The following is a 121896-nucleotide window of genomic DNA, read 5'->3' as shown; positions in this document are numbered from 1 at the left end:
TTTTGTCAAATATTGACCATATTGGTGTGGGTTGATTTCTGTGGTCTCTGTTATATTGGTCTGTTATGTCCATATGTGCAGTACCAGGCTGTTTTGATTACAATGGCTTTGTAGTACTTTGTGCAATGGCTTTGTAGTATAGTTTGATATCCAGGTATTATGATCCCTCCAACTTTATTCTTCTTGCTGTGGCTATTAGGGGTCTGTTTTGGTTCCATATACATTTTTGGAATATTTGTTCTAGATCTGTGAAACATGCTGTTGGTATTTTAATAGGGATTGCGTTGAATTTATAGATTGCTTTGGGTAGTATGGACATTTTAAGGATGTTTTCTTCCAATCCATGAACATGGTATATGCTTCCACTTGTATTTTCCTGTTTTTCTTTTTTTCAATGTCCTATAGTTTTATGTCCTACAGGTCTTTCATCTCCTTGGTTAAGTTTATTCCTGGATATGTTTTTTGTTGTTGCAATGGTAAATGGGATGGTTTTTAATTTTAATTTTTTAATCCTCACCCAAGGAAGGGAAAGAGAGAGAGATCAATGAAAGACACATCGAATGGTTGCCTTCCGCATGTGTCCGATGAAGAGTAGTGAGAGTAGACATCCCTGTCTTGTTCCTGATCTTAAGGGAGTCACTTTTAGTTTTTGCCCACTGAGTGGGATGTTGGCTGTGGATTTGTCACATATGGCCTTTATTATGTTGAGGTATGATCCCTCTATTCCCACTTTGCTGAGTTTTTTCTCACAGATAGTACTGGATTTTGTTGAATGCTTTTCCTGCATCTATTGATATGATCATGTGATTTAGCATAAAGCACTTCACAAATATAAAAGTGCTAGTTTGGCATTTATAAAACATTTGGAAAACACTGCATTGTCTTATCAGAAAAAATGCGTAACAACAGTACACTGAAAATTACAGAACACTACTTTGGGAAATTAAAGAACTAAATAAATGAAGAAATATAACTTCTTGTGAGTTGGAAGACTCAATTATGGTTTAGATGTCAATTCTTCCCAAATTGGTCAAAAGATATAATCCAAATTAAAATTCCAGCAGGTATTTTGGTAGACACTTATAAGCTGATTCTAAAACTTATATGGTCCTGGCCCGTGTGGCTGTCGGTTGAGGGTTGTCCCATGCACTGAAAAGTCGCTGGTTCGATCCCCGGTTAGGGTGTGTACGAGAGGCAGTGAGTGAATTGATATTTCTCTCTCTCCCCCTTCCTCTCTCTCTCAAATCAATAAAAACACATAAAAAAATAATATATATAGGGAAGAACAAATGATCTTAAATTACCAAAGCAATTTTATGGGGCTATATTTACAAATTTTATTATCCCCCAAAATACATATAAATGAAAAGCTCCTTTTTAATAATGTATTATTACATTTACATCATAAAACATTTCAATATAAAAATCAGTATGCAGCTCTTTCTCACACACCATACATATGCACTATATATGTAAGTAGTGATGAATTTTTCATTTACACATATTCCTTTAGTGGAAAATTAGAAAATTGGGCAATTCCCATGCCTTCCACCCTTGGGAAGGTAAATATAACCTTTCTGAATGTTTCTGAAGATGAAACATGTAAACTACACAACCTATTTAGACATATACACATGTTGTTAGAACAAAGCAAGGATCCTGCCACACAAATGACAGTGTTTCTTAAGAAGGGAAGAGATAACATTTGACTAAAAATGCAAAGTCGAAGAACAGATAAGATGGTCAAAATTGTTATGTCCACACTCCACATAGAAATCAGAATTCTTGCACAAGGAACGGATTCACGACCCATCTTGGCCTCTGTGACGTTAGATCAGCATCCACTGGCAGTGGTCATGACCTGCCTGTAGAGTCACCTGCTGTATGCAGGCTCCATAAAGTCTCCGTTTAAGCCCAACAGTCAACACTGAGGCATGTGGTAAATTCCCACCCCCCAAAAAGGAAGTGCAAAGTCAACTTCTGCGACTCAAGAGCTCAACCAGGTCAAAGCTTCGATGCAAACACTTTGTCCGTTTCTTTTTCTAAGACATTCCCTACTCCCCAGCCTGCCGCGTGGGGACACATTATACACACAGGGCATCAGTCACCCAGAAGCCAGCAGGGCCTCTCAGCTTGACTTCACTTCTGGCAAAAACAACTGTTTTATTGAGGGGATAGAAACAATTAGCAAGCAGGATATTTTTCTATTCAGGCAGAACAGCCTGCAAGAGGTGAAGTGCAAGTTGCTGCCCTAGATCCGTCACGGTCCTTTCGGCTCTCCGGGCCCATGACTCTGCATTTCAGGGCACAGGACGTTCAGCCGTGCGCCTCGCTGTCGCCGCAGGAGAGCGCAGCCACAGCAAGCAGGGAGGTTGACAATGCTCCACATTCCGGCTCTAAGTCAGGGTTAAAATCAGCTTCTCCCGCTTCCTCCTCTTCCTCTTCTTCTCTTCCAACTGGCTGGTAGCATCGGCAAAGAACAGGACTTCACTTCTGGCCTCACTTTCCCTCTTGAGAAACTCCAGGCCCGCCAAGTTGAAGCCGATCACATCCTGGGGAGGGCCCGGGGAAGATCAGACAAGCTGCCTCCTGCCCGCCTTCAACACGGCAGCGGCAGTGGGCCCAGCGCCTCGGGGCGTCGCCCACCCTCCCGCCTCAGGCCCGGTTGCATCCCACTGCTGCCGGCTCCCGGCCACCTCGCCTCTGTGCCGATGGCACCTGCCCAGTTCCGCCCGGACGAGGCGCAGTGCTCTGTGCCACCTCTAAGTCACACAGTGCCACCTCTAAGTCACGTGCACACCGGATGCCCGCTCCCCGCTGTATCACTACGAACACTCACCCGGACTTGGCTGACTTTTGAAATAGTTGTTTCCTTTAATTTCTCAATCACGGGCACGAGCATCTGGTTGCTAGTGATCTGCCCAAAGTGAATCCTTACAGAGAAACAAAACAGCATGTGAGCAGGGGCAGCAGGCTGGCTCTTCCCATCCCTTCTAGACAGTGCACAGGCACAACATCAAAGCGGGGACATTTTTACCACATCGTGGGAGGAAAGCAACGCTCGAGAAAAGGAGCTAAAGGCATTTCTCCCCTACTATTCAGTGCCACCTGATGACAGTTTATTGTCCTAGACCTCATCACACGTTCACACTCTGACCCACAGCACCCGGATGTCCTTGGTGCAGGCTCCTTGACCCTCCACGGTCACCCTCGCCTTCGACGGTGACCTGCCACATCTCCCCGCAGGCGGTGAGTACCACCCACAGCCCTGGCCTGCCGGTACTCGGTGTTTCCCCGAGTAGCCCGAGGCCGCAGCACACACCACAGCGCTAAGCCATGCACCAGGAGTCTTCCTATTTCAGAACGTAAGCGAATGAACATACTTTCTGATTTAGTTCCTTCTACGTATGTCCTGCTTTTGCATTTGTACCTATAGAGGCCTGGAAAATAAACCCACTGTTCCGGAAAGGCTGTTAGGACAAAACGAAACCACGAACTCGAACAGTTACCAATGAGGCAAGTGCCCGGGGCACTGAGCGACAGGCCACCGGCAAACTGATCAGAGCCAGAGCTACCACGCGAGGCTGCGGCCTGCGTGTCGTGCCCACAGCGCCTGCTTCCAGGGAAGGCTGGCGGCAAAGGGGAAGGGACGATTCACGCGAGGCAGCGCTGAACCCTGCAGCGCCCCGAAGTGGGGGCGGCTTCGGGTAAGGCTCCCGGGGAGCAGTTAGCGGAGCGGACACGTCGAGGCCGGGAAGGGCGCTACCTGAGGAGGAAGAAGAGGCACCGGCAGAGCAGCTCAATGTCAGAGCCCCGCTGGACGAACTCGTGGAAGAGCCTCAGGATGTCGGGGACGTAGGAGAAAGGCAGCACCAGCAGGGACTCCTCCAGCTCACTGCGGGGAAAGCGGGCGCCACGGTCAGTCCTCGCGGCCGCCTGAGCCTCCCCTCCACCGGCCCCGCTGCTTTTATTTAGGTCTCACCCGTTCAGAACGAAATGGAATCTTCTATGTTCTAGACGGCTCTCTTTTTTCAATGTTTTGTTTTCTATATTTAATATTTTAATCTATTGGGTCTATGGCATAATAGGAAAATCTAACTTTTTATTCTTCTAGTAACTAATTTCTCCAAAGCCTTCTGTTGAATAGTCCATTTTTATATGACACTTCTCTTACCATTTATTGAATCTTTATATATAATAAATAGTCTGTTTCAGGGCTTCTGAGCGAGTCTGTTCTGATGATCAACTGATTCTAACAACAATCCTGTACTATTTTAATTTTGCTAATTTCATAGTTTTGTTCTGTTTTTAATCTAGAATAACCCCCTCTTGTTCTGGTTTTGGTGTGTTTTACTTTTAATAGTTCTAGGAATATTTCATCAATTCAAGAGGATTTCACTGGAATTAAAAACCTGCAAATTAGTTTAAGAAAAATGCAATCCTTAACACAGACCCTTCCCATCTAGGCATGCACTGTGCCTCCAAGAACCTAAATTTCCCTTTACATTTCTCCAGTGACATTTCATCATTACTCAGACGGGTCAGTTTATCAGTAAGGGACATATTTAGATATCGTAGGTCAAACTCACAAATAACGTCAGAAGGTAAATCACAAATAAGAAACATTATTCCAAAAATATATGACGAAAGACATTAAAAATTATTAGAGACCAGTAAGAGAAACTACTAAAAAGCACAAGAAAAGTAACAAAAGTCACACAAAAAAAGGCTAAACAAATATGATATAAAATTTTAATTTTATCAATAATCAAGAGATGAAAATAATACAATGCAACATTTTACCTCTCAAGCTGACAAAGGATTTTTAACCCCTGGTAAAAACCAGTATGAAAGCTCCAGAAAGCAGTTCAGCAACATAAACCTTCCAAACGAAGGCTCGCTCATGCCCACTGATCACTGGTCAGTCATCAGACTGCTGGAGCTCTCATCTTCAGAATGACAATGATGACAAAGATTTCCATGTAAAGGTGTCCACAGAAGCAACATTCATAAGAGCAAAACAAATGCAACCCCACAGTGCTCATGTGTACAACGGGATATTCTCAACTCATTTAATGATGTGTTTTTAAACAATGATGTCGGCAGACCTCAAGAAACGTTCTGTGAAAAAGGCCAGGCTCCAAAATTGTACACAAGACGATTCCAACTATGCATGTGCACAGAAAGCAGGCCAAAGGAAGTGTGTTACCCGCTGCTACTTCCAACTGAACAGAAATGATTTCCTTACCTACAATATAAAGTAGCACAACCCTTCATTTGTCCTTAAAAGTAGAGCCTTCTAGCTCTACTTCATAAAGAACATTATAATGAATTATTTTCCATCCGAATTTTGACAGTTAAACCTGTAAGGATAACTGTCCATTATAACTGTCCCATATTGAGATACGCACTCAGTAAATGTGGTTAGCCGGCCAATGATGACAACTGTGCACTGAGACTCACCTTGACTTGATTCCTTTAAAAATCTCCAACACGTACGCTGAAGGCTACAAAGGAAGGACAAGAGCATAAGTGACACTCTTGACTGGAGTCCACTGAACTCTCTAATTTCCATCTCCTAAAACCAGGGTCCCCCTCTCCTACGAGATGCAGTGTCCTAAGGTGGGATGACATGCGCAGACCCAGCGCTAGTCAGCCTGGGCTCACGGTGCAGCTCTGCCATTACCAACCACGAAACCTTCTGGCTCTGGGGCCAGTTTCCTGTCTCTACAATGAAGAGACCCTGCCTCGCATGACTATTGTGACCAACAAGACATGCAAGTAAATCCTAAGGAACTGGAGGTTGCTGAGAGCACACGCTGTCCCACTGCTCTCCCTCTCTCCCCTTTATCTGACTGACTTATGCCAATTTTTCCTCCCATACTTTCAATTTCAAAGTTCATTTAGGAACAGAATCCTCAAAGGGCTTTAGACACGGACACGAGTAAGCGCCAGGAAACAGAAGAAGGCCGGGCCAGCCCCGTCTAAAAGGGTGACCTGGAAGTCACACTGAAATGGTGCTTCTGAAATTCAGAACATTCTAGAGGACACCACCCTTCCTCCTCTCTGCCCCTGAGAGTGACCTCTGGCTGACCAAGGGGAAGCTGTTAGACATTCTACTCACAGAGATATTCCCATAAGCCATCAGGATGGGGTTGGTGGGAAGAGGGACCTATGAAGAAATGATTAAATCCAGTCATTAAAAGACAAGACTTTGACAGTGGTTGTCACAGGCAGGGCAATACTAGTATCTTACATTTTGAAAAGAGAAAAAACTGGGCCCAAAACTGAAAGAGAGTGTAAAAGAATTATCGGGCCTTTCAGTGTCGATAGTGCTTGTGAGCGAGTTTGGGCAACAGGTTTCATCCAGAAATCGACATGGTCACCCAGCCTCCGAACCAGAGCAGGAGCGTGAGCATCCGCTCTCTCCTGCTCTCCCCGTTTTACTAAGACCAAGCTTCCTTCTCCCACACTCAAGTCCCTCTTTCTAATGTCTGAATTAGAAAGAATTCTATTCCATTCTCACTTCCTGATCTGAGTTACTAAGTCCTGAAACGATGGTTTTCTGCTCAGGAATTGTCTATTTATAAACGTCTCCCAGAGCGCAGCTTGATGGGCTCTCTTACCTCCTTCCCTGCAGCTTTACAGATGGCTTTGTGCTCTCTCATTTTTGCAGTTTCCTCTCGGTACAGTTCAACAGCCTCCATGATCCTCTCAGCCTATACAGATGACAAAGGACAGAAGTCATCACAACACATGCCTTCCTCCCAGAACACTGCACCCGGAGGGCCTGATTGGAAAACCACCAAACGGCATGACACAGGTTAATAAAAATGCGCCAATAGAACAGCGAACTGCACGCAAAGACATCTTCGTTTTTTCCTTTCTTTTCTTTCTAATTTTCAGGGAGGAGACTATGTTTTGGATTCAGGTAAAAATGGGTGCAGAAACCCAGGGTAGGGCAGCTCCCAGGAACGTCTGAAAGGGGCTACTTTCAGCAGATCAGCTTTCCTTTCCAGAGAGTAGCACTCATCAGACAGATTCAGCACAACGCTGTCCGTGGTTACAAAGAAAGGAAATGAGTTTTGAACAAATTCAATCATTTTGCCACAAAAGGACTATTTGCTTGACAAAGACTTTTACTAAAAAGTTCACATCTTATGAAAAAATGAGAAATGACATTCTACGTCAACTTACTGCTTTGACTGTTTCAATAGTTTTCTTTCCAGTAAAGTAATTTTCTCCTTGAGTCTCCCCTGGGACCTGCCAGAAACAAAGAGATCCTTGAATAATATTGTTGACAAGCATTAAAGAGCCAATAAGTTAATCTTATAAAAGAACAGGCACTATTGTTTTATAATGACAACACTGGGTTATCAGCTACGTTCACTGAAGATTTAGTAACGGCCAGACACTACGTTAAGTATTTTAAATGTATTATCCTAAGAATATCTTCCTCTACAAATATTTAAAAATAATGCCCAATGATTTTTTCTGATTTTAATTTTTGTTCTACAATGAAATAATACCCTGAAGTCTCCTTTAAAAAAAAAAAAAAAGCCAGTATGTAGTCGAATAAAAAATACTACTCAGATTCTTTCTCACATCAGCTGTCGATGACCTAGGCATCTGGCCCCAATTCTAATTCAATCAGAAATTACTGACATTGCAGTACATTCCAATGAGATAATTACAGGGCACAATCACAGGATCCCAAAAGATGTACTTACTGCTGGTTGGTCTTCTTTGGCCACACTCTCCTCATATTCTGCTTCCCTTTGCTGTCAAGAGACGGACAGAAATTAATTTGAAAGAAAAACCATGGTCTCTACCATGTGAAATGAGAGTAAGACAGTGAGGAGCTGCTTTCAAAATATAATCTCCTGTGCCATCTATTCCTGCCTGGCTGCTGAAACAGTGACAGTCATCATGGAAGCATCGGAGGTCCTTAGACTTGCGCTGAGGGGTGACCGCACTAGACAGAAAACTTCGGCTGGGACAGCATGTCAGACCCCACCGGCACATCTGTCAGCAGGCCCAGAGTCCTTACCATCTCCCTCTCTTCCTCGAGAATGAGCGGCTCCCGTGTCCTCTCCCACAGTCTCAGGGACTTGTCATGGGACGATGACACCACATAGTCTCCACTGGGGCTCACAGCCAAGCACCATACCTCCTGGTGGTGCCCCTGGAGAGAGAAACCCCACCCGGAGCAGGAGTGTCACTCGCAGGCCACCCGGGCTCGCGCTGGCGGAGACCCGCGCTCAGGCCTCTGGGCACCAAGGGGCCGCGGGGCGGGGGCTACCTCCAGGGTCTGGATGTGCTCCCACTTGTCCGCATCCCACTGCTTAATCTTGCGGTCCTTCCCGGCGGTGAAGAAGAGGTGAGACTTGGGCACAAACTGCAGGGACATCACACTGGAAAGCGAGGAAAGTAGTCAAATGTCCTTCAATGCCACGTTATCAAAGAGTCTTACACACACAAGCAGCTTCTGAACAGCCAATTCTAGTGTCTTATTTACACTTTGGAATTTAAATGTATGACTGTCTGAGACGCTAAATGACAGACACAGGTGCTCAAGGGAAACGATGCAGGTGACTCAAAGGGAGGTGTCTGAAGAGACTGCACCCACCTGTCGTCGTGTGCAAAGAGAGACTTGTGGCAGTCCCCAAAGTCCAAGCCCCAGATCTTCACATTCCTGTCGGCAGAGCCGGTTGCTATCAGTGCTCCGTCCTGAGGAAGAGAAGGGACACATCACTTTACTTGATTATCAGAAGCTGTAAAGTAGATAAAGAAAAGCTACCAGGACATTTAACCCATTTCCCTCCAAAACATTAAAATCAATGCGAAAAAAGTGATTCCATTTCTCTACCAAGCGCACCTGCTTCTCTGCTTTTACCCACAGATCTACCTAAAAGCTTGTTACATGAAAGCAAGAAGTCTGGCTGGAATGTTTCTGCTGCTACAGGGCAGTGCTGTGCCCTGATGGACGCTGCCTATTGACTTTAAGTCGGTAGGAAAAAGAATCCTGTCACAGGACTTGGGGGAGAGAAGAGGGAAAGAGAAGCAAAAATGAGGCTGTGGAAGAACCTCCTGGACGCTGGGACCTGGCCTTTACCCCGCGATCCCCATCACTATTCCTCTGCCCTTCCTATTTCAATGCCCAGTTCAAACGACTGTCAACGAGAAAACTGGAAGCTACTTTAACACCCACTTACTCCGTTAATGCACTGATCACAGACAGCCGGAGCACAGCCAGTGCCTTTCACACCGACTAGACATTTTTAAATATACACATCGCCACCCTGATCATAACTAGATATTGCAAAAATAGCATTTTGGTCGAGACTAAAAGTTTACATAGTGCATAATACTGCAGACATCCAAATATAAAGCTTAGGTCCATCTTCCTCACCTTCTTTCAAAGCGAAGGGGGCCTTTTTAAAGTCTTTTATATTTTAGGGTGCTCTATCCATTATAGTACTTTAGACGAAGTACTATTTGGGGAATTTGCAACTGCGGGCTAGTTGTGAGGATTAATTCAGGTATTTGTGAAAATATTCTGAAAGCATTTAAATAACAGATATATTAGTAGTATGATTATAACAGATATTACTTTGATTTGGGGAGTGAGACAGATATACAACAGAATGAAAAAATACTCTAAAATGAAGGTATCAAGCCAAGAACTAAGAATGTGCCTTAGAAAAACAACTTGTTACTGAGATACTATTTAAACTTTACTTACATAAGAGATGTCCATGCATATAACAGGCAGTTTGTGTCCATACAGTGAGAGAAAAAACTAAACATTAAAAAGAAAAAAGGAATATAATTCATGGTTGTCTATAAAACACAGGCATGATTTATTACACGTGAATCTAAAATAGAACTTTAAAATGCAATGCTAACAGTGTCTGGGTTGCTTCATGTGTTTATTCTCAAAGAAGACAAACCACAGAAGGCAGTCTGCACCCATGTCTTGCATATGGACCCTATAGGCCCTTGCCAAGGACACGGCAACACAATGGAGCCAGGGGCGCCCCAGAAGCCTGCTGCCTCCGTCAGAATATAGTAGAGATGTTCTCTGGGTCTCTCAGCTGGAAAGACCCTGGGGAACCTGTTTGACACAATTCCCAGGTTCAGTCCAGTCCTCCCAACTCTCTGGGGCTGGGGCCTCTTGATCTGTTATTTCTAAAGCAACCCAAAGACCCTGACATACAGCCGAGTGTGGAATCACTGCCCAAGACACCTAGAGATGCTCTTAAACCTACTGGCTATCGCAGGATTTGTTGTCCACAGATTTTCTAAACATATGAAATACTTGCTTCAAACAAAAGTTATATACCAAAGGATTCTTTTAAAACTCTAGCTTTCCTAGTGCACCTACGTTTGATTTGCATACAAATTTTTAGAAATATGCTCCTGCCAGGCACAGTCAGGGTCTCTTCTTTCTGGTCTCTGCCCCAGGCCAGCCAGAAAGGAAGAACTATCACTAGGCATGGCCACTGTACCTTTAAGGTGTCGACATAGAAAATCTTCACCGTGCAGTCCAGCAAAGACACAGCCAGCAGCTTCTGCTCGGGCGAGTACCTGACACACAGAACGTCTTCATCTAGCTGCAGGGTTCGGGTTTGCTTTGCGGAAAGTCTAGCATCACAGAAATCACCAGGAAAAATAATGAGTATTCTACAAGGCAGACAAAAATTCCTAAAAACTCTGGAGCTCAACTGAAATACACGAAAGTCCATTCAGTCCAAGAAACGGACACAAAACAATGTCCACCCACCTCTTCTGGGCACTATTTCCATCTTTCACCAGCTCAAAATCCCAGAACTTGACGGATTTATCGGCACCACCTGTCACAAAGCCACGCTGGAAGCCAAATGACATTCCAATGAAAAAGTATGTTAGTACAGAAACCTGGGCGAGACACACAAAACAGCCTAAAGATCACTTGTACTTAATGGCATGGGTAAGAATTAGGAAAAAATGTGGTTTCTCTAACACTTTCCCTCTCTCGGGGCAGTTGCCACAGACCTTACTTGAGAGCTCCTAGCGACACTAATGTAGACAGATGATAGCTGGTAGGAAGTTCTGGTTATACCTTCCTTCAGCATCAAGAAGAGAAACTCAGTGAGCAGTGGGGCTTCTGCTCCACCTAAGAAGGCAGCAGGCTAAAGAATTTGCTACTATGTCTGTTTTCCAATATCAAGAAAATGAGCCTCATCACATGGTAGTGCTGGTATAAAGTATCCAGAATGTGGAGGCAGAAAAAACTAGACCTCAAGCATCTCATCGGCCAATTCAGAGACTTTTAAGACAGGAAACAACTTTACAGTGATCCCTGCTGTTGCTGTGGTGATGAAGACCACCTAGTTTAGATAGAAAACTGTACAAATGCAAGATGGTACTGTATTACTATTTAAGTTTTAAATGCTGCTCCATTCTGACTGCAATGGCATTATCCACTCTAAATTCCAGATTCCTTTTCCCCCCCAAAATATGTCTACATTCAATGAATGAAGGTTCGCCACCACTGAGAACATTCAAATGAACAAACAATCTCTTCAGGTATTTTCAAAAAGTATCCAAAATGTTCTGAGCACTTGCACCATCACAGGAATAAGTGGACAGTCTCCAGGGTGACACCCAAAGGAAGCACACTGTGAATGACTTGAAAGGATTGACATGTTTGCTAAACACACTAGACTTATGTAGTCACAGAAGAACGGACTAAAAGAGGGGCAGGAGAGTCTACTCTGATCTCTGCACTGTGTTGCCCAAGGAAACAGTTCCTCTTAGGAGGTATCATAAACCACCAGCAAAAAACCACAAAGGTAAGGAATCTGATGTTGTGTAACTGATGATCGAGAGCAGCTGAACAAGGACTCGTTTCATGATGAGACATTATACAGCATGTGATACGGCATCACATAGGATATCTAAAGATTAGACAAAACTTTTCTTTAAGAAACCCTGAGAGAAATCTGTTAGGCAGCAATGAAACCTGACAGAAAAAAGGGAAATGCGGCAGATTCCTGAAGTTCAGATGTCAACATCTGGTTAGTTACCTGGTCTGGAGAGAGAGACATGGACCACAGAGCCCCATCATGTGCATCTATTGTCTCCAGCAGAGTTCCCGAGGCCAAGTCATACAGCTGCAGCCGTCCTGTCTGTGGGACACAGAATGAGCACAGCTTTGAGGAGCCCACCTACAACCTCCATGATTCCCGCCCACATGGGTCAGGAAAGGTTTCACAACAAGCGCCAACACTGCGGCCAACTGCTTAGGAAATGGATCCCATGCTCCGTACTTCCACCCGAATAAACGCTATGAAACCCCCTGCTGCCGTGCGGAGTTAACGCCAGGAGGGTGGCCATGCTGGACAACTATGCAATCATACAGCCATGTAGCACTGGACTCCTGCCATTTTCATTGGCTCCCTGACTTCAAAAAGGACTTATCATGGCCATTGTCAAATCAGAATAAACATAACAGCAAATGGCAAACCTGAAAACCTTTAACCAGTCCTTCAAGTGGACTGTCCTCTGTGGTTATTGGCTTGATCAACTCTTCTCCACCTAGCTTTGGCTTTCTTGTCTACCATACACCAACAATAAGAAATGGCAATCTACCTACAGTGCTAGGGAGGGCAGTGAACCTAAAAAAAAATGGTAGCTTAGAAAAAAACGAGCCACCCTTCTGTTTAGAACTCTGTATAAGCCACGGTCCCAGCGCCAGCATGGACCACACAGTGGGAAAGCCTGCTCTGAGCTCGTGCACGTCCAGTGGGAAGAGCATCAGGTGGAGACCTGATTCCCGGGGCTGCGTCGTTCCAGCTCAGGGACTGCTGGTGAATTCATCTTTAGGAGCCTGTTGTTTTTTTATCTGTAAAACCCCCCTCTACACTGTTGCGGGGATTAAATGAGATAATGCAATTAACTGCATAGCACAGAGGCGAGGCTAGGGACTGTATTTTAGTTATATAGGTGATCTTCAAAGCAATTTGCAAAATGGTCTCCCAGCAGCAGATGGTAGATGAACATCTGTTGGAAGAATGAGTGAAAAATGAGGGAGTCTTTTAAATGACATTTAATGCTCTTTCCCCGACACTGACCCCAGGATCTCTGCAGCTTATTTCTAATAAGAGAATTCTGCACATTTGGCACTGGTTTACAAAGATAAAAATGGCAAATACTTGCAAAGCACTTTTCAAAACATTCCCTAGACTTTACTCCATGTATTCCCACTCCTCCTCACCACTTGCTGCAAGCCAGTCTCCGTGCCAAGTGCTTATTTACATCATTTTACACAAGAACTCAAAGCCTACAGGGTTAAGGAACTTGCCCAAAGGTCTAACAGCCAGCGAGTGGAAGGGCTGGATGCAAGCCTGGGCTCATCTGGTGGGAAAGTGCTGTTGGAAGCGAGTGTCATTATCTCATTATATAGATAAGGAACCACACTAGGAGAAGTTATGTGACTTGCTCCAAATTACCCATTTCTTCAGGGAGAGATTCTGATCCCAAATCCCTGCCTGCTCCTTCCCATATGGTCATCCCCTAATCTGATTAGCAGCTGGGAAAGAGGACCTGGTTGGTGTTTTTACGGAATGTTTCTATCTGCCAAGCACAAAACTAGGTACTCATGAATTTATCATTAGTCTTCTCAAAACACAATTACACATGTGCTCAAAAAAGATGCACAAAAGGCTGATCATCAAAATGTTGATGACAGTCATCTCAGGGTTGTGACTCTGTTTTCCTCATAATTTGACATAAGGTTTGATTTCTTAAAAACAAAAAACCCTCCAAAAAGGGACAATGCACCCTCATATTATCCGGCTCCAGTACATTTCCAATATGCTAAAAAAGAAACCAGATTTCTCAGACATCTTTAAGAATACTGATTAGAAAAGACACCAAAAATCCAAGAAAGTCTCGGTTTACCTTTGTTCCTATGACCACTTGCCTGTCCCCAGGCACAAAGAATGAGCACAGTGCATACTCGCAGGTCATGGTGCGGATACACTGCAGCGTGGACCTGGGAGAAAGAAGGAAGAACATGAATACGAGGTGCCTACTAGACACCAAGTGGTGATACAAACTAAGGATCTGGATAAATGAGCCTGATGTTCAGGTAGAGGCTAAGGCGAGAGATGTGAATGTCTGTCATTGGCATAGAGAAAGCCATGACTAGAGGTCACAGAGAGTGAGTGTAGGCAGAAAAGGTCCAGGCTGTCCCCTGAAGCATTCCAACACTAAAAGTAAGAAGGAATCAGAAAAGACTGAGAAAAAACAGCCAGAAGAGGAATGCAAGTCACAGAGTGTTCCAAAGAGGAGAAAGTGGTCAACTCAGGAAGAGAATGGCAGATGCAGCTTGCAGGTCAGTGTCTGGAAACATCACTGGTGAGGTGACAAGAGCGGTTCTGGTGGAATGGCAGAGGTAAAAGCCTGGTGGAGACAGTGAAGACCGAACGGAGAAATAGGAGGACAGGGGCTGGCTGGAGAGAGAGGAGGCAGGGCTATTGTTTCCTTTAGGAGGGGACATGGCACAGCCCATCCTTAGGCTGCGGGAATGACGCAATAGAAGGGGAAAGCTAACAATGGTGGAGGAAGCTGTGAGGAAGGGAGATGAGAAAGGGCCTCGCACACAAATGACGATTCATTTTGTCAGGAGCCCAACACAGTACTGCGAGGACAGATTATGTGATTCAGATGCAGCTAAGTGGCAGATGTAATGGGAGCACGTGAACGTTTTCTAGAGGACTCCATTTTCCAGTGAAGCAGTAGGCAAGGCCATCAGTTTGAAGGTGCTTGAGGAAAGAGGCTGTGGAGCAGTCACCTAGCGAAGTGAGGGAAAGAATTCAGTGAAGTTTCTGGTCCGCACGAAGAGCCTAGTTGAATGTAAAAGTGGGCAGTGTGTCTGTTCCTCCTCAGCCAAGTACAGATACAGCTTCATACATGGAACAAGTGTTAATTTTTTCTACATGAAACAAAAAGGCAACTTTCCCTGCTCAACTCCACAGGCCTGTGCTAAAAAGCACGGGAGATCCATTTGGAGGGAACTGTATTTAAGGCCTTAAGAAACTAGTTAACTAACCATGAAGAATATTAAGAACTAATTCAAAGGGAAGAATTGGATAAAGCAACAGAAGGACCACGTCACAAACCTGTTCCAAATCTTAACGGAGTCAGCCGCCGCGGAAAGGACAGCGATATTGTCTGAGCTGAAGGACAGAGTCCGCACATCGCTGCGATGGCCCCCGAGTGTGATCCTGCTCGTCCTCAAGGGCTGAGGAGTGGGCGCCGATGGGTTCAGTGAGTATAACTCCACCAGGTTGTTCTGCAGCAGGAAGACAGCCTTTAACTCCCCCTGAGGCGAGTGAATCAGGTCGAAGGATCTGCATGGGAAACATTCACAAATGTCTCAGCTACCACCTTAGCTCACGAGGTTAACTTCTAGGAGAAGGGCTTTGCAATGTCCTCAATCTATATGAAGTTTGCACAAATATAAAGAATTTGACATGTAAGAGTGCTCTGAGTATTGGACAGCAGTGGAGTACAGGCTTTTAAGAAATCTCGGCTTAATCACTGGATCTGACATATATCTTGTTTTTGTTTATCTTTGATAAGTGACCTTAAATCCTTTCAGAATATGAGGTATACATTTTTTTTGTTTGTAATTGGCAGCAGGAAAGAAGAGTAAACAAATAGATAGGTTATTATAAAAGCACAAATGTGAGATAGCAGTGGCCAGTGGTGAGGGCAGTGGGAGCCGAGCGTGACACAGGCACCCCACAATCACTGTCTCCAATATACAATTGGTGGAGACTGCTTACAAACAGCACAACAAAGCCAATACAACTCTGTATCTCACTATTTCTATAATACTCCAGAAACTTCTCCCAGATCCTTCATACACCACGTTTACTCACTTGATTTTGGCAGAAGTTCTGATGTTAGCCACCCGCTGGATTTCGTCTCGCAGAGTCATTTCAACACTGACTTCAAGGTCTTCCTCCTCCCCTTTGCCAGAATTTAATCTAGAAGAAAAAGACTCTCATGCTACCACTTTCCTAGCAGCTTTGCTATTACTAGAGTCAAGTTCTGGCTCTGAGACCAACCACTTGTGTAATCTTGGGAGACACTTAACCACAAAGGGTGAGCGTGAGCATTAGAAATGTAGTGTATGGAGAAATGCTTCGTGAACTACACTGTCACAAATGTAAAGTAGTATTCCATTTAAGGAGTCCTCTCAAGATATGGATTGTGAATGCAACAGCCCACACACTTTCCTGGGACAAGTCTTTTTATTTCAACTATTCCACTGAAATGTTTCTGCTAAATTTTTCTAATTTCAGGACTTTTTAGAAAATCCATTTACATGCACTTATCAATCCAGACATGTCAAATAAAGCAGAGATCTCAGAAGAGTTGCCAAGTCAGAATTTTTATTTCCAAGACCTGGTAAGTTTCAACTATTGAGGAACCAATTTCTACGGTTATAACAACCTACTTCAGGGTTACACAGTCTGCAAACTTCAACTACATGACTGTCTGACTAGTCTTCCTTCACACAACCCCACAGGTGAGCATCACGGGAACCGCTTCCTTCTGTGTAGGCTGCTGTCACTGAAGACACACAGCTGGCCTCTGAGAATTAAGTCACTTAGAAGCAGTCTTTAAAAATCTGTACAGTCTTTCTGGTTCTGTGTGGCTCTCAGTTCAAGATTCAGGAATGCACTAGTTATAAAGCTGTATGAAAGAGCAGAGATTTAAAACTTGGACTGCCGGCACTCTACAACACCGCCTCTAGCTTTCAACAGTAACTGGTAAGAGAGTAAACATTTCCTTAAGGAGCCCGCAGTTTTGTTATGGATACAACGTGGGCCCACCCAGGATACTTAGTTATCAGTAAGTACTAAGGAGACATACTTGGCTTTCTTTCTAGCTTTCTTCATTTTCTTGTCCATTTTCTTCTGAACCTCCTCTCTGGAAAGGATACAGAACACTTCGAGCACAGAATCGGTTCCCTAGAAAGACACAGGCTGCCATGAGTCCAGGATGGGTAATTTGTAGCTTAGCTTTCTTAGTAAGAACTAAACCATAATGTTTCTTTTTCTTCCCTTACTAGTGGTATCACCTTGGACAACGTAATCTCTCTGGGTTTACTGTCCCACCTGTAAAGTGGGGACACTACCTCCTATCACAGCGTTGCTCTGAAGGCTCAGAATTAATGCTTAGAAACTGCTTAGGAAAGCAAGCATGTAATGAACCATTTCTAATGAAAAGTGACAGCAGTCAGACAGAAGCTACAGATTATAGGTCCACGCAGCATCATCGTGACTTTTTAACATGACCAAAGAAAGACTCATCTCCACACTGAGTATGAAATCAGGAGTCTCTGAAAGGAACAGCCCGGTCCTTGTGACTTTCTCTAAGGCTGGTACTCACATGGCAGGCAAGCATCCTGCCTGTCCTGTCGGTCGCGAGGTTCACAACTCTGTCCCTTCCTTCTCGCATGATGGACCCGGCTTTCTTGCACGTGAGGATGCGCTACAGAAGGAGCAATAGAGAAGATGAAGGTTAACTGAGTTCTGCTGACCCCCTGAAAAGATGATTCCGAGAAACGCAGGTGACAAAGACGTTCCCTACAAAGATGAAGATCACAAATTTAGTTACAATTTCCCCTTTCCCACCACTCAGCTCAAAGATAAGGAACAAAAAGGAATTACATCCTCAGGAGCCTCATCCACCTCGAGGGCACCATCCTCTGCTTCATGCGTGTCCTGGATGCCAGGGGAAGACCCCTTGATTTTCTTGGGCTCTGGTTCTTCTAGATCTTCAATCTGTTTTATAAAAGTTATAGATCTTCTCAGAATATATTTATAAACACACAAACTTTACATAGATTTTTGTTTGGGGGGAAGGGTCAGAGATATTCTGAAGTCCATCCATGGACATCCAAAGGTCCAGGAATATCAGGCTAAGAATCCCATTAACTGTAACATTAACATGACCAGAAGCTAGAAGCCCAAAGTTATCCTTCCAGGCCCAAATCAATGAGGGCAACGGAGCACAGAACGGAGAAAACTTTGTTCAGAAGTTGTAGGTTACCGACATGATAGCATTCCTTTTGTGCTGCGTGAAGCTATGTGAAGCACTCAGTAATTACATCGGATTCTAACCTCAATGAGCCCCTAAAACTGGTCAAACAGGACAGGCACGTGGGCACTTGGGCACATGATCAGAAGAAAGGAATTACCTCCTGCAGATAGGCTATGTCCCAGGCCCTCAGCTCACTGTCGGAAGCCCCCGCGATGAGTCGCTTCTCTTCCGATACCAGAACCAGCCCCCACACCTACAGAGTATGAAAAGATTCAAACAGTACAATGTTTAAGACTCTAGGATATATGTCGTGGCATTCCAAATTGCAGAATACTGTATGAAATCTCTTTGGTATTTGCAAAGTCCAATATTAAGGCAACCCTTTCAACATATGCTAAGAGAAATTCCACTGTTAGAAAGAAAAAATGGCCTGTGGCAGACCTGCTATGTGATAACTAGATGTTTCTCTGCAACTTCCTATCCTTAAATTTAGAAAACGGCTGTTCGACATAAATCCTAACGAAAGTCCACTAAAAGGTTTTTAAGTCTGCTGCTTCTCTGTCTCACAAATAAAAGGAGCTCTGTTCATGTCTACTGCGTAATGTTCAGCCTCAAATATCCAAGACCTGAACAATAAAAATAGTAGTACTATAGCAAATCAACAGTCAGAAAATCGAATTTGCTCTTTGTATACTCCAGGTGTATGTGTCTGAAAGCCCGGTTTGAACAAAGCACAGAGTAGGAGCAATGATGTCTGATGTCCGCTGATCTCTACTGAAGAGATCTATGTTCAGGCAATTGCAGTATTATGACGACTACAATTTGCTGTTTACGTGTCACTGGGCCAGGCACTGTACACACAGTATCATTAAACTTCTACACAGTCATAAAGGTGGACACTTGGTATTTAAAATCATGACCGCCGCCCCCCCGGCCAAGGGACTCAGTTGGTTGGAACACTGTCCTGTGTACCAAAGGGCTGCAGGTTTGTTCCCCGTCAGGGTGTGTAGGGGAGGCAACTGATAGAGGTGTTGTTCCTCCCCCCCCCCCCCCCCGCCCTCAACATCAATAAAAACGCAGCCTTGGGCAAGGATTAAACAAAACGATGAAACTCATGTTCACGGGCTAAACGTATCCAAGGCCAATGTATAGTAAAGGTCAGAGTCTGCTACGATGGCTGGCACTTCCCCACAACACCAACTTGACTCTTGAGCAGCATGAGATGATTACTACAGCTATGAGTAATGAGCCATGAAAGAACCAGAGGAGAAAACCTGCTTTCCTGCTGCCCTGCCGTTTCCCCTGGGCCCGTGAGTCTGCGCATACCTCCGTTCGGTGACCAACCATTGTTTTGAAGCAGTGCTGGGTATCAAGGTCCCACCATTTCACCACGGTATCTTTCCCACTTAAAGAATAGAAAAAATCTTATTAGGAAGAATCACGAAACCAACAGGGAGATCAAGGTCTCATTTGTAGCCTTAAAAAGATAACGTACAGCAATAATGTCTAAGGCTGCCATCCTACCTTTCTTTTAAAATGAATCTGAACTCTCCATGTGGTTATTTTCATACAGAAAATAAAATATTACACCCCAGCTAGTGTGGCTCAGTGGCTTGGCGTGTCAGCCAGAGTACGAAAGGGTCTCAGGTTTGATTCCTGGTCAAAGGCATGTACCTGGGCTGCAGGTTTGATCCCTGACCAGGGCGCATGTCTGTTTCACACTGATGTTTCTATCTCTCTCTCCCCCACCCCCTTCCACTCTCTAAAAAAATCAATGGAAAAAATATCCTCAGGGGAGGAAGGAAACTAGCACATGAGCTTGTAGGTAGCGGGAGAAATGAGTAAGGAATGAAGCAAATTCTCTTTAAAACCCTCCCTGATGAATTCACCTAGAACAGAACTGGAAATGAAGCTGTTATTTCTTTACCTACTAACTAGCAGGTTCTTTTCTCGTAGAAACAATGCTTGTGTGACGGCGTCCTTGTGCCCCTTTAAACGGTAGAGACCACTTTCATTGATCACGTCCCACACAATAATATCTGTGTCCTACAGGGATCAAATAATACAGAAGAATTTTCTTTATTGCACAAAACCTAACAATGGGATGTAATATTTTTACTACAAGTTTTTATTACATAGTCCTTGTAGAAAATTTGGAAAGCATACAAAAAAGTACAGAGGAAATAAATACCAGTTAATATTGCCACCAAGATATAATCACCACGGACATTTTGTTTTATATTGTTCCAGTCTTTATATCCAGGTTGGTGTTTTCCTATTAGAAAACTGACACCATGCTGTTCGTATCATTTAAAGCACCCCTTCATTTAATGTATTTCCATTTTTCCACATCCTTCCAGACTGCTCATATTTTTAATGGTCTCATAATAATTCTAAGGATATACTGTAACTTATTTAACTTTTTCCTACTTATTTAAATTGCTTTTACTATATTAATTAGAAAACACCAGCATCTCTTCAATACTTTATCTTCCCACTCAAGTACACAGTTTGTATCACTATTCAAGCATTCTGCTACATTCTTCAGTTAAGTTTCATAGTATTTTCCTTAATATACTATGTTGCTTAATATACTATTATAAGTGGAATCTCTCACATTATATTTTCAAACTTTGAAATACAGGAAAGCTTCCAATTTTACCAAACTCAATGGAAAAGAATTATCATTTTGTTTCTCCCTTTTCCAACCTGGTTACATTTCTGCTTGTGTTCTGTTTTGGGTAACACTTCCACAATGATGCTGTATAGCAGTTACCACGGCATCCTCTCCCTGTTTCTGTAGTTAATAGGCTCTAATCAGAGAACATGACAGGAAACAAAATGAACCTCCCAATTCTGACCCATCCTTCTCACTCTGTTTTTACCACCTATACTGTTTTGTACACGATGTGCCCATTGTTTCACTCAACAATTTCTGTGAACATCCCGTTTAAGCAGTGACAATACACTCTTTTACTAGATCAAAGTCTGGGCACCTGATTCAAGGTCTCACCTTGGACCCAGATGCCAGCCTGCCTCCTAGCTGATCATACTTCAAGGAAGTGACGGCTGCCTTGTGTCCATTGAAGGTCACGTTTCCTTCACCACTCAGGAGACTGAAGATTCGAATAGACCCATCCTCATAGCCAACAGCTAAGTGCAGCCCATCTGGGGAGGGGCACAAGCAGGTGACTTCCTGTTTCAGCCCCTGAAGGATGAGGATCTGAAATCACAAGAATAAAACAAAAGCAGAGGAGCTAAGCCTGTCAGCAGGGAAAAGGGGGGGAATAACTTAAGAGCACAATCACCCCAAATCAGCCTTATGAATAATAATGAAACTCCGCAACCTGTCAAGTTCTTTAACATGGAACTATCATTTGATTGGACAATGAAACATTCAGGACAAGGTAAAATCATTTACCCTGAAGCTCTACATCAGCATAAGACATGGAAAATCCCCCAGGCGATGGGGTAACTTACTAAGTCCCTTATCCTGTGTCACCATGGAGTGATTTTTCCACAGTACTATAAACACATCCTTGCGTTAACAGAGCTCCATCTAATAAGAAACCAACCTATGTGCCACCAGAATGCTATTGTGGTTTCTCCCCAAAGGACCCTGGCACAGCAACAACTATCAAAGTATTAACTCTTGGGGGTCACATAGTGAGTGGACAAGATCAAAATGCCTGTATTTGGTTTGGCAGAAGTGGTAGGCTTATGGAAATATCAAAGCCTAGTTTAACAACCTGCCTCATCTGTATAAGTAAGAAAAAAGATTCAGTCAACACAGCAGAGAACTATTCCTTTTAAATGCCTTAATTTTATGACTGGCTGTGAGGACAAGAACCTAAAAAACAGAAAGTGGTAAAGTAGAGAAAAACAAACATATGGAGAATGATAATTACAAACAGTTACCTGTAAATATCACCACAAAGAGGCACCTAAGAGGTAAGCTCCTCTTCGGTTGTGGTTTTCAGAATTTAGTGTAGAACACAACAGAACCTGACACCTGCCTATCTAGACCCAAAGAAAGATTTCCCTTCTAGGGGTACACATATAAAAAATCTGTGCATGATAAACCGGGGCGCTCCCTCTTCCGCTTCTCCATCCTCAAATACCCATCCATCAACACCGACCCAGGTGACCTCTGGCTCACCTTCTCTCCTTTTCTTAAGTCCCAGATGAAAACATGTTCACAGGCTGGTACTGCCACATAGCGTCCTTTTTCACCACGGAGTGTCACAAAGACAATATTGCCTTTTTGGCTGCCAATAAGGCCAAAGACTGCGCTGGCAACGTAGCGTAGGTACTGCTTGGTGAGCCCCATGTTAGAAGGTCTGAAACCGCAGGTGAGGCAGCTGCACAGGAAAATGAAGAAAACTCAGTTCTTTGGGCACATTGGTTCTACTAGGCTAGCAAACACCACCCGTTTATCATGTGGTTAACCTGCATAATAAATCACGACATAAAATGCCTGAACATCTTAATTTTTTATTCATCATTTAAACAGTTCCTACTGAATGCCGACTGTTTCTCTGAAGCAGGATCCTATTCTCTTTCAGCTACTTTCTGTTCCAGCTTTTTTTTTTATCACGGGGGTCCTGCACTAACTAGTCTTCCATCTAGCACCTCCCCCTGCATGATTTTTATTCTTTTCATTTAAAAGTCCTAATACTACCACCCTAATCTTTTCACGTGCACTGTCCCCACCCCAAAGCCCTTGAAAAGGCTAAGTTGTTTGCAGTTTCCAAGAACTCATCCTGTCCACCCCTCCTTTCTCTCTGTCGGGCTATTTGGTTTCCTCCCTCGTCCTGCCACCGTGCCTTCATATGGTTCCTGTCACCTAGAACAAGCTTTCTCCCGTCTACCTATTGGAATCGGCGTTATCCTCCGAGGCCCACATCTGCCGGGCTAGTCCAATTCTTGCGGCCTTTTCCATCGCCTCGATATTTAAACTGTCTTTCATACAACGCGACATCCATCCCTTGTCTCACGGGCACAGATCTGAACGCCTTTTCGAGAGCGCTCACGACCTACCCTTCCCCGGCGCCCCTACCATCCCTGCTCCCTAACCCACAGCTCCCCCAAACCCGCTGCTTCCCGGCTGCACCGCGGGGCTGGGACGGGGTCACAGGCCTGTCGGACGTCCCTAAACCGAGTCTTCCGAGTCAGGAGAGGGTGAGAAGGATGGCGCACACCCACCACGCTGCCGGAGCATCCTCGGGCGAGCCGAAGCACGCGCGGGGCCCGGCGGCACCACTCCGCCCGCGCCCGCCCCGGCGTCCGCGGGCGGCCTCCGGTACGGCGGTGGGGCGCTCTAGCCCCAGGTTTCCCGTCACCCCATCGACCGACCCCAAATCCCCCTCGCCTCGTCCGCTGCGGGCAAACCACGAAGGCCTCCGCCAGGCTCCAAACCCAAGGAGCGGAGCAAAAGCGTTGGGTTCCCGGCGCACCGACAACAGCACTCACCTCAGCCTCCACGAGGCTCTGGGCAGCCCTGACCCCGCCCCTTCCGGGTCCGGCCCCCGGCCCCGCTTCCGCCCAACGTTCCCAAGGCTTCTAGGCGGAAATGACGCAAGAGCCGGGCTCTGATTGGCGCGTACCCTCCAGGACCGGAAGTCGGTGTTTCGCAATCGGGGGCTCTTGCAGCTGGTGATTCTGGCTTCCTGGCGCTTTGACTCTCCTCACCCGCGGAGCTCCGGGGAGAGCTGTCCGGCGATGCCGCCCGCCCGCTGGCTACGGGGAGCTTAACCCGCCCCGCCTGCCGCCCGGATGGGACCGCGGGAGTGCGGTGAGAGGCGGGGCAGAGGCCGGGAGGGGAGGCGGGGCGAGCGGGCCGGGGGCGCGGCGGGGGCGCGGCGGGCCGCACGGGACTCGTCCCGCCTGGGGGTGCGGGCGGAGGGTCTGCTCCGTCGGTTCTCTGGAGAAATGAGCCTGCTGCTGACGCGCCGTGGCGGGCGGCTTATCCAGGAGGAGAGAGGGGGTCGGCAGACCCGGCACAGGAACCCTGGCGCTGTAGTCACGGGACGGGCGCGTGCCCTGCCTGGGGTGCGGGGGAAATAGGGCGGCGGGAGCGCTGCTGGTTCTAGTCCCGGAGCGGAGTCCGTGTTGCCGCCAGGTGGACGGGGCTCCACAGGCCGGGAGCAGCTGGAGTCAGCGCGGGGTAGGCGCTGCGCCCGGCGAGCCGAGCTGCCCGGATCCCCGCAGTCCCTGGAGTGACATTGGTCTGGCGCTGTTTCCGCTCCCCGGCCGCCTGAGGAGGAAGTGACCAGCTCTGACCTCCCTCTCCCCGCGCTGGGTAATTGAGGCTCAGGGGCTCTGTCCCCTGGCGGGAACCAGCTTTTCTCTCCTACGGTTCTGCCCGCTTTTGTCGTTGGGCTGCATGGAAGTGTTCAGAAAATGAGTCCTAGTGGGTATAGCGGGGGGAAATTACAGCTAACCTCTAGCTGTACAAAGGAAACAAGCTTCTGCTTTCGCTTACTGAACAAGATAGCTGCAGCCGGCCTAGAAATTAGACTTTTACCTACAGTATCTGATTCCCTTAAGACGTTTCTTGAGGTTTTAAGACCTGTTCAGCTAGTCTTCCATATTCAAGAAAATTGCAACAGAAGAGAGTGGATATCCTGAGACCGTAGATAGATGTAACAGCGCAGATGTTTTGAAACAAGATTACTGTGGGTTGGATGGATATGAAGGGAGGACATTGTGGCAACAGGCTATTTTAAAAAGTTTGGTGGGGAAGGTTAGTTGTGTATGTTAGTTAGGTGTGTATATTAGTATCTCTTAATAGGTGACGTGCACTGTATTATAGAGAAACATGTCTGCTTCAGTAGAAAATTTAGTAGTCTACATACTATCTAGATCACACCCCTTGGATTATCTGATTCTAAGAAAGCGGTTTTACAACTGTGTAAACTGTAGATAACTAATCTCAGTACTAAATAATTTTTGTCTAGACATACAAATTCTGTCTCCTTAGAGGCTCAGTGAAAGTTTTACTACTTTGTACATTTCGATATTCCTGGTTTATTAATGAACCTTGTTTTGGGATTCACTTTGTCTTCCATCTGCCTGGTTCTCTTATGAGTTAAATAAAATCTTGAACACATATTCATTTTTATATTTGAATGAGTCATGATTTTACCTTTTTAAAAAACTCTTAACATATTAAATATTATGAGAAAGGACAACCAAAAGTGGGAAAAAAATAATTTAATAAAAGTTGGCAAAAGAGCAGCTGTGATTGAGTGCTAAGTTTATGCATCTTACAAAATTCCCAATACATGCACTATATAAGAATATCACCCTGATTTCTTATTTAAGTGTCAAGTTGCTCGATGTATTAGTAGTTAGAATTGAAAGTAGTAGAACTCTTTTCATATGAGCATGGTACTATTAACACCATTTCAGCACGTTTTGGATGTTTTTGAATTACGGTGTTAAATTTGACCTGGCCAATTGACATGGCTTAGAAATACCTTTGTTATATTCTATATTTATTGTGGACATTTTGACCGCTCGTTTGTTTTTAAGTAACTTTGAAAAAAAAAAGTCATTCTTTCCATCTGTGTAGAATGACTTAAATATAATAGACTTTATGTTGGGATAGAGGTATCGTGCACAAATGTGTGATGTGCCGTGAAGCCTTAAGTATTGAAATACAAATATGTAAAGAATGGTAAACCTGTAATTTATGCAAAAACAGTGAAATGGAGCTGGTCAGAAAGAGAGGTCAAAGGCCAGGGCCAGCTGTCTCTGTCCCATCAGTAAGTATTTTGAAGAACAAATAAACAGTGGAAAGTGATACTGTGTTCTTTTGATCCAGATAGCAATCAGGTTGATTTGAGACAGTGATACAAGGTGTCCTGCCTAATTCTTTTTAGTCTTTATTTATTTATTTTTTTTAGAGGAAGTGTGTGCGGGGGTGGGGGGGAGGGGACACACACACATTGATTTTGTTGTTCCACTTATTTATGCATTACTGGTTGATTCTTGTATGTGTCCTGACCGGGAATTGAACCTGCAACCTTGGTGTATCAGACAATCCTCTAACTAGCTGAACTACTGGGGCAGAGCCTCTGTTCAATCTTGAAAAAAAATCTAATCTCTCCAGCCAGTCCAGTTATTTATGTAAGGTACTATTTAGAAGGACTTCTTAAACTAAAAGATGACAAGATGTGTGTGTTTTTTTAAAGCAGTACTTAAAACTAAAAGATGACAAAATTTGAGAAAAAAGACAAGCTACAGTGTAATTAGAACCATTTATACTCATATATTTGAATTATAAAGGCTACATAGTGATTCTCTCTTGTCTTTAGAGAACCCTTGAGATAGTATGGCCAAAAAGACAGATATGATGCATTCTGGAATCTTCTGTTTATTCCATGTAGAGTTTTTGATCCTGGGACAGAAATATCTTGCTTCAGGAGCTTTTTTTTCTTTTTTCTTTTTTTTTAAACTAAGCTTTAGTGTTTGCTTATGAGACTGTTTAAAGTATAGAACTGATCAGTTGATTTTCAGTGGAAAGCCTTGCTCCTTTGTAATGTTACCCAAAATTCTGACTGGAGCTGTAGTTTACTGTAGGCTTCCCCTCTTCCATCCTTCCTCCTCACCTGAGCCCTCTGTTTGCATTCTTTCCATCACTAGGATTCTTAATCCGAGCCTGGGAAACTTGTATGAGCTCATGTCCTCACATTTTGGGTGATGAAAGGGTCTTTATCGCTCATGTGATTTTCAAAGGGGCCTGTGACCCCAAGAATGTTAAAAATCACAGTTCCTTAAGGATCAGGAACCAGATTTTTCCTGCCTAGCTTGGCTTTGGGGCTCCATTTGCTTCATTGCCAAGGTGTGTGTGTTGGGGGCGGGATTTAAATTTCTTTTTGATTAGAAAATAAATTTATGTACAGAGATGGAGAAGAAAAAAAGAATTCAGCCTTTGTTAAGTGCCATGGCACTGCCCATATAATGCCATTCAACTCTGCCCCACAGCACGGCTCTGACCAGTACTTATTGCTTGTTTACATCCAGTATCTTGTGGGTCACAATGACTTTTTAAGATCTGGAAAGAATATCCAACAAATTTGATTGACAAGAGGAGATTGGAGATAAAGGAGAACTCCTAGTGTGTACTGTCAAAGAAGATAATAGAGTTTCAGGGAGAGAGTAGTCAGGAGTAAATGCAGCTAGTAGTTGGCCAGCTCTTGGATTTGACATTTGGGGAGTTATTGTTGACTTTGAAAGGGCAGTTTTAGCCTTGCTATCGAGATGCAAGCAAAACTGCAGTAGGTTGACTAAAGGGAAGAAAAGGAAGTAGCACTGCAAAACATATCACTCTTAAGTGGTAAAAAGAGGAGTTTACATTTCTGAAGAAGAAATGGGGTAGGAAAAGTTTTTTGAGAATAGGCAGGTGAGAAGGAAAGATCAAGATGTGAAGAAGACTTGAGGATACTGCTTTCTCCTAGAGAACTTGTCAAGTGCAAAAGGAGTGTAGTCTCCGCTTGTCCCCTGTTCAACTTGTGAACAGGTCAGCAGAACTTGTGGTTGCTTCCGGTTTCAAAGGCTGACTGAACACCAACTTCTGGAGAAAATTAGTTTCTTTATTTCCAAATAATTTCAAAGGAGTACTTAGTATCAAATAAAAATGACATTTTCAAGCAGTTTTATGATGGTATTGATAGAGTAGGCATTTAGACAGGCATGAGCAGAGCAGGAATGATAGGCCAGGTATGAAATGTCACCAGGGAGGAACGTCCCAGGTGCCTAGCAATGGGCAAAACTAGAGAAAACAACTATTATAGGCTAGGACCTCGTCCCCAGGGTGACCTTTTCTCCCTCAGCATGTCGCTAGTCATGTGGCTTAGATTCTCTTAGAGGAGGAACAAGGGGGGGGGCGGAGAATAGTCGCAGGACTCCCTTAAGCATTAAGCCCTCAGGACAGTGAGGTCCTGATCAGCGTCTAATAATCAGGAACAAAGCCTCTGGTCTGTTGAGCACAGAGACAGAATTTTGGTCAAACTAAGATGACATTTAGGTCATAGTTGTGTTTCAGCCTCCAGGCACAGAAAAGAAGCAAAACCAGACAAAGCGACACCGCGGCTGATAGGATCAGATACAGTCTAATGACCCCTTCCCCTAGCGCTGACCAATCAGTAGAGATCACAACCCTGAAAGGACATTCCTAAAAAGCTGATGAATGTTCTATGGAGATCGGCTCCTGAGACTTCCCCTAAAATTTTCAGCCTTTAAAAAACAGATAAAAACCCTTAAGACAAGGGAACCAGTGTGAGCACTCTCTAGAGCACGCCTTGCCTCCCCCCTTTCTTTCCTTGGGGATATATCTTTTGCTTGCTTTCTCCTCAGCAATTCTTTGTTGTACATTGATTTTTATGGACTGTTTAAGTAACAATAATAACACAATGTACTGTTAGAGCACTTCGCAGTAGAGTTTTGTTATTTGCTCTAATTGGAGTGAAGTAGTATCTGTGCTTCTCTATTAAAATATTTGTTTCTTTTCTCTTAAGTTGAAGTCTCCAGTGAATATTGAATTGCTGAAGAATTTGGGAAAAGACAAGCTGAAGTTCCCATTCCATGGATCCCTTGGGTGCACCTTCCCAGTTTGTGGATGTGGATACACTACCCAGCTGGGGTGTCTCTTGTGAAGATGAATTAAATGCTTCTGATACTGCAGTGGAAACAGACACCATTAGATCACCTTTTCTTTATAACAAGACTATCAATGGAAAAGTGATTCTTTGGTAATTTTTTTTTTTTTTTAAATATATCTTTATTGATTTCAGAGAGAGGAAGGGAGAGGGAGAGAGACAGAAACATCAATGATGAGAGAGTCATTGATGGCTGCAGCCCGCAACCTGGGCATGTGCTCTGACCGGGAATCGAACCCTGATCTCCTGGATCCTAAGCCGACGCTCACCGCTGAGCCACGCCCGGCTGGGCTCTTTGGTAATTTTTTGATTAAATCATATCATGATATGATGCTTTCTCAGAACTTCTTCCTAATTTCTTTCTTCTCAGAGTTTCTTCTAAACCTTTTTTTGTAAGCCCTAGCATTGTTGAAATGTTGCTTTGCATAGACATGTGCCTTTTTTGAGATATAACTGACATACAATAAACTGCACACATTTAAAGTGTACAATTTGGGCCCGGCCGGGCATGGCTCAGCGGTTGAGCATTGACCTGGGATCCAGGCGATCAGGGTTTGATTCCCGGTCAGGGCACATGCCAGGGTTGTGGGCTGCAGCCAATCAATGACTCTCTCATCATTGATTGATGTTTCTGTCTCTCTCTCTCACCCTCCTTTCCTCTTTCTGAAATCAATAAGGATATAGTTTAAATAAATAAATAAATACATAAAGTGTACAATTTGGTAAATTTTTACATATGTATATACCCATGAACCCATCATCACAATCAAGATAGTGAATATATTTATCACCCCCAAATATTTTTTTATGTCCCTTTGTAATCCCTCCCTCCTGTCCTTCCCTGCCTCTACTTCGCCAAGCAACCACTGATCATTCTGTCACTCTACGTTAGTTTGCATTTTCTAGAGTTTTATGTAAATGGAATTATGTACTTTCTTTTAGTCTGGCCTCTTTCATTCAGTACAATTATTTGAAAGTTCATCTATGTTGTTGAATGTATTAGTAGTAATACATTAGTTTTTATAAAAAGCTTTATTGAGATACAATTCACCAATTTAAATTGTATGAGTCAGTGTTTTTTAGTGTATCACAAAGTTGTGTAATCATCACCACTGTCAATTTTAGAACATTTTCATCAACCCAAAGTTCTGTACCCTTCAGCATCACTACCCTCTACCTCCCCACCCCACACACACAATCTCTCAACTCTAGCCAACTACTAACCTACTTTCTCTTTATATAGATTTACCTACTCTGGACATTTTAATATAAATTGAATCAGTTGTGACTTAGTGTAATGTTTTTAAGATTCACCTATGTTGTAGTGTGGACAAATTCCTTCCTTTTTATGGCCAAACAATATTCCGTTGAATGGATATACCACATTTAGTTTATCAGTTCATTAGATGATGGACATTTTAGTTTTCACGTTTTGGATATCATAAATAATACTGCTGTGTCTAAACTCTTTAACCCAACCACTTCTGGCACTGTGAGCATTTTGTTATAGTGAAACAGAAATATGTAGGAAGCGTAGGAATAATATGGTTTTGTTAGTCTCAGGGTTGTAGCAATTGCATTAAAAATCTATCTAGGATGCCACATTAGTCATTCTGAGTTAGAACTACTTTTCTGCTATTGCTTAAGCTTGTGAGCTAGCAAAACCAACATTATGAAGGGAGTGAGTAGCACGTTTTGAAAGATTTAGAAACTAGCTTTCTTATCTCCCTCCTCACCCCCACACCTGCTCTTTATCTATTGTTTCCTCAGGAAAGGAGATGTGGCATTGCTGAACTGTACAGCCATTGTGAATACCAGCAATGAAAATCTTACGGATAAGAATCCTGTGTCAGAAAGTATCTTCATGCTTGCAGGGCCTGATTTGAAGGAGGAACTCCAGAAACTTAAAGGTGAGTGAATTTCCTTAGGTATTTATTGCTTAGGAAATATTTGTTTTGATATTTGAAGAAGCATATTTTGCATTTTATGTGAGAAAATTATGTAGATTTAGCTGTTTACCTGTTGTTAGAACTAAATAAAAACAGCTTTTGAAACTCCATAATGTGATAGAAGCTGAACACTGAGACTTTAAAGTTCTCAGTAAAACTCCTCTGTTATGTTCTTAAATTTTGAAATGACAGTCTTTGTAGCCAGTTAGACCTTTGGTAACATTTTCCTGGCTGTATATTTTCTTGCACTGATAATCTTTGTAAAACGACTGTTGAAAAATTTTTTTGTGCGTGATTTCATACTGAGAATTTTTTTTTAAATCCTCACCCAAGGACATGTTTATTGATTTTAAAGAAAGAGAGAGAGAAATAAAAACAGTGATGTGAGAGAGAAACATCGATTGGTTGCCTCTTGTATGTGCCCAACAGGATCAAACCCAAAATGTAGGTATGTGCCCTGACCGGGAATTGAACCCACAACCTTTTGGTGTATGAGACAGCTCTCCAACCAATTGAGCCACCTGGCCAGGCTGATAGAGAATTTTTTATATACCTCCTGGACCTAGAGTATTGCACTTTTGAAATGAAATTAATTTATTGATAAACCTAATGTGTATCGCAAGCACCAACATAGTCTTTATTAATTTTGTTAACTATAAAAACTTCCTCTCAATAAAGCCAAACACTTCTGTATCTTTTGGTTCCAGTTTTTTCTTGATCAGGTCCCTCCTGGACCTCCCCACCCTCTCCTCTCGAGTGCTCTCTGTGCCTGCTACACAGCTGTCATCCCAGGAAACCCATTTTTCTCTTTGATGGATTGGATCCCCCCACAATTTCCTAGGTTTCATGTCTTTCTCTTTTTCGATGCACTCTTATTTTTGTGGATAAGTATACAAGAGATTTCTGAGAAGGGAGCAAAAAATTACTAAGCTCTTACTTCTACCTTCACACTTAATTGGCTGTTTGGTTAGAAATAGAATTCTAAGTTAGCAATTATTTTTTCACATTTTTTAAGGTATTGCTTTATTGTTTTCTGTTTTCATTTTTGCTCTTGAAATACCATGTTTTATTCTTGTTCTTGGTCTTTTGTGTGTACTGGTTTCCTCTGGAACCTCTGTGATCTTGTCTTTCTTTGTGATGTTCTCTAATTTATCAGTGACACGCCTTGCCGCTTGGTGCGGAGTGGGAATTCTGTTGCCTCTCTGAGTCTGGAAGTGATATCTTTCAGTTCTGAAAGATTTTTTTGTTTTACTTCTTTAATAATTTTCTTCCCTCTGTGTTCTCTGTTCTTTCTCTGAAGAAATCCTATTGGGTGTTCACCTCCTTGTATAATCCTCCAGTTTTCATACCTGTTATTTCTTATTTTCCATGTCTTTTATTTTCTGGAAGATTTCCTTTAGCTTTTATGTGTCTATTGAACTTTTTATTTCTAGTGTCATATTTTCTACTTGGCTATAACAGTTATTATGTAAGTGCTTTTTCTTGTCTCTAAATATTTCCTTTTATATAACATTCTGGTTTGGTTTCTCTGAGAGAGAGAATTTTTTGGTTTGTTTTAAAGTTTCCTTCTCTGCATTGTCTATTTTTTGAGCATTTGTTTTCCCCCCTTGTTAGAAGCTTCCCTTCCTGGTGACCCTTGAGTGTCAGCTGTGTTTCAGAGGAAGGAACTGAGAATCTGATGGGAAGTTTTGTGTGTATGGGCACAGTTATTGCTTGGTGGCTCTTGAAGTAGATATGAATAGCAGCCTTGTTGTTTTGTTGGGGAACTTCCCTCAGTTCTCAGAATCTTTTGGTCCTTTGGTTTTAGTCTCTTCGTTTTCTGGAAAGGACTCTTTCAGCGGTGTAAGTGTGGGTGTCTGCATTTTAGATGCCAATTTGGAGCAAGAGATCTAGAGCTATCTCATTTGAGTATTACACTTTAAGTAAATCACCTCTCTTCATCTGTGTGGGGTTCTGGCTGGAGTCCGGAAACTCTCTAGTTCAGCATCTGCAGAGAGTAAACCTTCCTGCTGCTGTGGTGGGAAAGCATCATCACCTTGCTGTACTGGCTGGGAAAGGTTGTTGCAATTTGACTGTTTACATGCAAACTGTTAACTCAGCCTCCTCTTTTTAGTCCCACTTCACATTATAGCTTTCAGTAATACTTAGAACCTCCAGTTTCTGAGCCTTTTTAGTATTCAACACTAATAACAACAGTAGCTAATGCATGTGTGCACTTTGCACATTAACTCATTTAATATGTGTTACAGCAGGGACATGGTGGGCTCTGGATTTGAACTAAAGCAGTCTGTCCAGAAGAGAGCACTGCCTTTCAGCACAGAACACCTTTCTTCATCTTAGTTCCCTCTTGCTGCAGGCGGTTAGGTTTCTCTGCACTGCTAAATCATTTACCTCTAGTTCATTGTCTTTCTACCTTCCAGAACTTTGATGATGCTCATCTGCTTCATGGTCTCGCCCATTCTTTTCTCTCTGTTTTCATACCTATTGTGTTGCTTCACTGTCATTTTGGGAACAGGTCAGTGTTTGTGTGGAACCCATATTTTTAACTGAAATTTCACAGCATTCTTTCTGCTTTCTGTTTTATGCATTATTTCATTGATGTTTGTCTACTGCCACCATGACTTATATATGCTCCACTGTGCCCAGGGTGCCGTACAGGTGAAGCTAAACTGACGAAAGGATTTCATCTAGCTGCCCGGTTCATAATTCACACAGTGGGACCTAAGTACAAGAGCCGCTACCGCACAGCAGCTGAGAGTTCCCTGTACAGCTGCTACAGGAACGTCCTTCAGCTGGCAAAGTACGGCTTCCTCACTTCCTGTTCATGGCATGCCATATACTGTTAAAGGCCCTGGTTTTAAAATGAAACCTAGCTATGGAAGGCAAAATTTGATGGATTTAGACAATTTCAGAGGACCCTGACAATAGAGTTAATTGTCTTCTCAAACTTAGCAGAGTAAAAGGAATGATTTTGGGTAATTTGAGAATTTAACTTGCTCCCATTATACTCAGTCTTTATTTGGAATATAGCTCCGCCAAATGGTGCAATTAAATTATATGTTAATGTAATTATTAAATACTGCAATTTGGTTAACTATTACAGTAGATCTGTTGAAGGGACAGAATGAGAAGTTAAGCTGCATTTTTAAATTCGTTATGTATTATAAATGTTTGTAGTATAATTTTTGTGTTTTCTGTTTGATTGCAGAGAGCAATCAATGTCTTCTGTTGGATTCTGTGTCATCAATTCTGCAAAACGAGGTTATCCTTTAGAGGATGCCACACACATAGCGCTTCGTAAGTAACATTGGAGATGCTGTGCAAAAATTGCTTAGCATTCATCATGGGATTGTGGTGCTGTACATAACATGAGTCTTAACAATTTTTTACCACTGATGAAATAGTTACAGTAAAGAAAACTTGTTAACTGATCATGGCACCTGTAGGGAAGCTGGTATTGACAAAGTGCAGAGCTCTCGATTTACTTTCTCGTGTTGGCATTTCTATCCATTTGAACGGAAGATTTGCCTATTAAATTTGAGAATGATACCAAGCGAAGAAGTATGGCCAGTGTATGGGGTATTTGAATCATAATTCAGAATAATCTTAACAGGCGCAGCAGTGAAATCAAAATAGATTTTATAATATCAGAGTCACATAGCAGTTTGCAGTTTAAACCACAGCTGCTTTCACATGTGCTATTTGAATATATTAAACCTTGCAGTTAGGTTTAAAAAAAGACTGAGCTCAATCATTATTAGCCAAGTGTCACATATATGATATAAAAATATGCTGTTCAGCTTGAGAGGGTCCGTGATCTCACTGAATTAGATGCAGGAGCAATCTCACTTGGTTAGGGCATGGATTCTATTGGAAACAGCACAGGAGGGACATATATCTACTGTTGAAGACGCTCCACTCTGTGCTAACTCCTCAGTATCCACACCTCTTCTCAGAGTGGGAGCTTAATAAAAAAACGATTATTATTACCAAAGTAATGCATAATCTTTGTGAAAAAATACAAAAGTGTATAGAATAAAAGTTGACTTTGTCTTAATCCTGTACCTGCAACCAACTCCCTGTGTATATACAGACATATGATTTATTAACTAGAGAGTGACATTTCTTATATATTGCCTTGTGATTTTTGGATTTAATAATTATTTCATGCATGTTTTACATGGTTATAAATACATATAATGTGTCATTAACCAAAAAATAAGCATTAGGAGCTAAAAGTCATATCCGCCAAAAAATTGCAAAGATATTTGCATGTATAAAATTCTTATTCTTTAGCCTAAAATTTGGGGCAAGGGCATGGCTTTAGTCTTAAATAGTCTTATTTAATAAGCTATTTTTAAAACTAAGATCTTTACTGCTCAAGGATTTTATAGTAAATTTATATGTTTCGTAGTTAGAGTATGTATTTTCATATATTATATTAGATCTTTTCATTGAGCAGAGACCTGAAAGAAATGAGGAGTGATCCATTACAAAAATAAAACTTTGAAGAGTTTGGTTTTTCTTCATATGGAAGTAACTTCTATTTATTGAATAATCTTTTTTTTTTTCCCTTAGGCACTGTAAGGAGATTTCTAGAGATTCATGGGGAGACCATTGAAAAAGTAGTATTCGCTGTCTCTGAACTTGAAGAGGTATTTTGCTAATTATGTCGCATTATTTAAATCTTACAGATCAATATCCATTATGAATAGGGATGTAAAAATCTTTTTTTCTTTTTTTCTTTTTTTAATATATCTTTATTGACTTCAGAGAGAGAAGAAAGAAGAGGGAGAGAGAGAGATAGAAACATCAATGATGAGAGAGTCATTGATCAAGCCCACAACCCAGGCATGTGCCCTGACCGGGAATCAAACCCCGATCGCCTCGATCCTAGGTCAATGCTCAACCACTGAGCCACCCCCCGGCTGGGCGAGATGTAAAAATCTTTAACAAAATATTAGCAAAGTGAATCCAGCAACGTATAAAAGGGTTATATACCATTTATCTCAGGAATGTAAGGCTGGTTCAGTGTACAAAAATCAATGTTATGCACCATAGTAATAGAATAATGGATATAATAATAGTAGAATAAAGAATAAAACTGTGTGATCATCTCAGTAGAGGCAGAAAGAACATTGGACAAAGTCTAACACCCTTTCATGATAAAAGCACTCAACAAACTGGAAATAGAAGGGAACTTTCGTAACCTGATAAAGGGCATCAATGAAAGACCCATAGCTAATATTATACTTAATGGTGAAATACTGAAAGCTCTCTACCTAAGACCAAGGAACAAGACAAGGATGTCCACTGTCACCAGTTATGTTCAGCATTGTACTGCTACTAGCCAGGGCATTTAGGCAACGAGAAGAAATGAAAAGCACCCATATTGGAAATAAATAAAACTATATCTATTTGTAGATGACATGATCTTTTATATAAAAGTTCCAATTAAGTCTACAAAAATGCTATTAGAACTGATAGAGTTCAGCAGGATTACAGGACACAAGAGCAACATAAACAATAAATTGTATTTTCTATACTACCAGTGAATAATCTGAAAATGAAATTAAGAGAACAATTCTGTTTACAATAACATCAAAAAGAATCAAATATTTAAGGCTAACCTTAACAAAACAAAAAAAAGTATAAGACATGTACAGTGAAAACTACAAAATACCTTTGAGAAAAAATTTAAAACACCTCAGTAAATAGAAAGATATCCCTGTTCATGAATTGGAAGACTTAATGTTCTTCAGATGGCAGCGTTCCCCAAGTGGTTCTACAGATTCAACAAAATATCAAAATCCCAGTGGACTTTTTTTGTAGAAATTAATAAATTGATCCTAAATTTTACATGGATATGCAAGGGACCCTGAATAGTCAAAAAAAAACTTGGGGGGAAAAAAAACAAAGGTGAAGGATTCGCACTTAATCTGATTTGAACTTAACTCAGAGTCCAGTAATCATGACTGTGTGGCACTGGTGTGAGAATAAACATCGATCCGTGGGACAAATGCTTGACAAGGCTGCAGGACAATTCAGTGCAGAAAGAATAGTCTTATCAACTAATGGTATTGGAGCAATTGGATTTCCACATGCAAAACAAAGAAGTTGGACCACTGCGTTACATTATATACAAAAATTAACTAAAAATAGATATAGGACTTAACGTAAAAGCTAAAGCTATAAAGCTGTTAGAAGAAAACATACGTATAAATCTTCATGATCTTGGATTAGGCAGTAGTTTCTTAGATATGACATAAAAAGTACAAACAGCCAAAATAAATATAGATCAATTGGTCCCTAATAATTCAACAGTAAAAAGATAACTCAATTTAAAAATGGGCAAGAATTGGTATTTACCCAAAGGAGTTGAAAATGTATGTCCTCACAAAAACTTACAAAGGATGTTTATAGCAGCTTTATTCATATTTGCCAAAGCTTGGAAGAAATCAAGATGTCCTTCAGTGGGTGAATAGATAAATAAACTGTGGTACATCCACATGGTGGAATGTAGTTCCGTGCTAAAAACAAATGAGCTATTAAGCCATAAAAAGATAAAGAGGAATCTTAAATGTATATTGCTGAGTGAAAGAAGCCAATCTGAAAAGGTTACACACTATGATTCCAATTATAGGACATTTCTGGAAAAGACTATAAGATGGTGTCTTCAGTCTTACATATCTACTTTATATACTTTATACGTGAAAGATGGTATAGTATTACAGGTGACAGAATAAGAAAACTGACAAATCATGATTTTTTTAATGATTTCATTGTTTTTCTAAGCAATTCCATCATTCTTTGGTTTCTTATTCTGTTTTAGATTTTTAAAGTATAGCTGGGAATGATTGGTGGCTAATGATAAAATAATTTCTGGGGTGTTGAAAAAGATATAGGAAAAGTAAGAGAACTAAATGCCTATAATGTATCATGGATTCATAAATGAGCCCAGTGAACCAACCCATTTGGAAATTATAAGATAGAATGAGTTTCATTCTAATTTTTTAATAAAAATTTACCTTTGTTGTTTGGGAAACCTCTAAAGGAGAATAAAAGTCTTGAAATAGCATTTCTTCACAAAGAGAAGTATTAAAAAGAAATCTCAGAAACTAAACCAGGTCAGTGGACCTTGATGGCACACTGAGGACTGAGGAGGAGCATCTGAGCTGAACTTTGAAAGACAGATATTGTTAGTAAGGTGAAGTACAAGGAAGGGGACAGGAGTGGCAGGACTCGTGCATTCCAGGTTCAGTCACCTGGAATTGCCAGAACGGGAGTCATGTTTAACTAGCTAATGATGTCCTGATCTTTAACACAGAACTGATGGAGGGTCCCAGGCAGCATCTAGTCTGAGCTTGGAAGAGGTGAGGTCTTTCTGCTTGATGGAGGCTGTCTCCACAGCATTTGAACAGCACCAAGCACTGTGGGTGCTGGCTTCATTACTTCATGATTTGTCACAGAACGTCTTGCTTTTCCAACACAGGCTACTTACCAAAAGCTGCTACCTCTGTACTTCCCAAGGTCATTAAAGGAGGAGAGTCGATCGTTGCCGTACCTACCTGCAGATATTGGAAATGCAGAAGGGGAGCCCGTGGTACCTGAACGGCAGATTCGAATAAGTGAGAAACCTGGCGCCCCGGAAGGTGAGTTCTACCTCTCTCAGTCTCCCTCTTAAGGCAGTGAAGGGACTGATCACCAAAGAACTGGGGCGTATAGCTTGACCTTTGGAAAGCTATTAGCAACACTAAGATCAAGACCAACTTAGAGGTTTTTAGAGTCTTATTCTTGTTAAGATTTACTCTTTAAGTTAAAAAAAAATTACACCCACATGTATAATGTCAAGTCTGTGTTAGGCAATAGAAATTCAGAGGTGAATAGAACGTTCTTACCCTCATGAAGTTTATAGTTTCATTCAGGTCACTGTTGAGACAGTAGTCACGTACATTATCATCTGAAATTTCCAACAGCTTCAACCATTTCCTCTAAAACCACACCAAACATCTTCCTTCCTTTGTTATCTGACCAAAGGAGTTTATGTGCTGACCAATCAAGTGCTTCCTCCTTAAACAGACTAGATAAATGACCCCAAACATTTGTTGGTTTCCTTCTTTATTTCCGTTCTTCAAATGCCTAAATCTGATTTCACTTTCATTTTCAAAACATAACCTTAACTCCATTTTTTTTTTTTGAGTTAGCTCACAGCCATCCCTGTTGTGCATTCACAACCTGTTTGTAGCATTTACTGTCAAGTTTTGTCCTAAGCTCCCTATGGATGGTACTTTTGTTACAGATGACCAAGAAGAGGAGGAAGAAGGCTTGGGAGCTGATCTCTCTTTCATCGGCTCTCATGCTTTTGCCAGAATGGAAGGAGATATTGACAAGCAGAGAAGACTGATCCTTCAGGGGCAGTTATCCGAGGCAGCCCTGCAGAAGCAGCATCAGAGAAAGTAAGGCAAACCCCTCCGGCCTGAAAGACACGTAAGGGCCTGAGAAAGAAGAAAGGGCCTTGCCCCTGCTAAATGATCTGTGTATAATATGTTCTAATTTATTCCTCGTGACAGTCCAGTGAGGAGGATATTGTCCCCGTTTTGTGATGCAGAAACTCAAAGTTAACTTGTCAGCAGTCAGAGTGGATGTGTGTTGAAGCCAGTGTTGAGATGCAGACCTGATTTCAGAGCTCCTGCTCTTTCTACTGTAACTGTAGTTAGTGCCTCTGGGTGAGGTTTTGTTGTAAAAGTGGAAACTGGTGAAAGGGAATGGCAGACTTACAAAGTTTTTACCCAACTTTACTGTTTATAATGAAAACAGAATCTACAGTTTTATTAAATTAAAAAGAGTTTTATTTCTCCTCGATTTATCCTAAGGACCTTACAAAGCCATTCCATTTCTTTCAGGTGTTTAAGCAATTCTGAATAAATCCTCTTTGAAACATAATGAAAAGCAGCTTTTGTCCTTCTGGGTAAGCTTTTCCAAGGATTGACAGTTCTTGGAGAGTTAGCTGCTTTTTCAAAAAAAAAAGTAAAGGAAAGAAAAAGAATCATAAGTTATAAATGGTTAATAACATCCATTCCTTACAGGGTTGGTTGAGGGGATGACGTCTCATACGGTTGTGAACATGAAATAAGATAATGTCATGAGCTTAGCACAGCACCTGGTACTTAGCAAGCTCTTAAAATTGGTCACTGCTGTTCTCTTCAGTACTGAGCAAATCATGGTCTCTTTTACCTTTGAGCTTTGCTACTTGCCATCCCTTTGGACTAGAGTACTCTCATCTTTCAGTTCCTGTCATTCTCCAGGTTTCAGCTCAGAAGGGACAGCTTCTGGAACTTACCTCGTTAGAGATAAGTTGGAATAGATGGAATAGAAGTCTGGAGTAGATGTCTCCTCCTATATGCTTTTTTAGACTGCACTTTACCAAAGCCTAGCATAGCATTTATCCACTGTATTTAATGATGTGTGGTTGTTGTCAGTACCCTTCTATAAAATGGGAGTTGGGCTAGATGATCTCTGGATTCCCTTAGAGTTAAAATTCCTTGTCTCCTGAGTTCCTAGTCTTCACTTTATTCTGATTTCGTTTTCATAAACAAAAGCAAAGTAGCCACTAGGGGGCACCAATAAACAGCTTTTCCAAAGGCAGTCACATAATCAGATGATAGTTTCAGTGATTTCTAAACTTGGCCATGTGTAAGCATCATTTGGCAAACATTTTTATTTGATAACAGTGACTGAGCTATCCCTCATGTGACTGGCACTGCAACATCTATTTATATTTTAAAGCCTTTTCATATCAGAATTCATGCTCTGCTAGGTTTGGGTACCTCTTTTGGTCTAGGGCAATGGTTCTCAAACTGTTTGGTCTCAGGTCCCCTTTGCACTCTTAAAAAGTGCTGAAGACCCCAGAGAGCTTTTGTTTACCTGGGGTGTACCTGCCAATACTTATCATATGAGAACGTATTGATGAATTCATTGAAAAATAACCCATCATATTTTTAGGCAAAATAACTTCTTTTAAATTAGAATAGAAATGGCACTGTTTTACATTTTTGCAAATCTTGCATTGTTGGGCTTAGTAGAAGACAGCTGGATTCTCGTATCAGGATTCAGTAAGTTGTGCGGGGTGAAGTATATGAAGAAAGCCTTGTCTCAGGTACATAATTGGAGAAGGGAGAGGGATTTCAGTTCCTTTCAAGGAATGGGGAGGTTGTTCTTCGATGTTACACCAGAGCTCGACAGTTACTTCTTAAAGTTTAGTTGTAATGTATAACTGCAAATCATATCCATGAGTTTTTATATTGTTACATTAAAATATATTTGATTCTGCTCTTTGAATGGATTTTATAATAGGAATTTCAAGCATGAATTTATAACATGATGCATTGATCTTTAGAAAAATACTGATTCACTGAATTATTCAGATCTTCCAAATATTGATGCCTTTTACTACACACTCAAAAGGTTGTGTTTGTTAATATCACCACTGGCATCAGAAATGTCTTTAAGTGTTAGGCCCTGTAAGCTTCTGGTGATAGATACAAATTTTTCAAAACCATATATATTTTTTAGCTCTCAAGTTTTATCATTGGCAATAAATACTGTTGATTGTTTTTCTTGAAATGTCAGGGTCACTTTATTCATTTTTGACAAAACATCTGCTAACTGTTCATGTAACATAACCGTACTTTGTCAGTCATTATTTGAAGAAAAGCGATGATCCATGAAAAAAAGCTCGTATTTCAGCTTGCAAGTCCAGCACAGTGCTTTTCTTCAAGACAGCCTTGGATTTTAGTGCATAGAAGTGCCTCCTGTGTTTTCCCATTTTGTGACACATTAATATTAACATTAAACAGATGTGTTCCCAAGGGTTGGTTTAATAAAATTAATAATTCTTACTTCCTCATCAAAGAAGTAAAGTGAAAATGGCTTTTTCCCCCCCTGTGAGGATTTTGGCAATGAGAACACAGTGACTGCTCACACAGTCTGTGCCTCTGCCTTGACTCCTGCGAAGGCACCAGCAGGTTTACCCAGCAGTGGCTTTTGCACCATCAGTGCAAACGTCAACACAGTGGGAAAGGCAAATGCTGTTTCACTATTACTATGAAAATAGTTTTTCACCTTGCAACCCCCCTGAAAAAGCCCCAGGACTGTGGACCCCACTTTGCGAACCACTGGTGTGTGGTCTCTCCACAGTCCTTCAGAGCTGAAAGGGATTTTGGTGATCCTCTGATACACGTGTCCAAAGTGAAGAGCACAGTCTACAAGCATTAGTCATCTGGCGCTTGCTAAAAATTCGTAGGCCCCTTACCGAACTTCCTGAATCAAAGCCTCTGTGGAAAGGGCTCAGGAATCTTTCTTCTAAAGTTGCTTAGATGATTCTTCTGTGCCCTAAATCACTGATCTAGTCTGAGCCTTTTACTTTACTAAGGGAAAATTGACCCCCAAGAGTGGGGAATCAGTTGAGGCCCAGAGTTAGAGCTCATTGGGAAGAGCCTTCAAAGAGGCCACTGCAGCGTATCTCACTTCTCCACCACCATCCACATCCCACTGCCATGGAGAAGTTGGGAAGGGACTAGAGATTTTTTGTGGTCCTCATGATCTGATATAGGAGGTATAAGTACAGCTAGTTTGATTAACTGATCATCAAAGAAGCCTGGACTTCACAGATAAAATTACTTAGTTCCTTTGTGGTCCCACATGGCATGTGCAAGACACGTTTTCCTTCTGAAAAGTAAACTGGAGGGCACTGACCATGTCTTTTCACTACAGTATTCTCAATACCTATCATATAGGAAATAAATCTTTGCGGAATGAGTGAACGTCTGTTTGGTATAGCTGCTATTGCCTTAGGCTTTCTCTTTGCATTTTTTTTTTTAGCAAAGGAAAGTAATAGTATTTAAAAACAATGTTAGTTTGAGAACTTGGTATCTGAGCCATTTATATGAGTAGCCTTCATTTGATCATAAAGGATTTCTTAAATATGTCTGAACAATTTTTATCAATAATATGTAGTAGATACTCTGCATAGTATAACGGTCTCTTTAACTCCTTCCTCGTTATAATAAAACATTATTCTTTAGGAACAGGGTAAGATAAAAACAGGCCCCAATTGTTTAATTTGCAAGGGTTTATTATAATAATTATACCTTTTATTTCTCCAGTTATAATCGCTGGTTGTGTCAAGCAAGATCTGAGGACCTATCGGATATTGCTTCTCTAAAAGCCTTATACCAGACAGGTGAGCTTGATGATATGGTAACTTAGGCTTCTACTAATTAAGGACCCTACCTGGCGTGTATTAGGGACTTCATTTTTCTCTGATTTTGTCCATTTTATCTACGAATAAAGTGTTTTTGTACTAATGAAGATAGAACCTATAAAATTTTCAACTGGTAGTTCTACATTGGCCAGTTTCATTTCCTCCTAATGTCCTTTTGCTTATCTTTAAAATTTCCTTTCTGCTTTAAAAAGTACCATATACTTGCTATACAAAATTCAAACCTTACATAAATATATCATAGAGACAGTGAAAGTTCTCAGACTCCCCTTCTCTCTTCATTATATTTTTTTCAGACAATACTTGTTAATTTTCATATTTGAGTTCCATTTTGTTTTCCCAGATCACTAACATTATTAGAAGTTGTAGTAAGTTTAAACAAAAAGCTATATATGAAAAGGTGGTGTCCTGCAATGTTACCTTTGACATCTCTGATTTAAAACCCATAAGAGGCCTTCTCTTAAAAGTAAACCAGTCATCAAAACCTCCTAAGGGTAAACTAAAAGGTGTTGTTTTCTACATAGTAAAAGAAATCTGAAGATGAAATTTGAAAAATTTGTGTCCCTGGTTTTCAGTCTTTTACATATGTGTGGAATGTTTTTATAAGGTTAGTGCCCAGGATGACTGATACTTCTGGAATCAAGTTTCTGGGTACTGATTGCATTTCCTGTTTATAGGTGTTGATAACTGCGGTCGCACAGTGATGGTGGTAGTTGGAAGAAACATTCCTGTGACATTAATAGATATGGACAAGGTAAGCCTTGTCCATGCAAAGTTTTTTGCAAATGATGTTGATTTAAAAATAAGAAGAATTTGAATTTGGAGTCAGGACTTAGAATGTGAGATGATTGTGTGTTTCTGGCAGAGTAGCAGCCCTGGGGTTCTGCACATCTGCACGTATCATTTCAGTGAGTTAGGAGTTTGCTTTTTCAGATAAAACACAATTGTGCAAAAGTAAATAATTGCTTTTGGCTGAGCCTGTAGAATCCTGGTCACTGGTGTTCAGGTAAAAAAAAAAATGGTGAGAGAACTGGATCTGGCATGTTAGCTGCAGGCTCATTGGTACCATGAAATTGTAACTTAAATTCCTAACAGGTGATTATGGTTCATCCACACATGGAATGTCCTGTGGCCCTTAAAAAGTACAGTTATAGAGAAATGTTTACAATGTAATATCAGCAGGAAAAAAAGTGACACATTAAATTGTATGTATACCGATTTTTTGAATCCATTAAAGATAAAAACTGGAAGTAAATACCTGAAAGTGGGTTTCATTGTTTAGGGAAGAAGTTGTTTTCTACATTTTTCTGTCATGTGGTCATATTTCTTTATAATGAAAAAAATTTAAGTTAAAAATGGGGAATTCAAAGCTAAAAATAGGTATCTTAATTGTACTGGGAGGGGATGGAGAGTGGATAGAAAGGACCAGAGCAATGTGGTAAAAACAAATAATGAAAGCACACACAGCCCGGCCGGAGTGGCTCAGCTGGTTGAGCGTCATCCTGTGCACCCAAAGGTTGCTGGTGCGCGTCCTGTTTAGGGCCCATGCCCACAGTGCATGTATGGAAGGCAGCCGATCAGTGTTTCTCACATCGAGGTTTCTCTCTCTCTCCTCCTTCCTCTCTCTAAGCATGTCCTTGGGTAAGGATTTAAAAAAAAAAAGAAAGAAAAACACATACACATAAAGGAAAAACTCACCTGAGTTTTATATATATATAATGCAAATTATATCATTAGTAAGTTTCTGCTTGTAGTTATTTGTTTTGTGTTATTAATAATCAGTATAACATTCATTCTTATCATTAATAGTGTGATTGATACCGATGAAAACATAGATCCTGCATCGATGTCAGTGTGCACTTCCCTGGTGGTCTGGATATTCATGATATATCATTTAATACAAATAATGAGAAGTATTGTGGGGTCAGACCAGGTAACAGCTGGAAAGGTGCTGTTTTCTTAGTGCCCGCCTCTGTTCTGGTAGGAGCTGCACCCTGATCCATATTAATCCGGTCATGTTAATGCCAAGGACCCCTGAGGAGGAATTGGGAAACAGCCTGTTTGATAATCTTTCGGTTGCTACCTCTTAGCTTCCTCCTTGCCACAGTTCATAGCTACACCACTGGGTCCTACTGGCCCTGCCCATATTGTGTGTCTGCTTTGTGTTTGTTTTTCCTAAATTTTATCTTTCTTGTAACGGAACATTTCTCTAAGCGATCTGGGTCACATTAAATTCGAGTCTTTCAGAGCTCTAGAAATGCTGCCCAGCCCTTTGCCATCTACTGGCTAAACCTGTTTTCATTTTCATCCAGATCAACATTGAAGATGCTAAGAAAGTGAGCCCTCAAAGTGAGCCCTGTGAGGTGCCACCTGAAAGTCCTTTTATAGTATATAACTCTTAGTTAGAAGAGAGCCACGAGTCTGGCCCTCAGTAGAGACTGCAAAGACTTTCATTGAATTCAAGCAAAAACTTCACGAATGGTTGAAAGTCTAGGAATCCTGCTAATGATTTTGGTATTGTCCTAGAGAGGAAAAACCTGGTAGTTGACCGAAGAATTTGAGAGGAGACGGAATATCCTCCATCACTTAGGAGAAGACAGAAAGGGATCGCAGTGTAGCATTCATGAGAATTATTAAGCAGTGGCATGATTCACTCCCCAAAGATCTTCCTAAAGAGAACTGATACTCACCAGCGTGAACTGTCCATCAGCAGTGCCTGGGGCACAGATCAGGTTAATCTGGATTTCCCCCCCTTGGCCTCTGTGAAATCGGCTGCTGTGCAAAATGATCCTTACCTTTGCTGTTTTCCTCCTAGGCGCTCTTATATTTTATCCATGTGATGGACCACATTGCTGTGAAGGAATATGTATTAGTATATTTCCACACACTGACCAGCGAGTACAATCACCTGGACTCTGACTTCCTGAAGAAACTCTATGATGTCGTTGACGTCAAGTTAGTTATTTTCACAAATTATGAAGAGGGAAATAGCTTCTGTCTTTCCTAATTGAAGCAGTAGCAGTCATTGCTGTGTATTCTGTGAAAGTGTATTTCATGGAACAAAGTTTATCATCATTCACAGTTTAGCTATTTTAATAATAGTAGGTGCTCCTTAACTTAGACTTAACACATTTAAGTAAATTCATGTGTAAACTTTCATCTGCTTTTAAACATCTTGAAAAAGGGTTGGGGTCATTACTAACCTTTGCATATAAAATAACAAAAATACTACCTTCTATTTATAAGGTGTTACACTTAGGAAAATACATTTATGAACATTATCTTATTTGATCTAGTGACCCGTGAGTTTGTTAATTCATAGTCCAGTCCCAAAGATTCTAGCGTCATTTAAAAAAAAAGCACATCATAAATTTATTTGCTAAGTATGAATTTACTTCGTCCTTTGTCTAGCTAGATAAACATAGATAAAATCTACAGTTGACAGATGGGAAACTATGGACATTCTGAACAGTGAAATACATTGCTTACAGTCTCAAAACAGTAAATGCAGAATTTGGACTTGAACCTGGGCTACTTACTTGGAACCAGAAAATTACTTTCATTAAACCATATTTCCCTTGAAGTGATCATGAAAATTTTAACCAGAATATATAGATACCCCACTACAGCAAAGATAAAATGTTCTGCTTTAAACTTTTTCCTCATTAATAGATTTCTTAAATAAAAATAGCTGTCCACCCTCCTGGGAGTTTACCATAAATTTCCAACTATCTCACTTCGTCCCTTAAGTATCATCTTAATTAGCAATATTAAGTTTCCATTACCTACCAGACTCCTCTTTAGCATGCTTCGAATGTGGGTTTTATAAGGAAACTTCACTCCACTATAATTCTGCCTCTACCTCTAACCAACTCGCTAACTTTAAACAGGCCTCAACTGTGAAATGAAGAGTTTGTACTCTTTCTCTGAAGTCCTCTCCAATTCACCTTACGTGACCCAATGGTGATTAATAAGCTGTTGAAATAATTCCAGGCACGCCTGGGGAGGCTAGATAGAGTAGTGGATAAGAGCATGATTCTGGAGCCATGCCCCTGTGTTCAGTTTCTGGCTCTACCAGCTGATGGCTGGGTAACTTTTGGAAGGTTAAAACAGAGACAATATTAGTTCACAGAATTGTTATGAGAATTAAGTATAAAGCCTTTGTACAATTTCTGGGACACAGTAAACGTCCTATATTTGTTGTAGTAATGTGATCATTGAAACCTTTAGTTTCCAGTTTTTGCTATAATTTTAAGTGGTTTTACTGTTGTTTAATTTATAACCTGATCCCTGAGATTTTAGGTTCATAAAAAATGGTATTCAATAAATGTTTGTTAAGGACAAATTTCCTTTGTCCTACCTGTAGGTGGCTCTTTTACAGCCTAGAGAAACACAGTATCTCCTATAAAACACTTTACATAATGCAATGTTCTCTGAATTTTTTTTCACATTTCACCTAAAATTTAGTATGTAAACTAGAGCTGTTTAAAAACTCTATTTCCCTCTGTGAATGAATATATATACTCAGGTAAAGAGTTAATTGTCCGTAATGGTGACTGGTTTTAGGTGTGACTTACACTGACCCTTTTTTTAATTTTAAATCAGGTATAAGAGGAACTTGAAGGCTGTTTATTTTGTTCATCCAACATTTCGTTCAAAGGTACAGTATTTCTCTTTTTAGCTAAATCATGAATTTAAGTGCACTGCATGCCAGATTAAGATATATTTCAGCATCTTAATTCTTGCTGTTGCCATTGTGATGCTAATTTCTTTGTTTACCCTGTAACTGTGGTCCTGACATTGGTCTCATGTAATTCTGGTATCTTTGTAGACAACCCTCACAAGCTGTTGGCCTCTCAGTCTTTGCCTCTTCTTGTCTTTGTCCATCCGGGCTTTGCTTATGTCGTAGGTACAGAATTCACTTTCCTTCCTCTGCTCACAGCTCTTATTTGTCCTCCAGGTCTCAGCTCAACAGTTGCTTTCCACAGAAACCTTCCCTGACCGTCCTGTTCCTAGTAGGCACTCCTGCATTGTACCCCCTTAAGATTTTATAGTCATCTATCATCGTTATGTTTTTAATTCAGTTTGTTTAATTTTCTGCCTTAGTTGTTAGCCTGCAGGATCCCTGAGAGCTAGAAGATGGCCCTCTGGCTCACAGCTATATCCCTAATATCTAATCCTACATCTTGACTTCACCAGGTCATCTAGTCCTTTGGTCCTTTTACTGAAAATCTTATCTCTTTTTTGTCCTGATTTTTTGCCCCTATTCAGCCTAAAACCCATGTTCCGTCACTTCAGCCACTCTTGTCAATGCCTAAATGCCCTATATATAAGCTCTCACCTTTTCATCACACTTGCCCAGTAGAAGGTTTTAATCCTGAAATAGTCCATCATTCTGCTTTTGTCACTCCCGTGTCTGGGTTGCTGAGCACCAATGGAGAGTCCTAGAGCCATGGGATTTTGTAAGCCTTATAATGTACCAGTGAGGTAGATCGTAGTCATATTCCCACTTTACAGACAAGGAAACTAATGCTTAGAGAGACAAAATCACTTGTCCAAGGTAAGCAGCTAATAAGTAGCAAAGGCAGGATTTGAATCGAGGCATTTTAATTCCAGAGCCTACGCTTGTAACCACACAGCATACTTCCATTACCTCGGGAAGCTCTCTTCAGTAATTATCCTCTCCCCTCTCCCTTTCTTCTGGATCTAACTCATCAATTTTTAAACATGCTAAAGTCTCCACTTTTCTTCTTTACAACCAAAATTTTGTAGTGTAATCTCTTCTATGTTCACCATTTCCATATTTCATACACCTTAAATTACTCCAGTCTCGTTCGAATCCCACTATGGCCACTAAAGCTGCTCACACCAAAATCACTGGTAATTTCTGTTACTAAACCAGTAGACACTCTTCTGTCTTTGTGTAACCTGTTTCCCGGTTGCCTTAAACATTGTTGACCACTTCTTTCCCGAAGCACTTTGTCTTGGCTTCTTCCACACCTCCTTAGCCTACCTATTCTCTTGTTTCTAGCTGCTCCTTCTCGGTCTCCTTTGCTGTCCCCTTTCTCTTTTTATCCTTTGAGTGTTAGTGTCCCCAAATCTTCTGCCCTCTTCTTTCATTCTGTACCTTTTTTTTTTTATTTCTGTGTCTTCAGCAACCCTCTAGAATATATGCAATTCCCAAGTCTACATCTGAGAGGCAGTAAAGCCTAATGTTTAAAAGCATGGGTTTGAGATTGAGATAATGTAGGTTCTAATCCCAGCTCTACTGATTGCTAGCTTCTTATCTAAGGCAACTTATGTAACCTCTCTATGCTTTAATTTCATCTTCTATAAAATGGGAGTGATAATAGTACTTACCTTGTTAGGGTTGCTAGAAGGATGAAATTAATACATGTAAAATGTTTAAAACATTAGCAGACACAGATTGAACACTCGGCAAATATTAGCAATTATCATCATTCCTGTACTGATAACTGCATGTTGACGTACTGATTAGATATCTTCACTTAGATGTCCTACTGGCCTCTGAAGTTCAGCATTTCCTCCTTCCTCCCTCCCTCACTCCCAGGCTGCTTTCTGTATTCCCCATCGTAGTGAATGGGACCACTGCCCACCCAGGTGCCTGAGCTAGAAACCAGGGAGGCATCCTTGAGTACTTTCCCTACCTCACCTCTCACCAGATTACATCAATTTTGTGTGCCTGCTCTTGTCCAAATCCATGACTGTCATCAGGCCTGACTAGTGAAGTTTTCTTATAAAGTTAATATAAGAAGCCTAGAGTATTTACTACAGAATTCTTTGCAAAAGTTTGCCAAGACCTGGTCTTAGGCAAAAAGAAAGAATAAAGAGTCTATCAGAGGGGTTTAGAGAAAAAAAACTTATTTGGGCATTAAAACCCCGGCTTTAGTGACTTATTGGATGAGTAGGAGTGAGAGCAAGAACTGAGTCATCCATGACTCCCAGGTAGCATCAGATAGGATCGTGGATTGGGAAATACATTTAAGTCAATATCAAGTAAACTGAGCTTTAGCTCTCTAAAGGTGTTAATGAATAAAACCACAGAGACTTAGGGCCAAGAGAACAACTGAAGACAGAGCCCTGGCGTCAAGGAAGGAGATTGGGAAGTAAGTAATCTAAAAATCAACAGGAAAACCAAGACTTGACTAATGCCGTGGGAGCCAGTGGATGGGAAAAGCATCAAAGATGGTAGAAAGTCATTATTTTAGAACATTGTGGAGAAATTAAGATAAGTAGTGAAAAGTCCTCATATTTCATGATTAAGAGATGAGTGAAGACTTCAGTGAGAGAATGTTTTCAACTCTGGGATTTCTCATTACTTACAGGATTATTGTTGAGTTTCTCATCCAAATATCATTAAAATTTGCATGAAGTATTTTAAGTAATTATTTCAAAACTGCACATTTCCTTTTGGTCCCTCAGTGTTCGAACAGCACAGAAAGTTCTAATTAAATGCTCATGGGAGCACTGCCTGCCAGACTAAAAAAAGGAAGAGTATAGTTTGTGAAGTCAGTCACATGAAGTGCTCTCTTCATGCAGTTGAGTTTTGATTACATGCTTGACTGTTTTCCCCAATCTCATCATCCATTTATTTTTTTGTTCATCTAGTAATTACTGAAACTTATTCTTTAATATGGACAAACAGAAGGATTAGCTTGATTTTCAGTATGCTTTTGCAATAATGTCTGATCTCCCCACTTCCATTCAGTATGGTACTGGACTTTTCTAGACAGTGTTATATGTCAAGAAAAACAAAATGCATCTAGGTTTAGTAAGGAATAAATAAAACTGTCTTTATTCACAGATGCCATGATCCTCAGAAAAGCTACTAGAACTAATGAGAAAGTTTTATCAAGGTTTCAGATTTTAATATCACTGTTCAAAAATTAATTATGTATATTAGCAATGAGAAATCAAATTGAAATTTAAAAGGGAGTATCATTCACACCAGCATCAAAAAATACTGAGTACTTAGGGATAAATATGACAGAAGATGTGAAAAACTTACACACTTTACAAGCCATGCATACTGAAAGCATTGATGAGAGATGCAAAGGAGACCTAAGTGAATGAAGGCATATACTGTGGATTAGAAGGTTTAATATTGTTAAATTGTCAACTCTTGCTAAATCTGTAGATTAAATTCAATCTCAACCAGAATTTTAGCAGGCTCTTTTGTGGAAATTGACCAATCAAAATGCAAAGCATCTAAAATAGCCAAACCAACTTTGGAAAAGAGGAATAGAGCTAGAGAACCAACATGACCTGCTTTCAAAGCTTATTCTAAAGCTACAGTACTCAAGACATTGAGGTATTGGCATCCAGAGAGACAAATAGATCAGTGGAGCAGAATAGAGAATCCAGAAATAGACTCATGTATATATGGATGATTGATTTTTGACAAAAGTTCAAAGTTGGATCAGTGGAAAAAGGATAGTCTGTTCAGCAAATGTTAGTGGAACAACTGGATATCAATATGCAAAAAAATGAACTTTGTTTCATATCTTGCATCATATACAATAGTTAAGTGAAAATGAATTAAAGTTCGAAATGTAAAACTTAAAACTGTTAAACTTATAGAAAAAAATTTAAGAAAGCTTTGTGACCTTGAGCACAGCAAAGATTTCTTAGATATAGTACCAAAAGCATAACCCATAAGATAAACTGGACTTCATCAAAATTAAAAACTTGGCTTTTTTAAAGATATGAGAATGAAAAGATAATCTACAGCCTGAGAGAGAAATCTTAATAAAACATTTATCTGATAAAGAACTTGTCTTTAGAAAGTGTTAGAGCCACTATCCTTGATGGTCTCGTCGTTGGACTTGCTTTATATGGGAGTTGGGGTGAACGCCAGGTTGGGCAGAGCCAAAGGCCCGACCAGTAAAGTGACGGCCATCGCTCGCCCATCTGATCTTCTGGGGTGGGGAGGACGAGGGAGGGCTGAGAATGAAACCCATGTGTAGTGAAATCCGCTGTCTTAGGCTAAGTCAGAAACCGTAAGGGAGTGTTTCTCATTATAATGAGATGAAATCAAGGGGTAATAAAACAGTGGAATCCCGCCGTCCTGATTTCCCTACTCCTCAGATTTTTTTCCAAGCCACTCCACCCAAAGTACTAATTGGCTCGCACATAAATCACTGCTCTTTTTCTCCTTTGCAACTTGCTAGTAGAACGCCAGCTAACAGAAGCCAAGCCCATCGTTGATCCTGGCTCTCATGGGTCGCTGTGCACACACACCATTGCTCCTGTGAGCTCTTTTCGTAGTTTATGTTGTTTGTGATCCTGTGTTCTTGGCTTCAGGTCTGTAAATAATGGGATGACATAATCCCCAGCATTCACAAACTATCCCAGCAGTCCTTTTCAGATTCTTTGTTGTCTTCAGTTTCTTAAAATAGTAGATACTAAGGAATGCAACTTACCTAACTAAATGTATATTTGTAACTTATAAATAAGAGAAAATTAAAAGCCAAGTTATATACAGTAAAACTAAAATGGAAAAAGCCAAGACAGTGTTCTTGAGTCTCCCTGAACAGAAAACTTTTAACTGGGTTCCGCTTCTGTCTACTTAGAGTAATCTTCTCTTGCTGATGCTGGAAGGGTGTGAAGGGGGTAATGGGGGAAAACCTTCTCTTTTAAAGATTGTATGATTCTTCCCCAACCCAGTCTTCTCTTTGAACTCTCCACCCACCCCCGTGTCTTGTGGTATAGCACATTCAGGAGTCCTTAGTAGACGTGGTTACTTAAGAATCACTTAAAATTACTGAGAGCTAACTTGATCAATTTTATGGATAGAGAAACTGAGTCTCAGATTGCAGAACAATTTATTTTTATTGTAGAATGAGGGCATATTGGACCATTTCTGAACAGTGAGTTCAGAAGCTCTTATACCTCCATTTGTTAACTCTTTGAACACATACGGAATTCCTTTTTATTACACCCTATGAATATGTTACTTAGAGAATCAGGTAATACAATACAGATTGTTAATTATGGGATAATCTGAGTAAACACAGTGTTGGGACACCTCAAGGAAGCTCCTTTCCTAGCTTTGGGTGTAGGACAGTCAAGAGAGTTTCCTCACTGAGGTGAGTTCTTATCTGAGCTCTGAAGGACAGTTACCCAGGCAGAGAACTGAAGGAAAGAGCTAAGAGAACTAAGCAGTATATACAAAGGCCCTGAGGTAAGAGACAGTGGCACGGAGATTCCCCGCAGCCTCTTCTAGCTGTAATCTCATTCCTTTTTCCAAGTAGCACAGTTCCTTGTGCGTGACAGGTATCCGTGCCTGCTCTTTGGGCTGGTCACTGCGTTTGGTACATTTGCCTTAGGTGGTTATTATTCTGCTGAATCTCACTCCTCTGCCAGAAGCGAGGCCCCTTTCAGAGGAATGGCCATATTGCTACTCCCCTGAGCCACCTGTAGCCATTCACAGTGCTCAGCACACAGAGGTAACCAGGAGATGTTAACTCCCTGCACAGATGTATCGCCTAACACATCCTGGAGGCTCTTTATTCTCTCTATGGTCTTATTTTTTAAGCTCTTTCTAGAATCTCTAAAATCTCCATGGTCTCTCTGTAGCTCTTACTGGTTTATCAGCTATCTTTGTGGCTGGTTGGAGACTTCTTAATCTGAAATTTTTGCTAATCTGATTTGCAAAAATTTGTGTCATTTGACTTTATAACTACATGTGTTTAAAAAAAACCCCTGATTTTAGTTATGTAATTAAATGACTTTAATTGATTTGAATTAACTCACATGGTTCTAGCAAGGCCAAGTGCTTTCCCTCCCCTCCCCCCACCTTCTTCCAAATGAACTTGGTAAGATGGGAAGGGAGAGGATAATGTTAATATTTGAGGCCTTCTGCCAGCCATTGTAGTGTGGCCAAAATAGGATAGCGATCCAGGCTGTAAAATCATTATACAATAGGCCTTATCTTCATTCTTTCTTTATCATATACTTGAGAATACGTGGTTCTGTGTGTACCTTATAAAACTTTATTGTTTTATGATTACTAGGCAAATTATAGAAATGAATGTAACTGAAATACTAGGAAGTGTATGTTATAAAACTTTATTGTTTTAGGATTATCTACTAGGGAAATTATAGAAGTGAATGTAAGTAACTGAAATGCCAGGAAGTAGGAATAAGTTTCGTAAATAAAATGTAAACATAAGGTTATATGAACTCGGAGGGATAATGTGTTCGGAGCTAGAAGGGAAGGATGTTGAGCCTGGAAGTTTGGATAGGAGTCTGGCAGAGATGAGCTCTTTCCGGTTCTGTTATTTGTGCTGTTTCTCCTAAGTAGGTAGGAAAAAGTAGGTCGTATTAGGGGCTTGGAATGTGTGAGAGGCTTGGAACAACCACTGAGGAACATGATAAGGTGTCAAAGAGGAATTGACAGTGATGGGCATCAGTGGCAAGTGCCCACAGTGGCGTGGACTCTTCGTGGGCCACTTATTCATTTGGAGTGTACTCTGCCAGTGCACCGAGAAACCATATGCATGGTACTTTCTTTATGTAAATATAAGTTACGCATTTACGTAGAACGTATTCACGTTACCATGCATCTGACTCGTCTGTGAAGGTTGCCTTCTCCTATGCTCTACCTTCTGTATTGGACATGTATAAGTACAAATTTCTATTTATAAAGATAAAATGCAGATAACAGTATCGTGCCCACCTCATAGGACTGTTGTGTAAGCTGTTGGTAAACATGTCCAATTATCTGTTTAGGGAGACTGATAATAATTTGTAAGTTCTAGCTGTTACCTAGTCTTTGTCAGTACTATTTGCTATAGAAAATTCTTCCTTATTTGGGAACCAACAAGTGCTGCAGAGTAGCTTTTCCAGAGGGATTGCATGTTGTAAAGTAAAATGAACCAAGGTGGTGCTCCATCACAGAAGATTCACTTTGAGAAAGAGACTGTATGCTAAGTGTCAGCTGAAAAATAAATGTCTTAAATATTGGCAGACATTTCCTTTTCAGTCTCATTTGAAAAGAAAAGTTTGTGAGATTTGGGGATGTGACCATTTTCGGGGTAGCTGTGAATCAGTTATTCTACCAAACATCCCATGGTTCGACCATACCCGCCGTGTGCTGTGTCCCAGTACACTACTCGCATAGGAGCCTAGGAACACATGGAAACCAAGCTTCATGGAGCACAGGTCCTTCCTGCAGTTCCTAGTAATCGGTACTCCAGTGTGTACCAATTTCTTTCTTTACCGGTCATAATCAGCTAAACGAATTGCACAATTCACTGGTGGGCAGCAGCCTGCACTTTGGGAAACCCTGCTTATTGCAAGATGTTTCTGACATCAGTTTCCGTTTTGAAGTAGCCTTTATTATAAATTCTCAAAATCATGTTTGCATTTCCATCTCTGGCCACTGGCTTAAATTATTTTCTCTTCTGTCAATCAGGTATCAACATGGTTTTTTACCACCTTTTCTGTCTCAGGACTGAAGGACAAGATCCGCCACGTGGACAGCCTCCGCCAGCTGTTTTCTGCCATCTCACCAGAACAGATTGACTTTCCGCCTTTTGTCCTTGACTATGATGCCAGGGTGAGTACCGGGGGCGCCCCTGCCCTGGTGTAGCATCTTAACTTCCACAGAGAGGTGCTTATAAGTGCAGCACCCTTTCGTTGTAAGGTGACGTTACTGCAAGCAGCGTGTTTCAGTAAACTTGAGCATATCACTTAACATCCTCTTTCTACAATAACTTTAGGAAAACACTTTATCCTAAAAGAGGGCTTTTCCCCCAGTAAACTTTTAAATCACAGATTTTTCTGCTGTAGTTTTGAAGCCAGTCCTTGGTTGTATCGTGAATTTTCTACCACTTTTCAGATCTACCTCTGCCTACTTAAGATTGAGTGGCTTTTCACCTTCATAAATAGAACTGGAAGAATCTGTTGGTGCCCATTTTAGTGTTAATTGTAAACCAAGTGGCTATCTTAGTAGCCTTTACTAAAAGTTTCATTTTGCTGAAAGTTTGTGTGATGCTTTTAAGAGTATCAGCCAATAATGTATTAGTATTATTACTTGTAGGTGCATTTATGAATCTGTTACTTAAACACCAATGAAGGGCTACTCTTGAATTTCCTCATAGCTCTATTCCATTGTGTTTAGTCACACTTTCACTACAGTAGTTAGAACAAAACAAAGTAAGCGTCATGCTTGACCCAAAAACCATCATTGTTGCTGATTACATGTCTTTATGCATGAACCAGGGATTATACTTGAAGGTTATATTAAGTTTGAAGTGGATTCGTGTTCCTTAAGTGTATACAGTGTGTATACAGTAAAATAAATATCCTATAACAAATATCTTTAAAATAAATATCTCTAACTTCTTTCACTTCAGCTATGATTTCTGTTCTTTTTCATGTGAAGAGCAAAGGATTTCATGTGCTCTGATGGCTAATACAGCCTCATGTTTGGCTTTTGCACAGAGAAGACTTCTAACTGGAGCATCTGGATCATAGATTCAAAGACTGTTGAGTCTATGAGAGGGAAAATATCATCAGTTTGTATTTATTGCAGATTGCTGGAGCAGAAAAGAGTGTTATTGTTATTCTTTTGAACTACATATGTCACTTTTTTTAATAATTCAAGAAATGGATGACAGAAAATGTGAAAAACAGTGAAAGGCATTTTGATGCCAAAAGTTTGGCATGACAGTTCAAAGCTAATATCTGGATTTATCATTTATTTTCTGGGGTAGAAATGTACAAGTTGGATTATATTAGTTAGAAAACCCAAAGGACTGTTTTTTAAGCCAACACATTTTATATATACTTGGGAGCCTAGAAAGCAGGATTTCATTAAATATTAGCACCACATTCAAGCTTGGTTTTGTTTTGTTTGTGTGTTTTTTTTAGGTTTTTGTTATATTTTGTATCAAATGCAGGCCTAATTAACATGGTTAATCAAAATTAAATAAAATAACCTGTAATCTAACACTTGGGCCATGGGATCCTCTCTTCGTCCCTGTACTAGAGCTTTCTAGAATTGAGATATTAGACCATCTGTGTATAAAGGCCAAAGAGAGGGAAGGCGGAGGCGTCAGGAGGTGGTGTGGAAAGGGCAGGCAGAGGGCATCACGAGATGCCAGGGTTTCACATGTCATGCCGCAGACCGATGACCCCTGACCAATGTGGAGGTTAGGGCGCCCATGCCCCACACCGCTGAAGTTACGTATACATGTGACTCCCCAAAAACTTAACTAGTAAGAGCGTACTGTTTACTGATAGCCTTACTGATCACATAGTCAATAGACAAACATATTTTGTATGTTATATGTATTATGTACTGTATTCTTATAATAAAGTAAGCTAAAGAAAAGAAAATGTTATCAAGAAAATCATAAGAGAAAATGTATTTGTAGTACAGCACAATCCCATAATTCACAGCGTCTGTTTACACGGTAGGTCATCTGTCGGTACCTACATCAATATTGTCTTAAAGGATCCAAAACACTGTAGATGTTACGTGTATTACTAACACTGGACACAAAAATGAAAAGATAATGTGGAAAAGAAGCACCTTTACGTACAGGTGTAACGATTCATGCTTTGATAACAAAGCAGCAGAGCTGGTTTTATCCTGCCTTTCGCTCTCCGTTTGCGACTACTGTCTTACCTTAATGCTGCACATTTTCTGTTTAAGGTTTACTAAAAAAAGGTTATTTGTCAAAGAAGTGCTTTCCTGAAAAATGTGAAGTGCATCTCAGTCTCATACGTGGTATCTAGGGCCCATCTGCTATAAAGTGAACGGCTTTGATTTTTATTAAGCTGAAGTTAGCCAAAATGAGGTCAAGAAATGTCCTGACACTGATGGGTGCTTTCTGCATTTGACATTAAAGTTCTGGCATTTCCTTCTCCATCTTGATCTTGAACTAAATGCCCCGAGAACTGTCATTGGTACAAACCTGGCCACTCAGGCGTGTTATGGAGAAGACTCATTTCTGCCAAGGCTGTTATAGTTAAGTTCTTCAGCGATCATTCGCTTTGCTTTGTGGCTGTGAATTAAGTAGCACACAGTAAAAAACTCAGTCTAACAACAAAGAACCTGGGCATCACATTCCAATAGCTGTGGATTTAAACTCCGGCTCTTCTGGTTACTAGCTGTGCAACCTGTGTGAGCCTCAGCTTCCTCTTCTGTAAAATGAACGTGTCACCTACTCCATGGTGTCATGTGAGGATATAAAGAGATAAGAAAAGAAAAATGTTGATAAAGTTTCTGGCATATAGAATATTCAGTAAGTGGAAATATTAAAAAATAGTATCGTCCCTGGCTGGTGTGGCTTGGTTAAGCATCGTCCTGGGCACTGAAAGGTTGCTGATTCGATACCAGGTCAGGGCCCATGCTTGGTCAGGGTACGTGCGGGAGGTGACCAATTGATGTTTCTCTCTCTCTCTCCCCTCTCCCTTCTCTCTCTCAAAATCAATAAAAACATATTAAAAATAATAATATCCTGATGACTTCTACCTGACTGATTACCATGGAACTACTCTGATGGCTTGTGTTAGTCATTTTATATTTATTAAGTCTTTGACTATAAATCCCTTTCTTTCATACTCCCAGTTAAATTGACCCTGTGACTTAGTGTTCTTGTCTGTTTTTCCTTCCACAGGAAAATGGGCCTTACTATACATCGTATCCCCCATCACCAGATTTGTGACCTGCTGTCTCTCAGTGCTCCTGGTTTCCATGGATACCACGTTCTCCACGAATCACTACCTGTCGAAATGATACTCATTTTTCTGTACAGATCCAGAGAGCCTTTTGTCCCCACCTCTCTGGTATTTTTTTATTGACTGTATATTTTCTGGTATATAAGCAATCTGAAAATGGTAGGCCATTCTGAATTGCACACTTATTTTAAATTTGTATATTTGTATCAAATGAAAATGTTCATTTTTAGAGGGTTGTTAATAGAAATTGGGGAGCAACTTTTGAGTATGTTCAGTTTCCTGAAAGGACACTGGGTTCTCCATTAGACAAGGCACCAATATCGCTCACGTCATCTCTTTAACCACACCCTTCCTTTGTGTATGTAAGCATATCTCAAAATATATAGAACCAATGGATGCTGACCGGATGCATTATTTACTTCAGATCCTGTCATTACGTTTTATACAGATAATGTTGTGATGATAAAAGAGAATTGTCTGGGACCAAGGATGTGGAAATGATCTGATCAAAAACGTTAAAATCGTTGGCAAAATATAAGTCTTAGAATTTTACTGCACCAGTTATGACAAAGATTTAAGAACTAAAGTTCTATGGAGCACATGGTTAAGATTGTTCTGGTATCAACAGTGGGGGAAACAGGAAGAGGGTAGGTATCTTCAGCCTTTTTCCTACAATCATAGGGGATTCGGTCTTATTCAAGAGGACTGTGTGTATTGGTACTCTGCAGTGGAGGGTATCCCCTGACACTCATCTGTGAGCCTTTAGAGGGTGCACTGGCTTCCCAGAGTCATGAACAATCTTGTTTGGGTCTTAGAGCTGCCCCTCTAAGGACACGTCCTCGTTGCTCACGTCAGCATGGAGGGAGTATGTTGCATGGAACAAAATTCTAGACCATTTTTGTCACTCAGGCTCTGTCTGTGCCTTAGCTTGCTCATGAATAAAAATGAGAATTATGCTCCCTACCTCCCAGAGGTACCATGAGGATAGCATGTAGAAAGGGCTTTGGATGGCTTTGGATGAAAACTGCTAGGGGAGTTTGTGTGGTGGGGTGTCTTCTGTTAGCTTTTTCGGTGATAATACATATGCCTGAGGGAGTGCTCCAGGCCACTCCTCTTGTCCTTGGCACCTTCCGAGTGACTTCTCTTTTCTTGGGAGGAGAGCTGTTAGAGTGAAACCCCAACCCAGAGGACTTCATCCTGCTCTGTCTGGATTTCTCCCGGCTGCCTCCTCCCCGTGCTGCACTTTAACAAGAGGCGCCTGTGAGCCATTGTGAGCGTTTCTTCTTGAATTAAGGTTGCACTGTTATCATTTCCATCTGGGGGGCTTCATGTTCCTTTTGGCTCCTATACCTGCCCATCTCCTTCACCCCGGTGTGTCCGTCGGCGTTTTGGAGAAGAAAAGGTAGAAGTCTGTTCTGAAGTGCTCGGGATTGGTGCTTCCAAGGGTCCTGTCCCCTGTGCCCAAGTTAATTCTTCAGTGGAAGTAAAAGACAACTTCCCTGTTTATGACAGAGAAATCCTCCTGGTGTGTTAACTGCGTCCCGTAGTTTCCCATGTAAACAAGAAAGGCTTTACGTTTTGTAGATACGAGCTCTCATCTGCATGTAGTGGACACATTTGCTTTCTGTGGGAAATCAAAACCACTTGTTCCTTTATATGCTTATTTGCTAAGGACTTGTTGATGATTTAGATCATCAGGCCCAATGAGCCAGTCCAATGTCTCGTATTAAGTTTCCTCTCAAATAGCAGTAATCCTTTAGCCCCATGAGCCTTGAACCTTGCAAATCTGAAAAATTAACTTCATCCTCTGGGCAATTGTTAGGTCAGTTTGAGGTATCTTTTCACTGGGAACAGTTACAAAAATATGCCAGCTCTTCTTTGTTAAAGCTGGGCGTGGCTACCTCAAATTGGCACCATTTTCTCTATAGGTAATAGAGGCCGCAAGCTACTTGGCCGTTTGAAAGTTAGCAAGTTTATATGGATACTTTCTTATAGGCAATAATTTTGAAAAGACGTCTCTTTGCTGTGTGTATACCAGTGTATCAATGCTTAGTGATCCAACAGGAGTCTGCATGCACTGAGATTCTAGGTCAGCTGATGTCTAGTTCAGATGGAAAGGTAGTGTGGGACTACATGCATATCCACCTCATTTCATAATTTAATGGAGTCTAGAAATACGGGATGCTCTTCTCATTGAAACTAAATTTGGTGTGGGATCAAGTTCATGTTTTTATAGCTGTCTAAAGTGTTATGTAATGAAATTGTTTCTCAGTGTACTGAAGTCCTAGGAGTGGAACATAGTGGCCTGATACTGAAATGATTAAGTAACGTTCAGTGTATATCTGCCTTTGTTGAACGGCTGGATAGCCTGGGTGACACGTGTCTTGTTCAAGGACATATTTGAAGATGAAAGGGTGACTGGGTGGGGATGACCACTAGCATCTGATGTTAATTGAAAGCACCACCAGGCCCTTAATTCAATTAAACTTCGGTCATGCCAAATGCTAGTTTGAATGGAGGAAGCAACAACTTACAAAATACTAAGTTCATTCATTCATTAATTCATGCAGGGCATAATGTGATTTTTAAAACAAGTACGTTTCTTGCTTCAGCATATGTTTGGATTCTTCCTAACTGTCTGTATCTAAGTTTCTTTCTTTTTTTTTTTTTTTTTGGTTAATCCTCACTGGAGGATATTTTTTCCATTGATTTTTAGAGAGAGTGTAAGTGGGGGAGGGAGGGAGGGAAAGAGAGAAAGAGAGAGAGAAACATTGATGTGAGAGCAACATACAGATTGGTTGCCTCCCATATGCACCCCAACCGGGGGTGGGAATCAAACCTGCAACCCAGGTATGTGCCCTTGATGGGGAATCAAACCCGAGACCCTTTGGTGCGCGGGCCGAAGCTCTAACCACTGTGCACACTGGCCAGGGCTATATCCAAGTTTCTTGCCAGCAAAAATAACCTCTTGAAAAAAAGCTCATTTTTTATTAGACCCTTAAGATTTAGAGTCCAAAGTGGCTCATATTTTAAAGGTTTTCTTTTCTTTAATATATATCTTATTTCATTGGGTGGTGCTCTGTTTATTTATTTATTTTTTAAGGAATCCATCTTCAGTAGTTTGAGAATAACAGATTTTCAGAATATTTTTGATAAGAAAAATGGATATAGATTTTTTATCAAATATCTGAAACCTAAAGGGATTAAAATATCTCCTATTTGTAGAGATGGATGAGTATAATCACTTTAGTAGAAAAAAAATGGTTGGCCTATTTCTCTTGTTTTCTGTTTGTTCAGCTATTGTTTAATTAATTCAAACTAGGTAATGGTTTAAGCTTTTCAATAGTTAATAGGAAAGCTTTAGTTAAAGTATAGTTTCAGTATAAGCTAAAAACCACTTTTTGCGTTTCCCTTGATACATTGTCTGTGTATGTATGTGAGTTTACATTGCTTAATATATGAACAGAAATTATTAGAATTTGAAGTATTAGAAAGAAGAATTGTATGGTTTGTATGGTTCTAGGAGCAGTGGATTGATTGTATAAAGGACCAAAAGGATTCCAGATAGCATATAAACCTCTGAAGTTGGAGTTAGCCAGGAAGTTTCAGATTGTGGGTCCCTTAAGTTATGGGCATTGTCATCAATGTGCAGGAGAGTTTTTTAGCTGTACTGGTCATTTTGGTGTATAGCTCACGGTATATGATTGATTCTTGGTTTGCGATTGCCTGAGACCATGAAGAATAAAGGGGGGTTCTACCTGTAATCTAGGTCATATCAAAGAATAGAGAACTCAGACACACATACACGCATGTTTCTGTACAGACACACACAGTAATCTGCTTTGCTTTACATTCTTTGAATGTGGTTTCTATGACCCATATATGGAGAAAATAGAGCAATAAAATGTTGATTCTACCAAAATAGCCCTTTATAGATGGTAGCAAGGTCATTTTAGATATTGGTGGTTCTCTTGGATATTAGTTGTTAACTTGTTTTCTATGTTTCCAAGAATAGTATCTTTGAATCTTTTTAGGTACAGCATGGCTTAAATTTATAGGACTACTGAGTTCAAGAAGAAAGCATAGATACTCTGTAGTTGAGTTACACTAACAAAATCTTAACTGCTGAATGTGATCTCATGTTTTTAACAGTTAAAACTAATACATTTTAGATACACAATCACACTTTTTAAAAATTGTTTCATTAGTGTAGGCACACAGTCATCATAAACTGATCCAGGACTTCGTCAGACCAAATCAGGTGGACCAAAATATTTAAATTAGAGCTTAATATATGTAAGTGATTGTAATTGTTATTGGGCATAGGAGACTGAAAAGTGTTTTGATGGACATGATCTTAGGATTTCTTTATTCAAAATTCAGAAAGCTTTTATGACTTTTTCATTTAAAAATACACATTAGTCTTTCTGAATTGAAAATTGGGCCCTTTTCAAGAGGTTTCTACTCTGTAACCCAGCTTATGATTACCATCAGTAAAGTGGTTATGTTAATATGGAATTCAGGGGAGGACAGTCTTTGTGGCCATTTTTGCCAGGCCATTTCTCTAATCACCACAGTTAACCAACAGAGTAGGACAAAATGCAGTGCATTTTACCGTCCACCTTCTCTGGAGATTAGAGCCGTGCTTCTCAAACTTGAACGCGCACGTATGATTTCAGCTGGGAACACGCGAACGTGCAGATTCCAATCCGGTGGGTCTTGGAGAGGAGCCTGGATTCTGCTTCTAACAAGCTCTTACACGATGTTAATGCTCCTGGTCCCAGGACCACACTTAGCGTAAAAGAGCCCAGACTGTCTTTAGCTACCTTGTTTTCTCCGTTTTGAGGCAGAGACAGAACTGTCACTGTAATCCCTTCTGCGGGCTGGACCCTCACACATGGATTATCTTATTTGACCTACAGACCCTGTGAGGTAGGCGGTGCTGGAGGTTGAGGGACCCACTGATGCCCTCACACAGGCAGTGCATACAGAGCAGTGTTTCTCAGACTTGAATAATGCACGTCCCTTCCCATAAGGAAAATTCTCTTAGCTCCTCAGCTTTTACTTTATTTATGATAACATTATCTAAGTATATATAAGCATAAAGCTACGTATCACTGCCTTATGCTCGTAGCTCTTGCACAAGTGTAAAACCAAAAGTAGTTTACAGATCAGACACAAGCAAAACTATGAACTAATAAAATTTGAACTAGCATTAATTAAATATGATGGATGATGTTTTGTCAGAATAAAACTGTCCCTTGTAATGTGATTTGGTGCCGAGTGCTATAGTAAGAGTTCCTTTGAGTTCAGCGTGCGCGTATTGCCATGTGCTACAGCGGTGACTCAACTCTCCCACTGTTTTTCTCTGTTGGACTGTTACTTTCCTTTGTTGGGCACATAGTGATGTCGTTTGGGCTTCATCTGGCTTGAAGGCACCGCTTCCCTATCTGTCCTGCATAAGCCCTCCATAGCCAAGGCAGAGCCCTGCCTAATACACATGCAGTGAACACAGATGCGGACCTCGGCCCTGGAGCATTCTGGTAATATTTGGTTTTAAAGCATTTATATGGATAATTCAGAACATGAATATTAATTATTTAAAAAACTTTTAACAACATGAAAAAAAGTCTAATTCTCATAGCAAACTCATGGGTCCCTCTCCCCCAACACACACACACACACACACACACACACACACACACTTCCTTCCCTCCCTCCCTCCTATCTCCCTACAAGAATTTAAAAATTTTTAAAACTAGATTTATTGGGGTGACATTGGTTAATAAAATTACATAGGTTTCAAGTGTACAATATAGAATACATCATCTGTATATCGCATTGTGTGTTCACCACCCAAGGTCAGATCTCCCGTCACCATTCATTTGACCCCTTTACCCCCCCTTCCTTCTGGCAGCCACCACACTGGTGTCGGTGTCTATGCGTTTTTGTTTGTTCACTTGTTGCTTTCGGTTTTGTATCCCACGTGTGAGTGAAATCATGTGGTTCTCGACGTTTTTTGTCTGATTTATATCCTCAGCATGGTACTCTCAAGATCTGTCTATGTTGCTGCTAATGGCAGTATTTCGTCTTTTCCCACGGCTGAGTAGTGTTCCGCTGTGTGTACCACACCTTCCCCATCCAGTCTGTCGAAGGGCACGTTCGTTGTTGCCATGTCTTGGCCACCATAAATAATGGTGCAATAAAATAGGGATACAGATATCTTTGTGAATAAATGTTTTCAAGTTTTTCAGGTAGGTACCCAGAAGATCCCCACAAAAATTTGTCTTTGTTGTTAATCTTTACGCGAGGATAAATATATTTTTTTCATTGTTTTTTTTTTTTTTTTTTTTTTTGAGAGAGTGGAAGGGAGGGGGAGAGACACACAGAGAGAAACATCGATGTGAGAGAGACACATCAATTACTTAGGTGCGTGCCCTTGACTGGAATCGAACCCGCAACCTCTCAGGCCTTGGGCAAACTGGCTAGGGCCCCCCACAAGAATTTTTACTGGTGGTTAGTAGTGTTGGTGCTTTGGCTTCTCACGTATCTGGGTTCAGACATAGGGCATATTTCCTGAACCTCGGTGTTTTCATGTATTAAATAGGGTTAATAATACTCATTGAATAATTAAGAGAAATAAATGCAATAATGTTCATGAAGCATGTATAGTGTTTATAAATAGTAGTGACTGTTGCTTTGATTAGAAATAATTAACATTTTGCTAAACTCTTTATATTATTTTATATATTGAGTGGTAGAATCGGAATTCAAATCCACGTCTGACTCCAAAGCTCAAGCTCTTATGAAGAATAATTTAATATAGACCATCAATATCAGTATCAGTTGTTTATAAGGTTTTAAATCTTAAATTATATTTTCTCAATATTTGTTATAAAATTCATGTTTCTTTGGAGGGGAAATGGCTAAGGTTCCTTTTAACAATTGTGCAAATGTGCTAATAACCAAATTGACACAAAATAAATATAAATTTTATTTACAGGTTGTCCTGCTAGGTTGTGGCCCAGTAAAGGGATATTAGGGCCATTGGCTCAACTTGTACATTGTCTTGTGCATTTATGACCTGTAACTAATGACAACATGAGATTCTCCCAGATGTTATGGGTGGTTTACTTTAGGCTCATCCAATTCTTTAAAACTGGGAAAAATGGAAAGGCCTTAATTCTTGTGCCCTTCCCTCAAGGAGAGGGGCCAGTCCAGCATCATTCGCATTTGAGTTCAAACAGGCATGAGGCACAGAATTTAGCCCGAATTGTCAAATTACGCCATTGTTGGCCAGGATCATGAATCAGTGGGAACTTTTCAGATCGAGGGAACTCTTATCTGTTTCCATGTGAGTCAAAATCTGCATACACCCCGGTGCGTTCCGACCCTGCCGCTCCCCAGTCCGTAGCGGAGTCCGCTTGAGTTCTGACAGGTGACGCCGACAGGCCGCCCAGTTGTTTTCTCTGTATGGTGCTTAGTACAGGACAGTACACGGCTCGGGCGTTTTCTTGGCTCCACTTTGTTGGTCTGGAAAAAGATGTTCTCACGCAAGCAGTTCTGAGCCCTACACGACCCCGTGAGAGCTGCAGGAGGCTGGGAAGGCAAGAACCCCGTGTTTCAGCTCACAGCGGGGGCGGCTCAGCAAGACCACTCTGCACCAGGGTCCTTGTTTGTTTTTATGTTTATAACCACTTACTGTGACATGCACCCAGATCACATTGTATTATCCTACATTTTATTCTTTTTCAGTGTAAAGGTTCCTGTGGTAGATGCCTCTCTCTCTGAATCTTACGGAGCATATCCTCTCTTGGTTGGTTCATTGTTTCCCTTTTTAGCAGCTTTGTTGAGATATATAATTCACATGTCTCATAAAATTTATTCATTGAAAGTGCACCGTCTGGTGTTTTTCGTGTACTCTCAGAGTTGTACAACCGTCACCACCATCTGCATTTAAGATGTTTCAACACCCCAAGAGGAAACCTCATTCTCATGAACAGCCCACTGGCTGTGAGGCACCCACCTCCTAGATAGGCCCCCAGCCCTGCACCCAGCGCCAGTGGCTCCTACCGCTCCTTTCCTTTGATGCGAGTGCGAAATGCTCCCCAGGAGGCAACTCCGCCTCACCCAGGCAGCTGGCAGCCCAGCTAGGGGCGTAGCTAACTGTCTCCTCTCCTGTAGCTGTCACCTCCCCGCCCCAGAGTTGCCGTGGCAGATTTGCTATGCACGCACCTTGCAGGAGCAGGTCCTCCCCAGTAGCACGGAACAGTAGCTGCCATTGAAGGAAACCAGGCGTTATAAACGGATTGCCTGTAAGCCTTAAGTAACTGCAGACGAGGCATTTTCCCCATTTTACAGAAGACAAAAAAGTCTTAGAGAAGTAAAGAAACCAGCCGTAAGATTATATCAGGGAACAGGTTTCGGAAAGGAGAGAAGATGGGGAAACCCACCTGTACAAAGCTGCTTAAAATAGTAAGACGGCTCCCCGTTGTGTGGCATTGGCCTCGCTTCCAGAAGCACAGGCTTCGACTCAAATCACAGCTCGGCAATTTGCCAGCTTTGTGACCTTGGACACATTTCCCAAACTAATTTTCAGTTCTCTCGTGGGCGAAGAGTATTTACCTCTTAGAGTTGTAGGGATTCAGTGACTTGATACCTCTAAAGTTCTTGTAAACATCAGCTATTGTCTTACTTGAATATTCTAATTGTTAGGATCAAAGCGTCTTACTCTGCGGAGAATCAGAGAGGAAAATAGCCTGCTGGAGGTGACAATGCCAGTATCTAAACCCAGGGGTCTGACTCATACGCCCACGAACCCTCCCGCCCTCAGTAGAATACAGACCCCTTGAGAGTGGGGGCCCCATTGGACTCATCCGGTGCCATGACTAGACTAGACTAGTGCCTGGCATGTAGTAGGCAGGGGACAAATGCTTGGTGAATGAATGAGTGAGTTTTCCTGTTATGCCAGTAGTTCTTCATCTTTTCTTAGGTCAGGGACGCCTTTGAGAAACAACGTAAATTCTGGCCCATCTCTCCGATCACCAATCTCAAACGGACGAACCTAGCACGGAGTATTTGGCCAACTGCTGAAAGACGGTGCTGTTCACATATTCTGCATAATATCCGTTACAGTTCTTTTCTAAGCACAGAAACAGGACTCGGAGATGTCTTGTTTCTTTTTTCAAAAGCATGATGTAAAGAACATTAAGTTCCGGCTCATGGCTCCTGAGCATTTGTTTAAAACTCTTGGTTCCCTTAAAAGCCACTCTCTCAAAAATTACTACTTAAAAGTGACCTTTGCCGGATCCAAGGTGCTTCAGCGTGAACAGTGAGAAGCCACAACCCACTGAGATGAACAGGCGGCTTCTGTCTTCAGGAGCACGGCTGGGAGGGCGATGGCCCCTCTTCCCCGCGCAGAGGCCGCCCAGCCTGGCCCCCGTGTTTCGGACGCCCCCCCCCCCCCGTCCCACCCCTCGCTCCTGTAAGACCCTGAGAGGGGCTTATTACCATAGACGAGAAAGTCAGGTGTTGCTGATGTTTAGTCTTCTCTCCTCTAAAGCATCTGCTGTTTACACGTCCTTGTGATCATGACTCACCCAGGTAAAGAGTAAGATGAAGGCTATTTTGTTTTCACAGAATGCCCTAAAAACAGAATCTGCTGTTTATGGAGACGCAGAAAGCATTAAGATCCCACCTTTGCCTGCTACGCCCTCCCCATTTTCTTTCACCGCACCCCCCCCCAAAAAAAAAAAATCCTGCTCTGAAACCTATTTTCTTTCACTGTTTCTGGCACAAGTCACTCTATGCCCATTTTGGTCATGTCAATGCCCTTTAACTTTTCTCCACGGCACTATGACTGGGGCTCCTGCTCGGTGTCTGTCCTGCTAACGGGTTCACAGACACAAGTTTGCTACCTGTTAAGCAGCTACTATGCACTGGGCTCTAGGGATACAGTTGCACAAAAAGGTCATAGTCCTTAACTTCATGCATCTGGAGTAGCCTGGTAGGAACATTAAATTGTTAGAATCTCTTGCAAACATATAGGACAAGTGGAAACCTGATATTAATGACTAATTCTCCCCCACAACGAGGTATAGACAAAATCCTTGAGGGGGGGGGACTAGGGAAATGTCTATTCTGCCAGTTTTTGCCCATCTCAGTCCTTCCATCTGCACGTAAATGTATTCGGGCCCAGCCAGTGTTGCTCAGTGGTTGAGCATTGACCTATGATCGAGGAGATGGCGGTTCGATTCCCAGTCAGGGCACATGCCTGGATTTCGGGCTCAGTCCCTAGTAGGGGGCGTTCAAGAGACAGCTGATCAATGACTCTGTCATCATTGATGTTTCTCTCTCTCTCCCTCTCCCTTCCTCTCTCTGAAATCAATAAAGATACATTTAAGAAAAAAAAATGGGCAGAGGACCTGAATAGACACTTCTCCCAGTCCCGCATCCAGTGAGAATCTCGATACACAAGTTAGTAGGTCCTTCCCCACTCGCCTGAGGTGTCTGTAAAAAGCCTAGTCCACGTGTTGCAGAAAGGTTGTGTTCTGGATGCTGACTGACCACAGCTGCTTGCATTGCTCAGTGTTAATGAACCAAGAATATATATGGCGAGATATATATAGTGAGATTCTATATATACTTTCTACTTCATCAGGGCTAGGCCAGGCTTCTGGGTTCTCTTGCCCTACATTTCACTACTTTCTATATGATTCTGAGAAGCTCCCTTGCCTAGAGCTCCTGTGTTGCTTTCCACAGTCTCTTTAAATACTAACACCTGCCCTTGGACTGTGTTTTGGGACCACAGGGCCATTCTCAGGAGAGCCAACAACTCCCCGCTTGTATTTGTGATGACTCAGTCCTTGTTGACCCCTCCCTGCAGAATGTCACCATCAGGAGGCTGATCCATGATTGATGGGAGCTTGTTTCCATCGAGGGACTATCTGATCATGTTGGCCTGTATCACCCACTTGCTGTGGGAGCCAGGTTCGTGTGGGCCCCCGTCGTCTGCAGGCTGGTGACCTGCCTGCAGCCAATTTCAGAGAGTTACCTGTCACTGTGAGCAGTTGCTCTAAGTCCAAGCTTCAAAGTGCAGAGTCTTTAACGGGTCTATCTCTATGGCTATAGCCATTTCTCCACTTGCTTCCTGCTTGGGAAACCCTGGCGGTAATTACATTTGCCAATCTTCATCAATTCTGCCAGGAGGCCTTGGGATGCCACCAAGGCTACAAGATATTTTCTCCTGACTGCTGCAGTTACAAAAGGAGTTTTATTAACCTCCCATGTGGGATTCGGCGAAAGTCAACACCCCACCTAGACTGTACACTGCATGTGCAGTATCCACGGTGCTGAGCACAACACCGGCCCTAAGGAGGTATTTTTTTCACTGATTGGGCTCAGTGTCACCTTAGACTCTCACATTCATTGGAAGCCCTGCCCTTTATCGTTACTTCTGGACGTGACATGACAAATACGTACTCCTTGACTGCCCTACATAAATAGCTGAAGATAGCCTCCTTGCTGTTGGAGGTATCGGCAACATCGAACTGTCGGACACCCGTTTTTATGTGTTTCTTGACTATATATTGCAATATCACTGGAAAATACTGAGGCGCGCATCTACAACACCATGCGTTACAGCTGGGGGCGGGGGAGACGAAGAGGCAGGAGGAGCCGTGTCTTGCCCTGGTTTAAACATCTAAGCATCTAAATGACTTTTGGTATTGAGTTATCTATAAAGAAGGTATACAGGGTGGCTCTATTTTTACCAAAAATGCACTCTTCGGCACGTGAGAGAGCGCCTGTCCCAGATTGGAAAGAGGGGCTCAAGAGTGAGCCTCGTGTCCAGGTTGGAGATCCATTCCCGCCTTCCTTGCTCAAAGCACCTGACTCGGTCGAGGTCACAGAGGGAGCACGAGCTCTGAAGCCAGGAGGCCTGGGTTTGAGCCCCAGCTTCCCAGTTTTCTTTCCTATCGGGCCTTTATCCCCAGGCCTCACTCTCTTCTTATACTTTTATTACCGCGCGGTGTAGCTGAAGGTAGATCGTAAACTGCAAAGCACGCCGTCCCGTTCGTAAAGTACCATCGTCATCGCATCCTTTGTAAATCAAGACGCTCTTGTCAGGATTTACTAGAATGACATCTCAGGATCGGCCCCTGCCGCCCACTAACATCGTAAATGCAAGGACGCAGCCAAGGCAAATTCCTGAAAAGAACACGGTGCACCAGAAGCAGTTCACAGAGTCCTGTGCGTTTTGGTCAATGGTTACATCCTGTTGCACTGTCAGCAACGGCTGGCAACCAACCTGAAGATCGAAAAAAGAAGCTGCGAAAATGTCAAGATTCCTCAAGCAGATACGTCACTGGGTGAGTTGGAGGAGACCAGGACATCGTGTTCAGCAGTCAAGGCCAGGAGAGTCGGCCACCTCCGTGCCAAATTATTATCTCATACGAAGGATCCCGATTTGCTGTGAAGCGCTGAAAACAAACATTCCAGCAGAGAATTGTGCGTCCTGACCTTTCTCCTGGGTGACCTCTGGACAGGCATACAATACTGTACTTTCCTGTCTTAAAGTTTAACACTCTCCCCCCACCAAAAAAACACACATTTGGGTCATGCGGTGTGACCACTGCCATTGGACATTTAAGGAGACTAGAACTTGAGCTGAATCGGAGGCTGTTCCAGGGAAACTACACGGCGGTCACTCTGCACGGGGTGTCCTCACTGGGCCACGGTTCGAGTGAGGGGTGACCTTGCCAAGGCCTCCAGAGAGGAGAAGATTTGGGAGGATGGTGAACTCAACTGGATTTTGTTGTTAATTATCACCCAAGGATATTTTTTCCATTGATTTTTTTTTTTTTTTTTTTTAGAGAGAGTGGGAAGGAGGGAGGGAGAGAGAGAAGCATTGATGTGAGATTGGCTGCCTCCCGCGCACCCCCCGACGGGGGCTGGGGATTGAGCCTGCAGCCCTTGGCCGGAACCGACTGTGGACCCCTCAGGCCGTGGGCTGATGCTGTCGCCAGTGAGCCCAACCAGCCGGGGCACAGAGTGTTTCTTTTAAAAGGGGAGACTTAATTACACGGGTGATGGAATAAACAAGCCAATCAAGTGAAGTTAATGATAGTAGGAAGCAACTGTGGCCCCCTAACCCGGAGGGAGCTAAGGGAGGGGGGGGTTAGTGGAGCCTAAAGGCCAAAGTCAAGAGGTGGAAGCTGGAGTCCCCTTGGTAACTAGCAGGACCTTGAGCTGCAGAAAAGAGGTAACCAGTGCGGGAGACTCCACGAGGGGCCGAGCGGGAGAGGAAGACCCCGGCTTTCCTCCCCCACCTCCAGCGGCCTGCGCACCTCTCAGCACCTCCCGCTGACTAGGCGGGGGACGGGCCTGGGCTGGATCCCAGGCAGACGGCTCAGGACTGGCACCCACCTGAGCCCAGACCCCTTTTTTAGGGTTGATGATCAGTTTTTCTTCTAATTTAGGGTCAATTTGGTTATCTATATGTTCCAAGAAAATCATTTATTTCACTGAGGTTTTTTTAATTATTATGCTAAATTATGTGTTATATTTTACCATTTAAAATATTTTCTATATTAATAGTTAATTTCCCTTTCTTATTTCTAATACTGGTTATCCTTGAAGTTAAGTATTTTTCTGCATTTATGACTATTACCTGGGGACAGAGAATGTCATTTAACGTGTCCCTCTGACCCCTCTGTAGTCTTTCATTGATAAGTGGGTCTAGAAGCTGATCCAATTCAGGATCTGTTATTTCAGCATGAATTCTTCCCAGGCAGTGGACTGTCCCTCCATCAGGGACATATAAATGTCAGGGTCCTTGTTGGTGTTAACAGCCATTGACCCGCTGACACAGCAAGAGTTGAAACGCTGGGGAGATTTATCATTTTTTCTTTGTTTATCAGCTGGGAGACTTCTATAAAGAGAAACTCTCCCTTGCCACTGTTTGGTTACTCTTGGCTGTCTCTGACTTTCATTTTTACCCTTTCAGGTATCTGACCTCCTTCACTGGGATGGTGACCCTGATTTGAAAAGTACGGGCCTCAGAATTTTTGCAGAGATGCCCAGGTAACTTTTAATTCACTTTTTTTTGGTATATAACACAAAATTCAAGAGGGCATAGAGTCAAAGGAAAGCCTTCCTCCCCTGCCTCTTATCCCTGGGTTCCCGCCCTAGAGGCAGCCCTCATTATAAGTTTCTTACGAGAGCTTCCAGAAACATTACAACTATATATATATGTTCAAATGATAAAGCAAATGGGGTAAAATGCTAACAGGAGGTCCATCTGCGTCAAGGGTGAAGGGGTGTTCTTTCACTGTTTTTATTTTTACCATATTTGTAAGTTTTAAAGTATTTCTAAGTAAAAAGGAATGTGTGTATCATATAATATACACTCTTTTTGTTTAATTAACTCAGGTGGTACTATACACACAGCCTTTTTTCATTAAACAATGTGTCCTGAAGATCTATGCATGTTACGACTGTAGAGATGACTCCTTTTTAAAGACTGCTGCTGTTGCATTGTGTGGGAATATCGTATACCATCATTTACTTAAATAACAATATACAGGTGGATATTTAGGTTGGACATTTAGGTGGTTTGAAATCCATCGATCCCACAGAAATGCTGCGGTGATTGCCCTGAACACATTTGTCACGCGTGTGAGTGTGGGAGGATACGTGGACTTTCAATCTCGATAGGAATCGCCAAATTGTCCTCCCTAGGGGCTACTCCAGCCCTGGGTCCGAGAGTGCTGGCTTCCCTGCACTCCTACCTACATGGTATGTTATGGGGCTCTGATTAGTTTCTTTCTTTCTTTTTTTTAAATCTTCACCTGAGGATATTTTTTCCATTGCTTTTCAGAGAGCGGAAGGGAGAGAGAGAGAGAGAGAAATGTCGCTGTGAGACACAGACATCAATGGGTTGCCTCCTGCGCCGCGGGCCGGGCCAGGGGTCGAGCCTGCAACCCAGCAGCGTGCCTTGGCCAGAAACAAACCCAGGGCCCTTCAGTTGGAGGGCCGACGCTCTAACCACCGAGCAACCCCACTAGGGCAGAATTCTGTTTTCAATCAGGTGGTTGAAAACATCAAATGTGTTTGTACTTTCAACGTGCATTCCCCTTTTGGTTTAAAAGTTCCCTATATTTTCTTTTCTGTGAACTGCCTGTTTATACCCTTCACCCTTTCTGTTGGGTTTCGGGCTGTTTTTAGTTGATTTGTAGGAGGTCTTTGTATGTTAAGAAAGTTAGCCTCTTGTCTGTGATATCGTAACATTTTTGAGCTGGAAATAATAGCCTCACAATAAGCTAGTTCGGCACCATCATGTTAGCAATTTAAAAACTGACGCTAAGGATGTTAAATGCCTTGCAAATCTGCAGCCCGGGAGTTTTGACTCAGTCATTTTTATACACTGTACCTTGTCACCCCTAAAACAGAAGGAGCCAATACCCATCCTCTCAAAATGTTTAAGCATTGGGATTTCAGGACGTGTGTAGATTATAACAATATACGGCGACTTCCAGCTCTCAAGGGCATCACGGATGTCATCTCTTCTCATCCAAATGGTGACCCTTTCTCCTAGCTTTGTCCAGGAATCAGCCGTAGGATGGTAGAGAGACCCAATGCCTTGCTCCAGCAGCTGGGAAGGGACCTGGGACCCCTGCTTCAGCTTGGCAGGGGACAGGAGAGGGGTGGGGAGGGCGTTCAGATGGAATGAGTCACCGGTTTGACTTCTTTTAGGAGGCCCTGTGGTGCAGCGAGGAGACTAATTCTGGAGTCAGACTAGAGTTGAGCTCGTCTTGCTATTTACAAGTCATGACCTTGGCAAGTTGCTTGCCCTCCAAGCCCCCGTTTTGCAGCTGCCGAGTGGTGCTCAGGGTCCCCGCTCCTGCCCGGCCTGTGCGGCTCAGTGTGCAGAGCGCTGGCCCGCACCACCGCAGGGCCTCGGGTTCTAGTCCGACATTTCTCTCTCTGTCTCTCCCTCCCTCCCTTCCACTCTCTCTAAAAAAAAAAAAAAAAAAATCAATGGAAAAACATCTTCTGATGAAGATTAACAAAAAGAAAAAACCGAACACCTACTCTTTGAGGCCGCCTGCCACACAGCAGGTCTCCGGTATTAAGTGGCAGGGGCGAGAGCCCGGCTTGGTTTTTCTCGCGCACATGTTGTTCATTGACTTGGTTGAAGCGCCGAGGGTGTGGGGCCAACGACAAGAAAACAAAAGGGCGCCGAGGCCTCGGGAAGAGCGCTGCAGCTGTTCCTCAGGCTCCTCTGCTCGCCCACTGTCGCAGCAGGGAGGCTGCAGATGTAGGGAAGGGCCCACGGAGGAGAGCTGGGGGCCTCATTCTCCGGGTGCAGGCCTGCCTGGCGCAGCCCAGGAGACGAGGTGTGCCCTGGAAATTCAGTCCTTAAAGCGGGCTCTAGACTCCGGGGAAGCGTGAGCTCGACTTGGCCTCTGCTGCTCTCCGGGTCTATGTTCTCAAGTGACTCCGTTGACCTCCTTACTCCAGGGACACCTGCGAAGTGGGCTGGTCCCTGCTGTTTGGAGGGGGTGGGGGTAAGAGCACAGGAGGAAACGAGCCTGGAGGCGGATGCTGGAGAGCGATGGATGGTGGCCGAAAGGATGGCCCACAGGCCTATGGGACGTGCTTTTGAGAAGGGGTCCAGAGGGCTTTCCAGCGGATTCCGTGCTGCACGTGAGGGAAAAGTGTAATATACATGGAAGCCCTGTGCCCACTTTGCCAGCTGTGACTCGTCATTGTCCTTACTGGGAATGCGAGCGAGTGTTAAAGAGAAGGAGCTGGGCTGAGTGGTCTCTGCAGGTCCCTCGAGTCCTGCAATCCTGATGCTCTAAAGCTGGGTGAACGGCCTTGAGGAAAAGGGAAGATTTATTTGAAGATCTCCCTGGTCCCACACTGTGCCCTGGAGCTTCCAGAGGACAGTTCCAGGGCATCGTCCAGCCCGACCGGCCCAGCCAGCAGGCTGCGTCATGGCCTGGAGGCGTGCGTGGGAACTGGCAGGCCCAGCCCAGCCTCCCAGACGCTGCACTTGGAGAAGGAAGCGCCTGACTCCGGGGCCCTCAGACCTCCCTGGTGTCCAGTCAAAACAGACTGGGTGGCGAGGCCCCCGGCCAGGCCAGGAAAGGCGCTTCCAGCATTGCAGCCCCATGCAGACGACTCTGATAGCGCTCAGCAGCCTTGGAAGGTTGGAAGGTTGCAGCGTTTTCCCCAGGATCCCAAGGGCTGCCTGGCGCCTGACCCTGTCAGCACCCCACGTCAGGTTCAGGTGGCCAGGCTCTAGAAAGACCCTCTCCAAAGATCTCTTCCCTCCCTCTCCTGCATGAAGAGCTTGCCGTAAAAACCAAACCTATTTGGCTCCTGATCTTCATAGTCTCCTCTGGGAAATAGTGACCTCTTTTCACCTAAGATTTAGCTTTAGATAGTTTGGCCTCAGATGGGCGGGGAACACTGTTCCTTATTAGGGAGCTTCTCACTGAGCAAATAAAGAAGTCGAATTAACTCGCCAAAGTGACCCATAGAACACTGCTGCTGTGTGATGATTTGTGGAATGGTGCTGCTTCTATCTGAGAGAACAAACAGCCTCGACCTACCACGGTGTGGACCTCAGACCCACAGCACTGGCGCCTGCATCGCCTCGAACTCGTTAGAAACGCACATTCCCAGGCCCCACCCCTGACCTGCTGAATGGGAAGCTCTGGGGGTGGGGCCCAGCATCTGGGTTTTCCCCAGTCTTTCCAGAGGTTCTGATGCTCAGCTTTGAGAACCAGTGCCTTGGAGAAAACATAGAACCCTAGAAGCTCCGAGCAGAGAAATCGGGGGGATGCAGGAAGAAAGTGGGTCTTGTCCTAGAACAGGTAGGGGACAGATCACCTGGGGCCCCTGGCTCCTCCCTCCTTTCTCACAGGGAAACTCCATTTTTTTCTTTCAAATTATTGTCCTTTCTCAGAAGTTCTAGCTGCTCACCAGTCCTCACATTCTCAAGTGGCTTTTAACAATTTACTCCGGGTGTTTATATACATCTGGTCGTTATATGCAGTAAAAGGTATATGACACTAAGTGCACGAAATGCTGAGGAGACCTCAGAGAGAGTGTGGCTCAGATTGGGCTCCCTGGAAGCAGATTGGTGACGGAGAACTGCATGTCTTCTTGGGCAAAGGGAGAAACTGACCCCCAGTTTGGTCGTAACTGAGGCCTTAGACTATCCTGCAGGGAGCTCCGGAGCTGGGGCGAGCTTTCAGAATTGTTTGCGATTGAGGCCAGGGAGCCTGATCTTTTTTTCACTGCATTAGCCAGCCGCTGGCTGTAAGCCACCCCCTGGAGGGGCTCATTCTTGGGCCAGGCAGTTCTCTGCCAAGGGCACTTGCCTCGTAAAGGACACAGCTGTGAGCCATTGGGAACTGGGTGCCCCAGCCCTGAAGACGGGATTTGGAGAGAATATCAAAGTATTCTCTAGAGAAGGCATTCCAGATTTGGGGGGTGGGTGGCAGGGTCAGAAAAATGTACCTGCTGAAAATAAAACCAGAACACCCCGAAACCAGCATTATAAGAATCAGGTCGTAAAAGGTGTGGTGCTGATGCGACTAGAGTGCTAACCATTCCTACTAAATACTCCCAGATCTAGCAGAGAAGATCACGGCAGGTGCCAGAGCTTCTCATCAGGTGTGCCAAGGCCCACTGATGGGCAGCAGTGAGTCACAGATGTGTGTGTGTGTGTGTGTGTGTGTGTGTGTGTGTGTGTTGGGGGGGGGGCTTTTACTTCCTTGGGACCTTAGGGTGGCAGAACAGGACTCAGGATGACCGGGGTTGATCCAAACTCTCGGGCGACCTGGCCCCAGAGCTACCCCAGGATCAGATCTCAGGTGGATTTCAAACTGGGTTTGCCTACCACAGGGCTGTGGGAGATACAGTCCCCTGGATTTTCTTTCCCAGGAGAGAGGAAAGAGGTGGCACTGTCCCGAAAACTGAGCACCTGTGTCCAAGGGTTCCTGCTCACTGGCAAGGGACTCCCCACTGCCCCGGCACACACAGCAGGCTTATCCTCTAATGCTAGAGACAAGGGCACCGGCGTCCTCGTGGGTGACACCGCGGAGGCTTTCCTGGCGGAGCAGGTCTGGGCAGGCCTGACCAGTGCTTCCACCTGCACCGTTGGTTTAGGGCCCGCTGAGCAGAGGGCTAGAGGAGCAGGAAGGGGAGAGAGCCAGGCCTGGCTACTGCAACTCAGCCCGAGTCCCTGTCTCCAAGGAAGGCTTTCTGCTGTTCCCTGGGACCGTGCCAACCAGCTTTGGGAGAGAGGTGTCATCGCTGTTTCTCCCAAGGCCACTCCCTAGAGCTTTGGAGCAGCCAACTGCACTCTGGCGTCTCCTCCTCATTGCGCTTTAACGCGATGCCAACAGGCTCCACCCCAGTCCTGCTGGGAGATGGGACAGCCACTGCCAAAGGCTGCATCTTTCTCAACCCCAGGCCCAGAGCACGGAGCCTCAGGCTCTGTAGGTGCCGCAGCATCCCCAGGCCCCCGGCCCACGGCCCGAGGCCTGCTGCGTCGCGGGTGGGGGCGGCCTTGTGCGAATTCCCACAAAACCGCTGGGTGCTTCCCAAGCGCCGTGAAGAGTGGGGACCCTTGAGTCCTGAGAGCCGGCGCTGTTTACCCAGAACCGTCCAGGCTTCGGCACTGACTCGGTTACAAGCTGTTGCTCTCGCCTCCCTGCCTCTGTGTTCTGCTCTGCAAGGACAGGGACAATGGCCTCTGCACTTCTCGGTGCCCTGTGGCCGCTAACACAGTGCTGCTCACAAAGCAAGGTCTCGGCACCCGCAGAACAGCACAGTCCCCCCACAGCGACGTCTGGCAGATGACCAAGGGTGTGGATGACTGATGAACATGCACCTGCTCTGTCCCCAGACAGATTTACGGTTGTTCCACAGAGATCTCCGGTGGGGAACCCAGAAGCCAGGACAGGTCAGCTGAGGGTGTGGGGTTTTTATGGGGCTTTCTCTGTATCCTTTGAGTCACGTCCACTTAACGACAATAGGAAGGAGATGCAGAAAATAAGCATTTACTGTCCTAAGTGATTCACACGGATTATATAGGTTAATCTCCTGTTCACTCCTTGAGTTAACTAGTATTAGCGTGCTCGCCTTCAAGACGAGGGAACTGAGGGGTTAACTGAGCTGCCCAGAGTCTCTGACAGGTCATCAGACTCCTAAGCCCACCTTCCTCAGCCCTCTGCCGCTCTCCCCTGGGTCTGTGTAAATCAGCCCTGACCAGGAGAGGGGAGAGGCCCCCCCAGGCCACCCAGCCACCCGCACGCTTCCTTTCAGAGCAGCGTTTGCTCAATTCCCATCTGTGGGGCCACACGCCCCAGGCATCCCTCCACCCTGGTCCTCACGCAGGCACAATGTGGACACTGCGTGACTCGGACCTCCTTGGGGAACCTGCCCGTTGTCATCGCACCGATGGCCATTTCTGATGTCATCCTGTGATCTGACCACCCGTTATTTGGGAGCTGTCAACAGCGACCAGAGGAGAGTCCTTGGCATTCGGAGAAGCAGAAGCACAGGAAAGAAGAAATCGCTGAGTATTAACTCCCACTTTCCTGGGAGACCGTGACCATCCTGGGGACTCGATACTTGGAAAGATTAGCCCTGCGACAGCAGAGAGCAGGGCAGTCCTGGGAAGAGGCTCTGCCCCGTGGCACCTCGAAGCACACCTTCTGTTTGATTGGCTTCAGTTGAAAGTAAATCTGTGTGAGTGAGTTTGAGAGGCTGGGAGGCAGTGCAGGGACTGGCATGACAAAGAATGGACCAGGACTTTACCCACCAAGACCATGGACCAGATGAGGGTTGGCCCAGCTTCAGCTGCTGGAGGTTTTGGTCAGGAGCAACTGGAAGAAGTCATCTGTGTCCCAGAAAAATGTTGGTTTTTTTCCAGCCCCAGTCCCAGGAAACGGGTATTGGCTAAGGCAGAGGTCCCCATCCACCAACCTGCCCTATTCCCCACCCCACCAACTTCTTCCCAACCCCCTTTCTGTCCCACCATTGCAGACCTCGGGTGGCTGGGTCTCTATCGTCATGCATTCTGATTTTTCCTCTGTCTCTCCCTCACGCCCCTAACCAGCCCTGGCCTGGGGAGCGATTGACCTGCCTTTGACCTTCAGCCCTCCAGGCCAAGCATCCTCAGGCTCATTTCCCAGAGGAACCCAGAACATTCCAATATGCAGAACATTCGTGATGCGGAAGCACCATTTCAGTGATGCCAGACTTCTGTGGCTCTCACTCAGGGGTCAGCAGACCATATGGCCCATGGGTCAAATCCAACCCACCATCCTGCAAGTAAAATTGTCGTCACACCCATAGTGTCTGGGTTACCGTGTGGTTCAATGGCAGGGTTGAGTGGTTGTGGCAGAGCCCGTGAGGTCGGCAAGATGTTCACTCTCTGGCTATTTATAGAAAATATTTGCAGTGTCTGACCTAGAATGTCTCTGCCTAGTCTGAACCTTGTTGGAATGAGGTCCCATGGTGGTTTGTCTTACAAGGAAGTGGCTCTTGGATGTTTTCTTCAGAAGTTGTTTGAACCTTTGAAAGACATCGGTGAGTGTCTTGCCACAGAAAGTTGGTAACAGAAGAAGACACAGTTGCACCCACAGAGCAGCACAGTCGCCCCAATAGTGAAGAGGACATTCTTGGTCCAGGAGAGAGAGAGAGAGGGGTGGAGGTCTTATCTGGGGTTGGAACAGGGCAACAATTCCCCATGACAAAGCCCTTCAATCTCACCACTACTCTCAGTGAGGCCTCTCGGTGCCACAGGGACAGAAACAAAAGTGTCATCCATTAACACAAATCTGTGACTTGTCTAAAGTAAGGCATCTTGACTGGTATAAGACCAGATTTCACTACCTTTGATGACCAAGTCTCGTCCACTTATCTCACAGTGAAACTATCTGAGTCATGAATAGTCAACCCCTCCACCCACACACAACTGGCCATTTAATGTTAGGGCCATTTTAATCTGGGGCTTGGTAATAATATTGTTGACGTAAGAAGGGTCCAAACCTGTAGAGAATTTTTATGAGTTTATCCAAACTGACAACAGTTGCCAGGAAGTAAAATCTCAACGGATTGAGAGAATGATGTGGAGAGTGGTAGATTTACAGCTTATTTTATACATTAGAATCAAAGGGGGAGCCCTAAAGGGGGAGGGTTACATGAAATTCACTGGTGGTAGATTAGGGAGGCAGGAGAAAGCACAGTGGGGAAGTCTCTGAGATTGGGAAATGGAGAAACACATACTTCTTTCATATGGGTGGGTACAGGACAGTTAACAATGAACATTTACAGCACATGGAGGTGGTATTTGGGGAACAAGGTAACAATGAGGAGTTCTGTGGCCTCATGCTCTGGAGTGGTGGGTTTCCCTTAAGGGGTCTGGAAAAACGGGACTTCTCTGACATTTCAAGGGTATGTTACCTTAGATGCAAAAAGACAACAAATAGATACGTTCAGTTAAGTTAAAGATTGATTTTTGTCTGGGACCTACCTACCTTCCATGAGCCGCTTTTAGTGGGGAATTTTTATGTTCAGACCATCATCCTATGTGGTTATCTTTGGATCTTTGAGTTTGTAGGACCCACCATGCTGGCCTCCCCTGAGCTTGTCAGGTTTAGTATGTGGCCCCTCTTCCATCCACAATATTAATAATGATCTAATTGCTGCTCCTCTTCTCTCACGCATGGAGCTTACTCTGCCAGAAATCACGTGCTTTACCTCATGGGTGGCAACTTGGCTGATTCAAGTAGTGCCAGATCCCACCCTTCGCTTTGTCACATCAAGCCCTCCCTGACCCCCCCCCTCAGACTATACCTGGTTGTTTGGACTCTGCCCTGTATCTAACAACAGAATCCAGATCAACTGGGGTTCCTACTAGCCGTGCTCTGGAAACATCTCTGAGGCACTCTAGTATTCAGATGTCTCAGGGCCTCTCCAATGCTGTTTTGAAGCCACACCGTAACTTATTTTTTTTAATATGTTTTTATTGATTTCAGAGAGAGGAAGGGAGAGGGAGAGAGAGAGAGAGAGAAACATCAATAATGAGAGTCATAGATCGGCTGCCTCCTGCACACCCCCTACTGGGAATCGAGCCCGCAGGCTGGGCTTGTGCCCTGACCGGGAATCCAACTGGCGACCTCTTGATGCATGGTATGACACTCGACCAACTGAGCCGCACCAGCTGGGCAAATTTCACTCTCTTAACATAGGGCAACAAGTCACAACATGCCTTTTTGTCACCTTTTTAGAAGCTCCATAGCATCTAGACCACAGCCCACTGTACCGAACTAGAATACGCCGGACACTGCCCCCCCCCAGCACCACGGATGGAACCCTCGGTAATGTTCACTGGTCTCCACTGGGGCCTGCGCTATTCTTACACAAAGGGTTGGAAATTGTGACATTTTCCGGAGCTTTAACTTGAGAAAGGCATAAGGAAGACTAAGACCCCGTCCCGGTTCTCAGAGAGAGAAAACGTCTAACAAATTAATCCGGAATCTGCGCTTGGCTTTCTGGTTTCCGTGAGGTTTGTTCCATCGATGCCAGCAACATCTGGAACTGGGAGTGTGTCCTGTCACATTGCAGTCAAAGGAGGTTCCCTTGGCCGGGTTTCCCTGCAAGAAGAGGCCCAGAAGAGCAGCAGAGAGGGTGCAAGGGTGTTGGAGGCAGGGCCTGTGGTTCTGTCTAAGACGGGAGCAGCCGCTCCATCGGCTCAAGGCAGGACCCAGCAAGTAGCTCCTCACCACAAGAGCAGAGCCTTCGCACTGTCCACCCCTTCACCAGCCAGCTCCTTTCTTCCTTCAGCCTCCTCTCCTTCGCTTCTAGGCTCTTAGAGCTCTTCTGCTCTAAGTCAGGCTACTAAATCTTACCTCTAAATCAATTCCCCAACCTTGTCATTAAAACATTTCTGACTACCACTATCTTTAAAAAAAAAAAAAAAGCCCCAGTGTGCAGAGCTACAGATGCAGGAAATGTCAGAGAGAAATCAGTTTTAAGACAACAGGGCAAGAGTGACTTCTTTTCCTGCCATAAAAATTCCTTTACAATTATGATGATCATATTTTGCTGATAAAAGAATGGTTAAGAACATAGGATGGGCTTCCTTGGAAGAGACTGAACTGTCAGTTCCTGGAAACATCAAGAGCAGCGGAACTATCTTCCTTCAACACTCACTCACGGACACCTACCACGAACCAGACACCGGGAATGCAGTGGTCAGTGAGGCAGACATGGCCTTCTGTCCTCACGGGTCTTAAAGCTCAGGAGCACGTCCAGGGTTACGCAGAGTAGAGATTTAGACGCGGTGACGCAGAAGTTCTCTTCTGGAGGCCTATACATGTATGTTTCTGGGATAACAAAACACAACAAAACAGACGTTTGTCTAATACATCTCACGCTCCTCTTGTGCCCTCTCTTCTTGAGGTTTCACAGTGGTAGACAGAATACAATGGAATAAAGATCCCCAACACCTATGAAAGCACCCCTCTAGCCTAAAACTGAAGAATTTGCCTGACTCCCTAATTAATTGAATCCATCTGTACACGAGAGCTCTTGTGAGCCTCTGCCAGAGGGAAATGTCAAGCACATGGTCTCAGGCCACCCCTTACCCCCAGGAAAGCTTGGAAGGGACTTTGTCAGGAAACACAAGCCCACTTCCAGGAAAGCTACCTTCTGGCCTGGTCCCCTTTCCCTGACTTGGGTGCTGCTTCAGGGCTCTCTGCTTTGGGAGAGCGAGGCAGGCGTGAGCCAACCCAAGCCAGAGTGCGCAGATGGCCTGGCATTCTGGGGACATTCTAGGCACATTCCTCCAAGAATTCCACAGAACAAAGGCAGTTCCAGGAAAACAAGGAGTTGCAACTAGACTCATGGCTTAGGCACACTCGGACCAGCAAAGAGTTCCCCGGAGCAGACTTGCTGGAGTCTGGCTGGAGGAGACAGTTGGCTTCTCCAATCAATTGGATTCCCCTGCCTCGTTGGACATGATCACTGCTCCCTCCCAAAGAATCCCCTTGGATCTGCAGGCCAATGGCCCGTTGCAGCTCTGATATCTGGGAGCAGGCTTGAAGTGCTTAAGAAAGTGAATGACACCAAGTCATCACCCTGTTAACAGCTGTGCCAAAACTACTCTTTTGTAGCCTCCATATCTTTTTTCAAGCTTTGTCTTCTTCCCGGGATGTGCTCTGCCTTCTGTCCTGTGGAAGCCCTACTTTTCTTTCCAGGGTTGGTTAAGTGCTCCTCTTTCATGAAGCTTTCCTGGATTCCTTCAGCTCTAAGTAATCTCTCTTCTCACAGCGTTCTATATTCTCTGTAGCCAATATTATACCTTACGTTACAGAAGTTTGTAAAAATTAAATTTTTCATTAAAAATTAAATTCCAAGTAACTTAGAGGTCATATCTAATTCTTTTACATCTCACCCCGCCCTTAAAGCAAGATGCATTTCCTCGCTAACCACCTGCAGTTGCACATGGTAGGATTAAGAAAACCTTGGGGGGAATGGAGTTGAGAAGACAGTCTTTATAGCAGTCAGTGGGAACAGTCAGAACCCTCCCATTCCTGCCAAAGGCCAAGATCAGGTCTCTCCATAGGAGGTCAACCATGGCCCCCTTTGTCCGAATAATCTAAAAAATTAGAAAACTCAATTCACGCTCAGTGACGCTTCGTTCACCCTGAGTTCCACCTAAGTGAATTTTCCAGATCCCTGGAGTTTACTTATTAGAATCCAAAAATTTAAAAATGATTTACAAACATGCTTTTCAAAAGGCATTTAGAACACCTCTGGAGAATCCAAAAGAGATCGGTTCCAGTGGTTGTATCCACGGAGGACAACTGGGAGATTAAGGCACAGCGTGGGAGGAAGCCTACTTTTCACTGTGTACCTTTTGAATTTTGCATGGTGTACATTTATTACCTAATTTAAAACTTAATTCCTTAAATATAGTTGCTGGGCCGAATTATATTTTTCTTTCTGAATCAAGGTGATCATTATTATTTTATTGTTTTGTTCCTAAATAGCATTATTCCAACATAGGATATTAGGTTGTAGAGTTTCAGCGTCGTTGGCTCCTTACTAAATGGCTCCCAAACTTCTGGGCCTCCAGAGGTTTGGCGTTTGGTTTGCTTTGTAGGTTTTCTCTCTCCCCGCTGGCAGCCATCAGTTTCTGTTTTCTTACAGTGACTCCTTACAGCAACCACGGTCCTTCCTTCTGATTCGCCCATTTGTCCTGATGTGACTTGGAAGTCACATGCTCTCAGGTGATAAATAGAATTCATTAAGTGGAGACGGGAAGAAGAGAACCCCAAGAGTTTAAAAACATGCTCTCAGCTATGAGGACCGTGGTTTTAATAAGGTGGGCTGCGCTGAATGGTGTTCTCATCTAACAGCAGATTCACTTCTCTCCCACTCAGAATCGTAGGGCGCTGAGCCTTCAGGTAGCAGGTCCCTGTGCAGGGTGGGCCTAGTGGACCCCAGAGGAGTTACCTGCTAGAGGCAATGCCCAGGAAAACTAGAGATACCCCGAATCTGGCTGTCCATGGGAGACACAGGAAAGCTGCTAAGATAAAACCTAGGAACTCAGAAAGGGATGAAGATTGGTGTTGTTCAATATGTGGATGACAGGACATCTTTTTTTTGGCCTCTCTGTGGCTTTCCTGCTCATTTCTGGTGTTTGTTTTAGATTTTTTGCATATTTTTTTGCTTCTTTTAGATACCCAAGTGACTACGTAAGTGGCTTCTAGGTAAGTAGAGTTATCATTAATATCATCATTAAAATTAATTTTTTCTTTTTATCTGAAAAAGAAAAACCTCTGAATGAGGTTAAAAAAAAATTCTGGACAATTAATTGGCAACGTAGATTTAAGAAACAAGCTCTCCAAGTTCAGAATAAGCCACACCTCCGTGAATGCTCACATCTGTCGCCACAGTTGAGCCCCGAGTGTCACTGTCCTGGGTTAAAGTATAGAAAGTTTGAAAGCCCTGGCCAGTGTTGCTCAGCGGTTAGAGTGTCAGCCCACGAACCTAAGGGTCTCGGGTTCAATTCCCGGTCAAGGTCAGGTTTGATCCCTGGCCCCTGTCGGAGGGGCCACCGACTGATGTGTCTCTCTCGTGTCTTTGTTTTTCTCTCTCTCTCACCCTCCCTCCCTTCCTCCTTTCCACTCCCTCTAAAACATTCAATGGAAAAAAGTATCCTTGGGTAACGACTAACAACAACAACAGAAAGTTTGAAAAATTATTGGGGATCTAAAAAGCGAGCTGAAAAATCAAAGGCAGAGGATGAGAAGAGGCCATAAATACAGTGCTAATGTTTAAAAAAAGAAAGCTCATTGTGGAAATTACTGGCCAGTAAATTGGATAGCCAGAGTAATAAAACAGACGTTGAGAGTGAGAATCCATCAGCATCTGGAAAGGATAGTCACAAAGGATCTGTGGGAAGGAGCGAGTTCAAGAGACTCCGCCGAAGAGAAAGGGAGAGGCCAGGGCCTTGGGGAAGGATCTGGAGCTGGGCAAAGGGCTGTGCCCCGCCTGCCACGCCATCGGCTCCAAGCCCCGCTGCAGATGAGGAGCGGGTCACATGCACGCAGCAACTGGCCGAGCGGTCAGAAATGAAGGGTAATGACACGAATGCCCAGGAACAGCTCCAGTGGGGGAGTGGGGCTGAGGGAGCTTCCCCAGAGAGCACGATCTGGCCTGGTGCTATTTGACATCTATGCTCATGATTTAAAAGTAGGAACAAACAAACAAACGTCAAGCAAATGTGAGAAGCACATCCGCTGCAATAAGGGGCACCCACCCACCCGCAGGGGGTTGGCCCAGCAGGCCCGAGAGCCATTGCCCAAGGGAGCTGGAAGTCACCTAGGTCAGAGCGGCCTGGAAAGTGACCTGACACCCAAACCAGCCGCTCTCCTAGGAGGATGGGAGTTGGGGGGATCAGAAGCAAGGGGGGCCAAAAGCAGCCGCAGGGGACCCATAACGCCGAACAACATAGCATGGACCTGAGGAAGCCCAACAGAACAGAGGTTCCGTTTTGAGGTCTGTAAATGAGAAATAATTACGGACCCACTTATCTAGGGCTTCAGGGAGAGGAAGACAGGGAGGAGCGTGCAGATGGGGCTCAGACATTTATGCAGGATGTTCGAGTCCTAAGGGTGCCTATCTCTGCGCTCCTGGGCCAGCCCCCTAGAATGTTTGAAGTCCCATAACCTAGCACAGAACCTTTATTGTCTAAGCCACTTTGGGTTAATTTAATGTGACTAACGATGCTGTTTTGCAAAAATGCAATTGTCACTGGCAACGTAAGTATGTTAGTTACGGCCATGGTGTTGGCTTCTTGCACTGAGCGTGACTTCAGTGCTGTTGCATTCCTCCCTACTGTGCTTCTCTGTTCCGACTACTGGGAACCTCGATCCTTAGCGGGCACTTGGCTCTCAGTGGTGACAAGGCTTCATTCACGCCTCAAGTCTCCTTCCCTTTCCCTCCTTATTAGCAAATCAAGGTGGGCTCCACGGTGTCTCTGCTTTGTGTGTAAACAGACACATATGCGGCCACCAAACTCCTCTGTGTACTTGGCATTTGAAAATCTCCAAAGGGAACTGATGAACCCTCGAGAGGACTCCAGGGTCCATGGGCCTCATACTGAAAACACCGACGTGGTGGGAAGCCCTTGGGATTCGGCACAAGAGGCCAGGTTGGAGCCCCGGCTCCCTGACCCCTGTGCTGTGACCTTGAACAAAGATTTACCTTCCGCGGAGCCTCAGTTTCCCCCCTCTAACAGGGAGACTGATTCACCTGGAAAACTTTTATGGGGTACCTGCTGTGGGCCAGGACTCTAATGCCTTCCTTCCCAACTCCAGAGAGTTGTTTAGTAGGAAGCGTTGTTAGTAATTTTGTTTTCTTGTGCTTCTCTCTCCCCTTCGGGTGAGATGAGCTCCTCTGCACCCTGTAAGGTGCGTCTCGGAGGCTGTCCTCACATCCCCCCTCCGTGTTCTCAGGGCACCCTCTCTGTAAGCCTAACAGGTCCTGTCTCTTTCCCTGGCTGTCTGTCTCTCCTTCCTGGCCAAGAGATGGGCCAGCTCAGGGCTGGTGCTTGTGCACAGGGAGTAAATCAAGCGAATGTTTGCTAACAAATGGACCTGAGGCTGCAGGTGAGGACATGAGGCCTGAGAAGGACGGGAAGTCAGGTGCTCCTTCCCCACGGACCATGCTGCCTGGGCCTGGCTCGGTGGGCACGTCCCGTTGCTGGCCCCCACCACAGCCCACATGTCAGTCCACTTAAAATCACAACAACGCAACAGCAGGGCACGAGTTTGGTGTGTAAGCCATGACTGAGTCAGGGCTTCGCTGACCCAAGAACGTCCCTGGAAGTGATTGGAAAAGTTGAGACTGCTTTCATCTTTGGGGCCACCAGTCCCTGTCCCAAGGTCCAGTCGGGTGACAGGGGTGGCTCGCTGGCTATTTTGAGGACCGCTGAAAGAGTGTGCTCCTAGACCGGCTTTGTCTACTGGGGAGGGCGGGAGGACTGGGTTAGCAGCAGCCATCCCAGGAAAGGAGGAAGGGTGGGAGGTGGGGAAAGGGCTAAGTCTTCTGGATCTCACTGGCCTGGTTCCTGAGCTGGGGTGGGGTGGGGTGGGGTGGAGAGAGAGGGCAGCCACTCCACACTTTGCTGAGCCCAGATGGCGGGTCCGTGAGAGCCACTTAATTGTCCACAGAGAGAGGACATCCCACTTTGGCAGAAGACGTAAGCTAATCAGAAGCAGCCCCCAGTCTCTCTTCCCTTCTCCCTTTCCTCCCTCTGTGAATTCAGTTTGATGGGTACGGGGGGGGGGGGTTGCAGCACTTTGAAGCCTGGCCACACTGCCCACCCTCCAGTACAGGACGTGCAGAAACAACTCGAGGAGCTTTCTTCACTGGGAGTGGGTAGGGAGCTCTTCTGTGCGCCCACCTTGGCCAGGGCTCTCCCACGAGCTCTCAGCGAGCCCAGCTCTTCCTACTCCCAGCCAGAAAACTTTCTGTCTTTGTGCCAGAGCCTTCATGCTGGGGATGTTTGGGGGGGGGGGGTAAGAGGGAGTAGAGACAGCTCAGAGTTCTAGAGGTAAACAGATTAGTGTGCCTGTGAAATAATTTAGGGCCCTCCCATTTCATAGAGTGACTCTACCACATGATCGCTGCATGACCTCGGGAAAGCCCAGCAACCCCTATGAGCAGTAGTTTTCTCCTCTGCAAAGTGAGAATCGAGAGACCTACCTGACAGTGCGTTGTGCAATAGTGTGTGAAATGCCTGGCACTCAGGGCTCAGCGGTGGCAACTTTCCTCTCCCAGGCTCAGGGGATGCTCAGGTCCAAGCTCAGGCTCCACCTTGAAGTGCTCTGTCGAAAGTTGTTTAATATAGAGATTTTTCTCCTCCCACCCCATTTGTTGTCTAGCTCCTATTTTCTTTTGATGGTGTCCATCATGTTAGTCTTACTGTTCCTGTGATTTTTATTGCGGTCTTAAAAATCTGTTCTACATTAGTGCTGATAATAAAACAATCATACGTTATGTATTTATATATTTATTTGTATATGTGTACATATAAGTGTACATATATTTGCAAAATATAAACATATGCAAGTGCAGTGCAGTGTGCCCACACATGCACATGGATTTGTCATAGTCCAGGTTGAAACCACAGGAGGTTTTGTAGCCCCAGGTGGGCTCCTGAAACAAGTTACGTGTATGTGGTCAGCTTGAACAGAGAGTCCTATTTGAATGCACTTTTTTGGACATTCGGCAGCTGGCAGGTGTTTTCAGAGGCCTCCAGCCCTGCCCCGGGGCTATTCTCCATGGCCTGTGACCCCTGGCTCCCTGTCCCATCCATTTCTCAGGAAGGATGTGGCTGGAGAGCCCTGTTCCCTTCTGTCTTTGAAGTATCTGGTCTCTATGCATGCCCAGGACACCACTAGCCACATCTTTTCATTGCTAAGGGACCCGTTTGAAGGCTGCCTCCTCAACTCTCAAATCAGTGCGAGAAAGACTGAAATGATTCCTAAGCGTGAGTCCCTGAGCTTCGAGACTCCCCTGGGAAACGTGGGCGTCGCCTGGCCGCTAGGTGGCAGTGCTCGGAAGCACACGGAGCTGGAGCCCCTGCGGGACACCGAGGCCTGAAGTACCTAGGACTTCGGAGATGCCAGGCGCCGCCTGAGCAGGGAGCTGCCCAGGCCTCTCACTCAGCGGGTCCCCACGCAGGCCCAGAGCACCGGCGTTGGGTCATCTCCTCCCGCCCCTTGCCTCCCTGCACCTCCTGCTGCGTCACAGTGTCACAGGATTAGGTGCACACCCCCCCTCTTCCTCCCTCGCTGGGCAAACCCCTCCTCATCCTCAGGACTCAGCTCCAACAGGGCCCTCGAAGCTCTCCCGGAGAAATCCTCTCCCTGCTGCTTCTCAGACAACTTTTATTCTTGTTACCTCTGTCTCTCCACCGCCTTGGAGCCACGCCTTGATCATGACACCACCCCAGAGAGTGATCGTCCCCCTGTGTGTCTCCATTACTGGATTAGGAAATCCTTGAGGACAGAGACCGGGCTCCCTTCGCCTCTGTTTCCCCAGTGCCCAACATGGGGCTGGGACAATGCCTGCTGCTGAATATTTGTTTTTCGGATGAATTAATCTAATTGATGAATAGAGTTTGGGAAGACCAAATTAATCTCTTTATTTAATGCTTTTGGCCTGTCTGAATTCTTAGTATGAAGAGTTTTATGCCTTGTGAAACGTTGATCCAGAAGTATTCCTTTGGTGGGGTTTTAAGTTTCCTTACCAATGGACCTCTTTGTTCAAACAGAAACCTATGAACCACTGAACACATAAAACATGAAAGTGGAGCTGCTCGAGTTGAAGCTGGGATGGGGAGGCCTGGAACCTAAGCTTCTGCCTCCGCCCATTCCGGGGCCAGGGAACAGGTCCTTAGAATCCAAGGGCTCTGTAAACATACTCTGATAAACACGCCCCTGATTGTTGTAATAATTTATCTTCTATTTATCTTAAGTTCATAGAAAAGATGAATGACTTGGGAGAGATTGCGTTTCTTGGGGCAGGCAGCCTGCTCCTGTCAGCACACAACCTTGGCAAACAGCACACGCTCAGTGGATTCTTGATTGATTGGATAGAGTTGAGTTGAATTAAAATGAGAGACTTTTGAAGCCAAGGATCGCTTTAGAAGTTGGAGAGAAATGGCTTGGCCTGGCTCTTCCCCGAGGTAGACATGGGAAGGTGCTTAAGGAGATGGCTGTCCTGATAATGACCTCTATCCTGAATTGTGATCCCTGAATCAGAGGGGGCTGGGGTGGCCATGGGGCCAGGTGGCCCCACTGCGGAAGTGGGTGATGGAATCCATGGTGTGGTTCCAGTCTCTCTGACCGTCCCACCTGGGTCAGTGTACAGCAGCACAGACGCAAACAGATCAATAAATCCTTGGCACATTGGAGAAGTCAGAAGGTATTGGGTTCAACTAGGCTGATCAAAGAGCCCTTCCTCCAGCATCTCAGACAGTGGGGCTGCTGGAATAGCGACAGGAAGCTCCCTTCCTTGAGGGGCAGGGCAGTGTGGCCCCTGACACCCAGCCTCTGTTTCAACCTCTCGCTCTCTGATGGCTCTTCCCCCCCTTCATATAAATGAGCTCAGGTCTCTCAATGTTTCTTTTTCCAATTAAAAAAAATTTTTTTTTTAATTCTTTAAGGAAAATTCTTTCTTTACCCAGTATCTCTTCAAATCGATTCTTCCCTTCATGGCCAGGCCTCTTGAGAGCAGCCTGTGCTCTGCTTCTACTTCCTGACCCCCCACTCACCCCTCAGCCCGCTGCGATCTGGCTTATGTTCCTTCCATTCCATCTACACTACTCTTGACCAGATCAAGAGCTGTCTTTTTGGACATTCAGCGGCTGGCAGAAGTGGGTGATGGAATCCATGGTGTTTTCAGAGGCCTCTAGCCCTGTCCCCGGCTATTCTCTTTTCCCTGTGGCCCTGGGGCTCCCCACCCTCGTCTGTTTCTCAGAAAGGGGTGGCTGGAGAGCCCGCTCCCCTTCCCCCTTTGAAGTATCCAGTCCTGTCCATCCCCAGGACGTCATGAAGTCCGGCACTCACACGGCTGGCCTCCTGCTTGAAACCCCTGCCTTTCTCTATTGCTCGTGGCCACTGGCCTGGTTTGCTTCTTACTTCTCCGGACACTTCTCCCCTTCTCTCTTCTTGGTTTGCGCTTAGTCGGTCCTCCAGCTCCGGTTCGTCTTTCCCCACCTGCTCTCCGGCTGTCTCATCTGCTCTTTGTCAGCCACCAGCATCATCTTTTATGTCAGCATTAGCATGAGCATTAGGCCCCTTTGCCCATCCCCTGTATCCAACCCACAGAAAAATCATTTTACTGCCCACAAGAAGTCACATCCACTCCCCCTCCTCTGTCCTCTCACCACCCCTCCATTTCTTTCTCACCTCTTTAAGATAGCTGCCGCTGATCTCTCTGCTTTCAGCTTCGGCTTCATAAAAGCCTTCCTACGCAATGCCACAGGTCTGAAATATAATTTAGGCCATGTCATTCCCTTGGTTCAGATATTTCTGTGATGTCCTTGTAGCCTGCAGGATAACATGCGAGCTCATTAACAAGGCCCTTACACAAGGCTGCTCTCATTCAAGGCCCACCACGACCTGGACCTCTCTCCACCTCCCCAGCCCCCACCCACGTCCCTTTATTCTGTAATTCTCACTGTTAGAGAAATGCTATGCTCTGATCTCTTACAGACCTTCTACCTCTTCAGAAGGAAAAGGAACCTCCTTCTTACCTGCACTTCTATACATCCGTCAAAACTCGGCTCAGCTGTAGCCTCCGCCGAGGGGCTTTCTCAGGCCCTCCGCCATCTGGCCAGGCGCCCGTCCCAGGTTTCGCAGAGCGGCCTGTGCACGCTTCTATCTCAGCAGTCCTGGAACCGTATCGGAATCGTGTACTTGATGCCATGCCCGTAAACTGTGCTCTGTGAGCTTCTGGGCTCCTCTAGGACCATGGCTCTTTAAAAACATTTCTGTCTCCCCAGTATTTACCATAGTACCATAGTGCTCAGGAATACCTGGAATAGATGAATACCAGCAACAACACTCATACCAGTTTCTTGTGTATGGGTGTAATTTGCGGTTGTATAATTCCATTTTGAAAGTCCCCACTGTTTGGAATACCGGGTGGTATGTGCCGCCTTCCTGTCCCTTCCTTATGGATGTAACTTGGGGGCGATGATCTGGTCCTTTCTCCCAAAGTCCCTCCCACTTTTACAGCCCTGATCCATTCCTCTTTGATGGTGAAAATGAAGCCCAGCGTATTACTACTTTTGCTAATACATTCACACTGCGCCATAAAAATGCCAGTGGAGTAGATGAAAAATGTACCAGATGAAAGAGATTTCCGGCAAAGCGTTTAGAGTGCGTATCTCCCATCATGTCCAATATCTTAGCTCGGACTGGCTTTTAAATGTAGTCAAGGAAAAAGCCACTGACGCTCATCTTCTGGCCAGAATATCTCCCCTGTTTCTCTTTCCATTTATCATCAAATAAGTGCTCCATCCTTGTGTATGTAGCCTCCTAATACATCGCCGCTTTTCAGGGGGTTGACCTGGGGAGGGATGTTTGTGTACCCTCAAAGCCCTGCCCTCCCTTCTTTCTGATTTTTCTACATCAAGTGGAGAATTGGTAACTAACAGAAAGACAGAAGTCAAGTCCCCGTTTCACTAATGAGGAAACAGAGGCCCTTAGTGATAAAATGACTTGCCTAGTAGGAGTAATATTACACTTATGCTTACTATGTGTTTACTATGCTAAGAGCTTTATACATATTGCCTCACTTTACCCTCACAACAATCCTATGGGGAAGTGTTGTTGGTAAACCTACTTCTCAGATGAGGAAACTGAGCCTTGTGGAGCTGAATTTCCATGTCCAAAGCCACACAGCTAGCGAGAGGCAAGGCAGTGTTTCCCACTGAGGCCGTTCCATTCAGGAGCCACTTCTTTTAACTATAAGCTCTGCTACCTCACACTATCAAGGATGCTCCTGTCCCCATGGTTTAAAATATATTTTATTTTTATTTCTTTTTTTTAAAAAATATATCTTTATTGATTTCAGACAGAGGAAAGGAAAGGGAGAGAGAGATAGAAACATTAATGATGAGAGAGTCATTGCTCAAGCCCACAACCCGCGCATGTGCCCTGACCGGGAATCGAACCCCGATAGCCTGGATCCTAGGTCGACGCTCAACTGCTGAGCCACGCCCGGCCGGGCTATTTCTTTTTAAAATTACAGTTTACATTCAATATTATTTTGCATTAGTTTCAGGTGGAAAGCATAGTGGTTAGATGATCATACTTTACAAACTGTCCCCCTGATATTTCCAGTACCCACCTGGTACCCTACATAGTTATTTCAATATTATTGGCTATATTTCCTATGCTGTACTTTACATTCCCATATTTTATTTCTACTTCTGATTGCTCTTCACTTGGCAATAGCTAAAGAATGCTGGCCAAACAGTGAAAGAACTTAATGGTTCAAAAACTCTCCAGTGTACATCAACCGCCTATTTTAAATGTTAAGATTTTTACGTAATTCATATTATCGGTACCGTGAACCTGGGTTTTCGTGTATTGGTGTCCTTAGAACCAGACACACCTGGTCTTGGAAACGAGCAGCCCAGAAGATAGGAAGCACTATTTGTAATTAAGTGGAAAATTCCCCCATGGCTGTGAAGTTAAATTGAGAAGGAACTGATTAAGCAAAGTAAAGAGAGTACTGTTAGTCCTTTTAGTGAAAACTCTTTGTTTGCCCAAGATCAAGCCAAAGAGTTGCCTTTTCTGAACAGAAGTCAAACACCTGTTGCTTCAGAAAGGAAAATTTCAGACCTGGCTTTCCAGAGCTATTGCTGATAAGGGCTGACCGTGAAAAGCTTCCAAAAATTGACATCTGGGCCCAAAAGTTTATCTTCCCCTTTGCTTGTTTTCTTTATCTGTATGTGTGCCTTAGCTGGAAACATAAATTGTGACTCCAGGCCAATTGTGACTCTAGTACTAGCTCCCCTCTCTATTTCTGGGAGGAGCCTTGGTTTGGGTGTGGCTGCTCTAGATAAACAATGAGCCCCCCCACACACCCCCCACACCCCCACACCTACTCCTTTGGCCTGATCAGGCTTGGTCTCTAGGGGGAGGCAGGCTGGGGGTGGTCCCTCTCCTCCTATGGTCTGGTCGACTGTCCCATCACTTGGATCCTGTGGACCCTCCTCTCTCCCTAGAGGGCAATGACTATTTGGAGAAAAACCATTTGTATAAACCAATGAATGTCCCACCTCGGGCCAGGTGCAACAGCTGACCTAAATCTGTCCTCTCAAAGAGCCAGTGGACCATGCTCTCATGCCATCTAGTGTGAGGGTCTTGGGGACACATTCCTGCCTTGAAGGCAAACCATCTAATGTACTAATCGGATCCCTCACTTGCCTACAGTTGGCACCCCATCACATGTAGCTCTCCCACCCCCAGGAGATTTTTCATCTGCCTCCCCCTAGAGACCAAGGCTCACCTGGAGTCTGTATTTTTAAACAACCTTCCTAGGTAGGGTGACCAATTGTCCTGGTTTACCTGGGACTGAGGGTTTTCCCAGGAAGTGGGGTTTTCAGTGCTAAGGTTGGGGAAGTCCTGGGCAAATTGGGGTGAGCTGGTTCGCCTTTTCCAGGGTGATTATGGTTTACAGCGGGAGTTGGCACACACCAGCCCACAGGCAATCCAGCCTACCGCCTGCTTTTGTAAATAAAGTTTTATTGGGACATAGCCACGCTCGTTTATTGACATATTGTTTATAGCTGATTTTATGCTCTAGTAGCAGAGAGTAGTTGTGACCGAGACTGTATGAACCCAAGATGTGAAACATGTATTACTGTCCCTTTGCAGAAACATTTACTGACTCCTGATGTACAAGGTGAAATCCAGCAGCCCAAACCCTTCATCCTGAGCCCACCCCTTCCTCCCCAGCCGCACCTTGACTGCTCCCTCGCTCTGACGACTCAAGTCCTGTCTCTTTATAGCTCCGGAAAAGGGCCAGAGGCTTTCTCTTCTACTGATTTCTTTTTTCACTCGCTGCTTCCTCCACCGTGAGTGCCCTTCTCGCTCGGCCTGGCTAATTGCTTTTGCTCCAACAGAGAACAAACGTCCTGGTTCTCCGGGAAGCCTTCCCTGACTGTCCCGCGTCGCCCCCGCACCCGGGGTCACAACCAGGCAGCCAGGCGGGGCCTCCTGTGCCACCCGCCCCCCTTGCTGATCTGCTTGTTGGTTTCTCCCGACGGGTCACATCGGGATCCTTCAGGGACAACATCGCGGCGCGTTCACCTTTACAGCTCCATCCCTTAGCTCGACTCCCACCATGGAAGAAGCCTAGTAGATCCTATTGAAGACTGAACCGACAGCGTGGCAATAAGAAGCTCCTAACATGTACCTGTACATGTGTGTTAGCAAGAAACTTCAGTTGTGACTCCCGCCCAGGACTCAACCCTCTTGATTTCTGGAAGACCCCTTGGCCTGGGTACGGTTGCCCTGGACAAGCGGCGAGGCCCCGTGGCCTGGTGAGCCCTGGTCTTGGGAGGGAAGGGAGCATGTGGATAATACGAAATTCCTTCCCGAGTGGAAATGGATGGTAGTTATTGACCAGGAGAGAGAGTTATTGTGAGGATCGTTCTCTGGATCATGATAAAAGCTGGGTCATGAAATGTGAGGGGATTTTTAATTTTCTGAGAATAACTTCTGTTTTCTTGGAAAACTCAAAGAGAAATATGGGAATTCCCTTTTCTCTCCTATATTTTTTTCTCTTTTTCCCCAAGCCTGCTTGTCTCCAACTATACCGGATGTGGTAGATTTTTAGATTAAACTGAGTTATAATATGTTTTATGGCTCTGCATTAATACAATGGCTTGAGATCAGCAATGACATCCAAAAAGTACTTGAAAGGGTGGTCAATTTTTCCCCAAAATTTCTTTTTTCTTTTAAGAGGGTTTTTTGGTCTGTTGCTTTTATATTTTCGGAAACTTTGCTTCTCCAGATGAATGATTCTACTCCCAGAATTGGGAAAAGAATCCTGAGTGCTGGGTGTCCATTTGCCCTGACTCTCCAGGGAAACCAAGGAGACTCCTTGAGGTGCTGCTTGACCAGGGGGCAGAGAGAAGCCTGGAGAGCTACAGAGAAAGCAAGAGGAGCTGGGACCAGCCCTGGAGCCAGAGCCAGAGCCAGTGGGAGTTATTGCACAGACCCACCAGCCGCACCAAAGGGAGCAATTCCAACACGAGATGGATTTGCAGGCCTTGATGTTGTCACTCTCCTCTGAAAAGGGGGTTTGGCAAGAATTGACGACCAGTTAATGTTCAGGCTGCTGACATTGCCCTCTGACCTTTTGTTCCCACAGCTCCTGGGTGATAGCCTGCCCTCCCTCTCCATATGGCACAAGCTCGTGATAAAAAGGAAGCCTGGAATATGGAAAGATCATGGCACTGGGGTTCTGGCCTGAGCATGCCCAAGATGCTGGATCCAGGGCAAGTTTTTTACCTTCTCAACCCCTGATCCTTCTTCTGTAAAATGGGTGCAATAGTATATACCTCAGTAGGTTAAAGTTTAAATAATATCACACATGGAAAAGTTTTTTTAAAAATGTTTTTATTGATTTCAGAGAAAGAAAGAGACAGGGAGAGAGAGAGAGAGAGAGAAACATCAATGAGAGAGAAATATTGATCGGAATCAAACTGGCAACCTCCTGGTGCATGGGGCAATGCTCATCCAACTGAGCCACAGCGGCCTGGGCACAGATGGAAAAGTTTTCAAAGTTCCTAGTGCATGTCGATGCCCTCAGGCAGGCCTGGGTGGAGGCTGCATGGGTCTGAGCAGAGAGACGGAGGCTGTGAGTGAGTGGGAAGCTCTGCCTTGCTCTAGAGTGCGTTGACCTACCAAAGAGGTCACGGACGCGGGACTTGGCCTCATGCCTTCTTCCACAGACTCCCCAGAACCTAGCACTACACTTCTTGGCCAGTGGCTCTTGTGGCCCAGCTGGAAGCCAGGAATTAAGCAGGCCCTGAGGACCACTGGACTGCTCTAGATCTTGGCCCCCCCTTGAGGGCTGCTCCTCAGAGGCTTCTCCCTAGTCATTAGGCCTCTCCCACATTAGTAAATATTTTCATGAATATTACAATATAACTGAGAGAAAGAAAACTATAGTCCCTGGCCTCTTGGAGTTTATAAGAGAAAAGATCTTAGGCAGGGGAGGTGACCTCTCAGGGGGACTACAAGAAGGTCCAGATGCCTACGGGATAGTGAATGGAGGGATTAGCAGCGCGAGGTGAAGCTGGACAGGAAGGAGTCTCAGCTTCAGATCCTTGTAGGCCATGCCAAGTTTTGAATTGTCCTCATAGTGCCATGAAAGGTCACCGAAGGGACACTAAAAAGGAACATGACCTTGTTTATATTTCTAAATATCACTTTGTCAGAGGAATTGTAAAGGAACAAAAGGTTAAGGACACCGGTTAGAAGACTTGCTATAGGTCAGGCAAGAAAGGACAGTAGCTTAGACCACAGAGATGAAGAAGAAGAAAGAATTGTGAGCTACTGCAGCCCTCCTCGCCCAGCGGGGACCCGTCCCAAGACCCCCAGGGATGCCTGAAACCGCAGAAAGCACTGACTCCTGTTTCACTGCTGTGCTTTTTCCTATACGTGCATACCTATGATGAAGTTTAGCTTATAAACTGGGCACAGCAGGAGATTAACAATAATAACTAATAATAAAACAGAACAATTTTAACAGTATAATTATTAGTGTAATCAAAGTTTTATGAATGTGGTCTCTTTCTCTCTCTCAAAATATCTTACTGTGCGGCACTCACCTTTTCACTTAAAGGAAGCACATGATGGCTTCTCGTTGGCTTTCTCTTTGACAATTCTCTTCGGAATTGTCAGCATCAGCCCCCAGCATCTTTGGGGCCGTTATTAAGTAAAATAAAGATGACTTAAACACAAACACTGAGATGGGAAAACTAAAGAGGGTACCAGAGGAGGGAAGACAAGTTTGGTTTTGAACATGTTCAGTTTGAGATGCTTGTGTGACAACTAAGCAAAATATCAAGTTGACAGGTATGTGTGTGTGTGTGTGGGGGGGGGGGAGACAGACTCGAATGGCGTATAAAGACAAGGAATAGATGACTTCAATTAAGAAGAGTGTAGAGTGAAAGAAGAGACCCAGGAGTGAAGCCCTGGGGAATTTCAGCATTTAGAGGACAGCCAGATATTAAAAAAATACCTGAGAAGAAGCAGTCCAAGACTATAGAAGGGGAGTGCGGTATTGAGGAGCCAAAAGAGCACAAAGTGTCAAGAATAGAGGTGATCAATGATGTCAATGCATCTGAGCTCAAATAATCATTTAAAAATGTGTTTTGAATTTAGCAATACAGAGGTTATTGGTGGCCTCAGCAAGAACAATTTCAGGGGAGTGAGGTGTGGGGTGGGAGAGAGCGAGTGGGACTCTTTACACTCAGGAATAAATCAGGGTGCTTGCTCATACCGGATTGATTCGTTGTTGTGCTAGATGTCACAGTCAGTGAAACAATATGAGAAAAATAAATAGAGGTATGTGGATTTTAAAGGAAGAAATGAATTGGCCATTATTTGCAGATAACATAATGGTCTGCATGGATAATTGAAAATAATTTACTAATTACTGGAACAAAGAAAACTTAGCAAGGTGACTTGATATGAGGTTAATATACAAAAGTCTATTGCATTTTTCTACCCAGCCCAAATAGAAATAAGAATTCTTTAAAGTTCATAACTATAATAGCAACATCAACAACCACTCAAAAGAGAAAGTATCTAAACGTGTAAGATCTTTGTGGGGGGAAAAAAACTCCATAAAATTTTACTAAAAAACAGTAAGATCCAAATGAATGGATATTATTGATAAAAAACTCAGTATTAGAAAAATGTCAGTTTTCTTAAGGGATACTTGCTCTACCTTATAAAGGGGATTTAAAAAATAAAATAAAATGGACACAGGTGCAGATATACATGTAGATCTGGTAGTAGATAACAGATATTCCTTAAAACTTCGACTACAGACATTTCCATTTTTACAATATGCTTAAAATCTTCTTCAGTCTTATGTATCTGACATTCTTCTAGAGGCAGAATCCCAGGAGCCGTTGTCAAGTTAGCATAAACCAGAAATGCAGGAGAGAAGCCTCTGAGATAGCAGCAGGGGGCAACGAGGGAGCATGATTCATTTGACCAAACATTTTTTATTTCCAGCTGCGCTTTCAGCAAACCCATGAATTGTATCAAGTCAGAGGTACCTGGATTCCCTCTAAAGTTTTTGCAGTATAAATTCTGTATTTATGCAATGACCTTCCCTTCCACATTTGAGGGTGGTTTATAATCTCCTTGAAGACAGGGACATGATTCACAAAATCATGCATTCATACAGAGCTTTGCACATAGTGGAACACACTGAGGACAAATTGATGGATGAATGAGTGAAGCTGAAAGCATATATAAGGGAAAAAACCTTATATTTAAGTAAAGGGAAGAAGTTTCTCCCAGGTATTTCCAATAGCACTTCTGGTATCACTTTCTTAAATGTGTAATGGAAATCAAAATGTATACAGGGCATTTTTGCCTTAAAATGACCCTAAAGAGCACCTCTGCACCAGTTTCCAAGGTCTGGGGCACAGTCAGTGACTAGAGCCTGAGCAAAACTGCCCTCCAGAGGGGTAATGGGGTCTGTGTTTATAAAGCAAATATTCCTGGGGCATCCGCATGCACCAGGTTATGTTCAAGTCATTGGAAGTGAGCCACAGAGGTGTCCTCAGGGGAACCTGTAATCTGATTGTGGAAATAAACTCGCACAAAGATAAAACCACACAGGGATAGGAGAGGAAACTGGGAACGCCGAGTGAGAGCTGAGCCCCAGCCCGTAACTCCCACCCTGGGCTCTCCAAAAGGCCCCTATGCTTGGAAATACTGAAGACGGGTCTAAAGGGAGGGAAAAGAACAGAACCGATGGAGAGGCCACAGTCTCGTTTTACTTCACTGGTGTTTTTTTGCTAAACTTGTATCAAATATGTGGATGCTGCTAAAATAGGAGAGATTCATGAGGAAAAGCAAACACTCCCCACCCCTGTTGACACTTCCTAGCGATAACTGCTTTGAACTCCTAGCTGTTTATTCTGCTATTTCATCTGCTTGGACCACACTATTTCTTAATTTGTAAACTCAGAATAGTATCCACTGACTTTCTGCTTTTCCGATGAGGATTCTTAAGTCTCCAGGTCCACCCCTGCCAGTGCAGATCTGCAATACAGTTGTCAGCATTTTAAGTTCCTCAAATGTTAAGTTCCTTAAATTAATACGCATGCCTTTCTTTCCCATTAATCCTGGCAACGTCGAAAGAGACCAATGACAGTTTAATGAAGTGATTATTTACTTGAAGAGTCACAGGAAATACCCTAGGACCAGCAGCAGGAAGGGTGGTTACCACCTCAGGCCTGGAGGGGCAAGAAGGGAGAAAGGTGTCATTTTCTGAGCCTGTGGGAGCCAGAGCTGTGGGCATGGGTGCCCACCAGGAGCTGTGGCCGTAGAGGAGCATAAACTGTAATGAGTTTTACCAAATGCTTTTTCAGTATCATTGAATTAAGCAACTAATTTTCCCCTTTCATAAGTGGAAAATAACACTGATAAAGTTTTATAACATTGAACCGTTCTTGCATCCTTAAGATAAATCATATATTTTTTTATCATTGTGTCCTTTTTTCCAACACACTGTTAAATTTGTTTTACTAATAACTTATTTAGGATTCGCACGTCTATGTTCGAGGTGAGGTAGGCCTATGTTTATCTTCCTGAGTTACTCATATCATTTTGGAAACAAGATTATACCAGCCTCGAGGTAGAACTGTTTATTCTTTTTCTCTTGGCAGGAACTCGTCTAAAATAGGAATTACCCGATAAAATTCATATGGAAAACCACCTGGACCTGGGGACTTTTAGGAGAGATCTTTATCATTTCATTGTATTTAGCGGGCGGGGATTCGCGTAGTCAGTGGAGGTCAGAGAGCAGAGGACAGGAGTGCAGGAGGCCCAGGCTTGAATTCGGGCCTTGGGCTGCTCTCAGGAGGGCCCTACTCACTCACATTCTCGGGCAAGGTCCTTTATCTCCCCAAGCCCGTGTTCTGAACCACGAAACAGGGGAGATTATATCTAAATCATTTAGCCGCCCTAAATCCCAGGGTTGTTGTGGGTCCCAAGGGAGGGACCATGTGTGAAAGAACCAGAAGCGGGGCCAGACTGTGGCCAAGTCTCTCTCAATCTGTATCAGTTTCGGGCATTCGGTTTAAGAGGCGTGACACAGATTTTCAAGACGCCTTGTGATGAAAATATAAGCCCGACTATGGAGCTCTGGGGGTTGTTCTGGGTTTGAGGCCATCTGCTCCCTTCCCACTTGTTGTGGGTTTGAGTCAGCTCAGCTATGCTGAGTAAGGGCCTCTGTGAATGATCATCATGTTTGAAGGATGTTTTATTTAATGATGTGTAAACTGACCTGGGATTTAGCCGTTAATGTTTCCAATTTTTTTTACAATTGCTGTAAGAATTTTATAAGCAGTTTTATACTTATAATAATATTCCCTCCCTACGTCTGTAAGAGCAGCCTAATGTCTGATTTCAAGCCATCTGTTCGTCTAAGTCTAGGGCAGCGGGAGGGAGGAGTAGAGGGGGGAGAGGGAGAGAGGGAGAGGATAGGATTGAGTCTTTGTGGAACTCCTGCGTGTAAGTGAAATTTCATTCATATCAGGTTGAGTCCAAGCAAATTCTTAGGTTCTGCAGAAGAAAAAGGAGGCACAATATCTGTTTGTGCTGCTTTTCTGAGAAATGCATTTAGAAGGTAGTTTGCCTGGTGTTTGGGAGTGTATTAAGGTCATTAACCACACAGGCAGTCCCTGAGGCATAAACACTTAACTTATAAACAACTCTTACCTAAGAATGACCACCACGTCTGAGCTGCACTCCCCTTGCTCCAGGCACTCCTAACTGTCCCAGTTCCCCCAGTCGGTTGCTTATGCCTTCAACACAACCATTAAGAGCCCGGCCCAGCGCCAGGGGCAGTGTGGGGCCGTGTCTGGGGGTGTGGGTCCTGGAGCCTACAGTTGGGGTTTACATCCTGGCTGAGCAGCTGTGAGACCTTGAATAAATGGCTCTTCAAAGACCAACTGGGGACAATCCCCTTTTATCTTAGTTCTGCAAATAGTTGTGCTCCTCCCCTTGAACCTTATGCCTTATAGACACTAGGAAGCTTGCGAATGGTTGTCACTCTCCTCTTGCTGTTGATCACACAAAAAAACAAGCTCAGAGCTAACTCTGCGTGCGGCTTCTCTTTGGTAAGTAGGACTCCATGACAAGCGTTTTGTAGGCAATTCTGCACGCAGGTTGTACTTTACTTTCTCTCTTCTTCTCTCCTTGCCCTGCTGGGTTTTCTTGCACATCTTTCCTTTCTGACCCATTTCCCTGCCTTGCTACAGTGACTCTTCCCAAGTCCGGCAGGACAGCAGGTGGTTAAGAGGAACCTCAGCTCCGACATCACCGTGTCCCCTTGGCAAGTGACTATTTCCTCATCTGAAAGAGCTCCTGTGAAGACCAAAAGGTTCCAAGCAAATACGTAAAGTGCTTAGATTAGTACCTGGTATATAGTAAGTATTCACTAATTCTTTTACTAGAATAATGTCATGATAGGGCAGTAGTGCTCATGTTCTAGAACATTGTTTTAAATGTAAGGTTGTGCTGGAGCGTACATCCAAGGAAGCAACAGGGCTGAAATACAGCCTGCACTCTACTCTCCCAAACGAGGACAAGCTGCACCCACTCCTGGAAAGGGGTTGCCTTTTAAAAACAGGCCCCACCCCACATCCCTTTTCTACAGCTTTGTGAGTTGCACATTCGTGAAAAATAACAGTTGACAAAATTGAGCAAGATCTTCCTTTTGGAAGAAGCTTAATCTAGTGTCAAAACAAGTTCAATCAAAGGAAGTTCAATCTGGTGTCAACTTGTATCCAAATGTGTATGGCCCAAAAGTCTTGATCTCACTAATCCTTGACTACACAGTGAGGTTTCCTTTTCTTTAGTAACCAAACTGTAATAACTTGGAGCCCACCTGCCATATTGGAGAAGTTTGGCTGCTTACAACCAGGTTGTCCCCAAACTGTGTGCATGCTCAAGCACGTGTGTGCGTGCACACACACACACATCTGTGCCCCTAAACCCAACCTCACTCCTACTCTTTGCTCACCTGCTGTCCCCTACTGGACAAGAAGGAACCCAGACATCACCAAAGGGTCCACCCCCAGGACCACCGAGCTTGAACCACCCCGTCTCCACCTCAGCGGCCTCCAACCTGTAGGTGTGTCTGAGAGTGTACCAAGGTCTTGGCCAATCTCCAGATACATGTGCTAATTGAGTCACCACTCCCGCTGTCCCCAGAGCCCAGCCTGCTGTCTCACCAGCTGCTGTACAGGTCTTGCCAATTTGTCCAGTCTTAGTGCTCCTAGAGGAGTGAGAGGAGGTAGCCACAGTGAGGACACTCAACAGAAAACCTGCTCGGGCCCTAAGTGTACAACTCTTAGTGGCACAGCTCCTTTAGTTCACACCCTTAGCCTTTGTCCCCCACCCTCCAAGACGTGCCAGTTGGGTGAGAGTCAAAATGGGGTCCCCTCTCAGCTGCACGCCCCATTGCCTTTTCTGCTACCTGGCCTCGGCCAAGGCTGCCTAGTTCATCACACAAGCCTTAATTATTTTGAAAGTTCAGGAAAAGAGGTTGCAGTGCCAATGCCTTTCTCCCAGGCCCTCGCAAATACATGGACACAAAATAGATACACGGGGCCGCACTGGACAATAGCAGAAACCCCAGTGCCAAACACATGGTACAACCCGGGCCGTGTCTGACCCTCATCTCCAGCACCCCAGCAGCAAACAGAGGTGCTGCCACACGTCTTTCCTGGAAGGCTCACCCCCCCGAAGCCAGCCGCAATCATTTGTCCTGTGTCTGCAAGGAGCTCTCGTCAACGCCTTGCACCATCCGCAGCGTGGCTGCCTCCCATCCCACCTTTAGCTCACCTGCCTGCTCATTAGGTGTAGACCCCAGAGCAGGTGACTCCCGGGGCCCACCTGGCATTGCAGGAGTCGGCTGACCTGTGCAACGGGGGGCAGGAACAAAGGACTGGACCCAGAAATCCCAGTGAGAGGTTAAGGGCCCCGGCCTGTCCCACCCAGGCTGAAGTAAAAAATGAACTCGGGAACCAGCTCCCGACGTGGGGTTATCAGATTTAACCAAGAAAAATGCAGGCCGCCCAGCTGAACTTGAATTTCAGATGAACAACAAGCACATTTTAGTAGAGGTGTGACGGTGAGGTGTTTGAGCATCCTGAGATTTCCCTGGCCACCCTGTCCCCGGGCCCTACGCCTGCTGTCAAGCCCACTGAGCGCTCACGGGACACCGAGCCACAGACACGCCTGGCGGCTCAGGAGCAATTGCACAGCCTGGGCGTCTGAGAGGCGGTCACGGTCACGCACGGCCTCTGTGCTGGCTGTGCCATGGGAACCACCCCCTCGGGAGGCGAACCCGAGTCCACAGCCCGGGGCTGCGGCCGACAGGAGGCTTTCCAGAGGAGATTAGACAGGATGCCGCTCCCGCTGTTACGAGAAGGGCCCGCCCGAGCGCTAGGTCCTGGCTCCCACGTGTCCCGCGTGTTTTTCTTGGCGGATCACGCCGCGAAGCCCTGCTCTGTGGCATGCGCGCTCTCTGAAGAAATGGAAGCTTTGTCCCTTGGAGGGGCATTTTATAGAGTGTTTCATTCCTCTGAACTCGAAATGTGTTTGCTGCCCCCGTGGAAGGAAACGGAGGCGCAGGCTGGCGAGGAGCCGGCCAGCCCAGGAGCCCAGGAGGCGGCCGGCCAAGGGCTTTGGCTGCGGCCGCCTGGAGGGCAGGTCGCTGACCCGAGCAGCCTCCGAGTCCTGGACAGGGCCCTGCCGGGATTTCCGGTCCTTCCAGACCCGAGCGATCCAGAAAGGAATGATAATAAAAATTCCTTATACTTCAAAGCTTTCTGAATGTTTTTATAGACATTGTCATTGGGCCCTTCTGGCAGGTGGGAGGCAGGGAGGCCTGAGAAGGAGAGGGAGCTGTGGCTTCCCTGGAATTAGGAGACTGTGAGGAATGGAGCCGGGACTCGAACCTAGGCATCTGGGCCTCAGCCCAGACATCTGTCCAAGATGGTCAGATGCTTCATGGTTCCTTCCAGGTGACTTGGATGGCCATGGACAAGCTCTGAGCATGGTGACCAGCTGTCCGGTTTGCTCAGGGACCAGGCTTTCCCCGGATGTGGGACTTTCAGTGCTAAAATCAAGGCAGCCCTGGGCAAACTGGGATGGCTCGTCACCCTACGCGTGAGGCAGGGGGGCTCTCTCCTCCTGAAGGGGGTCACCTAAGCTAGGCCTTGACCTGGGATGAGCAGGAGTTAGAAGGAATGTGGTGGGATTTAAGGGCCATGCAGTCTCACTTCTGTCTCTGCCCCAGCTGACCCCTCTACCTGGAGCCCCCTGCTTTCCCCAATGTTCTCTTCTATCGCACATTCACTTAACTCTTCAGTTCCCTGCAGATCTTGGGAGAGGGTCTGGGATGCCACTCTCATCCAGTAAGAGAACTGGATGCATAGTCTGAAGCCCAGAGGAGAAGCTCTCCTCACGGTTGCACCCCCATAACCTAGCACTACGCCTGCCACGAAACAGGGGCTCAGGGAACAGCTGTTGAATGAGCCAGTGGCCTAATTAATTGGCTAAAAAGTATCATTTAGCCCAGCCGGTGTGGCTCAGTTGGTTGAGTGTTGTCCCATGCACCAAGAGGTCGCCAGTTCCATTCACATGCCCGGGTTGTGGGCTCGATCCCCAGCAGGGGACATGCAGGAGGCAGCCAATCGATGTTTCTCTCTCATCTATGTTTCTATCTCCCTCTCCCCTACTCTCTCTCTAAAATCAAGAAAAGCTTTTTTTATTTTTATTTTTCATTAATGGTACTCCTATTTGGTTCACGGCAGCAAAGTGTGATGTGAAAATATTCACCAGAATGAAAAACTGATTAGATTTATCAGGAATGTAGAACATTTGGCTCTTGGAGCCTAAAACTCTTCATTTACTAGCCGGTGTTTGAACAGGATGGCCTCAACATCTGCCTTGGACTCTGATGTTGCTTTGCTGTCAGAGTTTAACCCTTCCCGACTGCCTATAAGTGGCCTGTGATGCCAGGTGATAGAAGGTCGGAGAGAGAAGGGAAAAAAGAGGGGCAGCCAGACATAAGGATTGCTGGCTTCTTTACCCGCCAGAAGCACGCCGAGGGGGTGCTTGGAGCCTGTAGGTGCGTACACAGTACAGACAGCCCGTCCACTGGCCACTGAGATTCCTAAGATTCCTCAAGGTCTTTCCAAACTTTGAATAAGTTTGCAGATTAAAAAGTTATCTGACAGTTCAAAAAGAAAAAGAGCCAAGCAGGGTCCTAGAGCAGGGCTTCGGCGGCCGTCTGCCTGGTCTGCTCAGCCGGACAGCCGCCAGGCCGGCAGACATTCTGCTCTTCAGAGGCCAGCCCTCGTGTCCCACCATCACTTTCATCTTCAGAGAAACCACCATGCCCTTTCTACTTATCTAACTGTAAGCCGTTCCCCAGCAAAGGGAGGCCTTTGGAGTTCCTTGCAGAACTTCGCTGTGTTAATTAAGCAAAAAGCCGGTCAGAATATCTTTAAGTCTTCCCTCCCAGCTTCTAGACAAAAACAGACCTCCCGGTTATCTTGGGCCCCTCGCCCTCCCTTGCCTCCCACTCCCAGCGGGCTGCCAAGTGCTGCCCTCGCAGCATCTCCTGCGCCCGCCCCGCCCCTTCTCTCCTCTCCCGCTGCTGTTTCCCGAGTCAGCCTCCTGGCTGGCCTCCTGGTTTCCTGCCTGTCCTCCGCCACCGTGTCGTTGTCATCCCTGTTACAGACGCGTTCACCTTTATGCAGCGCCTGGGCTCCAGGAGTCGCTTGGTAAACGGTCCCCAACTGGGAATCTCTGATTCTCCCACTGTCTCGCTCAGAACGCCCCGGGCGTCCCCGGGCCCTACACGTGAAGCCTGAGCTCATTTTGGGGGCCCATCATTCCTAACTAGATAACACCACTTGCAAATTGCTTATTTACTGCTGTTGGGTGGAAGCTTGCTGCTAAACTAGCATACCGAGCCCTAGCCGGTTTGGCTCAGTGGTTAGAGCATCTGCCTGTGGACCGAAGGGTCTCGGGTTCGATTCCAGCCAAGGGCACGTACTTCGGTTGCAGGCTCCATCCCTGGCCCTGGTCAGTACGTGAGGGGGAGGCAAGCAATCACTGTGTCTCTCTCACATCGATGTTTCTCTCTCTCTCCCCCCTTCCACTCTCTCTGAAAAGCAATGGAAAATAAATAAAAAAATAAAGTAGCATACTGATTAGCAGATAAAGAGCTCTCTGTCTACACAATAATTTGCTAAACTAATAGAATTATCCTGAGTACCCCTAAGCCCTAAAAATTCCCAAATGAGAAAGACTAACATTATCAAGGATTTGTGGCTTAGAGTGTGATTGCTAAACTCCGTTTTAGGTGGATCCCTGCTGTTTCTCTGGAGAGCGGATAGCACAAGAAGTGATCCACACCAGCCCCTCGCATTCTTTGGTTTGAGCACTCCAGCTTGGACTGTCTCCAGAGCCATAGGCTGCAGAAGTGAATGGACAGGAGAGTGGGGGTCTGCCTTCCTGGAGGTCCCAGGAGAAGCTGAGCGGGTACTGTGGAGTGCTCCAGCTGAAGGGCCCAGCGGCCTGTGACTCCCGGGGAAAAAGCACCTGGCAGGAACACCCTTGACATCAGCTGCTGTGAGTTTAAGCCTGATGCTAAGATCTTTAATTCTGTAAGCCGTTGCTCTAGTTAGTGAAGTCTCAGACTCTTTGGGAGGAAAGTTCTTAAGCAGTGACTCAGCAAATGACTTCGAATGCCCAGGAATTGTCATTAAAACAATCCCTGGAGCTCTGGAAAACTGAGCAGACTGACCTAAATAGAAAAGCAACTTTTGGATGTCTAGAGGGAGGCAACTAGTGTTTCACTAGACACATGGTCCAAAGGGAGTGCTAGAAACCTGCACACCCACCCTGGAGAAAACCCTGTGAGAACCCAGGGCAGCCTCCCTTGGGGGCCCAAGTCCCCGGCTGATGTGACTGTGGCCATGGCCAACCAATCAGCACCAAGGCTCTCACAGTCCAGATTCCCAGGGCTCCCCCAGCTACTTCTATCTCTCTTCCTCTGCGTTATCTCCTCACTGGGGACAACGTCCCACTTCCTTCTCAGAGTCCTTCAAAGTTGCTGTTTACCTCTTCTCTTGAAGCCTCAGAATTTCTATACCAAATATTTCCTGAAACTGGATGCTGCATAATCATATGTGTGTGCATATAGATATATGTGTGCACATATATGTATGTTTAGGGATTTCTTTAAACATTTATTTACTCAAATAATGTTTTGGGGTGCCTACTATACCAAGAGATTGTTCCAGAAACAAAGACCCAGCAGTAAGTAAAACAAACTATGTACCTACCTAAAGAACAGAGAAATATTACATAGTGTGTGGGTGTCTATATATACACTGGGTGCACAGACACGCACACACACGGTGACTGTCACATAGTGAGTACCCAATAATTAGGTGCCCAATAAAAATGAGAGCTAATATTTATTGAGTACTTATTATATGCCAAATGCTCTTTAAATTCTTCATAACCCTAGAAGATAGGAGCCATTATTATCTTCATTTACAGACAGAAAACTAAGGCACAGAGAGAGAACACAGATAAGAATTAGTAACATGGGATTCGAGCCCCAGCACTGAGTCTCCTTGAGAATGGGCCGTCTTTATTCAAAGGCAGACTGTAAACTACTCTAAGTCTGCCCATGCTATTCTAAGAAGAGCACGTTTTAGGAAAAAGTCTGGACAGAGAGACTTGGAGTTGGGTTGGGGACAGGACTGTGAGACTGCAATGGGATTCTCCTCTCCCAGTTTTGCTTTTTTTCAGACAGTGACGCTTCTGAAGGCATTGGAACCCTAATGGAAGGGACCAGCAAACTCAGTCCTAGAAATCCCCCCATAGGCCTCAATTCAAAGCCAAGGTCTTAATATGATCCCAATAGCTACTGGTCTGAAGTCAGTAAAAACCAAGTTCAGAAGTTGATGTTTCAGGTGATTGCATTTATGAACTCACTAGGTTTCAGACACGATCTGGGAAAGTGGAATCCTGGCCATGGAAACTGTGATATACAGGAGGAACCAGGGGAACTGGTGAACCTAGGCCTTTAAGCCCCTCGGAAACATTCCCCACTACACACCCCACTCCCACCGACTGGAGGAAACCAACCATCTAGCCTGCTGGGCTCCACTGCTAGCAATGCCCCCTCAATGGCAAGCACTTGAATTCAATGTGGTCTGGAGGGGGCTATGTAGAATTAATGTAGAGCAGACGAAGTCATACACAGGAACTGGCTAAGGAATACTGTTAAGATGAGAGAAATTGTGTTGGTATAGACTTTGAGGACAGGGTGTGTTCTTAGTGGCTTTATTTGCTAGGTAATCCGTAGCCTAATGAGCATTAGATGGGATCCCAGTTCAACTAGAGAAGGAACGGAGACCACTTGGCATCTAGACTCAGAGAACGTGGCTCCAGGATATCACCTTGGGTATCAGTAGCCGACGTAACTTTGAGTTAGAGCCCATCGCATCTGTGGTTGTATGTGGGCACGTCGGGTCTGCTGGGCAGGAGCACGCTGGACATATGGGTTGAAGTGTACTCTGTGTGTGTGTTTTATGCTAAGCAACTAAGAAGGAGAATGTAATAGACACCATGTGGAGCAGTTGCCTGGGTCACAACAGCGGCCCCTTCTCTGAGGACAGCCCCTAAAACTCAGGGTGGGCCTATGAAGTCTTTGTCTCTACAACCCACCAACACCACCAGGATTGCTGGATGCGCCGATGTGCCAAAGCCGGGCAAGGGGAGAAAGCTCCTGGGGTGCAGGCAATAAGGAAGTCTGTACGGAATTGAAAAGCAATAATATAGCCAACTAGAAGTCAATCTGCTTTTTATTACCGTATGTGCTGGCAATTCCGAACAATGTCCGTGATAAAGAGCCCCTTCCTGAAAAAGCCTTGTGTTGGTCTAAGTTCTAAACAACCGCTACATTACTGTTGGGTTTTAATAATATGTACATAAGCTTCAAATCAGCACGCTTTTATTACTTACCTTTATAGCTTGCATTCTACATGGATGTGGATAGAACTCCCAATTGCTCAGTCCCGCCCCTATGCACAGACTCAACCACATACCTTGTCTCAAATAAACCCTCAAGTTTGGAATCATTCGAGCCCACTTTGTGTGCCCAACCCCGTAGTGCTACAAACTCCTTATCTAGAAGGCAGATTCAAAATAAGCAGTAAGAGCCCAGCGATTACAAACATGAAGAAACAGAACTTGAATTGCTTTAATTCTGTTGTATGGTGGATGCCAGGAGGGAAGATGCTGGTCTTAGGAGACAGAAGAAATCCAAGGGGCAGTGTTTGACTACCTTGGCCACTACCACCAAGAACTGGACGCTGGGTATAAAGCAATGAATGGTCAAATAACGCTGATGTTTGCTGTTATTCAGACATTCCTTGAAATTTATTGTGAAATGGGATTTTTGGGAATCTTTGCTAAATTTATCTTTATGTTTAAAACTTTTCCTATTTATTTTATATGTTACTTCATATAAAAGAAAATTTTTAAGTTAAAATTAATAAAAAGTGTTGTTTGGTCAACTATGAGCAAAGAGAGACGGGCCTATCTTATACTGCCTGTTGAGCATAAACATGCAAATATTAATTTTTGACAAAATTATTTACAGGCTTACAAAAGTTACAACTTGAAAACAAATACTGAAATATTATTATTCATTGCTGATGACAGGCCAATATGCAAGTACAAATTTATTTTCCCTTTTTCCAAAAAATACAGTAATGTAATGAAGAGTGCTATTTCATCACTTTTTATTATATTACAATAGGTATTTTATTTCGTATCTTACTTTTTAAATCATATTTTATTGGCATGACTACACATACAAAGTTCAATAAACGTTTTTCACTGTGTGTCTTTTATGCCATTATTATTATTTATATTTTGTGATTATTACTGAAAATAAGTTTGTTGGGGAGGCTTTTAAAAAATGATCCACTCCAAGTGACTAATATGCCGGGTAAATCACTGGCTGGTTGATCTGAGATGAAACTGGCCCGACTGGGACCCGTCAGTCCTCCTGGCAATGGGACCTGTGGCCATGGCAGACATTGAGTTGGGTTATGAAGGACACCATAGAGTCCCAGTGCATGGACTGCCCTGCAGCTCGTGAGCTGCCCTGCCCCGCCCCGCCCTGCCTCGCCCTGCCCACGGCTTCCCTGGATCATGTGAGGGACCCGGGATCATTCCAAAAACCTCCCCTGCACCTTCAGAGGCAGGATCAGCGTCAACACCTGGGAGCAGCGTTTTCATTACTGACCCTTCTGGGTTGGGGACCCAAACCAAGGTCCTTCTGCCCAGTGTCCTTGGCGCCAGTAGAATCAGAATGAGTCCCATAAAAGCAGAGCAGAAACTATGCTGTGACCAAGGGATGGAGGAAGGTGAGCTCATGCTCTAACAGCACCCTCTCCCGGAGTGGAGTGATTAAATTCTTCAGGCGTAGGTAGTTTGCACTCGGCCCATTTGCACACGGCCCCTTTTTTGTACACGGCCCTTTTTTGCACACGGCCCTTTTTTGCACGGGAGGCCTCATTGCCATCTTGGCGTGTGCGCTCAGCACCTCGCTCTTTGCACCCGGCCCTCTTCATTTTGCAGCAGGGACTCCTCCTTAGTTCCTGTAAGCAAGCACAGCTCCTGACGTAGTTTGGGTATTGAGAAACAATAGGATCTTTTGGATGATAGCCCAGTGACATTTTTACACAAGGCAGGGCCAAAGTAAGAGGAGGAAAGGAAAGATGGGGAAGGCGCTGCCAGCCAGAGTGTCTGACCTCCCTGTAGCTCGGGCTGGGTTTCCTCTCTCTCGCCCTCCGCCCCTCCCCCCCAGGGCTTACCTGTCACAGAGAGGAGTCCCCCTGCTTTATGGGGGCTCTGAGGGGAGGAGAAGGGAACAGGCACTATTATGTAGGACATCTCACGTAATCCTGACAGCAACCACACCGGGCAGGGATGGCGAGCCTCATTTCACATGGCAGTGCGGCCAGAGCACTGTCCCTCCGGCTTCTCTTGTGCCTGCAAAAAGCAGCGGCCTTGGCAGTCGTGGCTCCTCCCCCTCCCATGCCCCCCGCCTCTCTGGGGCCTTGTTTTGGACACCAGAAGCAGCCGGATGGAAAGCCAGCTACCGCTGGTCCCCGAATACACGACGCCAGGGAGGGCTCTATTTTCATACCCAACCTGGTTTCCTGGTGGGCACACAAATTATTGCCTGTTAAAATAGCAACTCTGGCAAAACCGTCTCCAATCTGCTTAGATGGGCATCAAATGAGGAGCTAGCCTTGCAGTAAAACCAACTGACTGCTTCTAATGGGCTGGAAACAAAACTCCCTTGAACGCTCCCAGCCTTTGGCCCAGAATCACCAGCTCAACCAGAAACACGGGGCCCTGGAGCGAAGCTTCCCCTGACCGTTGGCTGTTTCCACCCCGCGCCTCTCCATCATTATTTCTCACCCTTCCCCAGCTCTGCAGCCCAGGACTGCTGCTGTTACACTTGTACACGTGCTCTCATTAGTAGTAACAGATGGCATCGGTCAAGCCCAGGCCTGGGGGCATGGTCCCTGCCCTCGGAGCCCTCGAGAAGGGGAGACAGACACACTCTCAGAGTATTTCCTTCGCACTGGCCATGCTCCTATCCACGCCTTTTTCCAGTCAAGACCAGAGTGGCAGGACCAGTCTCCAGCAGCCCCTGTCCACAAAAGCGAATGGCAACATCACAAACTCAAATGCCTCAGGGGACCGGGCAGGTTTTAATAAAAATAGCTCACATTTTTTCAAACATGCCAGGCTGCCTTCAGGCCTCTGTGCTTGCTGTTCCATCGCCTGCACACTCTTCCCCCGGGGCTCCACTCGGCTCGCTCGACACCTCCCTGGAGGGCCCTCTTCTCGGTGGGTCTCCCTGACGATCCTTTTCAAATTGTACCCCCAGCATTCTCCACCCCTTCCCCGATTTATCTTCCTCCCTAGCATCTGCCACGATGTTTGCTATATAATCTACTTTTAAAAAAATCCTCACCCGAGGCTATGTTTCCATTGATTTTTAGAGAGAGAGGAAGGCGGGGAGAAAGAGAGAAACATTGATGTGAGAGAGAAACATCGATTGGTTTCCTCCTGCACGCACCCCGACCGGGGATGGAACCTGAAAACTTTTTGGTGTACGGACAATGCTCCAACCAGTTGAGGCACCCGGCCAGGGCTATAATCTCCTTTTTTATTTTCTGTCCCCCATTACACCCCCATATAGGTGCTATAAGGGCAAAGATTTGTCTGTTTTGTCTCTGATGTGTCCCCAGTACTACTGGCCGTGGTATATGCCCAAATAAATACTTCTGTATAACCCGGGGCCAAGCAGTGTACCGAACACCTGGATATATTAACTCAGTAGTCCTTACAACATACCTATGAGATATTTTATTTTTATTATTTCCATTTTGCAGGTGAAAAGGCTAGAATACAGAGAGGTTGCTGCACAGCTAGTTAGGGGTGGCTCCAGGACGCAGACACAGGTGGTGAGGCCATGCTCCCAACCACCTCCCTGCTTCTAACGCCCTCTGTGCAACACTGGGCTGGTGGGAACCGTGACAACTGGAAAGTGCTTATCCGGCCTGAAGGCATTCCATTTTTTTAAAAAAAATTCTGTTCTGGACCCAAAAAAAGAGAGCCTGTTGACCTTATTTCGCCCTCAGGCCACCGGTTAGATGGGGATCGACCTAAAGTAGAATTGTAGACAAAAATAAGCGTTTATTGGGTGGAGAGGGAATAGAGATTTAGAGAGATTACCCAACCAGACCTGGGTGTTAGAGAATCTGCAGGTGTGTTTTCCTTGGCTGTTTGCTGTCCAGCAGGAGTGTCTGTGCTAAGGGATGCTCAGGGGAGCTGTCTGAGCAGCAATCTTTTTTGTGGCCCAGTGGGGCCGTTCCTTAAGAGCTAATCTCAGGGCTTCCCAAATGACAGTCATGCTGTTGATTGTCACAGATTGGCCTCCTGGAATAGTAGCAGCTTCACAGAGGAAAGACCAAGCCACAGAGCCACAAACAAGTTCATTGTCTTGGCATCTTAGGTGGCCCTAAGGCACCTTACTCTGTGTCCTCCTGGACAACCCCAAGTCATCATTTTCTTTGGCAGTTGGGCAGTGTGGCAAGGACGCCAAGATGCCCCAGCTTGCTCAGACCCCAGCCATCTCACACTCGGGTGTCCAGTTCAGGTGGGCCAGGGACTAAAATGCCAGCGCCTTCAGGAATGCCTCCAAGCAGTAATACTCAGAAGCCACAAATATTTGTGGGATATCAGAGGCTACACTGACATCATGGCCCAGCCTGTAGGAAAAATAAAGAGAACCTTTGCTCTTTTGTGAGGCAGCTATGGCCAGATAATCACCAGCCCAATCTCTCCATGCAACTAAGAATAGCTAGGAGTCATCCATTCCTTTCACACGCACTCAGTGACCATTGACTGAGCCCCAGCCGCGCAGTAATGAGCGATGGGGTGGCATAGACGGGCATGAGACAGGTATATCCCTGAACGGAGAGATAAGCAATGCTTCGGATATGTGGGTAGCGGAGGCACCATACCCGGCTGGGATGTGTTGTTTACCGGGGGGACAAAGAAGCTAACCGGAGCGGACTTGGGTGGGGTTGTGTTGGAGGAAAAGATTCTCTGATGGGGCTGCCAGGAGGGCAGGTTAGGCGGAGGATTCCTGGCAGGCAGGAAGGGCTGTCACAGTGTCTAGCCCTGGTGTGGGCTGCCCCATGGTACAGAGAGTGCCCATGAGCCCAAAGGCGCCTGAGCAGAGCCTGGTTCTCCAACCACATGGGCTAAGGTGGAAGGGGCCCTGCATGGGGCAAACTCAATGTTTTGGGGTCCACCCTGGATGCCGTGTCATTCCACGGGGTGGAGCTCACCTTTGGCACTCTCTGTGTCTCACGGAGCCTCTACATCTGGAAGTAGATGCCGCCAGCCTCTCTGTGCCCAAGATCTGGCATAGGCCCTAAAATCAGACACACCTGGGTTCAGATTCGTGCTCTGCCACTTACTGGCTGTGTGGACCTCACACAATTTAGTGGCCCTTCCAGGAGTCTCTCTCCTTGTCAGCAAAATGGCATGGTGTCTAACTTGGAGGGTTATGGGAAGAATGAAATGAGAATAGGGGATTATAGAACCATACATATTACATTAGCACAGAGTACTCAATAGGATTATGTCTTTGGAAAAGTGCTTTGCAAACTATAAAAGCCAATGCAAATTAGTTATGGTGATTTTTGTTAAATGTAAGCTCTACAAGAGCAGGGATTTTTGTCTGTTTTGTCCACAGTTGTTCCTCCAGAGTCTAGGACAGTGCCTGGCATACAGCAGGCATTCAGCTACTCTTGTGGCATAAATGAATGAACGCTGGCCCAGAAGGAGGTCAGCAAGCAGAACTCAGCAGGCAGGAGCTCCTCCTTTACTTGGTCAGGACTGGGAGCTGCAGCTCCACATGGGGCAGTGCGCCCCCCCCCCCTTGCAAGTCTGCCAGCTCATGGGGTGGGGGGTGCACCCCTGGGTGCTTCTCTGGAGCTCAGCCTCAACCCCCAGACCTAAGCCTTCCAGGACCCACTCTAGTCCAGCTTCAGGCTGGGTGGCACACACGTGTCTCTTCCTGCTCCATCCCAGCGGGTTCCAGCCACCACCTCCAGGCGGGAGCTATTTTGGATCTGAGGGTGTCAGGAGCATGAAAGAACCAGCCTTGGAAGTTGTGGCTGAGACACAGACAGAGAGCACTGGGTTCTCTCCGCACGTCTACACTGGAGCCTGAAATAGCCGCGGGGCTAGAGAAGATCTCAGAATAGCTTCTGGCTTCACCACAATTCCAGGCTGGAGCGCAGACCTGCCCAAGAGGGGGCGACCGGGCAGCCCGAGGCGTGGGAAAGCCCTTGGGGGTGAAAAATGAAAATCGTGATACAAAGCCCGGGCTTGTCCTTGTTTGGGGAAGCGTGATGGCATCTTCATGACTCCAACGGTACAGCCAATGGTGGTGACTAGAGTGGCAAGGTCGTGGAGCCACAGTGTGGCCATAGCTGTGGATGCTGAGCACTGGGGAGCCCTGAGGTGGGCAGGGCTGCGGAAGGCCCAGCGGCCTCACATCACAGTGCCATGTGTGCCAGGCACCGGGCCGCGCATCTCAAAGATGTCATCCTACTGAGTTCTCACTGCAAGTCTGAGCAAAGGCACTATCGTTCCCATTGCAAAGGTGAGAGCGCTGAGGCTCACAAGTGCTAGGGAATTTGACTTAGTAAGTCATGGAACTGGGGTCTGAATGCAGGTCTGTGTGATTCCAAAGTGCATTTTAGCTGGGGCTGCACAAAGGGGAGGGATTCCGACCTCTTGATTAGGGCCAGGGTAGTAAAGAGGACATGGTTCCAGCCCTCAGGTGCTGGGGAACCATCTCCTGTAGGCATCGGGAAGGCTGGCTGCACGTGGATGGAGGCGGGGCTGGAGAATCAGAGCTCTCCGGTGCCTCCTAGTCCAGACCCTGCTCCTGGGGCAGGCGCCCCTCTCTGGCATCCTTGAGAGGTGGGAGATGCAGGCCGGTGGTGTCCAGAAGGAGACAGGAGGAAGCCAGGAGGCTGCCCAGCCCCTGCAGGGCTCATATGACTTGTTGCTTCTGCCTTTGGAGTCCCCTCTTTCCTGTCCCCATCACCCACTCCAGGAGGTACCGCACCTCCCTCCCAGGGTCTGAGACTCTTCCTCAAGGATAGACACTGGGCCACTTTTCAACAATATCCAGGGTGCCCTTAGAAGTGACTTTGGGACACAAGGAAGGAAGGGATCAGGTGAGAGAAAGAGCTCAGACTTCACCGCAGCCTAGGTCATCCCAGCCCCCACCTAGCCTGTTGCTCAAGACCCTCACCCAGCCACCGTGCCCACATCCTCTGTTCCCTCCCCCTCTCCCACAGAGACCTGCCTCTCTAGAACTCTAGTAAGGGGGACACTAGGGAAGGTATGGGGAGGGGACTACCACAAGGGGGCAGCGTGGAGCAAAACCCCCACCTGCCATCTCAGCAGGAGCTTTTTTTTACTTCCTCCAAGTCCCAGGACCCAACAGCCACCCTTGGACGTATTCCTGGGGATCCACGAGCTTTGGTTGAAGAATCTTTCCATTCATTGTATTAATTTCCATGATAAGTTCATGTATACACATATCCTGAATTACCCACAATACCTTGTAGCTGAGGACTGAGCTTCAAGGCTGCCCTTGACATTGGGCAGTAAGCAACAGCACTTTAATTGGCATAAAGAAAGGAGGGGAGATCCGAGGCACGTGCAGTATGGAAGTAACGTGCTTGTTCTGCGTGAAGCAGTGACGCCTTCATTCTGAGGCTCCGCGCTTCTCCCAGGGGAGCCCTGGCGCACAGTACAGGCCAAGCCAGGTGCCAAGAACCCGAACCATGGCTGCTATTTGATGAGAGGGAGTCGACGCTCAGCCAAACCACCTCCTCCAGCCCATTAGACACTTTGGACTTTGTTGTGTTTCTTTGATGATATTTAATCTGTACATTTACTTTAGATTTCGGGTTGTGTGATCTAGCAGTTTATATCTATTTTTATGTGTGTACATATTGAACGTTATAAAATATAACTTAAGTCAACACCGGTAGACTGTGAACGTGTGTTCTTGTAACTTACGTTTTGAATGTTATCAAGCTTATGCCTGGATGAGGCCTCTGTAGCACTTGGAGTTGGGAAGATGGAACAGGAAGGCTGGGGGTGTGAACAAGGAGGGTGTGCCCACCTCGGGAGAGGTGGAGGCCAGCGACGCCACGGGGAGGGCTTTGGGCTTGGAGCCAGAAGAAATGCGCTCCAGTCTGCGTTGGTCACCTGGTAGTTAGTTGCTTTTTCATGTCTCTGGCCATGGCTTCCTTGGCATGTGGGCATTTGCTGCTGAAATTTGAGCTGCCCGGTGAGCTTCTTGTCACCTAACACGCCCCCTCCTTAGCTGCTCCCCCAAGCTGGAGGGTCAAGGGCTGCTGGTGTTTCAGTGGGAAACGGCTTTGGCTCGCACAGACCTGCCTGGTGTGTCTGGCTGCTGTTGCCCCGGTGCCCTCCTCTTGTCAAACCATCAGTTACTCTCCAGTGAGCCTGTTAGCAGGGGTCAGGGGCAATTAAGCAGCAGTCCCCAGCACCCTTGCTGGAAAGAGGCCAAGCTGGGCCACGCTTGCTTGGTACGCCCTTGCCCATCGGCGTGCCAAGATACCTGGACCCACCAGACCAGAGGTGCCGCAGACCTGGGGGTAGAGAAAGGGGAACCGACTTCTTTTCAAGGTGCCAAGAAGGCCAACGACACCTGGCAAACAAAATTTCTGAAACCCCTGGAGCCTCCTCCCTTCAGGACAAGGTTCCCTCTGCTGCTGGCAAAATGGGCTGGTTTCCACCCCCCTCCTCCTTTCTTCAGGTTCAGGTTCATCATCAAGATCAGCAATAAGCATTTTTATAGTTTACAAAAGATGTCCAGATATATTATCTCATTTGATCATCAGAATAAAGAACTCTGGGAGAAAGAACCCACGGCACAGAAAATAATATGTCTGAAAACAGCTATAAAGTGGACACTGGAGACCAAAATCCAGACATTTGGACCCAGAGCCCTTGCTCTTCCCACCCCACGTGCGGTGTGCACTTGCTCAGGGAGATTTAGCCGCTGGCGCTGCCCTGGGACGCTCACAATCTCAGATGCTCACTATTAACTTCCCGACTGAACCCTACGCCGCTAGCGGCCTGTCAGCCACCGAGCGCCCACTCACCTCTGCTCCTTGGTTCGGTTTTGATGGCAGAGAATGAAGGCGGAGAGACTCGGCCACAGCCTCAGTTTCTCCTCTTACTTGTCACCCTCACGGTGAAGTTCCTTGTAGAGGACATTTTTATTCTACTGCAAGTATTCAGTCCTTCCAGAAGGAGGGCCTGGGCCTAGGAGGGCAAACAGGAGCCACTAGGGGCTGGAGCAGGGAGGAGGGGAGCGGCGAGATAGTGAACTTCCCCTCCTTCGCCGCTGCCTTGAGTAGGTGGAGTGCTTACAAGGCAGCAGGACACATTGGTGATTCGGGAACATTCTGTTTTAAAACAGAGAAACCTCCTTTTAAAGTGAAACCTCACTTGGAAACCCAATGCTTAAGCAAGAACAAGCTGAGATTCTCTTATTAACAAGGAAGGGTGGGGAGGCCCGGCGTAGCACCCACAGTCCCCCGAGCCACCCCCTCCTTCTGGGGCTCCTCACTGCACCGGTGAGCATGGTTTGAGAAACACCTGGCCCGGTCATTTGCCAGCTGGGTTGCAGGAAGATAAGCACCTAGGGCCCGGCAATGTGACACGGGCTGTGACAGAGGGTGCCTGGGTGCATGGGAGCAGAGGAGAGGAGAGCTGGGGATGAGGGGCCCGGCGCAGGGGAAGCATCTCAAGGAGGGACGGTGCTGGGGTGCCTTTTAGAACACTTCTGTAAAACAAAAATGAGAAACTATTTAAATCAACACTCGATTGATGTTCAAAGATAAAATCACACTCACGAGGTCACTGCCCAAATGGTTTGCATCCCTCGGGACAACCAGGAGGCTCCAGACCTGAGAAGCCATGTCCTGTGCAGAGAGGCACTAGATGCTGGTCTGTGTCTGGCTGTCTTGTCAACCTCCTTGAAAGGGTGTGCCACCCCGTGAGTCACATCGCCTCTGGGCAAACCAGAGACACGGGAAACCCACCACAGTGCCAAGTGTCAGTGCATGGAAGGGAGAGCAAAATATCCCCAAGCCACCCATGACCGAAGCCCACTCTGGCTCTGACCGCCGCCTCGCCCCTCCTAGTGGTGACTCAGCATCTCTCAGCCGTCAGACTCTCCCTCCCCTCCCCTCCTCTCTCTTGTCCACCTGCGTCTCTGTGTCTCTCTTTCCCTCCTTCTCTCCTTCTGAAACCCCTTCAAAATCTAGCATATTTAATGACCACAAGATATGGGTAAGCAAAAAAAACAAACAACAACAAAACCCAGCTTATGAACTGCATAATTCCATACTGCAAAACCCAGTATGTACTGCATAATTCCATATTTATTTGCAACATGAGATTATTGGGAGGGAGCAGGTCTTTCCTGCCTGAGTTCAGAAAAACATTGAGAGTTAAGATCCAGAAGCAGCTGATGGAGTGCGGCCCCGTGGGAAAGCTGGCACCCCAGCCCAGAGGTGGAGGTCCCCCAGCGAGCCCAGCTCACTCTGCCCGAGTCCAGCAAGCACATGGAGTCACTCCTCCTCCTGGGCAGGCTCAGGGGAGGAGATGGAGGAAGGCCAGGGCCCTGGCACTCGTCCCTCCGGCCCAGGAGGACACACCAGGGCAGCGCCCGGCGTTCTTGGTGAACCTGCACTCCTGAGCCCTTTGCCTGCTCGCAGATCACAGCAGAGGCCTGGGCCTGTCCGGCAGGCCGGGTGCGAGGGCGAAGGCAGAGGCTCTCTCTGCGAGGGCAGGAGAGGGGCTCGTAGCTCCCTTCCACCCCAGGCATTAGAGCTCAGTGCCCGGTTCCTCCCTCTGGCCCGTGGGCTCTTACAGGAACTGCAGATAGGCTCAGAACGGGGAGCCGTGCACACGTTTTCCTGGGAGGAAGATCCATAGTTTTCCTGGGACTCTGGAGTGGGGCCCAAAGCCTCCAACTTTCTAAGAACCATGGTTCCCAAAGTGGGAGGACCTGGGATGTTTTTTCT

At 44.9% G+C, this 121896-nt stretch overlaps 2 protein-coding genes across 5 annotated transcripts; one reads left to right on the top strand and one right to left on the bottom strand.

The window, feature by feature from the left end:
• Positions 1–1327: 1327 nt before the first annotated feature.
• Positions 1328–23611, bottom strand: WDR3 (WD repeat domain 3). 2 transcript variants are annotated; one of them, XM_087828046.1, is made up of 27 exons: positions 22268–22701; positions 21122–21331; positions 20036–20154; positions 19435–19513; positions 18266–18361; positions 17736–17849; positions 17455–17556; positions 16936–17033; positions 15936–16043; positions 15171–15401; positions 13948–14041; positions 12072–12173; positions 11131–11149; positions 10941–10953; positions 10512–10722; positions 9746–9802; positions 8630–8730; positions 8303–8414; positions 8051–8185; positions 7731–7781; positions 7198–7263; positions 6627–6719; positions 6125–6172; positions 5464–5507; positions 3767–3895; positions 2840–2933; positions 1328–2552 (listed from the first exon to the last, which is right to left on the bottom strand). In XM_087828046.1, the coding sequence occupies exons 1-27, from the start codon at positions 22436–22438 to the stop codon at positions 2397–2399; spliced, it is 2853 nt and encodes a 950-aa protein (XP_087684172.1). In that variant the 5' UTR covers positions 22439–22701; the 3' UTR covers positions 1328–2396. The 2 variants fall into 2 exon arrangements, with proteins under 2 accessions (XP_087684172.1, XP_087684170.1); XM_087828044.1 differs by lacking the exons at positions 10941–10953; positions 11131–11149 and adding exons at positions 10787–10872; positions 23581–23611 and having other exon boundaries at positions 1329–2552; positions 10512–10647; positions 22268–22469.
• Positions 23612–23750: 139 nt separating this feature from the next.
• Positions 23751–63075, top strand: GDAP2 (ganglioside induced differentiation associated protein 2). 3 transcript variants are annotated; one of them, XM_087827924.1, is made up of 14 exons: positions 23751–23902; positions 28632–28865; positions 30543–30682; positions 33368–33521; positions 33930–34018; positions 35300–35376; positions 38214–38373; positions 39021–39177; positions 42886–42962; positions 43679–43755; positions 45817–45956; positions 47607–47661; positions 55441–55584; positions 56413–57081. In XM_087827924.1, the coding sequence occupies exons 2-14, from the start codon at positions 28699–28701 to the stop codon at positions 56434–56436; spliced, it is 1461 nt and encodes a 486-aa protein (XP_087684050.1). In that variant the 5' UTR covers positions 23751–23902; positions 28632–28698; the 3' UTR covers positions 56437–57081. The 3 variants fall into 3 exon arrangements, with proteins under 3 accessions (XP_087684050.1, XP_087684049.1, XP_087684051.1); XM_087827923.1 differs by lacking the exon at positions 56413–57081 and adding an exon at positions 58655–63075 and having other exon boundaries at positions 23752–23902; XM_087827925.1 differs by lacking the exons at positions 23751–23902; positions 28632–28865; positions 56413–57081 and adding exons at positions 28967–29070; positions 58655–63075.
• The last annotated feature ends 58821 nt before the right edge of the window (positions 63076–121896 follow it).

This window comes from Miniopterus natalensis, chromosome 19, assembly GCF_054644295.1.
Source record: "Miniopterus natalensis isolate mMinNat1 chromosome 19, mMinNat1.hap1, whole genome shotgun sequence".
NCBI classification, from domain to species: domain Eukaryota; kingdom Metazoa; phylum Chordata; class Mammalia; order Chiroptera; family Miniopteridae; genus Miniopterus; species Miniopterus natalensis.
The sequence above is the reverse complement of the archived record's forward strand: the minus strand, read 5'-3'. Positions and strand labels throughout refer to the sequence as shown.

What these genes read in the sequence shown, in the direction of transcription:
- GDAP2 (XM_087827923.1), top strand. Translation starts at nt 28,699, where the DNA reads ATGGATCCCTTGGGTGCACCTTCCCAGTTTGTGGATGTGGATACACTA. An exon ending in CTGTCTCTGAACTTGAAGAG is followed by an intron (nt 35,377 to 38,213) that starts GTATTTTGCTAA and finishes TTTCCAACACAG; the next exon opens with GCTACTTACCAAAAGCTGCT. An exon ending in ATCCAACATTTCGTTCAAAG is followed by an intron (nt 47,662 to 55,440) that starts GTACAGTATTTC and finishes TCTGTCAATCAG; the next exon opens with GTATCAACATGGTTTTTTAC.
- WDR3 (XM_087828046.1), bottom strand. Translation starts at nt 22,438, where the DNA reads ATGGGGCTCACCAAGCAGTACCTACGCTACGTTGCCAGCGCAGTCTTT. An exon ending in AAGTGGTCATAGGAACAAAG is followed by an intron (nt 12,174 to 13,947) that starts GTAAACCGAGAC and finishes TGTGTCCCACAG; the next exon opens with ACAGGACGGCTGCAGCTGTA. An exon ending in TTTAAAGGAATCAAGTCAAG is followed by an intron (nt 3,896 to 5,463) that starts GTGAGTCTCAGT and finishes CTTTCCCCGCAG; the next exon opens with TGAGCTGGAGGAGTCCCTGC.